Raw genomic sequence first — 118,563 nt, forward strand, 5'->3', positions numbered from 1 at the left:
AGCTTGGAAATAGTTTAACCTCTAAGTGAACTAGATAGACCACTCTGTCATTTACACAGCATACAACACTTGTTTCTAGATTGGAGATCTGTCATCTTGGAGGTCACAGCCTTGAGGTATGAAAAGAGACAGTGCCTTGTTCAAGAACTCAATCCCTCGTGCAGAGTGGATGCTTGAAAAGTCCCTGTAAAATGAAACATCTTTCATGTTTACCTGATTTAAAAGGCAAATATCATGCAAACATCCAATGCATCTTTCAGATGCAGAAAAGACATACACTTCTAGTCTATTGCAGGTCCTTGTTTACTAGTGTGGTACCTGCATTTTCAGTTTGGCAAAGTTTTGTGTGTCTATTATCTTTTGAGCTTCCTTCATTTTTTTTCTTTTCCGCTTCCTTTCTCTTCGTCTAAAAAGTATAAAATATAAGCGGGTACTGCCTGTTCTTCTGTTCTCAGGAATTTGCAGGGCTGCACACAGAGCTCCGTGTGGGACCACACAAACACGCACACACAGAGACAGAGTGGGGAGGGGGGGCAGGTATGGGTAATGTAATACCTAAGGTTATTGGTGCATATTGTCACGTGACCCGTCTTTTCCACTCCCACGATACCTTTGCGCTTGCTCCGCCTCCGTCAGCCCACACTGGGCGGTGACGCAGCGAGTGTCAGGTGTCTTGCAGGTTTCACGAAAAAAGACTGACTCAACGGAAGTTCCAACAGGTAAGACGAAACTCAAAGCAAGGTCATGAAAACTCTAATTTTAATAATACTTTAAGAGTTGTGTATTGGGGGAAGTTTAGTGAGTCTGTGGTAATTTAGATTGAATTTTATAATAAGGGACATGCGCACACTGACTCTTGTTCTATGAGGTCTCGTTGTTTTCGAGGTACTCGATGACAGTCCAGCTGCTGAGTTTGTATTGTCTAGTCACTTATCTCCTCAGTTTGAATGGGTTTCACTTGAAATAAAACTCCACGTGAGCGCTTAAATCAGTGTTTCTCTGTGACTCGCTAGACATTAGTTTGTATCAGATTAATAACTCCTGTAAAGTGCTCTCTCTCTCTCTCTCTCTCTCTCTCTCTCTCTCTCTCTCTCTCTCTCTCTGATGCACCTGTGATTAAAGTTCCTCAGATGTTTGTTGGCTTCTGAGTAGACTAGTCTTCAACCCTTGCCTCTAGTTTGCATGCATGGAGTCGATTCTGACTTAGTTATTTGCGTATTTCAACATAATTTAATGCTTGTAAGAAGATTTGCCTCATGGTTCACATATGTGCCAAGCAGTGTGGACTCCTCCTTACTCATGACTCATGCCTATAAATGTGTTGTACCTACTTGATGTTAGGGAGAACTTAAAGGTGGGATTTAAGTTTAGTATGTCAGTGTTTCACTGACAACAAGTGATGGAGAGCCTGGGTAGTGTTTAGATGAACAGATTTCTGAAACTCTTAAAGCAGAGAGCCACATGTTTAGAGGATTTGTTTAAATGTTATGTATGTGATTCTGTGTTAATTATTAAAAGCTCGAATTCAGATAAGGACAGTAGTAGTGAAGGTATTAAAAATGAAACCAAAGAATCCGTAGTATGAGTCTGATCGTGCGGGCAATTTTTGAAAGGTTATATGTTACGCATAAAATGTCTTAATCAACAAAGGTGACTTATTTAAAATTATAAGTTTCCTTCTGTTGCTCTGGCTTCTTTCAGCCATGTAATGTTTAAGGATATGCAAAAGAGGTGGACAAGCGACTCTAAACCCAGTCGACCTGTATTATCTCTGTTGCGGAAAAGGGACTTATCCAGGGTGTGTCTCTGCGTTTCATTCACTTCATGCAGGAATGAGCCCCAGCCTCTGTGGAAATCTGGCAAAAACACTTACAAAAGCAGAGTGGCTTCACCACGGCCATTGAGTCTTTGTGTTTTTGTGCTAAATTAAACAAAGGTGTACATTCAGGTGAAACTGAGCACTGCGAAACACACAACAAATCTATTGATAGTAAGTAAACTAATTTGCCTGTCAGGCTTAAAATACCTGTAGCAGCAATAACTTGCTTCAAGCTTTTTGGATATGAAAAAGAACGATTAATTGAGCACATTTTTTCTTTTGTTAAGCTTTGCTTCTGCTCATCTAGAAACTCTAGCAGAGGAAATCTAATCACTGTCATGCAATGGAATAGAATTACAAATTGTTGCTGTATAGCAGTAGCAATTTAATATTTTATTTATACTTGTTGATAAGAATGTGACTGCAGTGAAGGAGTAGTTCTGATTGTTGGATCGAGTTCAGTTCAAAGTCCTCACACAACTTGTCACTAGTGGTGCTTTGCATCTGAGTGATGATGTAATAGGTGTGCCAGATAGTAAGATAAATGATTGTTGAATTTATGAGCTGTGGACAGCAGTGATTTCTATACACGCTGTTTGAGCTCATGCCTGAGCACTTACAGGCATGGCATTTGGCTGGTCTCTCCCTCCAAACATGAAAAACTTTATTATCACTTAATTTAAGTATTGGTCAGCCAGGGCGTGATTTAAGAAAAAGTATGTGCAGTGGTTTGATTGTATAGCTCTGTTTTACTCCTGTGCTCTGTGAATGTTGCCTTGGTGAGTTGTCCTCATACTGACAACATACTCACACTCAGCCAAGCAGTTTTCAGTTTGCGTTTCCATCTTGCAGTGAAGCGGCACAAGCTGGACAACAAGTTGGAACCTGTTTACTTGTGTGTTTGAATACGTAACTGTACATATGCTCTGTGGCATGTATGTCACGTAGCGGGGGTGTGACAAGATGCGTGTTCGGAGAAAATCTGTGCTCTAAACTGCAGTTACAGTTCCGGCTGCACATCTTTTCACGCTAGCACAAATTTCCTGGTAAGTCTTTATATACCAAGGCCAAGCGATAAAAGATGGAGCCACCACATCTGATAAGTGACACCAGTATGGAAGTGTCTCAAAGTGAAACACCACTGATGATATCTAGACGTTGACTCTAACAGTGAACATCAAATGCCAAACATAAGGTGAGGGCTAAGGCTACACCCATCTCTTCTTCAATGAGTTCCATGGCATGGATGTAATCCTTCTTTATCCATTTAAATGGGCTTTTTGTGTGCGTAAATCTTGTGCAATGTTGGCACACCATAGTTTCAATATGTGACAAGTTATTACGGGCAGGTGAAAGGTGTACCAGTGCCTAACTAATACAGACAACTGGAAGGAGAGGCCCATGGATTTATTGCTTGAAGCTGGATTGCGTCACGAACGTAAAGACTGTTTTTGCAGACCCAGAATAAGGCAGCCAGGTGGCTAATTTAGGATGCTACTCTGCTGTCCTCCCTGGTCACTAGAACCAGTCTTCTCTTTGTCCCTCATTCCCAAAAGAAGCTCTTGATGAGTACATCACCCAGTCAGTGCAGTGGTGCAACCATTTGCTGACTAAGGATGTATACACCCAGCTGTTATTCAACAGTGATTGATTTACTGCAACAAGCCGACCGGTCCTCAGTGGGGTAGTGAGGTTTGAAAATGTTTTGGTCCTTCTTAGTCCTCTATGAGTGATCAGCCTCAACATTAAAACCACTGAGAGGAGTAACTGACAAGTAACACTGACCGTCTTGTGTATCTTGTGTTTAGATTTCATGACATTCATTCATGTGGATTTTAGTTATACTTGTAGCACCCTCCTGGATCAGACCAGACATCCTCACCCCATAGGTGAGGGTAATGACACTCCTTGACACCACAGCACACCCTCAGAAGGCCCATATCCTTTCTTGGATGAATCACAACTGTTTTGGAGGCACAGGGGAGACCTACACAATATTAGGAAGGTGGTTATAATGTTATGTCTGATCAGTGTATATTGCTTTCTCATTGGTATGTCTCTGTGTTTGGAATAAAGGCAGATCGCAGAGATGGAAGGCAGTTCATTCAGTCGAAGGTCTTGGGCGACGCAGTCCTTGCGCATCACCGCAAAGGAGCTGTCGCTGGTCAGCAGCCGAGGGAAAAGCACAGCTATTGCAGAACGCTTCTCCAAGTGAGTACACATCTTGTTTTCATCACTACTTGCTATTAACTATTACTTATAAGACAACCTGTAATAAAAGGAAATGAATCATGTCTCGAATATGATTTATAGAATACAAAATTCATTGTTGGAGGAAATTGTGTGTTCAGCATAACTTCCTGTTTTGCCTCCTGATTTCAATTAGTTTCACCACCAAGACTTGATTTGAGCTGTTTTAATATTAAATGATCCAAGCGCCTGTTTAAGGGTTATTATTTGTTTAAAATACAAAAACAATGCTTTGTATTGCCTGTTCTTCAAACTGAAACAGACTTAATATCACATATGTAAAAGTGGAATGTTCAAATTAAATCTTGTTAAAAATTTGTAAATAAACTTGAAGTTACAAAAATTATATATTTTTCATTGGTGAAACACCCATAGAAGAGTGTTTAATCTTTTGTTTTGAGTCACCAGAGGTCAGTGTTGTGTCCTCCTTTTGTGTAGGTACCAGAGAGCTGCTGAAGAGTCCAGTGCAGAGAAGAAAAAAGGAGTAAGTATTTCTGTTAAGCAGTGTGTTAAGAAACATTTCATTTCCCAGTGACATCTGTTTAGACATGCAGCTCTGACATATTGGGATAGAAGTAGCTGGTCCAGTATTTAAAAATGCATGAAAAAAAGTCTCATGCAAAGATTAAGAAAATATAATTTAATTGACCGTTTGAAGTGTGTGACACATCTTATTTACAGCCTCTCACATTATGTGTAGTCTGTGTATGCTTCATGCCTCACTTCATTTAATGAGTAGCTGCTCATGGTGATAAACTAATTGCAGCATGCAGATGAACACACACACAAACACTCACCATGCCAACACACCGTCTGGGCCAAATGTCTTGTCCAGACTGACCTCTCATTGGCCACTTGTTGCGATGGGCAGGCTATCAAACCCATAATCCTGCTTGGGGGTAATCCCCTCTGAAAACGCTCACTGTGGCTCCTCCAACCGTACATTGGCAGCTTTGTCAGTGTGAATGACTGATAAACAAACCTGGACTCCAACTAAATGAGTAATTGATCGGCTGTAACCATGAAGAAATACAAGGTAATGATGCTGTGGCTGTGTGTTAAATGGTTATACGCAGCTGCTTCAAACTTAGTAGCTTCTGTTGTCTTTGTTTAATGATGAGCTCAACTTCTACAGAAACGTGGTGCTTCACAGAAATTATGTACATGTGTGTGTGTGTATGTGTGTGTGTGTGTGTGTGTGTGTGTGTGTGTGTGTGTGTGTGTGTGTGTGTGTATACATATATATAATCTGATTGTTTTTTGTAAATTTGGTCATACTTGCATATTGTGCTGCCAACAGTTATTGTGAAAATATGAGCAGGTGCCACAGTTACTGGGAAACTGAATTTTCGTCATGTGTCTCAGCCAAGTTTGAACGCAAAGACCATCTGCCTGTGTATGTTTATGTGTGGTGTGTGTGTGTTCTTGTACAGCTATCTTTCTGAGAACCAGTTTAAGTTTTGTACCATCAGATTGAGGACATTTGTGCAAAGTGAGGACACTTTGAGGACCCATTTAGTTGAGGTGGTTAGCGTGTCCTCACAAAGATGGTCATACAAGTGTGTGTGTGTGTGTGTGTGTGTGTGTGTGTGTGTGTGCGTGCGTGTGTGTGTGTGTGTGTGTGTGTGTGTGTGCAGTCTCTCTCTTATACAGCTATCATTGTGAGGACCAGTTTGAGTTTTACACCATCAAAGTGAGGACATTTTGGTCGCTCGACACTTCTTTACAAGTTTGAGGGTTTTAGGCCAAAGACTACAATTAGGTTATGGTTAGGGTTAGGGAATGCATTATGTCAGTGAATGTCCTCACCAAGATAGGCATACAAATGTGTGTGTGTGTGTGTGTGTGTGTGTGTGTGTGTGTGTGTGTGAGAGACATCCAGTTGGGTACTTATCAAACTGGCCTTTATATGATTAGACAGATCACATGAATAAGTGACAGGAATTTGTTCAAATGACCAGTTCTGCGACATCACTTTGGTCTGTGGTAACTTTTGAAAACTGTAACAACTTACAGTAATAATAATGATAATGATTGTTCATCTGCCATTATACCCCATTATCCAATGAAATGTCATACCTGGCGGAAAACAGAATTGCATTGTTAACAATACTTAATACTTACACAAAGAACCAGTCACATTATTGTCTTCTTCTATAGCTATGTAGCTAATGATTAGTTAAAGCAAATGTCACTTTAACTGTCCTGGTTTGGGAGTTCTATCTTATCTTGTCTCCTTCTTCTGAAACCTTTCGTGGAGCCTGTTCAGCTAAATTTTCTGCAGACTGGGGTTTTTGTTGTATTTTAGAGGTCCTCTGTGAGTGAGTGTACAAAGAGTTAACTTTTCCCTGAATGTATCATTTCCTGCTCTGGTTTCCTGGGTATTCTTGCTCTCTCTCTCTCTCTCTCTCTTCCCCTCTCTCTTTCCTGGTGTTAAAGGGGTTGGACTTGCTTTAACAAGTAGATTTTGTCTAGCTGCTAAAATCTGGGAGAGCACTTGTAACTCTTACATCCATCAGCACACTAACCTGTAGAGAAGGACCAACCAGAGGACTCTCACTTTCCTTGCTGGTTTCATCTAGTTTGGCCACTTCATCGCATCCAGTGAGGTTTTTTTCTTCTTTCCTCTTTTTGCTTGTAAAATGGGGAACAATCTCGTCACTGTCCATTCTTTCCACTCACACTGGACGTGCCTCACAAAGACAGTGATTGTATTCTTGCTAATTTGTCCCCTCTTGGGGTTATGTCCCTTTTGTTTGGGCGTTAAATTCTTATGTCTTTTTTCTTTCTTTCTTTCTTTTTGTGATGTGTGTCTGCATGTTAAAATAGCTTGTTTTAGATTTACCAGATTCATTTGATGATGGTAGTAATGTATTTTTATTTCTAAGTCTTTGTTATTGTGAGTTACCTCCAATAATCACTGAATGAAGTTGAACGTCATTTTTAGAGGAATTGTGGTTTAAATGTTATAATTGTGCTTAATTGTTGATTACTGACCGGATTTCATCCTTGACACTATAGTTCTTTCTACTGAACTTTATTCTCATGTCAGGATCCGCTTTCTACAATGTGTCATTCCTCTTTTACAAATGAGGAAGTTCCTGACGGCAGTAGCGTGCCTCCTGTTGTTCTGTCATGCTGCTCCTTTGCTCGCCCTGATGGCAGTAGATGAGTGGCGATCGGAGCCATCCGCACTCAGTGTTTTTTTAGGGAGGTGAGGTGAAATTGTCACGGTGGAAGGAATGTGGCTGCGTGCTCAGCCCTGTTATCTCCATCTTGAGCCAGCTGTTAAGACTTCTGCAGCCACAGCAAAACATGTATTTCCTGGACCGATACTGAACAGCTGTTCAGCTAATCTATCAGTGAAGCCAAGTTCAGATTCAGGCATTTCCTTTATCCACTGAATGGAAAACTGAGATAGTTGTATGATCTAGACCAAATGCAGAACAAAACTGCTGCTTTTGATTGTCAGTCTCTCATTAAAAGCATCTCAGACTCACATTTTATTTATTTTCATTTTCTTCTTCTCCTGTTCAGTCTTTTGACGGTGTAACACGATCTGGCAACCTGAGTGCTCTGAAGAAGCGCTGGGAGAAAGCAGGTAGCCCCGACCAGGACAAGCCTTCTCCTGTTCCACCTCCAAGCCAGCCCAGCATTCGCCGCAGACCAGCTCCCCTGACCAGGCCTGCCCCTATCACCAAGCACAGCCCTCCAGTGAAGAGCCCCGGCCCATCTACCAACCAGGGGGATCAGCACACAGCCAGCTGTGTCCAGCAGCCGTTGGCGGCTCCAGAAGGAGAAGAACAGCGAGGGATGGATAAGGATGAGCTGACACAGAGCAGAAGGCCTGAAAAGCTTGAACAGGAAGCTCCAACCAGCCCGTGTGCCTCATATGAAAAGCCCAGAGTGCCACTGACCAACCTGAAGATGAAGTTTGAGAAGGGAGATGATAACATGAGCACGGTAAACTATTTAGCTCCCTGTAATCCTGTAACAAATCTCTTCTTTCAGAAAACAGGAATTGACACATTTATGATGCCATGATTTAAGTAGAGACACTCCATAAACATTTAAGAACTACATAACTACCTGTTTGTGCAGCCTTTCAACATCAGTCAGATACCAGAGATCAGATTTGTTTGGACAAATCTTTAAAACTTGTCCTTCTGTGAATCCCTCATTTCATTTAGCAATTATTTAGCATTTTTTAAGGAAACCATGCATCTCTTTACAAGTTTCAGTTCTACAAGGTTGATCTATAAATAAACTAAGCAGAAAAAAATAGTTGCATCATTCCTTTTGTGGATCTTTGTTGAGTAATTTTAAATCTATCACTGTTTAAAGCAGCCGGCTGAGTGACAGTTAAAACTAGCTGGTTCTCCAGGCTGTGAGGAAAGATCCCTTCATGTTCAGTTCCTTTTCAAATGTGTGGTGCCCAGTTTCCAGTATTTTCTGAAAGCACTTCTTTTCCACCTTGCCTTTCTCCCCCCACTCATCTCTTCTCTGTGTCTTTCTTTCTCTCGACCCAAAACAACAAGCACTCCACTCTTCACCTTCTCTAACAGAGGAATGCAGGAACATTCCTGACCCAGGGCTGTCTCATTCTTCACAGGATCACCTCTGAGGGGCAGTTGTCTTTATCTCACTCTGCAGCCTGTAACCTTTATTTCCTTTTTTTTCTTTTTTTATGTGTTGTAGTCATGAATTAATATTTCAAGCAAAAGAAACACAAACTGTGTGTGTGCAATTTCTAAACTTTTCATTCTCCCTTCGCCATTGCCTTGCCAGTGTTAAGGTGTAGTCCAGGAAATAAAGAAAGAAAGAAGTAGAAAAGATTATGCTTCTTTCATCTGGAAGAAAATATGTGCATAAAAAACGATAACAACAAGGTAATTTAGCTAATTTAGTATTTTGTGATAATATGGGGATAACAGTATAGTAATACTATAATAATATATTACTAGTGTGATAATCATGATGGACAGTGAGTAGTTGATTTGTGTGATGTGCACACCACAACCAAAAAGAGTATAAATTTCTAACACATGCAGGTCTGAGAAGCGATGTTAATAACATGTCTGAATCGTGTACAGTAAGTTAATGCACCGTCACCCTCGTCCAGCTGCAGCTTTCAGTCTGTTACAGTCAAGCTGGTGTTTGCGTGGCAGAGGAAGACGGTGGTGCAACAGGAAAATTGGAGCAGTCTTCATTTTTTCCAAACTTTTTTCCATTCATGTATTTGTAGAGGGTAACTGCTGAGAGACAGCGTCTGGTTTATTCATTATTGGTGCAGATACCAGATGTAATAGTGATTCCAAGGTGTTAAAGTCTTTTCTGCAACTCAGTTTGTTTTATGCTTGCTTGCGTATTTGCTACAGGGGCTCAATGTCTAGAGTTAACTATTGACTCTCATTGTGTCTCACCTGGTTTGTCTTAAGTGCACTGGAGTTATGTTTCAGATACCTTTTTAAGACACTGAGCCAAAGGTCTCTCATTAGAGGTAGAAGTCACATCTATAAACCCTGTTATAGTGTCCCTGAAGACTTTATTGTAATGCTGCATATATGACAAGAATTATTCTGTTTTAAGTTAGTGTTGTAGGAACATAGCCACTTTGTGTTCCACTTGTACAATAGTCTAATAGAAGACTGGTTCTGGCCACGTCCCTTTCTGTTCTTTTGCACAGCAGCTCTTGCACAGTTTGATACGTCACAGTGGCAGAAGTACAGGTTTATTAATGATTTTTCAGTTCCATTATGTGTCCCAGTAACCCCTGACAGTGAGCCAGAATGCACAAAAGCAGCAGCTCCCCAGAGTGGAATGCAGCCATCATTAATAAATCTATGCTTTCATTCAAGATGTCTGCCCTGAAAAAGGTCTGCGCCATCCACTGGTCATTCAGGCATGGACAGCAAGTTAGGCAACCAACGGACACTTTTTATATTTCATCTACACCTACTGGTGGCTTCAGTTTTAGTGTCATTGATTGATTTAATCCACAACCAAAGTTAGGAGAGGAGGGAAAACCAAGCTTCATGTGTACCTCTGGTTTCCTAAACTGGTCATTTTGCTCTTGCAGGGGACCAGGCCAACACTGCGCAGCAGTTCTTCAGACGACTTGGACCAACACAGCAGTAAGCGATGAACAGCTCATTCAGTTAAACGTAGCAACACTACCTGTGCCTGCATTTAGTTTATGATGCTCTCTTCTGCTTCAGGCCTGTCTGTGTCTGACAGAGCACTGGAGTCGTCATCCCTGAGGGAGAGGATGGCCAAGTACCAGGCTGCTGCAACTAAACAAGGGACCACACACTCTGTGAGTTCATGCAGTGGAAGATTAATTGAAAATCTTGAACTGCATATATAGTATTTATTTTTTATTTTTGGGAACTCTTAAAAACGTGGAAATTAGACAATTAACCTGAAGTATTTGAAGTATTTTACCATTTTACTGTGATATCCAGAAATAGTAGTATAATTAATATATTCATCATTCACATATTAAATGTTATTCTCATAATTATACACTGATCAGCCACAACATTAAAACCACAGACAGGAGTAAAGTCAATAATATTGGCCATTTTATGACAATTCAGTGTTCTGTTGGGAAACTTTTGGACCTGGCATTCATTCATGTAGATGTTACTTAGACATGTAGCACCCACCTAGACCAGACCAGACACCCCCACCCCATAGCAATGACACTCCTTGATGGCAGCAGCCATCCCCAACAGGATGCAGCCTGACACAGATGCACACAAAAGGTTTAGGAACAACTCAAAACAAATGAAGAACAGCACAAGGTGTTGACCTGGCCTCCAGATTCACTAGATCCCAAACTGATCAAGTATCTGTGGGATGATCCACAGAGGCCCCTCCCCTCAACCCACAGGACGCAACGGCCCCCACTACAACTGTTTTGGAGGCACAAGGGAGACCTACACAATATTAGGAAGGTGGTCATAATATTATGCCTGATCCACAAACATAACTTTTAATGAGATGTTTTGTCACCACAGTAGCATAGTACATACTGTGTCTTAAAAAGAAGATATAATGCACCTCATCAATCTTGTAGACTTAGACTTGCTTTATTGTCATTCAACAAACATATTATTGGTGCATATATTAAACAAAATGTTGTTACTTTGGCTCACAGTGGAGTGGACACGTAAATAATCTAAAATACACATATTCACAGAATAGAAATGCTGATATGACTAATGAGTGAATAAAGTGGCGTAGTGATTATTGGTCAGATCAGAGGTAGCAGCATGTCAAATCGGTGTATATTATAATACAGTCGTCAATGAAGATTCCAGGTCCTTTCATATCTAAAATCAAAGCTGGGGGGTCTTTAAGACATTCAATCAATCCTCTGAGCAGCTTCATCAGTTCTGAGTGAATGCTGAGGAGTTTAGGTTTTCAGATGTCATTGTGTGTCTCTCTGGTTTTGACACTTGTCGGTCTGAAGCATGAGCCACACTTGGGGAATGTGGTGAGCATAGTGTCTGTGATGTTGGTTGTGTGTGTGCTTGTGTGGGATTGTGATGTAGTCTCCACCCCCCAGTTTGGGAACCACTGAATCACTTGATGTTGTTCAGATGAACCTGAGGCTTTAGTCCTAACCATGGTGCAAGGGTAGCCAGGGCTCTTAGCTGCGTGTCCTCTCATCCCTCTCACCCCTTCACTTCCTGTTTCCCTCCACAACTTCTTGTCAAATTAACACATAAAAGACCAAAACAAATGATCATATAAAGTTTTAATATGAACAAGCTCTGACTAAATTTGTTAATTAGTAAAGTAAGGTTTAGTTAGTAAAAGAATCACAGTTTTTTATAGATGACTTGCATTTCTTTCTACTTGCTAAATTATTGTGTTGCATACACCCTTCTTTCTTTAATGAGGGAAATACATGCATAGTTTTTATTTAAGAGCCAATTTACACAGTTTCCTTTTCACTCTGTGTTTCCTCCAGGTTCCAGATGCTGAGACACCTGCTGCAAAAGCACCGGCACCTGTAAATGAGAAACACACGCCTGCCCCTGAGTGCAATGGTCAGTCTCAGAGGACATGCATCTGTGGGAATTTGTGCAGTATAACTTCGTAAGGTAAAATGTGACCTAGCAGCGGAAATCATTTTGTGTTGTGTCCATTTCAGGGGAGAGCACAGAGCAACCCAAAGCATCTAAGGTGAGTCTTCACAGCAAGGAGTAGACATGCATGAAGAATTGTCAGTTATGAATAAACTGAACTGAATTGGGGTGACCTTATGGCTGGGTGGGTGGTCATGGTGCAGATCACATGGGCATTCAGGGCTGGGGTCATTCATGTTGTTCCCTCTCTACTGTCTATCAAAAAAATAATAATAATGAAAAAAATCTCTTTTGTGTTTTTAGAAGTTTACTCCCCCGGTGAGGGAGACTTGTGTCGCTTGTCTGAAGACAGTGTACCCTCTGGAGAGACTTGTGTCTCATCAGCATGTTTACCATAAAAGCTGCTTCCGCTGTACCTACTGCAACACGACGCTTAGGTGAGTCTCTGAGCTGCATATTTCTCAGACGCTTAAATTTAAGAAAAAGAATTTATTCCAGAAGCTGCGAGCGAAATAATTTCCATACAACTTTCTGCTTCTAGTCTTGGGAACTATGCTTCTCTGCATGGCACCATCTACTGCAAACCTCATTTCAACCAGCTGTTCAAAGCCAAAGGCAACTACGATGAAGGTTTCGGCCATCGGCCTCACAAGGAGCTCTGGGAGCCGCGAGTTGATGGCGATGAAAGCGAGGAAGGGGTGAAGCCAAAACCTCCAGAGGAGCCAGCGAAGGTAGTGCGTCCGGCTGAGAGCAGCTCAGACATAGAGCCAACCCCACCTGAGGAAACCTCCCCACAGGTCAAGGTAACAGACATCACTGCCCTGCTGGAGACACGTGCGCAGAAGCATGCAAGCTCTAGTGAGAAACCTCAGTCTACAGAGAAGCCAGCGGAGACACGGCGGCTGAGGGTTGCTTGGCCTCCTCGGGGTGGTGAGGGCCACGCTGGGACAGCCCCAGTCAGTCCAGTCGCAGAGGGGGTCTCTTCAAGTCGACCCTGGAGGGCAAAGTGGCCTCCGGAGGATGAGGCACCGGCATCTTTCCAGAGCTCAGAGCGGGCCGAACTGAAGAGCCTGAGGAGGACCTCATCTCTAAAGGAGCGGATTCGGCCTTTTACAGTCGCGGCAAAACCAAAACCTGAAATCAGTCTGGGTCCTAGGGAGCCTCGGCGCCCCCTCAAGTCTGACTGGAGAGCTTCATTTGATGAAAACAAATACTCCGAAGAATCACCAAAAGAAAATAAGGTCCAGCAGGTGAAGGAGGAGCAGAAAGTGCCTCAAACACCAAGCGAAAAGAAAGCAACCATCTCAAAGGAGGACGTGGAGAAAAAGGAGGTCAAGCAAGTGCAAAGAGGAGCAGCAGACAAGATGGCAGAGGAAGAGTCTTTCAGAAGCCAGTCTCCCGAAGTCGTTCCAGCCTCGTCTCCTCCTTCACAGCCAAAGCAGAGCCATGCCTCCCAGGATGTGGGCTTCTGGGAAGAGCACAAGGAAGGAAGTGATGCAGAGGAGCTGAGTGCAGAAGACATAATCAAGAGGAACCGCCATTATGATGAGGAGGAGGACTCCGAGTCATAGGAACATTTTACAGTCTTAATCATCACATTCCATCCACATAATAACACTTTTTATTTTCTCAGTTCATTTAGCTTTAGCCAATTATCAGAGGGATGCAAAAATACATAATAGGTGTGTGTGTATGTGCATTTACATTCATCTGCCTTTTTTTTCCATTTTAATTTTATGCTGCAAAAATATCTGAGACATTTTTATACGACTTGTGATACTGTTAAATTCAAATCTTGCATCATCAGTAGCATATTATCTGCATGCGTTGTGTCCATAAACTGTTTTACAGGGCAGTTATCGGTACTTTTAATTATGTGCAGTGACCTGACTGCACATAGTAAAATCAGGATCATGTGCCCTTTGTAAAATGTTGAAGGTAGCTGTGCTTTTATGGAACAAATGTCTGTGGATGTAGGTGAGCTTTTTTTTTTTAACTTACTGTTTTAATTTAACTTGTAAATGAAAGAGAACAAATGAAACAAAACAGAAGGCAAATGAGAATGAGCTGAACTTCCAAACAACATTGTACAAATCTTCTCTCAGGGATGAAAAGGCTGTCCATCAGTGCCAGTGCTCCATGTCCATGCTTTTGTTTTTATAATGCCTCTCATGGAAGTACCACTGTTTTTCTTATTATTTCACTCCTTATACGTGGCAATTTGATGCCGTAGCTACGGCAACAGCCCAGACCCTGCGCAGACCCTAACACTGTAGCCTGATGTGCACCTCCCAAGAAATATAATGACGACGCAGACCACAAGAGCTGTGATTGGTCTGTTTGGTAGTAGCGTATTTCCACTTTAGTATTTCTGGCTGCTTCTCCATCTCTGTAGTTTTCAGTCGTCATTGTTGAATGTGAAGCCGGAAGTAGAAACAAAAATTAATCCAACTGGCAAAAAACTAACAAACAATGCCGACTACTGGTGGTGTTTTTACAGAGGTGAGACTGATGAGTGGACAAGTATAAATGACTCGACACCACAGGCTACGTGCACAGGCTACCCATCTATGTCCTGCAGAGGCATGAACCATGCTGTAGAATTTACTTAATATTTCCATCTAAAAAGCAAACTGACTGTCAAAATATTATGGCTGCAGACAATGTATTGCTGTGATCTTAATTTATTTGAACATAATTACAAGTAACTGGAAAACAGTAAATGTACATACAGACGAGTCAGAAAATCATCCTGCAGGGGACTACTACCTGGTTTGGTAAAAAAAAAAAAAAAAGAAGAAAAGTGGCACTGCAGGAGTAATTTACAATGAGATTATGTAAAGTAATCTTTATATTTTATTTGGCATCAGTCAGAACGTCTTCACCCTAACATTTTATATTAAAAAATGTGCATTCTGTGTGGTCTCTGGATTTTTACATTATCTTTATTATTTTCTTTCATCACTTTTTCCACAATCAATAATTCATATAATTTCTACTGGTCTTTTCAGTGTAACATCTCAATTTATTTGTTGGGGCCTTCAGATTTTGTGTTTTTCAAATGTAATCCAGTTTATATTGTACATTATATTATATATTTGTGCAATAATTTGTATAATGGGCATTGCAGTCTTGTTAAACACAAATTAAAATATACTAGTACAATAAGGACTTCACAGAGTAAATTTATTCAGTGCACTGCTTGTTCTTTGGATGTTTTTTTTTTTTCCTTCTTCTACCAGACTACCACTCTCACCACTGAGTGTCACTAACACACCACCACCCGAGAGGAAGAACTACAGCAGGGCTCCGGTAATGAGCACAGAACAGCTGTAGGCTGTGAGAGCGGTGTGGTGTACATTATTAGTACTACAGTAAACAGCCTCTTCTATCTGGGATTTTACTTTCATTATTTTGGTATGGCCCTTTTTGGTATTTTATCTCTTTACACAGATGGATTAAAAAATAACAATACACCCTTACAAACCCCCCTGATTGGTTTATGGTTTAACAGATTCTTACAGTATAAAATGATTTCCTTATAAAGCAGTTTGTAAGGCACAAATGTAATCCTGACTTACATCCTTTAGATGATTCTTTTTTTGCGCCAGCATTCATGTCATTCTTACAGCATGAGGGAAAACATATTCAACTCCTACCCTGGAGTGACCTTTTATGGGACACTTTGGAGCTTTTTGACATGGAGGTATTATTTATTGTCCAGCCCCAAAAAATGTACCACAGCTCAATTATTTGTCCTTCTCATTTCACTGCTCAGCTTTGATTCTCTCCAGCATTCTCAACCGCTGAGGGGATGCAGGTCCACTCTGACCTTTTCCCCAGTGCTCATCATGCCGATGGTGGGATAGAAGCCTCCCACTGGTAAGGCCACCTCCCTCCGGCCCACCACCTTTCCATTTCGGGTGAAGAACACCTATTCAAATACAGCAGGGACATGATATGAGTACTTGCGCAGGCAGTTTAGAGAGTTCCTCGTTGTATTCTCACACAGTGACAGTGTCTCACCATGACCTTCTGCCCCTCTAAATCCTCTCCCTCATCATCATCCTCCTCCTCATCTTCATTGTTTGCATACAAATCATTCCGAACCTTGCTGGGCTTAGAAAACACATCAAGGTCCCAGTCATCTGCGTCATCTGAAAAAGAACCCGTTAGGAAGAGAAAGGCCCTTGGCTGCACATATTGAGGCACGGTGCTTTGAAAAACGTGTTAACAGTAGAAAGATGTTCACCTCCACCATCGAGGTTGAAGTCACGTGGAAACATGATCCCACAGCCCATAATGTCCCCTTCAAAGCAGCGAGGCCCGAACGGGTCCCCAACACCACTGCCATGGAACAACTTCCCGTCATCTGCCATGAACGACAGGGACACTGTTTAATGTTTTATTCCATGAACACGAGAGAGTGTGATGCATACAGATGTAACTATCAAAACACAAGAAAACATCTGCTACATGTCAACAGTGACTGAACAGTGTAAACTAACAGACATCCGTTCGGTTTCTGAAGCACTGATCCTGTTCAGCCGACTCATACAGACAGACAAACACATTCCCACTCACTCCTACAGGCAGTTTAGAGTTTACACTTCACCTGATCGTCATGACTGTGGGAGGAAATCAGAGCAACCAGATAAAAACGCACGTAGACATACAGGAAGAACAAACATCACGTATTAACATAGAAGTGTAGTGGTGATACTTTCATGCTGCAATTTGTTGCCATTACCGGAATAATTATTGCTGACTCAATGTGTGACTCTGCCACAGCATGTAAGTACAAATGTTTACAAAGAGAAGACATAGACAGCTGATTCACCATGATCAGGCTGATCACACATGACTCACCTGCATGATAAGCTATAGACCCTTTGCTCCAACCTGGATGTCTCTTTTTTGGGTAGTCCTGTAAATTAACAGAGGAAATCAGTTGAATCTAACTTGAAGGGATGGAACAAATTACTCTTTAGATGAAGCTGTTGGGCCTCCAGAAATGGCTCCTTCAGAGAGATGGCTTGTCAGTCAAAGAGACAATCAGAGTTGTAACTATAGACATCACCTTGTGTGTATACCACAGCATGCAATGCTACACCAAACAATGTTTTACCATAGCCAATTAAAGTAGCTCAAAAAGAGAGATCTCACCTTTTCCAATCACAGATTGTATATAGATATGGACAATGTATACTATAGTGGCTACACTGTCACCAGGGGGATCTTTACTTGCTTTGGCTTCACTTTTGAGGAGCTGCTCCGTCCTCCATCTTTATACAGTTTATGTTTCCAACTTGTTGATTCACTGACAGAACATGCATACTAGTGACCGGGAGCAGAAGAAGGAAAAGGAGCAGCAACATGAAAGCAGCTGAAGCAATGGTAACGTAAAACAAAAGGTCCAAAGTTTGGGAACGTTAATTCTTGGAACAATCACAAAAACTGTCACATGCAAGATTTGCAAGCTGAACCTCGTGGACCAGGGGGTCACCTCAGCTATGAATTAACATTTGAAGAGGAAATACATTTTGGAAGATTCAGATGCATGTTGGTAAAATAGTTTGCTCCCATGCTAGTAGCTAGCCTATTACTGTATGTGCAAATGGAGAAACAACATTTATTTGTGTGAAGTATCAGAACACTTTGACCATTCTTTCAGTTAAAGTAAAGAATGACAGCCCCCCTAGTTGTTATTTACCAACAATTGTCCTGTAAAGATAGATTTTAAACTGATTTTACAGTGAAGCCCGTAGACTATTTTTTAGCAGCCCACTTAGACATCCACATTTTGGCACTGGGAGGAGAAACCATGAGAAGACAGCAAGGAATTCCACTTAAAGAGTTAAGGTGTGTGGTATGTGGGAAAACGAAACAATGAAAAGGCTTTACACTGAAGCAACTGAAGAGAAAAGGACTGCACCATAAACAATTATCAGCGATATAATCAGCTATTGAGCAACTAACTATTAACCATGTGTTACTGAGAGAGGCCTTTGTTTTAATTGATGTAGCAAGAGTTAATGCATCCCATGAGCAGACTGGTGTGTCTTGTAGGAGATGACTGGGATGGAACAAAACCTCAGGAATGACCGTTTGATGGATTTATAATGCTCCACGAAAAACCGCAGGCTCGTTGAGAAAAACAAGTCCTGGAAAACAATCACCAAAATGACAAGAGCTCCATTTTCCACGCCATCTAACCTGAGGGAAAGGACATGCCCACACACAGTATCTAACAGCAGAGGAGTGACGGGGAGCTCAACGTCAAAGTGTCTGCTGCAACAATAATCCATCACCTTCAAGTTATCCCAGCTGGCAAAGCAGCGGCGTGATTTCGGAAGAGTGGTGCTAAATCAATTAGCGTCCAATAACTGTGAGCGAGCATGAGCATGCCAGCGGAGAACAACAATATCTGAGTAACACTTCATTTCATTTCCGTCGTTGAAATGACACAATCACTGCACTCCCAGCAATTATTACAATGTTTTATTTGTATTAAACAGGATGTGCACAGGGTTCATGATGATTTGACTTGAGGACAAAGGCACTTGATTGCATATATGATGTGTAAACATGCAACAAGTCTTCCCTCAGGCCCAGCTTATTTCCAAAATATGGACCATCACCACTCTTACAAGATTAAATACCTCCCAAATTAATTGGATTATTAACCTGGAATTGTTTAGCCCCAGGAACTCCTGCATTCTGTTTTTCACTTCCTTATCTATTTTATTTATGTGTGCTATGACTGGCTAAAGAGAAAGAGGAAGTAAAACGTACAGAAGAAGCGGAAAGAAACAAATACAAGAAGAAGCTCTTGCACCATCTCACAACTAACTTTCCCGTTCTTGACCGTGGCCTTCTAGTTAACTTGGTAGATGAACATTTAAACGGAACAACCAGCTTTCCATGGAAAACCAGATGCGAGGGTAAAATGAGACAATATTTATCCTGTTGCTAGCTTTTCCTCTTTCGGCCATCCATCACTTAGACTGGAAACAGTGAGCGCAGCGGTGCATATGAGGGAGGCTGATGATGGGGTGTTGGATGGATGGGTGGGGGTGGGGGTTCTTCAGGTAATCGCTGAGTGTGTACAGTAAATTACGCTGTGTGTCAGTGTCAGTGACATGTGATGATTATCGTGATGACTAAAAGGTGGAGGCCCTTACCCTGCGTGCCAGCCCCAGGGCAATGTAACACTTCTCTCCAGCATCTGTGATCTCAAGTTCGTAGTAGTGGAAGCGTGTGTTGAGAGGACGACGGGCCTGAGCCAAACCCACGTCCACGATTCTTATCCCTTTCCCTACGTACTCCAGCAGCTGTGGACATGAGACACATACAGGTTCTACTGTCACTTAAATGAGCTATGTGAACATAACATTCATATGGAACAGTGTAAAAAACAGATAACACCAGGGGCTTTGAACTATTTTGTTTCATCTTGATTATGCTCCTAAATATCTTACTAGTATAAGTAATTTTAAAGCCCAAAATAGAAACTGTAAGCCAGTGAACTGTCCCTTCACTACACAGAGACTGTGCTGACTAGAGGGAGCTGGATCTTATGGATCTGTTTCAGTCAAACGACTCTCATTTTGATATGTGTTTATTTTCAAGATGCCAGCCTGGGGTAACTTATTTTATCTGTGAATTAAGCACTGGGAGGAATGATAGTGTAAGATTTGGATCCAAATCATTCAAACTTATCTTCTAAACACAATCTATTCATGGGTTAATCGGACTTTGATTATTCTGAAATATGTTTTCTACATGGACACTTCATTTATTGTGTGGGAAATTCAGTTAAGACTTCTGCGTAAACCAAGAACTGTACCCACTTCAGTTGCTTGGGAGGGAGCTATGCTTTCCATTAGGCCGCTATAATATTCTGGCAAACAAAACACTTTGCTTTGCCTGTGTTGTCTGATACACAGCAAAAAAATAAACAAATAAAGAAAACAGAATGTCTCGCACAAGTGACTCAGTTCCTATTCAAAATACTCAGAGCCGTTCAAAATATTTGGTTCGCTCATGAACGTCACAACTCTACTGCTGACTACACTTCTCATCTATTCTAGTATGACCAGTAGTTTTCTCCTGCTTTTGCTCGGATAATTACATCTGGTTCTAACTTTCCTCAGACAGCAGCTGACTTTCTGACCCTTCTTTACTTGAGTTACTATTACTTTAACATAAAATGGTATTATCTCACAGTCAACAGTGGCTGCTGTTGAGCAAACATTTAAGTAATGTGTTCCATGTTAGGTGAAAAAGACCAAACCAATTTCTTGTGTTGCTTCTGTTCTACTAACTGCATTAAAGGATGATGCACCACTTTACCAATTTATTTAACAGTAACACAGGGGTAAGCATTACACTGACTACCTGTAATTCCTTAAATCCAAGCAGGTCGTTGAACCTATGGTGCGTTCATTCTGCGGTAACCGGATGGACTGAAACTGTTAGGAGAGCTTCATTAAGACTACACTGCATCTCTACACTAGTGAAAACATGTCTGCTTTTACATGAGCGTGGCTACGGTCTTCTTGATCTCAGGTTGGTACAGACAGAAGGCAATGCAAGAGCTGGCATTACCCTAATAGGAATGATAGATAACAAGAAAAAGAAAAAAAAAAGGTTGCAACATCATGGAAATCTTCCTTTCTGGGGAAAATGGGGTGGGATTTGAATCACCATTCCTGCACTGTACCGTTTTGGTGCTAAACAGTGCAGGGCAATGAGGATGATGTAACTGTGTACTTTATGTAGCAGAAGAAAACAACGCAACCAAAATACATCTTCCAGAAAGACCTTCTAAAATACTGTCCAACTGTAATCGTCTTACTGCATTAGTTCAAACTAAATAAAGCCTCTGATTACTAAAAATGTCTCCAATTTGCCAACTTACGCTTTTATTTGCCTAAGAGATACATTGCGGGACATTTCAATTTTCTTACTAAACTCAACTATTCTCCCTTCAGCACCAACAACGTCATGTTGCCAGGTCACATGCTTCAATCCTACAATTGTTTTACCTGTTAGCAGTCAGAGCCTTATTCAGCAATTACAGAGAATGTGTTTTTCATTTTTTATAATACACATCAAGTGGTAAACAGTTGCTCAGGTTATCGGGTTATTATTTTCACCACTCTGATAGGAGTTCTTTTTCCCATTTTCACAGCACTGTCACATTTTTTTATTTTTCCTGCAAAATCTGTCAGTTTTAGTTAAAGGAAATCTCTGGTGTGGGCTGCTGTTGCGAGTCTTGGTCAGTGGTATTGGTGAGCGACAGGTAATGGTGAGGGTATCTGACTCTATATCTCACCTGCTGTGTCTTTGAACACAAATAGTAAATGACATGGCACCAAAATAAGTGTCATTTTATTTTTGCCTCTACATATACAGGTGGAAAGCAAATGCACTGCGGCAAGTAGAACATTTAAGGCTCATTTAAGGCAACCAGTCTTTAACATTGGGTTTAATAACCCCTCTGACTCCACTAAAATGTGTTCACACAAAAGAAAGAAAGAAAGAAAATCCTTGTTTTTTTCCATGTCATACCAACAGATGCAGCACATGTGTTACTGAGTTACAGGGAGTTTACGGTGTGGTTTGTGGCCCTGCACTCACTCAGAACAGAGCCAGGTTTGCAGAAATAATGGATGAATTAGTGAGCAGCGTGCATGTCTCTCTGATAATGGTTCTGTGCGTATTAACGGCTGAGTCAGACCCAAAAACTCCAGAACTGGCGTCAATGGGAGAGGTCAGGATTCAGGTCAGTGAACATAAACATATGTCTTTGTGTCATCCTTATTTGTTTACATCAATTAAGTATTTAGCAACAGTTCATATTACTGCCAGGAGCAGACTCGGGAAGTTTCCGTAGGTGTCAGGTCAAGATGAGAATCAGGCTAAAGTGGTATGATAAGCCCACTTCTTTCCGATGCCACACAGACAGATTTTTCTGATTACTGAAACGAGTAGCCTTGGCTGATGTTGACTAAAGTGACTCACTTTATCAGACTTCATTGTGCTCCATCGGGGCCCATAAAACTTAAATGTTCAAGAACCTACTGTGCCAGTCGCCTTGACGTCATGGAGTCGGCCCCAGTCCTCTTCATGACTGTCCACTATCATCTGCCCATCATCATCCTCCATCCCCCACTCAGCGTTCAGGTCCAGTAACACTTCTTCCCCTAAGGAGTGCATTCCGACTGCAGGGTAGAGACCATCAGGGGATGCTGCGATGTCTACACTGCCGACCTGAGCACACATTCACATATGGTAGGGTTTAAGGGAAAGAAGCAGGGATCTAAACTGAATAAAACAAGACAAATTCTCCTGGTTGAAGACGTTCTGTCTAAAATGAAGACAGTGCTAACAGGGTACTTACTTCAATACCATTTTTGGTAAAAAACACTGTCAACTGTCCGTCATCAGAGTCGAGGGATATTCCACAACCAATTCTGTCACCCCTGCAGCATTTTGGACCAAACTGCTGTCCTACTGTGTTGCCATTGTACAGCCTACACACAGAAAGGGGCGAAGATGACATATAAGAGGTTAAGGGAATAACAATGATCTTATTGCAATGCAATATTCTGCTGAAATCTGGTCCTTGTATTCATGTTGAGGTTATTTAGACACATACCACTCACCTAAACATTGCTGCCTACCAGGGTACCCCATGGCAACGACACTCAGACAATACGGCCTTCCAAACAAAAACTAATTGGGAACAGCTAAAAAAACATGAAAACGGCCTAAGGTGTTGACTCTACCCCAAACTGATCGTGTATCTGTGGGATGCTCTGGAAGAAGCCTCATCTACAGAGGTCCCTCCTCTCACCCATAGGACTCAAAAGCAAAGGGTTTTTGCACGATGTGAAAGGGTCGAATGATATGGCAATTGACCTGGAATTTTATAAGTCTGGTTCGACACGGCTTAGATGTGAACAGGAATGCTGCGTCGACCTGGGTTTTTCGCTCTGACGCTGATGTATCTGCCTGTTACATTCTGACTCGACGGCCTGACAGACTTCAGCTTCAAAAACAAGTTTTGGTCTACTCCCATGAAGACTGATCTCTGAAGGGCAGTGATTTTTTTCAATCAAACAAATCAAATGTGTTGTTACGCAATTGTTAATGGAAGTGCATGGATGAACAGCGACTGTGCGACTGTGTTTATATACAGCTTGTATAGCGATCTTCCACATTTTTTTAGCGATCCTGGCAGCACTCTGCATCCAAGGAAAAGAGGAGATTTGGCAGCAGATATCAGGCTCTGTGCAGGACACAGTGATTTATTCTAATACTAGCACCCTTTTGAAAGAGCGGGGGTTTGACCGGTCAATTCTTCAGGTCATCAACAAACTGCAGTGTTATCTGCAATGTACTCAATGACGTATAAGGGAGGAAAAAACAGGCATGCTGCTCTCACAGCGGGAGGTCCAACCTGGGACTTTTGCCGATGTGAAAGCGCACCAAAGGCGAGTCAACCTGGGTGAAAACCGATGTGAAAGCGGTAAAAGACTCTCCTACCAAAATCTTGGTGCCAGGAACAACATGACATCCTTAAGGGGAGGCAAAAGGGAGAACTAAACAATATCAGGCAGGTGGTTTTAATGTTGTGGTTGATGAGTGTACTCTTAAAAGGTTTGTAGTTACAGTATGAAAAAGACACTCAGGAAATGCATGTAGAAAATAAAGGTCAAATGGTGCATCTTTTTCAAAATAAAAATAAAATATTTTGGAGCACTCTTGTGACCTAAGGATTTATTGTGCTGTGCTATGAACCCAAAAAGTCTTCAGTTCAGTTCCAGCCAGAGACCATAGTTACATATCAGTTCCCATCACTCACGATCATTAATATCAATGTCATCTCTCTACTGTCAAAGACATAATGGAGACGCAAAACGCAACAAAATGCCATAGTTCACATGCTAGTGTGTGATTTGTGATGTGACCATCACAAGTGACAGTTTGTGAACTCTTTCAGTTCTCAAAACTGTATGACTTGTTTAAGGGAAGTGTTAAGCGTAATAACTTCACATCAATTTATGGTAGATTCTTAGAAACACAAGGACAAAGGATCTTATGAATTATATAAATGTGAACTTTCCCCTGTTTCTAAAACACAGCTCCTGCAATTATTTGACTCTCACACTAATTAACAAACCTCTTGGTAAAAGTATTTCTGAAAGCTGAACATCAAATACATTAGTGCTCAGTCAGGCCTTAATTTGTACGTAGAGAAACAAGTGCTTTTATTTTGGGTTTGTCAATCATGAGGAAGTCACAGGCACAGACTACTTGGGGGTTATGTGTGGTTGTGTAAAGGTTATACAAGATGTAGGCTTAAGTTGAATCTAAAGTTCATTAATGCTTCATAGCTGCTACCATCTTCACATACTTGCCATCATCAGCATGAAAAGCCACAGAATGAGGGAGCCAGCCGGGCTGATGGTCCAGTTTGTAGAATTGAGGCACCAAACCAACAGCAATCATTCCCCTCACTCCTGTATCGACAATGGTTACCTAAAAAAAAAAAAAGAGTCACTGTTGTCAATCCCCCGTCCATGTTAAACATAAATTAACATGTGGAAGAAGAAATAAATTTGGCTGGTTGAGGCAGTTTCCAGTCCATTAGGACTGCTGTACAGGGATTGATTTTTATTAAACCTGTCTGTTTAAATAATTTTATAGCTAAAATTATTAAAGCATGCACCACTGCTTCATACTTTTCGTTTTATTTAGTCAGGAGTTTGGTGGAGGCATCTGTCAAGATGGTGATGGTAGAAGCCACCACGCTGAACTTCAATACCACTCTTGAGTAATCTTCACAAAGGGTAGGTTCTGTCTCTGTACAGTCAGTGGTGTGTTAGTATGCTAATATTTTCTTTTCAGCATTAAAATAAATGAAAGCTTATGCATAGTTGCTTATGCAGCTTAAGCAACTAATTGGACTAAACTAACATGATGTCACGGCTGTCAGCAAATCCTCAAGGTCAAAGGGTTCCCTTTTCTGCAGATAGTGGAATCAATCTAATAGATGTTAATAAGACATTTAATTTAAAGTGGTGGTCTGTGATCTGTCACATACATAATGGAAGCAGACTCATATAAGATGAACAAAGACTTTTCTAAAGGACCCACTTGAGGGTTGAAGGTTCATTTACAAGAATGGCTGCTCCTCCAGCCTCAACCCCAGGTTTTCATGATATTTTGTTTTGAGTTACCACAGCTTCTTTTTTTCACTTTTCCAAATTGGAAATCAAATTTCCAAGTCGACTTGAAAGTATATAGCATCTCTTTGTCCACCCTGACCATGATGCCTCAAAGTGAGAAGACTTAAGTAAAAGGCTGGCTTGCACCACTGTTATCATAACTGAATACTGACCATATGACATCATCCCCAGGGAGCCGTACATGGATAAAATGCAATCGGAGCACTGCTGGCAAATCCAGGGCAAGGAGAAGAGGAAACTTTTAAAGGTCTTTCCCATGACCTCAGCACTCCTTTCCTCAGAGTAAGAATGTGTGCCTTTTTTTCTCTCTCATTGTTAAACACGTACATGAATCTTAAAATCTACAATCATTTCTACAATCGTCATTCACTTAACAGTCATTTCTTTGCTCACATTTACACAAACGATCTCCTTCCTCCGCCTCCCACAAAGTTAGTCACAAGGATGAAGAGCGTGTAAGAATGAACAAACATGGTTTATTCAGGAACAGTCAGTGGCCTGGGATGTTTGCACAGTACAGTACATTAACAGTAACAGTGAAATAAACACGATCTGTAGGGAGCTGTAACTTACTAATATTATTGTCTTGGACGTATTAAACGTCTTCATGCATCGACCCGTCAAACCGAAAGCACAGCAAAAACTTCACTGTACAGGATCTTCCTGTTTAGAGGCTGTAAACGAGATGTTCCTTCTTTTTTTTAACTAAATATTTACAATGTCAGTCCAACAGGTGGATTAACAATGTTTTACTGGCTGTTTGTTGCAGCAGTTTCCAAATAAAGGATCAGAAACTGGGCACACACACTCTTGAGCCAAAGATAGTAGAGCTTCTGGTAAAAAGAAAATGGTACACAAGGAGAGGAAGGCACATAAAAATGGAGAAAGCATTTCAATGGATGCAAAATTAGTACATGGCTATGAGTGCAGGATGAGTCATCAGCATTTTAAAACAGTTTTACAGCAACTTATTCTAAACTACCATTACGAACACCTACAAATCAACTTCTGTTCATCAGTTCCAGGCTTGATACTATAGTATATACCAATCAACCACAACATTAAAACCACTGACAAGTAAAGTTAATACCATTGACCATTTTGTGACAATTCAGTGTTCTGCTGGGAAACTTTTGGACCTGGAATTCACTATGGATGTTACTTAGACATGTAGCACCCACCTAGACCAGACCAGACATCCCCACCCCATAGCACTGACACTCCTTGATGGCAGCAGTCATCCCCAGCAGGATGCAGCCTGACACAAAAACACTTAAAGAACAACTCGGAAAAACATGAAGAATAGCACAAGGTGTTGACCTTGCCTCCAGATTCACTAGAACCCAAACTGATCAAGTGTCTGTGGGACCCAAAGGCTACCACCAACAACATTCTTTTGGCAGACACCACAGAGCACCATCAGAAGACCCATGTCCATTCTGCATGAACAACTATGGAGGGTGGAGTTTAAAACCCCCTTTGTAAGAATTGCATCTTACTGGTTTCTCCACAAAGTCCCTTTTGACATGTACAGAGGCTGTTTTGAATGGATATTTTTTGTTTTATTTTGAAGAGGTAACAGTATATTTTGCTATCCCTAGCCTGGTAAACTGACTGAACAGTGACTGAACATCCAAATTGTTCAAAACACTGTGTACAGTGTGGTTTCAATTACTTGCATAGCATGGAAACAAAAATCTGTTGTGTTATTCTATTATATACGTACGGCTCGAAAAATCTGCTTTGGCTCCAACAATTTCAATATTTGCCAAGTAATTCCTTTTTCCAAGCTGAATCATCTTTGCGTTCATATGGACTTTATTCCTTGGAGTGAGGATTTTTTATTATGACGTACTAACATTAAGGGACGGTGACCTGCCAAGTGTCGCCTTATCATGAAGGTAGCATTCCACATCCACAATACAGACACATTCACATTTCATGTATAAGAAATAACCTTTTGAAACAGCTCTGTTTTTCCACCAATCACACAGTGAACTTGAATCACTGTTGTCAGTTTTAAACATACTGCACGATATTTTGTCTAACACTGTTTATCTGAGCTGTGTTTTCGGTTATTTCCAGCTTTGGGCGGCTCCGCCATTTCTACCGCGCACCTCATCAATACTGCACAGAGTGATGTGTATGACCGCTGGCATCCTTCGTTGTACTATTGTGAACACATCACATATTCAGATCTGTTAAAATGATTGTGCAGAGTGGAAATGGGGACATGGCCTACTTCTCAGCAGCACACAATGAGCACAGCCCATAAAGAATGATTTAAGTCCCTCATCTATGTACTTACTTACTTGTCCATTTGTCTAAAGGAGATAGTGACAGATTACAAAAAGTGTTGAATTTTCAAAACTGGGTCCAGGTGACATGTGCTATAAACCTGCTGCAGAATTGCTGATAATGTCAGTAAGTGAACAAGGAAGCCATAACCAACTGTAAAATTATCTAGCTTATATATCAGGTTTTGTGCAAATTTTAAGAGGTATTCATTCCAAGACATTACGATTATGAAGTCTGGGACTGTGGTGTGTAGGCAGCACATTTACTAGTGAAATTAAAATCCCCAAAAATGGTCACTCTTATGTTAGAACAACAGCAATAGACTGATCAACTCTTACTTCAAAATAGCGGTTTCTTTTCGACAGCGGCCGGGCTGCCACAAAACAGCCAACTTCATCTGAATTCCCATGATACCTAAAAAGAGAAGAAAAAAAGGGGGAAAAAAATGAACTTAAAACATAATCATCGCTTCAAGCAAACACCATGAAGAGTGAGACGATGATTGAATACTGATTCAGTATGTTACCTGAGTTTCTCTCCGTCTCTCAGCATCCTCTTGAGACGCTCCTGGTAACGCACCGCTCTCACCTCACGGATCTCTCGTATTCGCCTCCTCCAGTTCAGAAAGCGATAGTGAAGGTTTATGTCGTCCATGTCTGAAAATCATTACAATCTAGGACACAAGGAGCATAACAGAGAGAAAACATCATGATTTAATTGCTTAAAGTTATTTTGAATGGATCAAATTAAGACTTTACCAGCACAGTTTAGCATTTAGCATTTGACTATATAAAGATTTAGTATGAAGAGAGAAGTCTTATTAAGTCAACAGATACTCTTATCTTTTTGTGTTACAAGGGCATCATTTTGCACAGTGGCAGGCAAACATCTGGGAAAATCTAATGAAAAATTCCCTTACTGCAAAAAGAGAAGTGAGTCAACAAAGGTGACACATTTCTATGATACTTACAGCAAGATACTTTTATTTCCACTTTTGAAAGTTTCAAAATAACAACAATTGTAAATGGTTTCCAGCAAATGTAGTTAGTACTGCAATACCCCCTCTAAGAAGTATCACAGCTTGCCAGTGCTTTTTGAATCCAGCTAAGTGTCTCAGTATTCTAGTTCGCAGATTTTTGCGCCTGCTCTGTCTGGCACACCTCTAATTCTTTTTGCACATGCTGTTGTTCTTTTGAGGTCTATTTCCTGTTATGTGTGCAGGGCCAGCACAAGCATCTTTGGGTGGTGCATGGGCTTGTCCACACCCAAGAAGGTGTGTGATAAAAGGGTACGCCTGAGGAGACCTGCAAAGCCACAAGTGTTTTGTTGCTGAAACACCGTGCTTTCACTGTGTTGCAGTCTTTGTATATAACCTTTAGAGGTATGATCATAGCTGCTGTATATATGTCACCAGAGATGAAGTGAAATACACTACAGTTCAGTGAGTTTCCATTTGAGGTTGACTTATAAGTGAGTCAGTTCCCATAAACTTCCATGTTGAAATATTTAGTCATAGAGCAGAAATAAACATATTTTAAATATAAAAATATACAGTATATACAGACCCTTTCCAAAAAATTAGAATAATGGAAAAGTTGTTTAATTTCCATGATTCCATTCAAAAAGTTAAACTTTCATAGATTATAGATTCAGGGCCCACAATCTAAAAGATTTCAAGTATTTATTTGTTTATTTTTACATAATTTGGGCTTCCAGCTCATAAAACCCACGAAAACAGGAATTCAAAAGAATACTGTGAAGAAATCATCCCAAATTTTGCAGGGCATGAATGTTTTAAACTGAGTGTCACACACTAATCATTTACTAAACTCAAAGCACCTGCACAGGTTTCCCCAGGTGTCATTAAATTGCTTCAGTTTGGTTCAATATGGGGAAGACTGCAGACATGACATCTAGCCAGAAGACCATCATTGATACCCTCCATAGGATGGGTAAGCCACAAAAGTTGATAGCAAAGGAGACTGGCTGTTCACAGACTGCTGTGTCCAAGTATATCAATGGAAAGTCTAGTGGAAGGGCAAAATGTGCCAGGAGAAGATGCACCAGCAAAAGAGATGACCGTGGGCTTCAGCAGATTATCAAGCAGAGAAGATTCAAGAATCTGGCAGAGATCCAGAAAGAGTGGAATGAGGCAGGAGTCACAGTTTCAAAAACCACCACATTCAGACGCATCTGGGAGATGGGCTACAACTGTCGGGTTCCTCAGGTCAAGCCACTTCTGAACCTGAAGCATCGTAGGAAGCATCTCAACTGGGCCAAGGAGAAGAAGGACTGGACTGTTGGCCAGTGGTCCAATCTCCTCTTTTCCAATGAAAGTAAAGTGTGCCTTTCATACAGGAATCAAGGTCCAAGGGTTTGGAGGAAGATGGATGAGGAACAGAACCCAAGCTGCTTGAGGTCCAGTGTGAAATATCCAGTCAGTCATGATTTGGGGTGCAATGTCCGGTGCAGGTGTTGGTAAACTCTGCTTTCTTAAATCCAAGGACAAGGCCACCACAACAGAATGTTTTAGAGGACTTCATGAGTCCTTCTGCTGAGGATCTGTATGGAGATGCAGATTTCATCTTCCAGCAAGACCTGGCCCTTGCCCATACCGCCAGAAGCACCAAAACCTGGTTTGATGACCATGCCATCACAGTGCTTGACTGGCCAACCAACTCGCCGGACCTAAACCCCATTGAGAATCTGAGGTGTTCAAGAGGAAAATGAAGGGCACTAGACCCAATAACAAAGAGCTGACAGCAAGCATCAAGGAAACCTGGGCTTCCATAACTCCCAGGCAATGCCACAGGCTGATTGTCTCCATGCCACGTCGCATCAAGACAGTGGTTAAGGCAAAGGGATTCCCAACCAAGTATTGAAGATTTACATAGCGTTTTGAAAGTACCACATTTGATTTGATGTGATCCCAATTTCTGTCTTTTTTTTTCTGCAAAAACTGAGAAGTAAATGGTGATTTCTTCATAGTATTCAATTTTTTTGAATTCCTGTTCTCGTGGGTTTTGAGCTGGAAGCCCAAATTATGTAAAAATAAACAAATACTTGAATTTGTTTCAATTGTGGGCCCTGAATCTATAATCTATTAAAGTTTAACTTTTTGAACAGAATTATGTAAATGAATCCACTTTTCCATGATATCCTAATTTTTTAGAAAGGGTCTGTATATGTACAGCGGATAAAATAAGTATTGAACACATCACAATTTTTCATAGTAAACATATTTCTAAAGGTGCTATTGACATGACATTTTCAACAGGTGTTGTAACAACCCAAGTAATAAAAAGAAACCAAAACAAAAAAGTTCAGAAATTAAGTTATGTGTAATAATGTAAAATAGCACAGGGAAAAAGTATTGAACACGATTACTGACATTTAATACTTTGTACAAAAGCCTTTGTTGGTAATGACAGCTACAAGACACCTCCTGTATGGAGAAACTAGTCACATGGATTGCTCAGGTGTGATTTTTATCTATCCTTCCACATAAATAGTCTTTAAATCTTGAAGGTTCCATGGGCCTCTTCTATGAACTCTAGTTTTAGTTCTTTCTATAGATTCTCAATTGGATTCAAGTCAGGTTGGTTGGGCCGTTCTAGCAGCTTCATTCTCTTTCTCTGAAGCCAGTTGAGAGTTTCCTTGGCTCTATGTTTGGGATCATTGTCTTGCTGAAATATCCATTCTCGTTTCATCTTCATCATTCTGGTAGATGGCAGCAGATTTTTCTCAAGAATGTCTCAGTACATGTTTCCATTCATCTCCCTTCAGTTATATGAAGTTTGCCAGTACCATATGCAGAAAACAGCCCCACACCATGATGTTCCACCTCCAAACTTCACTGTCGGTATGGTGTTTCTGGGGTGATGTGCAGTGCATTTTGTCCTCCAAACATGGTGTGTGTTATGGCATCCAAAGAGTTCAGTTTTGCTCTCATCTGACCAGACTATGTTCTTCCAGTATTTTACAGGCTTCTCCAAATGCTGTGCAGCAAACTTTAAACGAGCTTCAACATACTTTTTCCTTCAGAAATGGAGTCTTGCGTGGTGAGCGTGCATACAGGCCATGGCCGTTGAGTGCATTGCTTATGGTTTTCTTTGAAACAATTGCTAACAAATGCTAATTCCAGGTCTTTCTGAAGCTCCACAAGTGATCATTGGCTCTCATACAACTCTTCTGATAATTCTTTTCACTCCTCTGTCAGAAATCTCACGAGGAGTTCTTTGCTTTTCCCCTCATGAGATGTTCCTTGTGTGACATCTTGGTAATGACACACCTTTTTATAGGCCATCAGTTTGGACTGAACCAGCTGATATTCATTTGCACTGACAAGGGGCAGGATGGCTTTCTGATCACTGATAGATTTCAGCTGGTGTCTTGGCTTTCCATGCCTTTTTCCACCTCCCTTTCTGCGTGTGTTCAATACTTTTTCCCTGTGTTATTTTACATTATTACACATAACTTCATTTCTGAAATTATTTATTTGGGTTTCTTTCTATCTTTCTGTTACTTGGGTTGTTACCAACCCCTGTTGAAAATTCCATATCAATAGCACCTTTAGAAATATGTTTACTATGAAAAATTGTGATTCAATACTTTTTTATCTGCTGTATATAGCTAATACAGCTATACAATACACAACAATGCACTATGTGCTACTATCTATACTGGCTCACCAGAGGGTCTAATCTGGCCCCCTGCATGAATTCGCATGAAGTGCAAAAATTACATAGAAGACTGTAATTTTTCAATAAAAATAAGTGCTATTCCTAATTTGTCCCCTTTTTTTGTCTATTTTTTTTTCCACAGAATACAACACTGAAATGAAGAACTAAATATAAGTGTTTACATATATACATAAACATGTTTTGTAAACGGACAGTTCATTAAATGTAAAAAAATATTTTATTTACTTGTACTTCTTTGTACTAAAACAGAGTGGAAAAAAATCTGGTGTTGTTGCTACTTACAGATATTATGGTGTTACGTTACTGGTCCGGCATGTCATCAAATGGGGCTGAATGTGGCCCTTAAACTAAAATGTGTTTGACACCCAATCTCTATGCTTTTAGGAACTATTAAACCTATTATACAATTCACGCTATCAAACAACTTGGCTAAACCTTTGCACTGTAGGATCATTTAAAGCTAAGGTGAGAGAGGCAGCCAGGCACGTCAGTGTGATCTTCAAGGTCTGCGGTCAGTGGTGACTCACAGATCACAAGCAGAGCAAGAACAAGATCAGCAACTGTAAAATAATTTGATGTTAGTGCAGCCATAAAAGCTGGGGCGGTAAAAGCACAGGTCCTCCTTAAAGAGCAGCAAACATTTTGACCGCAACATGATTGGCACCATTGCATGACAACAACAAGAATGACCTGGGTCTGATCCCTGGGCCAAACCCTTCCTGAGAAGAGTTTAATCCTACATTCCAAAAAAAAAACAAGCATAGAGACATCACACTACCAACAGGCCTGAACGTGAATTCCCACCTGTGTCAGCCTTGTAATGGTCTGGTGTCCCAGGTGCTGAATTACCTCTTCTGATAACCCTTTACTTCCCTTTACGCCTTAACTACTAAACATCTAAGGACCAATATCTTTACTCAGCACTTTAATAGTGTAAAACTGCAAATAAATTTATCTACTAATTATCCCACAGATTATTTTCTTAAATTAACATTAGGTTTTTGAAGTGCTTATATTTTATATCACCGTTGTCTTACCTTCCATGTAATTTAATTAATTTACCTGTTTTTCTCTAAATAACCAAACAAAGAATACAAACTGGAAAATGTGAATATTAAATGACAAAAAAATGGGTTAATCTAAAATTACAGCCTTTTTTAGATATTAGATTTTGTTCAAGTAATAATTACTGGTTACTGTTCTACACACACACACACACACACACACACACATACTCCTATATACACACATATATGTTGTTTTTAAATCTCCTGTTATGTAATCAAGAGCAGGATGACTCAGGTGAAAGCACCTTGTCTTTCACAGTTGCCATATTACTCATTCAGTTTCTGTATACATGTATGTTGTTGTCTGGGATTGAGTGGGGGATTACACACAAGAACTGTGTAAATTAATAAATTCAAGGTCCCGTTTAATTTTAATTAAAATATTGTCTGTCCCTCTTAAAAATGAAAATGAAAAGAAAAATATGTGCGGATTTCTCTTCGTTGATATAAAACCCCGAGGTAAATCTAATCGAATACAAAATCAGGATCTAATTGGTCATATGTCTGTTGATCAATTCAGAAATAAATAAGTAAATAATTTTTGTATTTGTTGGCGTCAAACTCATTTACCAGTAAATTTAAATGACCAATTTACGAGCGTACCGCGAACGCAGCATTGCGTTTCCCAAACTACTCGTTGCCGGTGAGCTGTTTTCAAGCGATACAACATTATCGCGCTGTGTGGCTGTTTATATCACGTAAACATGAATATAACTCGGGTTATACACACATTAGTCAAAGCCCCACACTCCTGTATTGGTTTCTTACTGTTTTATAACTTGTAATGCGTCGTCCTTCGGGTTTTCTTCCAGTTTTAAGGAGGTGAAGTCTGTCACTTTAGGTCCAGCCTGCGAAGTCGGAAGTCCCGCCTCCTCAACCAATCAGATCTCAGGATAAATACGGAGTGAAGCCTTTAACCTGCGCAGTGCCATGGCTGCTTTATGTTTTTATCTTCTTTACATTAGAAATAAAAGCACGTGCTTCCTGAAAAGTCTGCAGGAACTGATTTTATTATTTCTTTTTCTTTCTTTCTTTCTTTAAAAAAAAAAGAAATTAAAAATGTGCATTTTACTTTCACTTTACATATGATGTAGTGTTGTTTCACTTCTGGAAAGGCCGGAAGTCCTGCTTTGAGAGGGCACAAAAGGAGGATGCTCTAATTCTGATTCCCTTGAAGCCTTTTTCCTTTGGGGCATCTGTAAATAAAAAGACGTGCCACCACCTCTGTAACACAGCAGCTGTTTTTTAGATCTTTTACGAGAGTGTGATTGAATATGAACATACACCATAGTGGTATTCACAGGTGTTCATGTGTTCCAATCACTTCCTTGGCCACAAGTGTATAAAATCAAGCTCATAGGCATGCAAACTGCTTCTACAAACATTTGTAGAAGCAGTCTCCTGAAACACTCTCAGGAGCTCAGCAAACTCAAGGTACAGAGATAGAATGCCACGTGTGCAACAAGTCCAGTTGTGAAATGTCCTAGCTACTAAATATTCCACAGTCACCTGTCATTGGTATTATAAGTGTCAGGCCACGTAAAATGACAGAGCAGGGTCAGCGGATGCTGAGGCAGATAGTGCACAGAGGTCACCAATTTTCTGCAGTCAGTCACTATAGACCCGCAAACTTCATGTGACCTTCAGGTTAGCTTAAGAACAGTGTGTAGAGAGCTTCATGGAATGGGTTTTCATGGCTGAGCAACTGCTTCAGAACCATACATTCATGCCAAGTCCAATGAAAAGCGCCGGATGTAGTGGTGTAAAGCATGCTCCCACTGGACTCTAGAGACATTCTCTGGACTGACAAATCACGTTTCTCCATCTGGAAATCTGATGGACAAATCTGGGTTTGGTGGTTGCCAGGAGAACAGTATTTGTCTGACTGTGCCAAGTGTGAAATTTGGTGGAGGGTGGGTTATGGATTATCTGGTGTTGTTTTTCAGGGCTTGGCCTTGCTCCCTTATTTCAAGTGAAAGGAACTCTGAATGCTTCAACGTACCAAGAGATTTTTAATTCTCCCAACTTTGTGGGAACAGTTTGGGGATAGTTCATTCCTGTTCCAACATGACCATGCACCAGTGCACAAAGCAGTTTGCTGTGGAAGAACTTGACTGGCCTGCACGGAGTCCTGACCTCAACCCGACAGAACATGTTTGGGATGAATTAGATCAAAGACTGCGAGCCAGGCTTTCTCATCCAACGTCAGTGTCTGACCTCACAAATGTGCTTCTGGAAGAATGGTAAAAAAAATCTCATAAACACACCTAAAACCGTGGAAAGCCTTCCCAGAAGAGTTGAAGCAGAGTTGATATATATAATGTGTGTGTGTGTGTGTGTGTGTGTGTGTGTGTGTGTGTGTGTGTGTGTGTGTGTGTGTGTGTGTGTGTGTTTGTGTGTTTGTGTGTTTAAATAAAATATAAAAACAGATAAAATACTTGATCATATGTCTTAATCATATGTCCCACTGTGGAATCATATTTGATTCCACAGTGGGGATCCATCTTTTCATACACACAAAGAGTGAGTAGTGAGACATCTGGAGCAGCCACCCATGCAGCGGGTTTGTGTGAGAGTTTGTGTGGTTGATGCCAGGGGCCCTACAATCCAAAGTCTGCTACCTTAACCACAAGCTCCTCAATTTAATCAAATGGTCTTTTAGTGGCCTTTTAATTGACTGGCTAATCCCTGTATTATTACTGTGCACATTTGACTGACAAATTGAAACTGATTGCATTCTCACTGATGTTACCTGACACTAGGTGGTCGCTGACTGTAATGAACATATGAAAGAAGAAAGAACAGTCAGGGGTTTTGTGATCCTGTTTTCTAATTTAATGATCCTGTGACTCACAGACTGGTCTGTGCAGGATTTACAGGGTGGGACTTTCTGCTCTTGGCTATTAATGTCTTAGTCATCTCGTCTTGAGTGGCACTCCTAGAGTCAGCCCTCTTTCTCTCAGCGTCAGCCGTTTCCTCCTCAATCTTTTGCCCTGCAGTCACAGAGCACAAGTGTTTGTTTAGTGGTTGCTATTTAAAGAAAAGTTATCACAGTGTCAAACACGGATGAACAGGATGGGAGTAATTAAATGTACTCTTATTACTCAAACTAAATACAGTAGCTTTAATTGCAGGAGTGTTATTTTGTTTAATCTTTTCTTACGTCTACAATGTTGGAACATGTTTTAGAATCAGTTAAACGTATTACTATACTATTAGTGATTGCAGTTGTATAATAAGTTATATGTGGTGGAGTAGAAGAAAATCTTGTCTTTTCATTATTCAGTCAACTGTGACCAGCTATGGGAGTAGTTTTACGACATTGATTATAAACAGATGACCTGTTGTCAATGTTTTAAACCAAGAAGATGGTTTACTTGTTGAGCCATGATTGTTTGGTTGTATTCAAGCTCCACATCTGCACATAAATGACCCACCAAGTCAGGGAAAAGGCAGAGCAATGGAGTACCAAACACTTCACTCACAATCCTGCGAGATGACAGACAACAAATGGTATGAGCATGTGTGAGTGTGTGTCAGAGACAAGTCAAAAGGGGGTGTGCTCAGCTGTGTGGAAATCAGAGGGAAAGCTAACATTCTCCATCACGCACCCTCCCATACCTTTTCCTCACTGGTTTAGGCTCTTTAAAAGCTGCCCCCAGTCCTGTCTGTCAGCCTCATAATCTCTTTGTGCTGCCCGAGGGAACATAGGGAACTATATTTGAAACATGCTAAAGTGGGAACAAAGTTAAATAGCAAACGTTTAACAATCCTGTGCTTATAGAGATCGAACCTGTTTATTACTTTCAGTGTGAGATGTTTGAGATGTTTTTGAATATACACATCCTCGTGCTTGTTCTCCTGAAAATGGCTCTGTCAAGTCCACTGACCACAGCATCAAGAGGATGTGCCACCTGTAATGGAAAGCCTTCGCAGGCTCAGCCGTCTGCAGATTTAAATGCCACAGCTCTGGCTCTTGGAGAGCGATGTGGGATCTACACTCTGAGCTGCGGCCATGGTCTGCGCTGTGCACCTCAGGAGGACGACCCAAGGCCCCTCCGTGCCCTGGTGGAAGGCAGAGGAGTCTGCAGCAATGCCACCGGCATCAGCCCGACTAAACAGGTCCACACTCTAGGTAAGGTTCACACAAATCTTTATGCTGCGGGAGATGGTGTGTATGAAGGAATGAATACACGAATCAAGCAATAATATTCTTTGGCAATGTGGTTTTTGTATTCAGTACTAGTGAAGCCACAAGTGAACATTTCCTTATTTATTTGTCTTTTTTTTTTTAAACCATATTAAAGCTTCATGTTGAAAAAATGTATCGCTCTTTCTTTAAAGAAGATTGTTTTATTGCTGTAGATCTATACTGAAGTTATTATTCAATTAAGAGCTACAAGGTTTACAGAATTGCAAAAGGAGTTTTAGAGGAGTTAACTGGAATTTATTTAAATTAAATGATACAAAAATGATATATTTTTGATTTCAATACAAGTTCACAAAGAAATCAGTAATCCATGTCAGATATTTTTGTCTCTATCTGATCCTAGACTCAGAACCTACTGAAGATCCAGATATGGTAAATTTCCTCTCTGAGTACTTCAGTGACTATACGACTGAAATCAGTGCATGAATCTGTCTAACTCTGTCTCCTCCTGCAGGGTCCATGTAGTAAACTGCTATCTACAGTTATGAAAGCTCTTGATGCCCGTGTAATTAAGCCACATCAGGACATCTACTTACCCAACTGCGACAAGAATGGTTTCTTTTTGAGGCAACAGGTGAGTTTTCAAATGAGATGATTCAGTGAAAGTGTCCCTACAGAGACTGAACATGTTGGTTCTCTTTGTGCAGTGCTGGTCATCTCGAGGTGTGCAGCGTAGAAGGTGTTGGTGTGTGGACAAGAACGGCAAGCAGGTCTCCACGAACACTAAGCAGAAGCGCAGCGTGAGTTGTTAAAATGCACTGAATGAATTAAGATGAAGGAAGTTACTCCAAACGGACAGACACTGAAGTAGCTGTGTCTCATATTTCAGTCTCCCACAGGTGAACCTTTGTCGCCTTGCGCCCTCTACTGAACCTAATTAAACTGTATTGCTTTGATATCCTTTCACATCTGCTTTCATCAGTTATATGTATGTTAACATGTGAAAATATCCATATATATATGTATATATTCTCTTGCTATCTGTGCTGTCTGTGCTGCTATGTATGTATGTATGTAAGCTGTTTATCTTGTAACAAGAATTTATTTCTCACGCTATGAAGCCAAGAATTTGTATATTTTATATGTATTTATATAATTACAGTATTCTTTTTTTTATACCTTGAAACCACTGCACCTGTATTACTGCAACTGAAATACAGTCACTGCATGTAATCCTATTTATGTTACTTTTTTACTTACAGATATATTTATGTTCATGCTGACTGTCCATACGAGACAATGCTAGGTATTTTAAGGTATTTTAGAAACCTGAAATGTTCATGAAACACTTGGGGGCATTATGTTTATTTTTCTCTCAACACTAATACTGATGGGCAGTGTTACGAAACTTGCACTGAGGAAGTGTTTTTTCTATGGATTGTATTTGTTGTTATAATAAAAAATATATTTAAAAATGTAAAACGATTGGGTTTTTGAAAACAAAATGTTACTATCCATCCACCTGAAAGAAGAAATGAAGAAGAAGAAGCAGTAGAAGAAATCATCTCAGCATTATCCCTATATCATTACGTTTAGTTTATTAAAGCCAGGGCACAAGGCTCAAAACTGTAAAAGTAAACATCAGTATCAGGCATAACATTGTGACTACCTTCCTAATGGTGTACATACTTGTGTTGGGTCATGGGTCTTCTGAGGGTGTCCTGTGGTGTCTGGTAACAGGATGTTGTTAGTGGGGGTCTTTGGGTCCTATGGGTTGATGGGAGGGACCTCTGTTGATCATCATGTTCTTCATGTCTTAATTTTTGTGTGTGTGTCTGTGTCAGGCTGTTGGGGATGTCTGCTGCCATCAAGGAGTGACATTGCTATGGGGTGGGGGTGTCTGATCTCTTCTAGGTGGGTGATACATGTCTAAGTAACATCTACATGAATAAATGCCAGGTCCAAAAGGTTCCCATCAGATGGTCTAACAAGATGGTCAGTGTTATTTACTTCTCCTGTCTGGAGAACGTATGTGGTCTTAATGCTGTGGCTGATGAGCGTACATTTCGCCACTCTTTTTTTCTTTTTTTGTTTGCTTGTTTTGGTTCACAAATAAGATTTGCCCCAGAATCGATGCAGGGAAAAATAACTTTTTATATTTTTTATATGCAAGTCTATTTATAAATCATTTTTTCACTCAGACTTTTAATCTTGTACGATGCCTTGCTGTGGGACTGTGGAGCTGCTGGATCAGTGGGTGGTGGTTCACAGTGCTGACTGGCTGCTGCTGCACAGACTCCAGAAGGCGGACTCCAACCTGCTTTACATACACAGGCAGCAAAGAGCCTGCTCTCTCTTTCTGTGTGTCATACACACACACACACACCGTCTCTCTGGGAAAGTGCGATGTCTTCTCCCAGCGCTTCCTCCAACCCTCTGAGCACCCTGGCGCCTAAAAGGAAGACCAAGAAGAAACACTTTGTGCAGCAGAAGGTGGAGGTGTTCCGAGCCAGTGACCCCGTGCTGAGCGTGCTGACGTGGGGAGTCAATCATTCGGTAGGTATGTGGGTTGTTAAATGTGTGCAGGGTTGTTTTTTTCTTCTTTTTCTCAGTGTGAAAATGTCCATTAACTATTTATCCATTGCTCATGCGCAGATGAATGACCTGAGCCAGGTGCCCGTACCTGTCATGCTGCTCCCAGATGACTTCAAAGCCAGCACCAAGATAAAAGTCAACAACCACCTCTTCAACAAGTACTATGCTCTGCTGTGCATCATTGCAACCCCTGCTTCCTGTGAACTGCACCGATTTCTCTAGCTCTTATGATTCATTTTTGCTGCCTGCGCTCAGGGACCACAGACCCATTTAGAAAATAACAATTCCCTCTTCACAGCTACAACACTGCCATTAACAATAGAGTATGCAATATAGTGCACAAAGCCTCAAAGATCTATGCTGCATACTAAGAAAAATTTGTTATTTCAGTGACAAAAATTCACATGTAGGAAAAAAATGTGGACAAAACAATTTATGAAATATATGCCATACACAGAGAGGTTCAGTTTTTCCATACGGATTGAGTCTAGAAAACTGAGTGGCTTTCAATAATCCTTTAATCCATTCAGGAATCCAGGCCGAGGAAAGACTTATAAACAGAGGTGGTGGGAAGAACAATAAAATACGGGGGCCAGTCAGGTTTTACTGAGGTTTTTTTTTTTAATACTTTTTTCATTTTGATGTGCAGACTTACCAGGATGTTGAAAAGAATTCACTCACAACACAATTAGTAAAACACCACAGACTCTAGCTGTTTAAAAAAAAACTCAGCACTGGTGCTGTCATTCTTCTGTCTAACAGAACATCTTTGTTCCTCAGAGAGAACCTTCCAGGACAGTTCAAATTCAAAGAGTACTGCCCGCAGGTGTTCAGAAACCTGCGGGAACGGTTTGGCATTGAGGACCAAGATTTCCAGGTATGATGTGTACGTGGAAAAATAGATATATGATGATTTGAGAAAAGAGAGGCGTTGAAAAAAAAGAGGAGATCCGAGGTGTTCACTGTTTTCCTTTCACAGAAACCAGACACTTTTATTTATCTGCTCCCTGCTGCATTTGCATGTTATTGTGTCCTATTTGCATGTGCCAGGTGGAACCAGTCTGCTCAGCACACATTTGCTTAGCACACATTTTTTGAAGTCATACTATGAGCACTTTAAACCACATGCTGATTAAAGTCATATCACCACAGACCTGCATTAGAATTAAAACGAAGGTTGAGACTGCAAATATGACTTTTGTTTATTAAATGTCTTTCTTTTCTCGTGGCATAGATGTTTTTATCTGCATATTAAACTTGTATTTCAGTGAAAATACTGTTGTCAGTGGGCAAAGGGTCTCCCAGTGCTGGTGCTCACGATGCTGTCCTCCCCCTCACCAACAGGTTTCTCTGACCCGTGGCTCTCCACTTAAAGACGAGGAGGGCAAATGCGTGGGGCTGCTGACGTCATATGACCGCACTTTGGTCGTAAAAGAAATATCCAGTGAAGAGGTGGAGGAAATGCTCAGCATCCTCCCCAAGTATCACCAGGTAGGGCTGGCGCAAGGCGGATTACTAAGCCACGTTGTGACAATGCTGGACGTTCACATTTCCTCAGAGAACACGATTATCACTTAGTGTGATCTCTAACAAACAACAGTCCATTCAATTTTCCACTCATTATTTGTGTTTTGCCTTGTGTTGTTTGCCTTTAAGGAAGAAAATTTGACCTTTTTACAATAGCGTCAGTTGTCATGGCAGCATCAACGCAAGCTGAGAGATGAGTCAATTTCAAACAGAGACTCTAATAATGTGACCAGGGCTCCATTTCCATGCATTTATAAAGAGAATAAAAATCTCATATCAAGAAAAGATATGGATTCAGGGATATGAAATAAAACATAGGTTGCTCAACTGAAAAATGGAAATGAACACAGTATACTTAAGGACTTGACATGAATGATTATGATGATGATTATGTTTCTGTTCTGTAGTATATTTGCACTTGTTCTTTCCCAGAGGGCTTTTATTCCTTCAGGTGTTTGTCTTGACAAAGGAGGAATACCAGCTATAACGTGAGACGACCACTGCAAGGCAACGGAGAGCAATATATTAACGTCCTCAAAAAAGAGGACAGACACAGCGCCACCTGGTGTTTATGTGGTGTTGTTACAGAGCGAGTGCACAAGTATAAATGGCTCCAACTGGTGAAAGCTGTGTGTGTAGGTTATGCTGCCCCACAGAGGTATAAACCACACTTAAGACAGGCTTTATTCATCCACATGGAAATTGCTCTGTCACAGTGGCTCAATTACACATAAACAAATATGCATGATCATAGACTAGCAAAGGTTAAGCTTTTTTTTGTCAAACCAGTTTTTACAAGGTCAGTATTCTTTCATGATCGAATATTCTTCCTTTCTGGTTCTTATTTTAAACTTATTCACAAAAGAAGTATTTTATCCTGATGTATGTTATGTAGTGTGTGAAATCATGCTGTTGGATAGTTTCACATGCTGCATGAACATAGAGGGACTTTCTGGATGAAGTTTGTCTCATCTTTTGGTCTTTTGTATTTGTTCAAACTAAGTGTCCCACAGCAGTGGAGGATCTTCATGAAGAGTATTCAACCAAAGACATGCACATCATGTCTCACTGATGTTCTCTTCCAGCATATTGTCACCTGCCATGGCAGCACACTGCTCCCTCAATTCCTGGCCATGTACAGAGTCACTGTGGAGAGTGAGGACACTTCGCTGTTAGTGATGAGGAACATGTTCAGCCACAGACTGCACGTGCACAAGAAGTATGACCTGAAGGTAAATCAGAACTTTCATTATGTTACATTGAAGTAAGTTGCAGATATGGTGCTCTGTGCTCGTCTGGCTGAACGGTAACATATCAGTGACTGCCTTCTCTCCTCAGGGTTCACTGGTGTCTCGTGAAGCGAGTTTTAAAGAGAAGGTGAGCTCAGATTTAAGGTAAAAGTTTCATCACAGACTCTAGCTGTACAAGTGTATTGATTCTAGACAATTTACTAAAGGGTTCTAGTCCAGTTTGTTTAGAGTAACAAAATGCTTTATTTCTGTTCTTTTCTGTTCTTCTATTTCTATAACTGGAATTCAGCCCTTCAGTAATGAGACAGACATGGATGGCTGTATGGATAATTTAGATAACAGGGTACCCTTTTCACTTCATATTTTATAATGCTTTATAAGACTCACCAACTCTTCAACGGCAAAAAGGGAAAAAAAAAGTTATTATAACTTAAAGGAATGAAGACAGGTTCTGTATTGCCTTTAGCACTAAGTCCGCTTCTCTGTCTACTGCTCCAGGTGAGATGTGATTTCTGTACTCCCGCAAAGTTGAATGATGAAAAAGATATGTGCCAATAAGAAAAGACAAAACTGCAGATGTTGAACCTGATTGGTAGATCCCTGTCTTACAGAATGTGCAATGTAGCAAATATCCTTTTCTTTCTCACAAACCATTATGATTTTATAATTATGCAGATATCAGGCTTAAAAGACAGCTATGTTTTAACACATCTGGCCTTAAAGCAACTCCCCCCTCTCCAAACACACTGAACAGACACAACATTAAAACCCCTGTGACAGTTCAGTGTTCATTCATGACTTAGACATGTTCCACCCACCTAGACCAGACCAGACACCCCCACCCCATAGCAATGACACAGCAGGATGCAGCCTGACACACACACACACAAAACGCTTCAGGAACAACTCAAAAAAGATGATGAAAAGATGGCCTCAAATTCTCTAGGATTCCACAGGACACCCTCAGCATGTCCATGTCCATTCTCTGATGAGTCACAACTGTTTTGCAGGCACAAGGGAGACCTACACAATATTAGGTAGGTGGTCATAATGTTATGCCTGACTGGTGTAGGTTAGGGACAGGCTTACACGTCTACTGATGAGAACATGTCACATTGCTGAAGATTGATTGCTGAATATATAGAGTGAAATTAACCAAACAATAGTTACAAATCTCTACCATAGTAAGATCACTGACTGCACGTGAAATAAAAAAAAGATCAAGTTAACAAGTCACTGTACTTATGCCACCACAGTCAGTCTGGAGAAGTGAACTGTTCCTCAGTGTTTGACAGGATACATCTGCAAACCAAGAGCTGTACATCTTGAAACGTGTTACAGAGGACAGAATGTGAAAGAGTTTTTGTTTGCACATTGTGACAAATGGGATTTTCATGATTAGATTTTGAAGAAGTGTTTTCACAGAAACATCTCTAAAAAAGAGGCCATTGAAGTAACATCAGAAGCCCTCTGTTTGGCCGGAAGCTACACTGACCTAGATAAAAAAAGACTTTAAAAAAAATCTAGTTGAAAAAATGCAGTTTGAATAAATGCAGAATTGAGAGAAGCTTTGATATTTCTGTCTCTTGTTGACATGGGAATAAATAACATTTTTGGGGCAATGTTGCTGACTTTTTTCTGTCACTGAAAATAGGATGGCTAATAATGTTCTAATGAGAAAAATGCTAATGTGTATGGTGATTTGGGGACTTTATGCGAAATGTAATTTAGCTCCTCTGAACTGTGTGATTTCAGGTCAAAGAGTTGCCCACTTATAAGGATGTAGACTTCAGGAATAACATGCAGAAGATTTATGTGAGCGATGAGGAGAAGAAGAAGATTATGGACAAGCTCAACAGAGACATTGAGGTAAGAGGCTTTCCTCTTTCCGCTTTATATCTAGTGTTTAAGCAGAGTAGTCTAAAATTGCACTCAAGTAAAGTAGTGTCACTCAAAAATAATATTAAGTGTAGAAGTAAAGAAGTATAAAGTTGTCAGAAAGAAATGATGTAACCAGACAGACAAAATATAAGATGTGCAATTATATAAAAAATAGTAAAAATAAATAATAAATTAAGACACAAATTTCCAAATTTCACTTTTGACCCATACAGTTTGTGTGTGGTCATGACACTGCATGGCTATGTCTGATTGGTGAAACAAATAGCATAAAGAGTAATGGATTACTGACTGGAAGTATGTTTTTCAGTAGAAAAACTTCCTTCACTCTAATGGCTCTTGATTTAGTTTTACTGGAGCCTTCTATTTTAGACAAATTTTGCGATTGTGAACGGTTTGTTTATTAACAAGAAAAATTTCATTCTTCATAAAAGCTTCCTTTTTATGCCTTTTTTCACTTCAGAAAAGTACAGTTACTATTGTTTACCATTTTTTTAAACAAGTGAACCACAGCAAACTAATCAAATAAATTAAGGTCAAAGTCTTTACATTATGACACTTTAGATAAAAGCATTGTGCAGTAAAACTACTACCATGGGATCAATCTCACAATCTTTAGCTTAAATTAGTTAAAATGAAGAAAACATTCATGATTTATAACACCACTGGTGGCCAAAAACAACACAGAGTAAGAAGGGCAAGAGCAAGAAACTTGGATTTATTAATGTGCTTCTTTGCACACTTTTTATTTGAACTTTTTTCAAACATCTCTTATGCCCGCACTGCAGTTTCTAGTACATATGAAGATCATGGACTACAGCCTGCTGCTGGGTATCCATGATGTTGAGCGGGCTGAGAGGGAGGAGGAAGAGGAGATGGAGTCTTCCTATGAGGAGGAAGAGGAGGATGAAAATGGCCTGTCTCACGCTCCGGGCTCCATCTCCCCCGAAGGAATCGCTGGCTACATGAACTCCTTTAAACCCATGGGTCCTGGGGAGTTCGACCCGTATGTGGATATGTATGCCATTCAGAGCGCTATAGGTGAGACCTGACAGCTGATAAATCTATGGTGACTAGTCAAAGCTCACTGCCATAACACAACTAAACACCATCGCACACTGTGCTGCATCAGATCAGATCATGCGTGCAGCTTAATATCACTTACCAGATGCTATGAAACACTCCCTTGTAGGTGCACCCCGGAGGGAGGTGTATTTTATGGGTTTGATTGACATGTTGACAGAGTACGACACCAAGAAGAAAGCTGCTCATGCTGCCAAGGCTGTCAAACATGGGGTGAGGCATCTCCTTTGAAGGGGTGACTTGGCATTTTCAACTATTTGCATTTCTATCCTGTAAAACTGTTGTCTTCAGGTTCACTTATTTATAATCGACAAAGTTTTTTATTTTGTTTTTTTTTGTTTTGCAGGCAGGGGCTGAAATCTCAACGGTTCATCCAGAGCAGTACGCAAAGCGTTTCAGAGAGTTCATCACTAAGATCTTCGCCTAGTTCAAGGAGTCATCAGCATTTAATACACATGGCATTGAACTGTGCAATACTTATGCAACATCCAATCAGCACTGAAAATCGTCTGTTAAATAATCCATGAGGTTTTCGAATATTTATGATTCAAATTATTCTGCACTGCAAGATGGACTGTACATTTACTAAAGTACAAACTGTCTTGTTGGCAAGTGGTTGCTGTTGATAGGTTTCTTTTGTTTTCACTTAAAGCTCTAGCTTTAAGTGATCTTTTAGAGTGCTGCAAGAAAACATCTCTGATAAAAATGTAAAGATGATTAGAAAAGCAACACGTTTGTTTCTTTACATTTTCAACTTGACTTTAGTGCCGATCGAACCTAAACTTTGGAAGACATACTCATTTACTTTTCAATGTAAAAATAACTAATACAATATACACCAATGAGCCACAATATTTTCGCCACTGATAGGAGAAAGTAAATAACATTGACCATCTTGTGACAATTCAGTGTTCTGCTGGGAAACCTCTGGATCTGGCATTCACCTGGACCAGAACAGACCAGACACCCCAACACCTTAGTCACTCAAAAACGTGAAGAACAGCACAAGGTGTTGACCTGGCCTCCAGATTCACTAGATCCCAAACTGATCAAGTATCTGTTGGATGATCCACAGAGGCCCCTCCCCTCAACCAATAGGACCCAAAAAGGACAGCAAAAAGTCCTATTTAGTTTAAAAAGACACACCGGCAGTAGCACTGAAGAGTAATGTACTTCTCGCCTTCTCTCATTATTCATTGCTATGTTACCTCAGAGGTTGCATCATCTGAAACACTACACCAATTGTTAGATCATGTGTTGATCAAAAGAGCTTTCATGTCTAATCACTGTGTCTCTGTTTCATATTAACTCAATGCATGAGCAGTGTTGGGGAAGTTACTCAAAAAAAGTGATTAGTTACTTATTACTAATTACTTCTGTATATTTTAATGAGATTACTAGTTACTGCATTTGATTTACCTACTTATTACTTTAACTAGCTATGACTCCAAAATAGACATATAACAAAAACAAGCAAACATATACTAAGGTATCATACCAGTGTATTTACATGAGTGAAAACAACAAAACCAACATTATAATGTCATGTAGCCAGACATGGCTAGTCCCATTTTACATGCGGATCCCAGATTGTTCATGCTTTGACTTTTCTTAAGTGCTTTAAATCAGTCATACCTGTCTTAATCCATGCTGGGTCAGGTCCTGACATTTGAAAAAGGAGCCAGGGAAAGCAGAATAAAGCATTAGCCTCGCTACATGCAGTTAGCCTTGTTGCTAAACCAGGTCCTGGAAAAAGACCGAGTGTAACTACTGTCTCCCTCTGTCTTTGGACTGCTGATTAACTGTGGTGTTTGGCTGATCAAGTCCGAGCTCTTTCACGTCGAGCTTCTCATCTCAAAAGGATTGTTTTAGGTGACATAACTTTATTTTTTTATTTTTCTTTCTCCATTTTCTCTGTCCGATCGTCTCCGGCCGCACTTTCAACAGCACTTTATCGGTCAGACGGCTGTGACGTTAGCCCCATGGTGGGAGGGTGGTGGTATGCAAATCACGGTACGTTCAGCTGTGGGCGCAGGAGAGGTGCGCCCTGGGTGCGCCCCAGCATGGTCCTATCTCTTGTATTGAAGAGGAGTTACTGCGCATGTGCAACTTTTAACGAGAGTCTATAGATCTATACTATAGAAACCTGTCTATAGCATAGACATTATTAATGTCTATGCTATAGACAGGTTTCTGTGCAACGTCATCGCACATATGCGCGCGCAGCCAGGAGGCAGAAAGCGGGACATTTCTTATTTGTTTATCAGCGGAGAAAGAAAATGACAAGGATTTGTTGTGCTGTAAACTGCACAAATCCGCAAAAGATTGGATGGAAACGGTTTAATATCCGAGGGGATCTCATCCTTTTGCAAAGACAAGAAGATGATTGTGGCTCCAGGCCACAGGATGGATGTGAAGAAACCAGCGTCTGGACAAATGTTTTTGAGTGCCTGAAGATCTTCCGTGTAATTGCTGAGTGAAGGACGAAATGTATAGATGTAAGGATTATCGCATGAGAAGGAGTAATTTTAAATTAACATTTATGCTATTATTGTATTAAAATACTTAATATGTAAATATTGCGTTGAATTTATTCCTGCAGAAAAACAATGTGAAATTACTGGTGTAATATTACGTAAATATTAGCAACTACTCATCATTAACTATTTATCTTTTTATCTTGCGCATTTATATATATATATATCGAAATATTTTATTATTTCAATTTATTTAAATATTTTTTGTCTTATTCAAGGTAATGTGGTGAGTGTTGAGTGGTGGGGCGGCGCCCTAGCGCCCTCTATTGGCCAGCCGCCACTGGCTTCTGCGCTCCAACACTTGAAAAAAATTTCATCTTTCGCCACAAGTTTTGTATTACCATGCTGGGCTGACAAATGCTTGGACAGGTTGCTCATTGACTTCGCAGCAGTTGAAACTTGTCGCCTGGGCAGAGAGTGCATTTCACTTGAATATTTTTGTCCTTTCGAGCCATAAACTGAAAGTAATGAGAATATCGCCACTGGTCGAAACCCCAAATCTTTCGGCGATCTCTATGGCAACGTGCTCAGGCAAGTAGCACGCACACAGGCAGCACGCACACATGCCTGCACCACTTAAACAGATCAGAACTCTACACACAGACAAATCACGGCTTGGGTAGCGCAGGAAACTGTGTTCCTACATTCTAGTAAAGTAGTGTGGTTATTTTTAGTGTAATGCGTTACTTTACTTCGTTACACAAAAAAGTAATATCGTTACAGTAATCGGTTACTTTGTAACTCGTTACCCCCAACACTGCTCATGATGACTCAACAGCATTCAACAAGTCAGTGCATGTGAAAGCACAGTGAGCCCTTGGTAGATCAGATGTACTGTACATGTGTTCCTTTAAAATATAGTCTCAGTGGTAATTTTGTCCTTATTTAGTTCTCTCCCCCGTCCCAGTCGTCCTGGCACACATTCCTGTAACTTCTAAAACCGTCACGAGGATTTAACTTTGGGACTAACAGCTGAGCTGATAAACACAGACAGTGGAGAGACAGGTGAGAAGTAAGACTGTGAGGTTGAATCCAGTAATGCTGGATTCATCCTACCTACCTGTTTTTATTTAAAATTAACATAAATAAGGTCGGGAATTTCTGCTTATTATTGTACAATATCTCTTTTTAGATCATTTTCTGTCAACATACAAAGATGTCCGATGGCCTTTAACAGATTTCTATTTAATATGTTCCAGAGCTGTAGTCTGGCTCCCATTTATGTCAGTTTCTGTTTCTACTAATGTGTGTTTCCTTTCACATTCGTTGTGATCTGTGACAAACACTGACGGGATTTTGAGGTTTGGGACTTGCAGCTGTAATTTGTTAGCGCTTAATCCTCACTAGGGTCGTGGGGGTTGCTGGAGCCCACCCCCCTAAATGCCATAAATTATATATATATATATAAACTCTGCCAGTAGCGTACAGCTCCAGTAGTCAAAAAAATCAGACACTTATGAAGGAAATACCTTATTGTCTTTCTTATTTCAGAACTTTGAGGGCTGCAAACACATTTGAGAACATTAAGTTTGACTGGATAGCATGCTAGGCAACATAACTAGATACTGTATATTGTGTTTTGAGCTTTTAAGACAGGGGTGTCAAACATACAGTCCAGTGGATTGTGGTCCCCCAAACTAAAATGGTTTGACACCCCCGGTGTGGTGTTTGCCATCATATAATTATTTTTTTTTTTTTAAAAAAACATTAACCTATTTAAGGGCCACAACATTATGGGCACAGTGGTGATGCCTCCCAGGGAGAAGGTCTGGTTTCGAAGTCCAATTCGGGCCTTTCTGGGTGGAGTTTGCATGTTGTCCCTGTGTCCACGTGGGTGTACTCGGGGTACTCCAGTTTCCTCCCACCTCCAAAGACATGCTCGTTAGTTTAATTGGTGATTTTAAATTGACCCTAGGTGTGTGTGAGCGTGAATGCTGTGTTAGCCCTGCGATAGGCTGGCGACCTGTCCAGGGTGAACAGCCCCCCCACCCCCCTGACCCCAGTGAGGATCAGCGATGGTAGAAGATGAAATGAAAGAGATAAACCTATTTAAAAGCGACACAGTGTTACATTCATAATTTTCTGGAATAACAGCAACTGATTCCATCTCAGAGGTGGTAACATAGTATAAAATGAGTGCATTACTATGACCTATAAAGAAGTAGGTCAAATCCAGTAGGGACCTTTAAAAAGGACCGGTGTGAGATTTCAAATGCTAACTGCTAAGTGATGAGTGCTGGCTGCAAGTAGGATGCACTTGAAATCAGAAAAACGTTCTGCAACATAAATCCCATGCACACCAGCGTACAGTACGTGATGCAACTATCCTCTTATCCTCTCTGAGATACAGGGCGTTCAAAATAAATCAGATCTGACCAGACACACCAAAGAAAACACCACAGCTCAGGCAGTATAGCCTCAGTGTATTGATAATGAATGCTCTGTGAATCATCGTGTGATTTAAAAAAAAATAAAATACAAATGGATAGAGATGCTTACATCACAGAGGTACAGTCAGCTGAGTCTTCAGATCAACACAAAAATACATACAGTTATGCAGGAGGGTTGGGTTTAAAAAAACTTAGTTTTGGGAACTGTTTATTTCCAGCCACTTATAAATATCATAATTGTTCCATTCAAAGGCCCAGTTTTATAGATGGGTCAAACCATACTCTTCATTCCTTTTGGCAAGGTTACATTAGCCAATTCAAAAATAAAACAGTCCACCCAAACTGTACCCTCTGGACATCACATTTAAAACAATCCATTTTTTTTTTTTTTTTTTACATTCAGTCAAAATCAAGGCATTTCACGTTTTCATTTACATCTCTAGTGGTACGCTCACCCAGATAATGAGCTACTGATGGAGTCATAAAGGACACATTCTGTACAGTATTTATGTCAGACACACTGGTACAAACATAAAAATCCTGGATGTCAAAGAGTTAATCGGATGGTTGTCAAAGGAGCCCTGACACTGCACATTAAACCTCTGAGCAGCCTCGAGCGATCCTTCGAGCTCATACATGGAACCAGCTGTACAAATCACACAATAACAATCTGGAAAATGACTTTTAAACTTTTAGAATTATAGCATTTTATCAATGTATTTCTGTACAGATATTTTTGATTAACTTCAAAAGTGACTCCCCTTTACATCCACTGAAAAGTTTCTCATATCACACCATATAATTTATGAACAACGAGCTGTGTTAAACTATTTAAAACCCACATTCATAGTCAAAATTAATGACAGGCGCCACCTCTAATACTAGGAATTCAACACGTCCCTCTATCAAATAGTAAACTTATTGCAGTTCTTCTTTACTTCTGAGCGGGAGTCATGCTCAGATAAGCTTTGTTGAGGCCACAGGCAGTTTTCCATTCCTAACTGAGCGGAGAATAGTTGGAAATAGACTGCATGATGAAATATGAATACATTCTTATTACATTATCTGAATGCAGAGGTTTCTTTTATCTTACCATCACATACAGGCTGTAGCCAGGAACACTTCTCTTTTTGTTTTGGTTAAATCATTCCATCAGACTGAACATCCCTGTGTGATCACCAGTTTTCATCCCTGGCCTTTATCTGGCTCTGGGAGTGCAACATTTGGCAACATCAGTCTTGCTGACCTGTGTGTGGATGTATAGGATACTATGAGAGCAAAGCCAAAAGCTCACACACACACGCACATACATACACACGTTTTTCCACACCACGGTTCGACTATGACACTGCTCTCCTGGAGGTGCTGTAACTCAAGCTGGTTCCCCCACTCTTGTGTGAGATCTTGAGTGTCGTGGCAACCGTCAGGCTCGGCGTCATGGCGACAGGGAAGCTGGATGTTGAGGCCGCTGCGAAACTGACCGCCGTAGCGACAGAGGGGGGCGGTTCGTTAGGGCACCCATGCTGGAGCAAGATGTCGATGCACTCCTGGCTGCCGGTGCCGTAAGCCAAAGCCAGCGCTGTTTGCCCCTGAGCGTCCCGATAACGAACATCACAGCCATACTGAAGACAGAGACCAGGAAAAAGGGGTGGATTAGATTATATAGTTAAACCCTACTCGCATTTTAAAGTTTCATAATACATCCGTCAGGCATAACATTATGACCATGTTCCTAGTATTGTGAAATCTGCGTTTTTTTTTTTTTTTTTTAGTTGTTCCAATAAAACTGTGTCAGGCTGCATCCTGCTGGGGATGGCTGCTGCCATCAAGGAGTGTCATTGCTATGGAGTGGGGGTGTCTGGTCTGGTCTAGGTGGGTGGCACAAGTAACATCCCCATGACGAATACCAGGTCTAAAAGTTTCCCAGCAGAACACTGAATTATCACAAGATGGTCAATGTTATTTAGCTCTCCTGTCAATGGTCATAATGTTGTGGCTGACTGGTGTATGTAGAGTTCAGCAGTTTAGTCGGGGGGGGTTGAAATGATCTTAACAAGGTGTGACTTTGAGACCTTTAGTGTTTTTCACATATTTTAATCACCTGCTGAGTCATCTGTTAAATATTCTGCCTCACCGCGGAGTGAACCACTTAGAGGTTTTCATTTAGATGTATTTTTTCCACAATCAAGAGGAGATCCAAGATAATTCTACACCATGCCAATACTGCACCTAAACTGCAACATTATCTCTATTCTTGGGCAGTGCTGTTCCTTTGTGAATCACATCATACTGTTTTATTGCTATCCTATATCAAAAGTAGCCTCAACGGAATGAACATGGAGAGAGGGAAAGGTACCCAAACAAGAAGCTGCGTCATCACCACATCGGCCTGCTGACAGGCGGCGTGCAGGGCAGAGCCAGGCAGCCGCAGCGCTAAGAGAGACCTGGAGGACAGTGCCAGGCTGAGGGGGGCATTAATGTCCTCCTTAGTGCAGTGGGCCAAAAGGAGCAGCAGCTTGGGGAGATTGCGCTCCATCACTGCCAACAGAAGACGGCCAGATAAAGTGAGGTCTGGGCCTTCGCCGGGAGTGGGAGGGGGCAGCGGTGCCACAAACAGTTTCTGCTCATACTTGGCTCTAATCCACGACTCGCGCTCCTCCCTAGACAAGCAGGCAGGCAAAGAGAAACAGAAAAATGGGTGAGTCATCACTGAAACACATCTACAGATGATTTTTCTTTTTCATGTTCAAGCATGTTAGTTAGTCTTTCCACAGGAACATGCAAATTGAGACATAATTTTTTTTTATTACCTTGTAGCATCAGGAGCTGGTTTGCGGTGTCCCATCGTGCGTGCCTCCCATATACTGTTGACCATGTAGTTACCTATGGCGCTAAGAACCAGAGTTAACTCTCGTGGCAAATCATCGAGAGCCAGCGAGCGAACCCGTGACAGGTGGGTCCCCAGGTTCCTGTGGATTCCAGAGCACTCGATGCATATGAGAGCACCCAGGTTTAGACTGGCCCAGGTCGGATCTTGGAAAAGAGAGAGAGCATACATAACTATGGATGGATTTCTACCATTTAATTAAACGTGTTGGTCATGTTGTGCAATTAATGTGTTTGACTTGGTGTGAAATCCAGCCTGGATGAGTTTTAAAGCAACTGTTACCCATGCAGCAGAAACTCTTTAACATGTTCCAACGTTGACAAAAAATGACTAAATCCTAAAAATAACATTGTCGTGTTAACATGCCTTGCGGGCCACTGCTCTATATCAAAATTAATCATGTTAAGATGTTTTCATCTTCCTTCTTAATTGGCATCATCTTTTTTAGCTGTTGCTATGCAACTGACAAAACAGTGTTTGGACACTGTTTTGCCAACTATTTTTGTATATCTTTCATAATGCTAATTCTGGAAATTTTTTGATTACACTTTTTATTTTACTTTAATCTAATCTAATTTTATTTTATCTTTCTTGTGCTTACTTTTACGTGCAACAAAGCTACAGTGACAAAGTAATTAAATGGTTCATTCAAATGCACATTTTTCAAATTTCATTTGTCTTCTGGATTAACATTCAGCAACCACAGTTTAAAAACAGTCAAATACCAATGAATATTTCCAAACAGATGTGAATAACTCTTTTCAGACCATCAGACAGAACAGGACCCGACAGTAATTGGGGTTTGGCCAGAGCTTTACACGCTCAGCACATTATTTCTCTTCTACACAGCTTCTAGCACCAATTTTTAAAACATAACACCTCTAAAGATTTATGGAGGACCTATGGACTTGAAATATGAACATGCACAACAAAGAAATGAGAGGATATTAGTTATCATTAAAACCAGATGGACACATGAAGCAGGTGCAGTATGAGGGAATTCTGACTGTGGAGCACACAAACAGGTGGAGTTACTAACTCGGAGCATCGCAGTCGACACAGAAGTTGTTGCCCCTTGCGTTGCGGATGGCCTGCAGAGCCACTGCTTCACTCTGGCTGTCCTTGCGAGCCTGTTAGAAAGAGACAGTAAAATGTTAAATTAAAAAGGAACCACTGGGACACTGCCCTCATTAACAATACCAGTCATCTCTCCCAGTGACAAAGCAGTATTATACAGCTGAAATCAATCCAATATATTTAAGCTGAACCTTAAAAAAATGAAATTGTGCTTGCATTCCTCCACCTGCTTTGTTTTCGTGAACACTGCTATTAGGTTGTTTGTCAGTGACTGAAAATCTAATTGCATTGCGTGAACTGTGTATCGTGTGCAGAGACTGACTCATAGGCCTTGTTTCCTTCTTACTTTGTTTTTGCTGCTCTCACACAGCTGCAGGCTGGCCAGGATCTGGCTCTCGATAGCTTGGACCCATGAGTCCCTCTCCTCCACGCTCTGGGCCTCAAAGTGCCACGTCTGGCCGGTGCTCGACACCACGAGGAAATCAAAGTTGTCTTCGTCTGATTCAGAAATACAAGTGCACGCATCATACAGATTTCACCATTTCAGTTGTAGTTAGTCAACAATACAGTCAGTTTACATCCATCTGTGACTCTAAGGATTAACTTTCTACCACAACAGAGCTGAAAGGAGCTATAGGGTCCTGAAGTCCACCACCACAACACTGAGAAATGGCTTTTACCCCCTCAGCTCTCCAAGAACTCTTTGCCCCCACTTCCACCATCCTAATAGCTTCTGGACTGCAATGGACTTTAAGATCTTCATGCACTTAAATTACATATTTCTATTTATTTTTGTGAGGATGTGTGTGTCTGAGTGAAAGGATGTTCTGGGAGAGCTGCTGTTAAGTTTGGTTATATTGCTCCCAGTGCAATGACAATAAAGACATTCTATTCTATTCTAATTCTGTTTTTTTTTAGTTGGTGAATTGAGGAAATCCCGACCTACATGCTGAGATCTGCCTGTACGTGGGTAAAATAGAGTTTAACTTAGCTATGTAACGCTATGACAGAAACCTGACAATATAGCAGAAGCAGCGGCAGGGGGACTGCCAAGAGCAGAGGATCAGTCAGAGTTTGAAAGATGGAGTGTCACAGATCAGCATTACCTGTCTTGCTTACGTTTCTTAAGCTACCAAAGCTTTTGAGTTTCCACATTTTGCGCTTGGCTGCATGAGACGAGAGAGAACACCCGATAAAAGAGAAAGGCAGAAAAGACAGAAAAATATAATAGCTGCATGTGCATTACATAATGTGTGATACATACTGAAGATCAGTTTAATGTCAAGTCAAGTAATTATTACTTAAAAATAAAATACTAGAACAGCCTCTCAAGTGGGGCAATGTGTCATGTTTTATTATTTACCATCTGCTTGGCCAGTGTTTGCATCTCCTTTTTGGTTCATGCTCTTCTTTCTGCGATGCTTCTTCCGGTCTGTCAGCGGGGAGGCAGAGCCCACCTCTTTGGTGGAGGAAGAGCTGGAGACACCCTCAACTGCAGAGTCTAGCAACGAGACAGCACAGCAAGACATAATAAATTAAATGAAACAAAGATAAACACAGCATATGAATAGGAGTTGTTTACTGACCGACAGTGTGGTTAGATAGAGTGGAGGGACATCGCTGCACTCCTCTGTTGCCTCTCAGGAATAGTGCACCACCCAGTCCTTCCATCTCCTCCACTTGCAGGAGGCTGCTAGCGCTCACTGGGACTACAGAGACAGGAGAGCGATTTAGCACCAGAAAATAGCTTTCTAACATGTAAAACAGATTTGGTTTGCAGGACAATTGTTGTATGTTGTATGGAGATTTTAAGGAAGAGATGGGAGGAAGAGCTGGAGGCCGCAGAACTGAAGATGTTGAGGTTTCCTCAGGATGGATAGGACCAAGAATGAGTACATTAGAAAGATAGCTAAGTTAAAGTTAGAGAGACCAGGCTGAGATGGTTTGGATGTGTTCAGAAGAGGGAAAGTGAATATATTGGTGGAAGGACGCTGAGTTTAGAGGAGAGAGGTCTAGAGAAAGACCAAAAAGGAGATTTATGGATGTAGTGAAGGAAGAGATGAAGATAGCTGGTGATAGCAGGGAGAGATACAGAGAACAGGGCGAGACCGAAGGAGTTGATGTGGCGCCCCTGAAGGGAACAACTGAGAGGAAATAAAGAAGATTTGATATAAACTACATGAAAATAAAGTATGACTGAACAAGTCTTAACACTCTAAACCTTTGAAATCTCATTTTTTTTTTTGATTATCTAGATTGACAGCAGAATTTAGAAATAGGGGCCAGGTCAACACCTTGTGATTTTTTGAGTTGTTACTAAAGCGTTTTTATGTGTGTGTCGGTGTCAGGCTGCTGTCATCAAGGAGTGTCATTCCAATGGCGTGGGGGTGTCTGGTCTGGTCTAGGTGGGTGCTACATGTCTAAGTAACATCCAATATTCAACAGCAGAACATTGAATTGTCACAAGATGGTCAATGTTATTTACCTCTGTCCGTGGTTTTAATGTTATGGCTGATGTTGTATTTATACATTTAGCTACAGTGTGTATACCTCTTGTAAGTCATCTAAAGTAAAAATCCTTTTTATTCCTTACTTTCGGGTCCCGGCACATCTTTGACCCGGCCGTTGAGTCCCACTGGAGGGCCGCAGGTGGGTACGGCACGAGGCGGTCGCTTTCCCGGCACCTTCACTGTCACTCGCAGCAGGTCCATCTCTTTGCCAGGAGTGTTAAGCATGTAATCCTGCCAAGCCAAACATCAGCCATCACCATCAAACAGCGAGTGTGCTTTCAGCAACATAATGCCTCGGAGCACTGTGTTAACGCACTGACTCACATTGACACTGGAGTGGTAGGACAGTATGCCATCGTTGGACAGTGTGACATACTTCTTCTTCCACTCTTTGTTGAGCGAGTTCCCACTGCGCTTCAGCAAGATGCCCTGATGGAAGTGACAAAAATGAAAGAGTGAGAATTTCGTTGCTAATGTCTGGTTTGTTGGTTTCACACATTTCAGTAGCATAATGACTGCTGGCTGCCAGAAAACACCCACCACGGGTTGATCAAGCCAATCTGAGAGATGGTAGCACATCATCACTCCACATGGTAAACGTGGCTTTGAGCATTTGAGGTGAGCGTTGGTGAAATGTCCTCTGCTGAGGGTCATCAGGTATGTCATATGTCATATGTTTTAACATCAAGAGCAAACCCTACCTGTTTGATGGGAATGGAGCGTCCGCTGCCCAGATCACCCTTAAAATCTGCACTCCTTCTGTTTGAATCGCTCCCTCTCCGACCCTGGAGGAAAGAAGGGAGAGCAATAACTGCATCAGCAGGGGGACCATCAGTTAAAAACATTATTTATGACTTAACATATAAAATGATAAAAATCCTTCTACTGCAATGTTCTGCAGTGGGTAAAGGCTGGCTCATAAACGTAAGTAATATTATGCAGTTCTCCTCAGCTCTATGAAGTGTTGATCATTTTTCAGCTCATTGTTTAGGTTTTCTGACTGAGTTGCGCTCATCGATTTTAACAGCAGGTCAAGCAGCTAAAACCAGCTTGGACGAATTAAGCCAGCGTGGAAACTGTAGTTCCTCAAATGGCCACTTGGCTCCAAAAGATAACAACGTAATGTTACCAGACACCATAGGACACCCTCAGAAGACCCATGTCTATTCTCTGATGAGTCACACTTGTTTTGGAGTTACAAGAAAGAGCTACACAATGTTAGGAAGGTGGTCATAATGTTATGCCTGACCGGTGTATATTGAACCACACCGGAGCTTCATTGAACACAGCGTCTTTGATTTAGAGAAATTTGAGGCTGCCAGCTATCTGGGCCTCATCCGCTGACTAGCATCACACAAAAAACACTTCTTTGCCAATTTTTGAATTAGTGGACAACAAACTAAAGTCAGGAAATGTTATACGAGAGTCTGCCTTTAGGGAAACCAATAGGGAGGGTTTGTTAAACCTTAAACTGTGAAAGTACCAGATAGAGCAGGCAGCTGAGTAATACAACACATGATGCAACATGCACACAAAAATACTGCACATTTAGCATCTAAAACATCCTCAGAAGTTGGTGGAGATTGTAACTAAGTGAAGGATATAGTGTTCCTGTATGTAGACACAACTACGAATTCATAGAGAAGCTAATGTTAATCTAGCTCTATTGATTATTAGAGATATAAGACCAAACTGGAAAGTTTTTATCATCTTAAGAATGTGGCATGGAAACAAGCAATCTCAGTATAATGACAAAACAGAAAAAGGTGTCAAGAATAACTGGAGCTTGCACTCTATGCTATTTACCGCAAATCTGGAGGTGCGCCTCCGGACGCTGCGGACTGAGCCGGGTGTAGCACTATCCTGTTTCTCCCCTCTCAATGTTCTTCCAATCTCTTTATGACTGATCACAGGAGTGGAGGGAAGTGATGAGGAGTAATCGCTGCTCTGACCACCATTACTGGCCTAAAGAGAGGGTAGAAATGGGGTTCATCACAACAGCATGCTTGCTGGATGGAAACCAAAAATATAAAATACACAAATCGGACCACCTTGAGACCTTCTGTTCACACAGTATGGAGAACGGACGACATGTAAGATTTACCTGTCCTGGAAAGATGCCGGACACAGGGGTGGAGCCTCCAGAGTGACTGGGAGAGTTGGGAAGAGATTTACAGGAAGCCAGTAGAGCAGCTTGCTTCTTGGCCGTCATGATCTTCTGAGCAGCTGTGAAACAGAAAAACATTAGCCTCAAAAGAAACATTTACAATTCATATTTATCCATCCTCTGCAGCAACAGGCTCTGTATTGCAATCTGCATCTGACATGGACACAAACCATCATTGAAGACTCTGTTCACATTGAGGCCGTACGTCGCGCAGGTTTCATAGTAGGTACAGCGGCGCACGTCTGAGCAGAGCTGTCTGGCCCTGGCATCGTCTATTACTCTGGGGTTGGTGCTGCTGATCTTATCTGAAAACACAACAGATCAATAGATGCAACAAGAGTCCAACGTCTGCTGACACGTAGATAGAAGCTCATGCTGCGTGTGTGGGATTCTTACCCTGAGTGCCAACTACTACGAAAGGGATCTCCGTGATGGGCCGGTGGACGGCGAGCTGGTGGTAGATTTTGTAAACTTCCTGAAAGCTGGACTCATTTTCCAAACTGAAGACCAAGATGACTGCATCCACCCAATTTGCAAACTGAGAACAAGAAAGAAGTAGACCTCAAAATACACAATGGAAGACTGAGAGTTATGAAAAAACAAAACAGCAATGGAGTTTAATTGGGTGAACAAAAATGGGTCACTTCCCACCTGCGCGCTTGGAAGTTCTGTTTCTTCTCTGATTATCAACAGGTGGCTCTGCCCATCAACTAGGACATCCTTGATGTACTGTCGTCCTGCAAATATTGGAACACACAACAGTTGTTGACTATAGACGACTACAGAAGAAAATACCAATAAAGGATGAATATGAAGGAAAGTTGAACAAACCCTCTGCGTTCTCCAGTGGCACGTAACTTCCTGTCAAGTGTCTGTGGACCAAAGCTGACTTCCCGCTGCACAGACTTCCCAGAACACCCTACACAGAGAGGGAGACACACACAGACATTCAATGTAATCCTTCCCAGCGTTTCAGTTTTAAAGCTACTTGTACCTCATGCTTACCAAGTGAAGTTCTTGTACAGTTTGGGTCATGGTCCATTCTTGACTGCTGGTGCATGGAGCTGAAGACAAACATTAACAGCAAAAAAAAAAGAAGATGTAGCAATTTATTAATGACTGCAATTAATGGATGTATTAGCAGGTTACAAATTAAAGATAGGAAATTGTCGCAATGAATGATGCTGTTTTTAATAACTAGCTAAACATGACATTTTCCCCTGCTTCCAGTCTGTGTGCCAAGCTGGGCTAACCACACTCCACACCCATTTCTGTACAAGAAGCACAATATTTTGATCTGCTCAAATGACTGCGACAAAGACATGAAGCAATTTCTAAAAATATCTGACTGCTTTAAAGCATGTTAAGCAAGAAATAAAGGATAAAGGTAGCCACCCTCCATGGTGAGCAAATAGAAACATCTTTAAATAACAATTCATTCACATTGTCCAAAGTGGTGACTGACTTGACTCAACCTAATATTAATATATACGTGTGTGTGTGTGTGTGTGTGTGTGTGTGTGTGTGTGTGTGTGTGTGTGTGTGTGTGTGTGTACATACACACACACACACCAATCAGAAACAACATTATGGCCACTGAGAGGAGAAGTAAATAACAGTTTAAAGAAGTAAGAAGAAGTAAATAAGTTTTGGACCTGGCATTAGTGTGGATGTTACTTAGACATGTATCACCCACCATGAGGACAGCAGCCATCCCCAGCAGGATGCAGCCTGACACAGACACACACACAAAAACAGTTTAGGAACAACTCAAAAAACACGATGAACAGCACAAGGTGTTGACCTGGCCTCAAATTCATAGGGATGATTCACAAAGACCCCCACTAACAACATTCTGTAACAACCCTCAGAAGTCCTATGTCCATTCTCTGATTACTCACAACTGTTTTGGAGGCACAAAGGAGACCTGCACAATATGAGGATGGTGGTCATGATGTTAGGTCTGACTGGTGTAACAGTCTCTTCCAAAATCTTTAAAAGTAATGCTGGCCAAGTTTGGCCTGACTGCCTGTGGACTGCACAGTGAGGAATCAGACCCCCCTCAGGACTCAGAACAGCAGAGTGCACAAACCAAATGCACAAATATGCAAGTCTACAAGAGTTAGTGAGCATACCAGATATCTTAAGCTTATTCTTACACTGTTAAGGCCCACACTTCTTTTTTGCTTGCCTTGCAAAAAAAAACATCCTAACATGGCATTTTATTCCTTTATTCTGTCTTGAAGGAAACAAAAACAGGCAGCAGTAGTAAGAGAAATAATTCATATTGTCCCCCTGGTGCGGTTCCCTTTGCCTTATTTCACAAATTTCACTGAACCTGGTGTCAACTGAAACGAGACAGAATGTGGTGCATGGTGCTCTGTGCTACCAAGACAGTGATTCAAAGAATTACTTGCTTCAGAAAGTCAAACTGAAATACCTGAAATCAAGATGTTAATACAGAGGTTCTGCAGCAACAAAAGCCAGAGATGTTGGAACGCAGTGTAAGTCACATTGTAGAAAAATCTATCTGTTACACTACACTGGTGCTGAAGTCAGTGTTATAATGTATCACAGTTTCTAGTAGGAGCCTCTAAAAGTGGAAACTACACAGTGAAGCAGCAGAATGACAGCATAGGGAGAATCTGGTTAGTTTTATGTACAGTTTGATTTTGTTTCAGAGAAAAAAGAAATGTCTCTTTGAGAAATGATTGACAGTCACTGCTGTTCAGTGACTCAACCTGCAACAGATGATGTTTAGTTGAAGCAGATGTCAGCCTCTCCAGAGAGTGGCGTTGTTATTCCTCTGTCACTCCATTATAGTACTTAAATTGCATTAGAACTAAATCTAAACCTCAATCCATGTGCTTCTATTTAAACACGACTTTGCAATGTTTGTGTTGTAAAAGAAACATTTTCAATTATAGTTTACTAAATGGTTCAAATCTGTAAGGAAGCACCGCTTGTGGTGGTTTTCTGGTTTGTCAGCGACACCATGATAAATTTCAATGCTCATCTCATCTCATCTCCTACTACCGCTTATCCTCACTAGAGTCACGGGGGGTCACAGCGGTCACTGGGTGAGAGATGGGGTACATCCTGGACAGGTCTCCAGTCTACTGCAGGGCTTAGAATCACCAACCAACTTAATGAGCGTTTCTTTGGAGGGTGAGAGGAAACCGAAATACCCAGAGTCCAGTACAGTCCCTGTACATGTTAAAATGACTAAATGACCACCTTCCTAATATTGTGTAGGTCTCCCCTTGTGCCTCCAAAACAGTTGTGACTCATCAGAGAATGGTGTCTGGCAAAACAATGTTGTTAGTGGGGGTCTTTGGGTCCTATGGGTTGAGAGGGGGGGCCTATGTGGATCATTCCACAGATACTTGATCTGTTTGGGATCTTGTGAATCTGGAGGCCAGATCAACACCTTGTGCTGTTCTTCATGTTTTTTGAATTGTTCCTATATTGTTCCCATTTTTGTGTGTGTGTCTTCCATGTCATTGCTATGGGGTGTGTGGTCTGGTCTAGGTGGGTGCTACATGACTGAATGCCAGGTCCATGTTTCTTAGCAGAACATTGAATTGTCACAAGATGGTCAATGAAATTCACTTCTCCAGTCAGTGATCATAATGCTGTGGCTGATCAGGGTATATCTCCATCACCAGTCGGTCATAAAGATCTTAATTTTTGTGTAGTTTTAGGTTGATGTATTGTCAGATTTGTCGCGAACAGGTCGAGATAAGATGTTGTAAAGTGAATAAATGATAAAATCTCTTTAACAACTCTTCAACTCTTACAGTCAGCAGGGTTCGTTAGATTCACAGCGTGGGAGTCCCATTACTACGGCAACTGTTCAAATTTATTATTACTCTTATTTTTATTACTCTATAGCTCACACTTTAATTGAATTCTGAGGTCATGGATATATTTCTCTTCCAAACTGTATTAAAATATAAATCACACGTCACTTTCTCTTATATTCAGCAGAAAGGTTTGTGTGTTTTTTTTCACTCAGTATATTATGATTGAATGGCCTCCGCCAGTTTCATAGTTTTAGAAAAGTATATTGAAATGAGCTAGAAAAAAGATGGATATTCTTTTTTTTTAGTGTTGTTTCTTATTTTAAAGGTTTCTACATAAAAAAAAAAAGATTTGAAGGTGTGTAAGACTTTAGCGATTTTACAAGGCAACTTGGACACATCTGCAGTTATGGAGCTGAGCAAACAAGACAAATGCCTGCCAGTGTGGATATAAACACTCATACACTCCTGGTGTGTAATGTGGAAGTGCTTACACATATACGCTGATGTAAAGGCCATATCACCAGAGACAATGACATAGATACAGAGACAATGACACAAAAACACACGTGTATACACACACGCACGCACACACACTAACGCTGTCAGGTCACACTGTGCTGGGTGGAGCTGGATGGTGTCGGCCCGGGTCTCCAGGGGCCAGATTCTAACTTTAAACCCCTGCCACTCTTCCTTTGGCCTCTTCTTTGGGCAATCCCCCCCTCCCCGTCCCCCTGCAGAACCACGACTCCCTCCTCCGCCCTCCATCAAGAGCATCACACCACAGACCAAACAGCATCTCTCACGGCTTGCTGTTGCCATGGAAACTCCATTTTCCAGAAGCCTCCAGCCCGGCTCTCTATACAATAAACGGTCTCTCATGGATACAGCGACGTGTTTGAGAGGCACAGAGACACGATGTCCACCTGTGCGTGCGTGATGCTGAAAAAATATGCAACAGTGCGTCTGCCACATTTTCACAGCCACCAATATTTCCCAATTAAAATCGGATCATTAATTCATCGCAATACTGACATTACATATGGTAATTATGGGCTTGACTATGGCACTTATAAACACCTCAACAACATAGCACTGACAAATGAATAGGCTCCATTTGAAGGCTGATTAACTCCATGCACAGAGCAGGAAGTAGCTGGTTCCTGCTCCCCTCACCCTGCCGATGAACACAGCTCTGTGTATCCCCAACCTTAATTATTCATGTCCCACTTACTCCTGACAAATTATTCAGAGCTCACTCCGATCCTGCACTCGGTGTCAAAGATGATTTCTTTAGAATTTATTAACAATTAAATATTAATGAAGATGCAATGTTGGCTTCATATCAAAAAGAAAAAAGTCTGAATTCATCATACAAAGCGTTTGCCTGGATGTCACATTCGGGTAATCCCTCAAAACGGTCACTGAGAGAAGATCACAGCGTTTTCAAGTAGCGCTTCACTGTTATGACGTCTCCACTAAAGCTCTGGCACGGCGTCCTCACAGAGAACAATGTGTTCCCCATTTGAAGACGCCGTCAATTAGGTTAAAATGTACTAGTAGGTGGTGACTTTTGTTTGCAAGTTTGCTATTTTTCATCCTCAGGGACGGTTTATTAAATTACAGTGATCTAATATTCTAATCAATCCTCTACCAGAGATCTTGTCGGCCTGGAGGATCCGTAACGACAGATCCGGCTTCTGCCTTCAAGGCTGATGATTAACATGACATTTAGATTCATTTTGAGATACATTTTGAATTCTAGTGATTGAGCTATGACTAATAATTATTTTCATTATCAATGTTCAGACAAGTTCAGTGTTGAAATGAGTGACTATTTGTTATATAAATGCCAGAAAATAGTAAAGATACAGCAGGTGCCAGTTTTACTGAAAAAAAGGTGAAATCTCTAAATTGCTAGTATCACACAATAGAAGATAAATATATATGTATATGTAAAAGAACAGCCAATTAGCACATTCGAGATACTCGAAACAGAGAATGTTTGGCGTTTGCGATGGAAAACTTAAGATAACTGATCATCAGAAATGTCATGTAGTTTATCATGACTGAATTTGAGTCATGGTTGCACCAAGAAGGAGTGACATATGAGTACACAAAGGACAAACGGCGCTTAACCTTAAAAACAAATATCCCATTAACTTTTGATCTGTTGCACCCATCTGCAGCTCCAGACATTGTCCTACAGTCACGTCTTTTTCCCTTTCATCATGTATTACATCTTCATTTCATTAGATCCGAACATGATTACTGTTATGAGGCCTTTTCGGCTGGCGTTTCAGACACGCTCAGAGCTCAGGGTGGCTATGAAAGTAGAATTGTTTATATCGAATCCCTCGAGAAACAGGAAAGTCTGTCAGTAGGAGTCTAAAGGTTTTGGCCTTGCTGAGCTGGAAAGATTTTCACTTGCCACATCTTCTTGGTATCTTTTGCATTTAGTTTAAAGCAAATGCATACACTACTAGATCCAAGAAAACCCATTTATACTAAAGGCTCAGTCAAGTTCAGCACCACTTTGCATAAAACCAGCTATAATAACATTTTTGCCCACATTATAACCAAACCCTTTAGCTGTGTGTAATTTATAATAACTGCCCAAAATAAATGAAATTGATGAAATAGTAAGGGAATTACTGGGAACATGCTATTTATCTTTTTCAGTTTAGGTCCACAAAACTCCAAAAATGGTAATGAACATATGACCTTACTTAAATCCGAAAAAATGATCTCAATTGCTAAATATCAAGTCTGTACCAAAACAATATGGCAATACTTGCCATACTTACTAAATAGTTTCACATCAGATACAGTTATTGGTGTTCTAAAAGGCTCTTAATTCTGGTTTGCAGAAGAGGAGTCAAGATGTATAAAATAATACTTTAGGATAATCCTTTAAGATAAGAAATGTTGGTGACATTTAATAAGCTGTAAATGCTTGATCCCTACTTCCTGCTATGAAGTGTTTGTGTATAGGTACAGTGTTATATGTGGCCTCACCTTCCTCCTCACTCGAGCCCCTCTCCACAGCTGGATAGAGAGGAGGTGTGGTGTTTACGCTGGGTGGCACGGGTGTACTTTTGGTAAAAATCCCACTAATGAACTTGAGCATCTTGCGGTCGCGAGGAGGAGCTCGCTGGATTGTTCCTCCCTGGCCCTCCTTCCCCTTCTTCATGTCCTCGGAGAGGGTATGTAGGTCACTGTCGTCCAGGGCGCGACTTGTACCTTTTCTCTGAGGCCTTGACATATCTGTGGCAGGAGGTGCAGGTAAGGAAACAGAAACTGCCTTAAACCGCTCGCCCTGAGGGCTGTCCCGGGTCATTATGCCTGAAAATCCTCCGCTGGCAGGAACTCCAGGTCGAATGAGTGTCCCCCTGCCATCGCTGTCTGCCCAGGATGCCCTGTAAGGCCCCAGGGTTGTAGCTGCCATTAAGGGGGACTGGTCCCCGATGCGGTTATCCCTTCGGTCCAAAGTCTTAGCAGAGTGATACAAGCTAGTATTGGCCTCTCTGAGTTCCCTCCAGCACACAGTGTTGCCTCCTGCATGTGGCCTCATCAGGACTTCTGGACGCTGGCTCATCTGCGGTGGGATGGAAAAAGGGAGGCTGCAGCGTGAGCGGCTGCTCAGGTCTGCTCCATTCTCGCCCTTTAGGAACAGCATGGGGGGCTCCCGGTAGATCTCTGTCTTGGGGCGCAGGGCATCTGAGCGAGGTCCTTCTCTGCGCACAGTTCCCTCAGAGGTAGTTCCTCCATACACTTTTACCATTTGCCTCACAGGTGGATGTACAAAAGACATGTCTTTGCTTTTGCCGACCGACACGACGTCTCTCTGGGGTCCATGCGTTTCCCTCTTCTCTGGCTTCCCCGTCTTCTCGCTAGGGCTGCCATATTTGACCTGCACCTGTTCCTCTTCATCTTGTGTGTTTTCTTTTTCTACGACTTCTACACACACAGGTCTTTCCTCCTTTTCAGGGGCATTACCCACCTGCTCCTCCTCCTCCTCCTTCTCCTCCTCTTCCTTCTTAGGGCTCCCTTCCCCCTCTAGGAGAGCCTCCGTCTGGTTCCCTGCTACATCCTCTGGCACGGCCTCAACCTTCACCAGAGTGAGGGAGATGAGGTAGGTGGTGCGTCTCTGTGGGTTGGCTGCCTTGCTCATTGGGACGGCGGACCTCAGCACAGCAGCACCTGCTCTCTGACCTCAATGGACCTGCACATCTTAAGCATGGTGACTAGAACAAGACTGAAGCAGAGGAGAAAAATGAACGTAGGATCAAACACCTGATGCCATTTGATACTAAGATAGTAGATTTGACAGTTTCCTTTTAAAGCCCCAGTCAAAATATAAAGTCAGCCTTACAAGAGAACTGCTGTGAATTGCAAATTTCCAGACTATATTCAGAAGGCTTGCCCAGTGGTGAAACAAGTCTAGACTGTTTTTTTAAAGCCTCCATTAATGCACAGCACTACTACTGGTCTCTAGCACCGATTCATTCATAATCCTTCGCTCTCTTTGCTTTGCTTTGCTCTAGAAGTCATTTACTCTGCACAAATATGACATGTAGGCACACTGATAGATATAAGGAGGCATTTCTTTCCACTGTGTGGATATCTATGCCTCGGACTCAGCCTGGAATTATGCAACAGTCAATTCATTCCGTTGATCCATTTCTTGGCTAGCACTGAGATTCATACTGGCTGAATAAAACCACCTTACTACAGTGTGTGTCTTGTCTTTTGCTCATACCATACCTTGATTTTTTTCTACCCCCCTCAACAAATATCCATTCATAGCTCCACGTTTGATCTGATGAAGAATTTATCTCGCCCTCAGATTACCAGTCATGTTAAACGGCAAAGAAAAAAGGGAGCTCCAGCTGATGGGTCCGAGATGAAAAAATAAAAGAAAAAAAAAACAGGTGAAAGGGAAATGTGGTGAAAAAACATCAAAATGGAAATCATTCACTTGTCACGAAGCGTCTGGCAGCTGGAGCTTCCGTTCGACAATGTCATGCATAAAATGATGTACGCACGGTGTGAGGGTCACCGGGAGATGAAAAACATCTGTTGTTATGTCTCTTGAAAATAATAATTAAAAAAAAAAATAAGTATCCAGAATTGAGCAAACCCGGGCAATGCTCTTTCTTGTGCCTGTATCCCTCCTCTGGAGAGCAGCTCCTCTCGGTCACCGCATCCTCTCCTCCGAGTGCCTCATCCAATTAGCAAGTCAATAAAATGTGTCTGTGAGGCAGAGGAAGCCCACCAGCTCACCACAGCCCCTCCTCCTTTCCCCCCCTCTCTCTTCCTCCTCTTCTTACAGCCACAGAGCCTTGCAGCTCCCCGCGCTAGCCCGCGGTTAGCCTGCCGCACAAACCGAGCTCCACACTGGATGCAGCTCAGGCAATCAGGCTGGGGATGAGCGGCACGCTGTGAGGCAGCGGCGGTGGTCCTTGCCAACGTTCACAGGGTTTTTATCTGTGCCGACACAACAAAAGAGACAGGAGGGACAGAAGAAAAAAAAAAAAGCCTCGGCTCTGCCCCTGCCAATGCATCTGCTCTGTCTCTAGCTCTCTCCACTCTCCTTACGGGCAGCTGCTGCTTTCTCTCTCTGCTTCAGTACATATCCCCTCTGAGTGAGAAAGTGAGGATGCATAGGACCTATATATATATCTCTGGATAATTGCTAAAAGGAAATTGAGACAGGAGGAAAATAGAAGTACAGCTTAATGTTTAAAGAGGGTGGATGACACGAAATCTTATTCAGTTGCAGCAGAAATCTACAGCTACTGCTGAGAATAATGAGGTTAGGTGATTAGGTGCAGGACAGCTGGAGCATATAGAAGAGATGGAATGAAAATAAGCGGCTTATAAATAACACAAAAATTGCAGTGTAAAATATTTTATCTGGTCACTTGTCCTCCCTTTCTGCTCATCTCCACTTCATCAATCCATCAACATCTACACAATCAGATCTAGTTAGTTAAATCCAAAGGTTTAAACTGTAAAACTTAAAGTGAGTTGTCATAAATATCAGCAAACATCAATGACATCAGTATTGTATGTGACATGTATTTGAGATGTTTAGACCTCAGCAAAAAAGAATAAATCTCTTCACTCTATGGTTTATTCAAATTTATTTAGTTTATTTATGTTATTTTATTTTTGTATCTTCATGAAATTTAGGCACTATGACTGTCTTTGGGTCCTATGGGTTGAGGGGAGGGGCCTCTGTGGATCATCCCACAGATACTTGATCAGTTTGGGATCTAGTGAATTTGGAGGCCAGGTCAACACCTTGTGCTGTTTTATAGTTGATTGGTGTATAAAATATATAGATATATTAGTGGTATCGGTCTTTTATATCTAACTCTTCACAGGAAAGCAAACAAGTATATTTTCCATCTTGATCCATTATTACTACTTACTATATTCCTGAGTAAAAAGGTATGCTAGCAACTGGGGAATTCATGTTCTCAATTTAAATTTTTACATACCAACAATTAATGAGGTTTTTTGATTCCTTATTGTCGAATACAGTTAAATTATTAAAATGATAATCTGATAAAAGCACTCTTCAAGCGGTGAGAACAACTGCAGTGATCACCTGAATGGAATAACCAGGAAACAACAGAATATAACGTCCGAGTCAGTTCATTTCAGTTCTCATTCATCATTCAGATTTATTCCCATCTGTGTAATAATGCACAAATGAAAAGTGATTGAAACAGTTCTTTTATTGATTTGTAAATGAGTTAATGGTTGATTTCAGGTGGTTTCAGCAACAGAACAAAAAAATGTGAAAAAGTTAAATGAAAGTCCAAACCGTCAGTCCTCCAATAACAGAAAAAAATACTTGAGTTAATTTAAGGGCAATACCAGTACTGTTGCGATGCGTGTCTTTCTTGTGCGTTTATCGTCTGTTACGTCAAACAGTTTCTGTTTTCACATGATTTGAAATACAGTTAAGTTAAATCGGTTTCACACAGCTCAGTGCCTCTCAAAGGCTACAGTGTTATTGTTCATTCTGTATGAGAAATGTTCAAACACGTACAATAAAATCACTAGCTACTTACTGCTCTAACCATCTGACCTGTCACTTTTGCCAGACATTCAACAAAAGCAACAACAGCAACATTTAGAAGATGACAGACATTCCTGATACAGAAAGTAAGAACACTGATACTGTCCTTTAAGACACGTTGACATCATTAATTGAGACATTTACACATTGAGAAACATGTCAGTGATTCATATGTTCACTCTCCTCCCTTTCTCGGGCTATAATCTTTTTTTTTTTTTGTAATGCAGGAATAACGGAAAAAATATTCCAAAGATAAACGAAAGGCTACGAGGAATGGCATTGGAACCCTAAACTAAGACACTGTTACCTCTCGCTGCATGTTTTACTGCCTGATTTCAGCTTGTTGTTTGAGTCAGTGTCTCCTCATCCTGGAAGTATGGGTGATCGAGTGCTTTCAGGGCTGATATTCGTTTCAAGGGGTCAAAGGTCAGCATTTTCTGTGGGGGAAAGAACAGCACTCTGTTAGAGCTGTGATCTAAAATCTAGGTCTTAACGGAATAGTTTTAAGAAAAACACAATTTTATAGTGGGTAAAATAAGTATTGAACACATCACAATTTTTCATAGTAAACATATTACTAAAGGTGCTATTGACATGACATTTTCACCAGGTGTTGTAACAACCCAAGTAATCTATACATAGAAAGAAACCAACACAAATAAGTTCAGAAATTGAGTTATGTGTAATAATGTGAAATAACAGAGGGAAATAGTATTGAACACGCTTACTGATATTTAATACCTTGTACAAAAGCCTTTGTTGGTAATGACAGCTACAAGACGCCTCCTGTACGGAGAAACTTGCTCAGGTGTGATTTTGGCCCATTCTTCCACACAAAGTCTTATAATCTTGAAGGTTCCATGGGCCTCTTCTATGAACTCTGAGTTTAAGTTCTTTCTATAGATTTTCTTGGATTCAAGTCAGGTTGGTTGGGCCGTTCTAGCAGCTTTATTCTCTTTCTCTGAAGCCAGTTGAGAGTTTCCTTGGCTCTGTCTTTGGGATCATTGTCTTGCTGAAATGTCCACCCTTGTTTCATCATCATTCTGGTAGATGGCAGCAGATTTTTCTCAAGAATGTCTCAGTTCATGTTTACATTCATCTTCCCTTTAATTATATCAAGTTTGCCAGTACCACACCATGATGTTCCACCTCCAAACTTCACTGTCAGTATGGTGTTTTTGGGGTGATGTGCAGTGCATTTTGTCCTCCAAACATGGTGTGTGTTATGGCATCCAAAGTAGTAGTAGATAATTCTTTTCACTCCTCTGTCAGAAATCTTGCGAGGAGCACCTGGTCATGGCTGTTTATGGTTGAATGATGTTCTTTCCACTTCCGGATTATGGCTCCAACAGTGCTCACGGGAACGTTCAGAAGTTTAGAAATCCTTCTGGAACCAATGCCATAAGAATGTTTTGCAACAATAAGTTTGTGAAGGTCTTCAGCGAGTTCTTTGCTTTTACTCATCATAAGATGTTCCTTGTGTGACATCTTGGTAATGACACACCTTTTTATAGGACATCAGTTTGGACTGAACCAGCTGATATTCATTTGCACTGACAAGGGGCAGGATGGCTTTCTGATCACTGATAGATTTCAGCTGGTGTCTTGGCTTTCCATGCCTTTTTCCACCTCCCTTTCGGTGTGTGTTCAATACTTTTTCCCTTTGTTATTTTACATTATTACACATAACTTCATTTCCGAACTTACTTGTTTTGGTTTCTTCCTATATATGGATAACATGGGTTGTTACCAACACCTGGTGAAATATCATGTCAATAGCATATTTACAAATATGTTTACTATGAAAAATTGTGACGTGTTCAATACTTATTTTACCGGCTGTATTTTATTTAGTTCACAGGTTCACAAGTTAGAAGTACCCATGTCCGCATAACATCCGAGGATGGTTAGCTTAGCATACAGACTGGATTCAGAGAGAAACAGTCCATGGCCAGCAGCAGATCTCATGTACCCATAGTGAAAAAAACACCTTTGTTCTCTAGGATAATTTCTTCATTCACTTACTCGATGGGAAAATGAATGAAGAGTTATTTATGTGTCAAGCAAAGGCCTGGAACAGTTTCCAAGCAACCAGAAGAAACTGCAGGGGGGTATATTAAGAAACTTTCTGTTTGGTAACCATTTAGGACAAATAAGAAAACATACAAAAAAAAAAAAAAAAAGAGCGATAGAGAAAGAGTTAGAGATGAGAAGCTCTTATGTCTATCCTACATTTAACATAAGACATCTGTATTTCATAAGAATGCAAACTTCCTATAACTGCTTTCCATGAAGTACTACGAGCTAACTTCTTTAATCTAGATGTCTGTCTTTTCAGTGCTTTTATACGACCAACGAAATGTCAACAGGTGAAACTTATGTAATGAGAGGCTTACGACAGACCCTAACAATGTGCTGTGGTTTGACAACAAAATGTTTATTATTTCCTTGGAGATGCTGACCCAGATATACCTCCAAGGTGAAAATGTATATAAGTATGCTTCTTTTAAAAAAAAATAAAAAATAAAAAATTCAAAAAGAATTGGTGCAGAAACACATCTGCCCTCCATGTCATGCAATTTACCATGGTAGCAACAGCAATTATCTATTTGAATGATAATTAAATATAGTTTCCAAGAGGAAAATAAATCACTGCAATTAAAGCAGCAACTAACCAGTGCCTCTGCTCAGTTTTTCATACCCTAACCATATATTTTAATGAGAAATACTTGTGGTGTATATGTTTTTTTTTTTTTAAGCTCAGCAAGATGAAAAACGTAGGATCTGCTGCTTGGTAACAGACAAAAACTTGATAAGCAAGGCTGGATTGTGTATTTGGGATGTGCTAACTACACACTGTCAAGTGTGACTGATTATAATTTTTTTTTTGTTCAACTCAGGTAACAGTACCAGCAGTTACCACCTGCTAGCAATTACACTAATCAGCCACAACATTAAATCCACTGACAGGAGAAGTGAATAACACTGACCATCTTGTGACAATTCAATGTTCTACTGGGAAACTTTTGGACCATCAACAAACATACATGAAGAACAGCAAAGGGTGTTGACCTGGTTTCCAAATTCACTAGATCCCAAACTGCTAAAGTATCTGTGGTATGATTTACAGAGGCCCCTCCCCTCAACCCAAAGGACATAAAGGCCCCCACTAACTATTCTGTTGACACCATAGGACACCCTCAGAAGACCCATGTGTATTATCTGATGAGTCACAACTGTTTTGGAGGCACAAGGAAGAAATACACAGTACTAGGAAGGTGGTCATAATGTTAGGCCTGATCAGTGTATATATCAGTTAAGTATCACTGGCTGTGAAGCCAGCTCCTTTGTATTAATCATTAATCACCTGATTGAGTACATTATGTACATAAGATTACAGCAAAGACATGATAAAGAGCAGCAAAGTCAGGGTTGATGACATGCAACCAATTAAACATGTATAATTCCACCACTGAACTTGATCTATACCAGAAATGCAATAAATGGAAAGTATGTTTTATAAGTGATGAAAGTACATTACCTCAAATCTCCTTTCCAACCCTTCTGACTGTAGTACTACTACATACACGGAGCACGGCTTACATTCAGAGGCACAGGGACAGTCTATAACAGTGTCAGTCACTAACAACTAGCAAAACACTGTGATTAAATGAGAATACATTTCTTTCTCCCTTTGGTGGGACAAGGATGAGAAACAGCCCACATGATGAAATGATATAAGATAGCGTTCTTAAGTTATCATCCTTCCATGATGCCAAATTACACCTCTCCAAACATAAGACTTAAGGCTACCTACCAGTTAAAAAAAAAGCCAAATTATTAAATCAGCTGTTAATCACAAAAAAAAAACAGCCATCAAAAAACATGTACTTTTAATTTTATTTTTAAACTAGCCCATTAGGAGAGATCTGAGGTCTTATTTTCAGTTTTACAAGCACTCCCTCTCTAAAGCCTGCAGAAAGAACACTTTTCGTTACTTACTCTACATGAGTAGTGATTTCTTCAGCAGGATTACCAGCTGGGCAATCAACATTAGTCACAAGACATTTCTTTTTAATACTGCAGCAGTAGAATTCCTGAGACTTGTGTTATGAGCAAATGAAATTTTTCTGGAGTCTACAGTGGTTCATCTGTCAAAGTGTACATCGGATGTGAAGGGAAGATGTAAATCAAGCACCAGTAAAAGACAGGCATCCGCTTTTACTTTTAATTCTGGAGCCTTACCAGCAAAAGTTGGGCCCCCTTCTCATTTATCTCTGGAACGAAGTCGGTGATTGGTCGAGCCGTGAGAGGGGGGAAGTTTTTTCTGGATAGTGTAACATCAGTGGGCCACTCTTCTTCAGTCGGCAAGCCAATAACTCTGAAATGACACATAATTTTTCAAACAGGAGTTACATGAAAGTTCAGCCAAGGGATTTCTTAGTCGAGTGAATGTGATGGAACATATTTGATACTCACTCAAACATTTTCCCAAGCTGATCCATTTCTGATTCTCCACAGAAGAGAGGTCTAACAAACAGAAAAGTTTATACTTTTAGTCAACATGCTGATCACTGGAAGTTCATTTTGTACCTTTATATTAAAAAATATTTCTGTTTTCATATTTGTGCAGGGAAGTAAATATCAACATGGTTGACACATGGTTGAAAAACAAAGAATAAATGGCTGTAGCGTTTTTAAAACTTTGCTGATGAACCATATGATGTATGTGTGTACGTGTATATGTGAGTTATTATAACCTCACAATCTTCTCTCAGAATTCTTTTACTTTCCCACGTTGACCACAACTTTCATGATAGACCGTATGTCATTTTTACCACTAGATGGAGCTCCCGTGTGCAGATGAACTGCCCTTTCTAGTCCAGCATATAGTTAGTTAATTCTAATTTGGAAAGCATCATCTCAAAATGCCTATTCATTAAATGTACATACTCTTTTAGTCTCTGAATCAGGTTGTAGTGTTAAAGCTGTCAGTCAGTTTGTATCATGGTTTATTATGGTAGAAAACTGAAGTACAATTCAGTAACCCTTGATTCAGATCCAGGTCATACTTCAAAAAATAAATAAATAATGGTATTGAAAGGTTGCATTTTAATATTAACAGATTTGGCTGAGGCTTTTTTTTTTTTTTGCCTATAATTCAACCCTGTTTTCCTATTTTTTATTTATCTCTAGAGTAAGTACTATTTGTTCATAAGTAAGTATTATGTGTACAGTGTATATTTACTTCTTTTCATAGTAAATTTGTACATATGCAAATTGTTATATTTATATACTTTTATATTTTATACTATATAATATTTTTTTCATCTATTTTATGTAAAATATTATCTATTTTATTTTCATTATATTATTATTACTATATATATATTTTGCACCTACATTTCTTTTTACTAGTGGTTTTCAAGAGTTTTTTTTATATGCAGCTGAGCTACTGTCACCAAGTCCTTTCCCTTGTAAAGTCTATCTAAGTCTAAGTCTAGGATTTGCCTTGTGCCTGAATGGTGCAACAGAGAACAAACTCACCTTGGCTGACAGGAGCAGATGACACAGATAACCTGCTATTGTGATCTGATCCATTTAGTTACTATCTGAACTGCTACTCTCTGACATTGCTTTGACTCAGAAAAGTGTCTGAGATTAAATCTGGACACACACATCACTCAGTAACAAGAAGGTGGAGCACACCCACCTCTGCCAAGACGAGCAACTAATGACCTGTTATGTCTAACGGAATGGTGTCAGTGCGTTAAGCCCTGTTCAGACCTTGCATTAAGATCGAGTGGTCAGCGTTAGGTATGTGTATCCATTCCTGACATAAAACACGTGTGTCCAGATCTGATTTCAGTTTCCTGGGCTTCTCTGATTACCCTACATGTGATGTTGTTCGATTCATGTGAAAGGATCCGATGCTTTCTGAACAGAAATAATATAAAACATTATCTGAGGAGTGGCTCTCTTCAGAAAGTATTTGGAAAAGCAAATCAATCATATTCTGTAAAGGTTGGACTCAGGAGTTAAATGAGAAACTGGTGCTCTCTTTGCAAGCACCAACCTCCATCTTCAAAAGATATGGAATGAAATCACTGCTGCTTCTTAACTGAATAAATCAGATTACTGAAATCTGATGCACTGTTCCTTTGTCTCTCTTTTGAGCAAATTGCATTTAATCTGTTCATTTTTGAGGAAAACACAATCCCTAGAGTCAGGTCAGCTGGATAGGTATTATCTAACAAAATCATATTATAACACAGATGAGTAAAACAAACATATTAACTGGAATGTAGCACTTACTTGCGTCTGAACATCTCAGCAAAGATACAGCCTGTGCTCCAGATGTCCACAGGGGTGGCATAACTGGTCTGCAGCAGAACTTCTGGAGGTCTGTACCACAGTGTCACCACCTGAGAGACACAAACATGGAGTCCATAAACTCTACGGAGACCAAATGATTTCCACAATACAATAAATAAAATGAAATCAAAATCACTAGCTGTTAAAACTTATTGGGATATCCAAATACAGAACTTCTTTTTTACATGTTAACAAAACAACATATGTGTTTAACATCCTACCTTTAATTCATTTTGCACATTATACAGCAGTATGAATATCAAGTTACAGGTTTTTTTGCGTTTAGTGTCAAGCAGTAACATTTAGCAAGCTAGCAGGCTAAACTTAGAGACAGTCTGCGTGACACAACAAAGAACGAACATTACCAAATGAGTAATAAAGTATTTATAACAGGATCAGGGCTATTTGAAAATAGCTTTGATCTGAGAACAACACGCAATGGTTTTACTACCACTTGGCACATCAAAAGTTCAGTGATAAAAAAATGAAGTCTTGTAAAATGTGGCGTAGAAATGCCTTGTTGTTGTTATGGGGCGTTAGAGCTGCTGGACCAGGCTACTACTTGGCTACTAGTTACGGCTCCAGGACATAACTGCTCCCATATGTGAAACAATATAGTATTGTCTTTTTTTCTAAAGACACAAATAAGATATGTGTTTATTAGTGAGATTTAAAGGTGCTGTTGGCAGATTTTGTTATTGCGCTGTTATTGTGCTAAGCTAAGCATAGCCAACCATTTGCTGTTTGCAGCCTTATTATATGAAAATCATATGTTAGACATAGACCTAGACAGACTTTAATCATCCACAAGGGAAACTGCTTGCTCATAGTAGCTTAGTTGTTCCAAAAAGGTGAGTTGTAATACACCTGGATAGGGTAAAGTAAAAAAGAAGTTCTGTAACGTAATGAAATGCATGTAAACAAGTCTGAATGACTAAAAAAAAAAACTAAAATGTACTAAAACTAATCTTGATGACTAATACGTATGCTGGAAATTACAGTTCTCACCACAGGAGTGAGGGCCATGTGGCAGCTATAGATCCTGGCTAGTCCGAAGTCAGCCAGCTTCACTTGGCCCTTACTGGTTACCAAAATATTCTCTGGCTTCAGGTCTCTGTGCATCACACGGTTAGAGTGAAGGAATGCAAGGCCGCACAGCAACTGCCTCATCAAATCCTGCAAAAGACACACACACACACAAACACACACACATACACACATGCCTTCAATAAATAATACTTCAACAGTTTTAGTTTTGAAGTAGAGTTTGAAATACCTAAATAACTAAATCCTTGCAGTGCATTAATTTAGTGCATTTGGCGGTTCTCACTTTAATGCGATCAGGAGACAATCCCGGAGCTGGAGCTCTCTCTAGAAAAGTCTTGAGGTCTTGGTCCACATGCTCAAACACTAAAGTGACTTTAGTCTCCTGCTCTGACCTTTTGGTGGCACATACATCCATAAGCCTGGTATGAAAGGGGAAAACTGTCATGAGAAGTGTTCATAATCAATTATAGACAACACAAGGTGAAAAAATAACCGTTTAACAACTGTCTTACCTGACCACGTTGGGATGGTCAAACTGCTCTAGCCGTCTCAACAGAGCCACCTCTCTGACTGTAGAGATCGGGAGGCCGTTTTGGTCTGTCTGGACACGGACGCTCTTCAGAGCCACAAACTGTCCGCTCTCCGTGTCCCGAGCCTTGTAAACAGTCCCATAAGCGCCTCCACCAATCTCTGCCACCGGCTCGTACTGGAGACTGGTGCCGTAGGACATGGCTACAGTTCAGGCAGACTGAAACATAACACATGATATCAAAAAAGGTGATGATGGGCTGAGGTACTTGGATAACATGGTTTAAATTCAGTGTTAATCGTTAAGACAAAAAAGATATTGGAAAGGACACAGGATAAAGAGACTACAACACATCCCCTGGAACATTTAAGGTTACTTATTCAGTTATAAATATAACTATATTATATATAATATATAAATTATAAGAATGGGTAAACAGTGCGATAATGAACATCCAGAAACGGTTAATCAGCACAATGGGTGTTTCATGACTTGATTTACTGGACAAGGAATCAACTCCTCTCATATCCCGGCTGTTATAAGCTGGAGGTCATGAAGACAGATGTGTCCTCAGGAGACAGTAACACACAGCTGAGGCTGAAATTCTTCACCGTTTTCCTTCAAACCTTCTGCATCTGAAATTAACTGAAATTCTATATTTTAAACTGACCACTTGTGATTAGATTACCAGCAAGTGCTGATTTCACCTTTCACCAACAGAAAAGCGTCCAGTCCACTGATGCTCTTCAGTGTCTGTGCTGCCACCATCTACCGTTACAGGACTGCAATAAGGACGGTACCCATTTGGGCAATAAAATCAAAACAATCAGCTGAAAGCCACTACATTCTTCTTAGAGCTGAAAAAAAGATACATTGTAGACAGTATGTAACAAATAGCAAGCTATTTGATATGGCATGCAAGTCATTTGACCCAATAGAAAAGTATTGACAGGTGCAACTTTAACACGTGACATTTTTCACTTGGCACTTGGTTTCAGCAGCTCTCAGCAGTGTATTTCAAACATTTTGGCTGTAGGTCTTCTTCTAATATGCCTGAAGTTGCAAGTGCACAGCATTTTCTATCTAGTAAAACAACTCTCTTGGGTACAAACGGGTGAAATGTGTGGCACATTGTAGTCACATGTAAAGAGGAATTCATCTCAAAGGTGAAGCACTACAGTTACAGTGTCACCTAACCATAAAGGTTACATGACACATCCAGTGAGGGGACCCGTGGTGCATGTCCCACCCCATGTTTCCTGCCTGCCTCTTCAATTGTCAACTGCCAAATAAACACAAAACACCCACTCCCAAAAATAATCTTTGATTCATCAGCAGCTTTAGAAGCCCACAAGCTGAAGGTCAAAGTAGCTGATCTACTGAAAGAACTAAAGAGACTCACTGAATGTGGTGACATTTTAAAGAAAATGCATTTGACACAGGACCTCCTGCCACAACTCTGCAGCACAGGAAACATCGTCAACCACTCGACCCGAGCAGCTGTTCGTCCAACAGCTCCAAACTCACCAAATTCCTTCCCCTCGCTCTACTACCAGGAAGCAGGAACACAACCAGAGAGAATGCCATCCTACTCCTTCCTCCCCTTTGTTTGAGCCTCAGCCTTTTAATGTGTTGAACCAGTGTGGTAAACGTCCCCTGCTCAGCCCATCCCCTAACCTACTTTCATCCATCCATGCACCTTCAACTTACTCTGCTTTATTGCCTGTCACATCATATGAACCTCTATGCAGGTCCTGTTTTTACATTTAATGGTGGTTATGGTGCTTAAATTCCAACCATACCCTCAACTGACAAAACTGACTGTGCCTAAATTGTGGTCCTTCAGACAACAGGAAACTGCTGGTCTTGTTTAGGCCAAAACGAATGAGCCATTTTGACCAATCACAGACTCCCACCTCAGGGAACATTGTGTTGATGTGGATGGAAAGAAATCCGTTACCACCTAATTTTCCTGGTACTTCCTAGCGTGAATTTAAATTGCCACATGCTCCACTCCACAAAAGTTAAAGGAATTTCTTTGGACTTTTAAAGAGAGCAACAAAGAAATAATTAAAAAAAAATGAGTTCTTCAGTTCCATGTTTAAATGCTTATGTGTCTAAACCTCCAAATTGTTTTTGTGAGTGTGAGAAGAATACAGTAACAAAAGAGCACAACCCCAATTCACCGTCCAAGACAAGTAATATTTGTCCAAGAGAGCGAGAGTGTGTTGTAAGTTCGTATCATGAGGCTGAAAAGAAAAAACAGATAGTGTAACACGACAGTACACTGCTGCATTATTTCGACTCAGGCAATTTAGTGAAAATCTCACCCAAGCTGTGATCAGCTATTTCACCAAATAACGTCTCACTCTGTCTCAAAACCTGGCACGTTAATAAGCTTCCTGTATCTCAAAGAATTTAATAATGCAGCAATCTGAGAACCCATCAGCTATGGTCCGATAGCTTAGCTTGTGCAAGTAAAGGTCAGTGCGTCGGGACGTCTGGTGTAGCCACCAGATATCTGGATAACAGATACCGGATATCTGGGCCAAGACTTCCTGTTCCATGCTGACCGCTGGTCATTGTTTAAAGATTGATTAGCGCGTGGAGACATGAGAACAGATTTGGTGTTAAGGAACAACGTGTACAAGTGAATAGTTTACACTCAGCCAACCCAGGAGTTGTGTTCAAGTTATCTGCAACGTATTATTAGATTGCTGTGGAAGGTACGGCAGGGCCTCTTTCTCTGTCTACAGGCAATATTTACCAGTATGCCCACTTGAAAGGGATTGGTCAATACTACTCAGACTACAAAAGGAAACCAGAAAGTTTCAGACCTAGCCTTCTCCCTTGCCTACAGACTTGGTATATTCATATAAGCCATATGTTTACAGAGAGTGCTAATCCACTGCATAGATACATGCCATGATAGTGGATCAAACTACATGACATTGTGCTTAAACTTGTGATAATCCTATATATGCTGCCAAACCGCAGTTATTAAAGTGGTCAAGATAAACTGGTGTTAATGAGAGGAAACGATATTGCGTTGACACACCACATTTCTTCCTGTTATGCAAAGACAGTTGAGTCAGACAGCAGTCTGTGTACAAGAATCTGCCTGCATTCCTGTGCATCTGCAAGACAATCAAGCTATACAAACTCCTCTCAGCGTTATTCAGTCACAACTGAACTGAGAGACGGACTAAATAAGACTTTCTCTTCTGCACAACAGCTGACTTTACTGATCACAGTGGAGAAACTACAAACAAAACACGGAGACCTACCACACATGAAAAAAAAAATGGTAATCGAAATTTAAGATTTACTACATACAGTTTTCATGCAGATATTTTATACAATGTAAACTAAAATACTATAATTTTACCAATGGCATGTTCTTTTCTGATGATCAAGATGCATTAGCTCGACTGATAAAAGCTGCAGCTGATCTTAGGTCTTTATTGTCTACCATCTACTGCAGTTGTGCAACTTCACTCAGTAGGCCGACTGCGGGAAAGCAGCTGTGGGAGTCAGCACAACCACAAAGAGCCACAAAGTTTGAGAAATAAAATACTGGACGAGAGATAAAGAGGTGAAGAAAATGTCAAGTCAAATTTTAAGTAGTGTCTGAAGCTATGCTATGCTTACTCATAATTTCTTTCCAGTGACTCATGCTCTGCTCTGCTCTGTTTACTGATATGACCCAAATCTTTGTAGTGATACATGCATTGAATTTATTATTTATTTCATGTAATAAAATGTTTGCAATGTTTTGTGTATTTGATATTGAGAAACGCTCACGGCCCCACAGTGGTCCACGGGGGGCCCCGACAACACATTTCTATTGAAACAACATTTAGGAAGCGTCATCTTTATAGTTTTTTTCTGAAACTGTAAGCGTCTTTAACTGTAACACTTTAAAATCTTTAAATCATGTGATCTCACACTTGCAATCCCATCCTTTCCCATCCTATTTTATGGAGCTAAGTCAAGAAAATTTAAAAACACATCTGACAGATTATAAAGGGACAGACATTAACTAAACTTAGCTTGAAATTGATAATGTGTGTGATTACTATATGCAAAAGTACTTAATATAGTATGATATGATAGAAATGATATCGTAATAATAAAAGAATTACCAACCTCAGTATCTGCTACCTGCTGATATCGCTCATAGTATCTACCAATCAGTCTATCAGTCAGACGTCCTCATCTTTATTTCACTTTTCATTTAAAATAGTTCCATAATGAATGGCCGGGCTTGCTGTGGTGTCTGCTCTGGTCCTGCAGGAAGTGATTACAGGCTGCTCAGCCTAAAAACATCTCCTCGTTTCCTTTTCGCAGAGACCAGGCCGGAGCAGCCCCCACCAGCACAGAGAGGAGGACAGATTTTATTTAGGTCCAACATCTGGAAGTTTCACTGATGTCTCACGGCACCTGGGTCATTAACCTCCCTGCCTGTAACAGCAGCTATTGATCACAGCAGCAGGGTCTGTCAGTATTGATTACTAAACAAGACAGCAGCTGGCTTCCCCCTTATTTCATTCATTCATTTGCTTTATCAAGTGAAACGCAGCCCAGTGGGCGGAGGCACAGAGACGGAGAGAGAGCAGCAGGCCAGGACGGACGGAAAGCCCTCTGTCCCGACACGTGGTGCTCCTCCATAGCGATCCTTTGTTAATTAAACTGGGGGGAAAGTGTAGCAACAACAGCAGGCCACACAAACTTTTTCCCTCCTCACCTACATGATCACTGACGTGGCGGAGGAAGAGCAGATAAACTGGAGACGACGGCGGAGACGGCCGGATCACCGCCGGCTGTAACTTCCATTTTCACATCTGTGCACACATTACAGACGTATCCAGTGCACAAAAAAGTGTCTCACACACACTCACACGAGTCACACAAGCGGCTCAATCGACAGTTTAGACAGTGCACTCACCTCGCCTGTTTAGTCTCTTCTGAGGCAGGTAGGCTCAGTCCAGCCCTAGGAGGAAGACATGCTCACTGCTCTGCCACGTTTAACTCGGACACAAGCGGGTCAGAGGTGGCAGGAGTCGGGTCGAGGCTGAGGTTTACAGCCCCGAGCTGGATCTGATGAGGAGAAGCCAATCAAACCGATATAACTTGGGCCTCCTCTGTTTTCTCTCTCTCTCTTCCAGCCTGCACCCTTTTTGGGTTGTCTTCCTGTTGCTTCTAGCAACTCTGGAGGAGGCGGAGCCAAAATCTTCAGCTGCACATCATGTATGAAGAACTTCAACTTCTTTGATCAGGCTGTGTACAACTCACAACGCATATCAGGCGTAGTAAAGGCACTATGTTTATAATAAAATGTGTGCCATTGACTGTGAGGCAGCTGCAAGGAAATATAATGACATGCAGATCAAGCCATATGCAGGATTTGTCACCTCTCCCAATTAAACTATTATAAATATAATGCATTTGATATCAGTGTTTTACCAATTAATCTATATATCATGTTTATTCACCAGCATCCTCTGGAGCCATGGAGACTAGTTGTAGCCTCATACATTATTGTCTGCTTACAGTCATCTCCTAGAGCATCTCCTAAACATTTAATGTGTTAGTGATTACAAATCCAGAAACAGAAAATATAGCATTTGCACTGTAGGTATATCCATGTATTTTACATAAACATAAACATAAAATAAAATCGTCATACAGGTATAGCACAACATGCAAAAATATAGGGGAGAAGTGAAAAGTCATTAGATTATTTGCAAAAATAAAGTGAGCACCAATGTACTTTTATTCAGTAGCTGATCATATAAAATATATGGTGGCCCTGAAGGTCAAAACACAACATTTCACAAAAACACAACATTACAGAAAACACAACAACTTTTCACAAAGCACAACAACATTTCACAAAACACAATAACATTACAGAAAACACAACAACATTTCACGCAAAAAACAAAACAACATTTCAGAAAACACAACATTTCACACACACACAAAAAACAACATTTCAGAAAACACAACATTTCACAAAAAAAGCAACATTTCAGAAAACACAACAACATTTCAGATTAAAGGGTGGGGACAACACTTCTTGTTTCTGACTGGACAGAGCCCGTGCAACAATATAAGCTGAAGTAATTGTTTTGCAGCCAGTCAAGAAAGGACAAAACCAGACAAAAGCAGCTGTGTCCGTGCATGAGTTTTAAACCATGTTGGAAAGAATGGAGGATGAGATGACATTAATAGAGGACATATACATACATATATATAAGATAAGACATGCCTTTATCCATTCCACAATGGGGACATTCTTGTTATCAGCAGCACAGACATTCAGCAATCACAGACAGTGCACACAGTGCACGTATGGGTGGACTAAGGAATAAAAATAAGAGTATAAAAAATCTAAAAAGATATATTACAGAGCCTTGATCCCAGGAAGCCTCAGTCCAGAACAGTCTTAGGAACAGATAAGATACTGAACCAGCAGAACCCTCAAACTCCCAGGCCTCTGGTAGATGACCTGAGCTTGCAAACAGAATAGAAATTAGATTGAGGCAAAAATAAATTGATGGTAAGTATACTTACATAAGTAAGTCTATAATGAGAAAAATAAGCACAATATATAAGACTTAGGTAGTTTGTATTGTCAAATAATCTTTGTACCTACAAGTCATCAGGTAGATATCAAGAAGATATAATAAGATTTTGTGAGTTTATTTCATTCTGGCATTAACACAGGGTTACTACTGCACTAACTTTAATGATTCTACTTTTCATAGTTTGGGAATCTGCAGGTCATTCACGATCATTTGAACTAATAGTCTGTCCACACTACTGCACACACGACCCGGGATAAAGACTATTTAAGTGTTTCATTTAAGTTTTTAATAGAACTGACAAAAAAGATGTCCAAAGGGGGAAATTGGATTGAATGTAATTTGAGTTTGTGACTCAGTGTAATGAAGAGTCCATCTTGAAGTCAGTGACTCATTAAAGGTTAATTATTGTTCTTCAATCGATGTAAAATGGTTAGAAACAAAATGCACAGGCTGCCTGCTCTGACATGTGATCACAGACATCTATGAATAGTGAACTTGTGGTGGTCTATAAGTTGGATCCCAGTTGGTCAGTTACAGTTTATGTGCTCTGGATTCCTGCACAACAAATCCACACTGGAGGGGAACGAATCAGATGCTGTCAATATTCGCACTGAAGATGTAGCACTGTGACAGTGACAGTGATAGGCTGACTCTCTCTGTAGCTGGGTCAAAAGTTTAAAACAAGGCACTGCTTCTCTAAAAATGTCCGACTGCTCCAGGGCTTTGTGCCCGACCAGGAGAACTGCTGTGGAAACACTTACAGGCTCTAGTGATTTCTGAGTAACAGATTTCCAACGGATTTCAAGTCAGAGAGTCTGATGTTATCGGTAACTAAAATATTTTTATCACATCAGGAATAACACAACTGTTACTAGTGGCAGTAATGATAGCTCTTTTATAGTAAAACAAACAAACAAACAAACAAAACACACAGTGTAAGAAATATGCACAATACAATTATTATTATTGTTATTGTTATTATTATTATTTGATTTACACTTTTGCTGTGTTGCCTCAATGTTTAATATTTAAAGGACTGAGGAAATAAATAGTGAAGCAACAACAATGTGATTGCAGGAGGAGGAGCAGGCTAAATAATAATTTAACAATTTGCCTAATAGAAAACAATGTAATGTGTTTGGTGATTAGACCCAGTCTATCATGGTATTTCCTCTTTCTTCCTCTGTGTTTTGTTCCTTGCTTTACATCTTGTTGGTCCTCCTCGTTGATTGTTTGACTGGTTTCTCCTTGTGTGTTCTGCCCTCATTGGTTGTCCCTGTAATTTGTCGATCCATCCATGTGTCTATATAGGCCCCTCTTTCACTTTATAACTGGTAAAGTTGTCTTTTGAGTTGCCTCTTTGTTCTGTTCTCTTTCCCTTACTGGATCCTGTACCCTCATGTTTCCTGGTGTTCAGCTCCTCGTGGTTCCCTGTATTTTTGAGTTTTGTCTTGCTTTTGGTTTATTTTGGGGCAGACACTTTGCAAAACATACAATACAAACATGGTTACAATACAAATATGGTTCGACCATTCATTAGAGCAAGCATAAATACTGAGAGCAAAATCATATGAAGCCAATCTATTCTCTTGTAACTTTTCAAGTTATCTCTTAAGCTGCAGAGTAGATTTCATATTTTAAATTCCTCAGTGTCTGTGATAATAACAGCTTTCTACTCAGCCTCCAGACACTGACATCTGGAATGGTTTTCTAGCAGATCAGCTTTGTAAGGTGAAGTGGTGGAATTTCTTACCCTTTAACGAGTTTGAGACCATCAGCTGTTCTCAGGTGATGTTGGTAAACAGCAAACAACAAGTGAACCATCTGTTCATCTGATTCAAGACTAACGTCAATCCATCGTTTCTGTAACATTAGGAGCAACTGTCTCTAACAATAACATTTCAGGGACATGGTACAAAAACCACAGAAAACAACTATGCTTGGATGAAACTCATGAGGACTGCCACAAGGACAAATGAAACCAGTGGTTATCTCTACTGCAGAGGAGAAGTTCATTACAGTCACACACAAAAAAATAATAATTAACCTACAATTAGAGTTCAAGTAGCAGACAAACAGCTGTTTAAAGGAGACCGACTTTCACGGAGGACAAACAACAAAGTTGAAGGGAACTGCTTCTAGGTTAAGAGTGTATTTGAAAATTTTCTTCCAACCACTGTGTTGTTGTGAGATATAAAGAAGATGGCTAAATGGTATCTGCATGTGTGTTTTCCACCATGAAACTCTGCAGACGCCACTGCTCAATATTTATTCAGATTTCAGGACAACTAATGGCTAATGACCACAAAACACACCACTGATGGAAAGTATTCAGGTGATCTCAGAAAGCTGGGGATGCAAAGAATGTGTTAACTTGTTTTAAGGGCTTTAAGACTGTTTGCTCTGGGGAATCTAATGCTCAGGTTATGACGAATAATTTGAAAATGAAAAAGAATATGAAAGAATATGCTGTCAGAAGAGTCCAGTAGTAGGTTCAGATAAGATACTGTGCAGAACCCTGACGCTCGCAGGCCTCTGGTAGAGGAGTATCATTAATGTACCATGAGGTACTGTAAAGTTTAAGGAGGTTTATCGCTATCATTAGCCTGGTGTAGCCTGGTGTAACTTGCAGTTTGGATATCATTATACAGAGAGTAAAATACCAGACCAGCTTTCTGTGACAAAACTTTAGTGACTGAAGGAAGACGTGCTTGCTGCCAGTCTATTGCATGTGTTATATAAATGTCTGAGTATTGACAACACAACATATTACACCCTTAAACAATTTTATTTTCATGGCGTTGCATGTGATGTGACTGCAAGTCACAAGGTCATACTCATGACATTTAATGGTCTGAGTCAAGTTTAAATCATAAATATGTGTGATAATAACTGTCTTTAACATGTCTCATTAACTTGAATGTTTACATCCTCTCTTTATAAATAATAGCGAGATCTCTTTCAAAAAAATTAATGAATTTCAATTTCTTTTATCTTATCTCCTCTTGTTTTAGTATTCTTATTTTTGTATCATTAACTTTTTGAATCAAACTTCCCACCAGTCCTTTAAAACTGAAGGTCATTTTTGTTTTTTACCTGCAGACATTTAAAGCTGTTTGTACGCTTCAATTCAGCCAGCAGATGATTTGGTGGCGATAATGCACATATACTGTTTATTAGAATATGTCAGTTTTATTGCTTATTATTGAAAACCTTGAACGGTTCAGCTCCAGCCTGCAACCTACACATTCCCACAGCCCGACTAATGCTTCAAAAATTCCAACTTGTGGCTAAAAGTGGAAAATCCTTCAGATGTGGAATGTAATGGAAATTTAATAATGTATATCTGTATCTATATACCCTTTGTGTTCTCTTAAACTGTAAATGAGTATAGCACAGTGGGAACCTACAGAGACAGGGTACCTGACACTGGGATGGACACCGTGCCCATGCTATAACTATCAGGATAAATCAGATTAAAGGACAAGTGAAACACAACTCCTAATATGATATTGTTAAACTTTTCCTTTTCCCTTGTTTAGCTCATCCTATGAGTGTGATTGTATCAGCAGAGACACAGCAGGCTCTGTGTCTCACCGTTTCCCTTCCTGCAATAAAACCATAAAAGATACTGAATGCATCCAGTCCCTTAATTTCTCACCAGAATCTATCTATGGACTGAAGGAAGACATACATTTCCACAACAGGAAATACTTGATTTTATCCACCTCATTATCCACTATTCTTCAGAAATTTTTGTATATTCCCAACAGGAGTGGAGCCGAACCCAAATACAACACAAATAATGTGTTTGTCTCAAAAAGCTGCCTTTCCTCACGTGACCACAGTGAATACAACCCGGACTGAGTGACGTACAGGAGTCAGGGTTAAAAGTCTGACACAGGTTGATCAATTCCACAAGAGAGGAGGCTCTGACTGGACGAAACACGACTTTACTGCATCACTGCTTTAGCCGAATAGATTTTTTTTTTTTTTTTTTGTTACTTTAACTGGGATGCAGAGCCAGCATATAACTTTTGGGACCAGGAGATTACTCTGTTGCATTACATTAGTATCGAGATGTCTGCTGTCAGTTTCTCTCTTGTTAGCATTCGTCTGTTAGCTTGTTTATTCAGAATATTGTCTACTTGTAATAGTAAACGGTAAATGGCTTTGTTTTTATATAGCGCTTTTCTACCTATTGGTACTCAGAGCGCTTTACAGTGACAGACACATCTACCCATTCGCTCACACAAGCACACACATTTACACACCAGTGCCACACAATGGGAGCAACAGGAGTTTCAGTGTTTCAAGACACTTCAGCATGTGGCACATTTCAGGGATCAAACCGTTAACTGCTAGGTAGAGCAACAGTCACCCCTATTGTATCCCACAAGCACCAAATCATCATCCAGTCATGTTCTGCCCCTTCAACTCAACCTAAATCACCTATATTAGCTGTATTTAATACAAAACATCAACCAATATGCATATACATCCATAATTATTATAATGGATAATTAAAGAATACTTATTTTTACACAAGCATATCTTAAATTAGAAGTGTAACTCAAAAAAAAAAACTTTTTTATTCTAATACAAATACAAATAGTGGGTGGTTTGCACACCCCTAATTCCCAACAGATGGTCTCTGTTTTAATTATTTTTAACTTAATGTTTTTCAAGTTATGTAGTAAAAGATGCTCCCTGCCTAAACCATCTCAATTTAGCAGCCAGTCTGTCCTAACCACAAATCTACACCAATCAGGCATAACATTATGACCACCTTCCTAATATTGTGTAGGTCTCTCTTGTGCCTCCAAAACAGTTGTGACTCACCAGAGAATGGACATGGGTCTTCTGAGGGTGTCCTGTTAGTGGGGGCCTTTGAGTTCTATGGGTTGAGGGGAGGGGTCTCTGTGGATCATCATCATGTTTTTGTTGTTTGTTTGTTTTTTACTTGTGCTGTTTCCATCAATGAGTGTCATTGCTATGAGGTGGTGGTGCCTGGTAGGTGGGTGGTACATGTCTAAGTAACATCCACACGAATACCAGGTCCAAACGTTTCCCAGCTGAACATTAAAATGTCACAAGATGTGCAATGTTACCTCTCCTGACAGTTAATCTTGTGGCTGATTGGTGTAATTGTAACCTTTAACTCAAAAGCTGTCTAACCAAAGAAAAATGTCCCCACAATGTAGGTATTCCATGAAAAATTGCCCCATCACAATAAGACATAACATATACATTGACATAATCAATTTCGTGTCCTCACTTTGCACAAACGCACCGATTACGCACCGATGGTGACAAAAAACACTGGTCCTCAGAAAGATAGCTGTACAAGAACACTTACGCGCACGCGCGCACACACACACGCACACACACATTATCCCATTAAGCAGACGAATATCAGCACGTGGCCTCCACGTCACATGAATATCAGCACCTTGGACAGCAGCCACATTCGGCTCACCGCCTACACCGGATGGATGGATGTATGGATGGATGGATGGAGCTTAGTTCCTCAGCTGCACGGAGGGAGGGTGCTTAAGGCATACAGACTAAGAAGTTTGTGTTTTCAGCTGACGTGCCTGCAGACCATTCTGAAAATCAAGTTTCAGTCTGAGGATTATGACGAGAAAGGACGCGCGTCACCACTATCTTCCACGTGAAGTGTCACTTCATTGTCCCAGTGCATCCATGAGGATGAGGATGATGATGGTGGTGGTGAGCGGCTGTTTTTAGTACCCTAGAAGGGACAGTCTGCTGGCGGCTCGTTTTGGGTTTGCAGGAATCCGTATCTGGCATCCTCTCTCGCTCTTCCTGATTTGTGGCGCAGGGATGGTTGGGAACATAAGTGTCATCACAAGTTGTGCAGCGAAACGGATTTTTATTGTTCGTCATATTTTTTTTTTATGTTTCCCTACTTCAGTCTTGAAGATATAAGACTGCTGGACTGTAACTTTGTAAGGACTTGCTGAAGGTGCTGGATATACCGACCAAAAAAACACAGGCTACAGCGAAGAACAAGAGCCACGAGAACCAGTAGCGAAATGATGCACCGCGAGACAACAAAGGATGCACCTCGTGTAACTCGGTCTCCCCAGTAGGTAAATGAGAAACTCCAATATAAATCGGATTTGACTTAGTTCTTAATAGGATTTATTATCAACCCCTCTCTGACTCCCGCACTCTCTTTCCGCCTGAACAATAAAACATGTTGTGCCAAACCTCGGAGCTCCCGCTGATTTAAAGCGTCATCTGAGGACCACGTTTGAACCCGAGGATAACAGAGCAAACAGCCGGGCTGGGGATGTTGGAGAGGATACAGCTGCGCCCCTCGGACTTTAATGTTGGTGCCTTACAGTGCCTGGCTCTCAGACTCCATTGAATCCCGAAAGAAAACGCCTCTATCCATGAAAAATAATCCCTCCCTATTGGCTGGACCGCGGTGCACATGCTATAACAACAGGATATGCAAAGAGCTATGGGCTGATCTAATAGCCTATCATATTTTTCCCATGCTTTTTTTTTTCAATATTGTGATTAGAAGGGTATGAACTGTGAATCTGATGGTTCAAATACACAATTGTAATAATCATAATCATAATAATAATGGAGAAGGATCTGTCACAGTGGTTAAACTGATGGCTGTTTTGTTTCTCACAGCAGTTGAGTCTGTGTAGTAAAGCAGCTGAAGAATGTTTAAGTATCAGATTCGAATGCTTTTCAATGAACTCAAAGTGTTACTACTGATGCGCTCTGGATCAAGCAGGACTAACACAGGCACAGACACTCAGACCAGGATGAGGGGGCTCACCTTAGGAGGCTGCACTTGGCCACAGCTCAGTTGCTCTCGCCAGGACGACGAGGAGGAATATTATGGCTCAGACACTCGGCCACGCAGCCTGGCATTTGAGGACAAAGAAGAAGAAGACAAATCCCAAGAAGGAGGCCTGGATGCTGCCTCCCTCCCGAGTCTCTCCGAGAGCGGGATGCGATCACCGCAGTGCCGGATCTGCTTCCAGGGCCCAGAGAAGGTAAAGTTAGGAAATGAAGGTATTCATTGGGTTTAACTCTGTGTGACTGAATCTCATCTGGAGCGGTTTAATAAGTTGCCTGCTCATGGGCACTTCATGAGGGCAGTTGCTGCTGGGTTTATGGGACCTCAAAACATTAAAAGACAAATATCTGCTGGAAAACAATCAGTTTAGGATATTATACAAAATATACAGTACACACTACCAGTCAAAAGTTTGGTCACACTTTCTCATTCAATTCACTGAGAAAGTATGTCCAAACTTCTGAGTGATAATGCAAACGCAACACCTGGGACATAGTTTTAGTGGGTTTTAAGAGTCAAGAGAAGCTGAGACGTCTCAACATTTACTTTCAAGAACAGGCCAAGCTCCAAAAATCTTTTACATTGCCCCAAATGCAACTCAACGGCCAGCAGTTCAGTCTGAGATTGGTCTGTGTGATGTCTCTCCGGACCGCTAACCTCGAGCGGAGACACGGAGCATGGCAGAGGACTGAGAACTATTTTGGCAAGTGACAGCACTCGACTCGACATGTCACTCAAGTGACTTCAGCCAACTCCCTGCGGGCCCACAAAAGGCTTCATAACAACATTCCCACACATGCACCAGGACCTGTAGACAGACTTTGATGTGTGAAACCAGTGACAGTTCCCCTTAAACAAAGACAACAAAGAAAAGATGAGGATATCACTCATCAAAATCTACTACTTATCTAAGTACTGAGTGTATTGAGTCTGCCCTGGGTCTGCAAACTAAAAAATCTAGAGTGACTAAAACTGAACATAGGAAATTCATCTTTCACTCGGAATTTGAAAATGGCAGTGGACAGAGAGAGGGCACCAGTTAAGAAAACGCTGGGGAAAGTGAACAAATGAAGTCCTCAATGTAACAGATTCAGTGTCCAAAAAAAAAGAAAGCAAGGAAGAAGAATGGTTTTCCGACATAAAAGTGCTTATTTGCACTCATTATCATTCAATTGAGTGAATGCATCATGTGTCCAACCTTGCTCAGAGACTCTTTAGTAGAAAGTGTTACTGCAGGGATCGAACCTGCGATCAATCCTTTAGGTCACACAAAGTACGGCTGAAGTCTTAACAACAGAAAGACATCACCCTTGTCTGTAGTGTGGAGGTCCGAGCACATCAAAGTCTAATGGAGGAAATCAACCTTGAAGAGACAGGCTTAGCAGGGAAGTTTTTGTTTCCCCTCCAGATACCGGACTAATTAAAGACCCAGTACATCACCTAAAGTCAGACAGAAAATAAAGTGAGATGTACAACAGTGTTGTCAGTCTGAAGGGCCTCGGGGAGCCTCACACTGACAACAAAAACCTACGCTAGACATCCCATGATTTCTTTTGAGGCTTCAGAACGTGACATGAGAAAAGCAAACTGTAGTCAGACGAAGTTATTAAGCAGCAGTGGATACTGCTCATAATGAGCGCATGTCTTGAATGCTGGCAGCTCAAGATGTAAAAGTGTTCTTTGTGCTGTTGAGGACAGTTGATGCTATGCACAAAATGCATCAACCACTCATATTTTCAACTCAACGCGTAACCGCGTTCATCTCACATTATGCTTGAAATATCTTGACAATGATGAGGTGCGTTTGCTTGTATACCCTAATTAGCTGTAATTAAATGTGGATCAAATGCCAGACACTTTCCTTGGGAAATGTCTCGGATAGGAAGCTCATTATTGAGGATCTCATCCTAAACATTGATCTGATTTTATATCGTTGTAAATCTCTTGATGTTATAATATAGTGCTCTAGAGAATGTCCATGAAAAAAAAAAGATTCTACAAGTAAATATCATGCTATAAATGTCATTGCACTCAACAATACAAATAGCATTGTATGTATACCTAGACATAATAAAAAAAAAAAAAAAAATAATAATAATAATAATGCGTTATCATAGACACTCAAAGCGCTTACAGGCCGATACATTATTACAGTCACACCCTGGTGGTGGTAAACTACGTCAGTAGTCACAGCTGCTCTGGGGCACACTCATGAAAACGTGACTGGCAGTCCACGCCAATGGCCTCCCCAACCACGAAACATCACTCTCTTGCAGTCAGACGCCAGTGGATACATACTTGGAGCAAGGTGGGCTAAGTGTCTTCCCCAAGGACACAACAAACGATATTGGACGAGTGCTCTATCTCCTGAGCTACTGCCGCTGTGGACCTCTAGAGAATGAACACTTGGAATAATATTGGGTTGTGCTGATAATTCACAGAGTTCATCTGATGTCCTTATTACAAGAAATGATTTCAAAGACATGACAGCAGCACAGCGACGCTGGTGAAAGTTGTTCAAAGTATAACATGACAGTGAAGCAGAGTGAGGTGCTACAGACAAGATGGAGAGTCAATAACATCCTAGATGAATCAGAAAAGAGAGGCTACAGGACCCTGTTACCAATGATGGGGGCTGTCCAACAAAACAAAACAAACAAAAAAAAAAAACAAACACAGAAAATGCCTACATTACTGCAGAGAAGTAGATCTATGTTGCTAAACTGAATATTCCCTGTAAAACAGACCGGCGGACACAGTCTCAGAACATGTCAATCTCTGAACCAGGAAAGCTCAGTTGACCCGAGGATCATAGACTAGAGATTAGTTAGCTGTCACGTTTAAACTCTGATAAAACCAAATGCAGTTTATCATCAAGTATATAGTTATGGCGATGAATTCACTGTAAAATAATGACTTTTATCATATTCTGAGCCACAATAATAAAACCTCTGACAAGAGATGTAAATAACATTGAGGATCTCGTGACAGTACAATGTTCTGCTAGTAAACTGTGGGACCTGGTATTAATGTGGATGTCACTTAGACATCTACCACCACCTAGAACAGACCAGACACCCCCACCCCATAGCAATGACACTCCTTGATGGCAGCAGCCATCCCCAGCAGGATGCAGCCTGACACACACCGGGCCTTTAGATTTACTAGATCCCAAACTGATCAAGTATCTGTGGGATGATCCACAGAGGCCCCTCCCCTCAACCCATAGGACCCAAAGCCCCCACTAACAACATCCTGTTACCAGACATCACAGGACACCCTCAGAAGACCCATGTCCATTCTCTGATGAGGCACAACTGTTTAGACGCTCAAGGGAGACCTACACAATATTAGGAAGGTAGTCATAATGCATGATTGGTGTATAATATATATTATAATTAATGGCAGTTTGTCCTAATTATTGATATTATTTTATATGATGAGGTTTAGTAACCCTTACAACCCTTTCACTGTGAAGTTTAAAGCAAAATAACGAACCAACATTGGGGACAGGATTGTTTTCTGACAGTCGTTAAATCAAACTCAATCTGTCATGCAGCTGTGTTTTGCGTCCTGCAGGGGGAGCTGTTGAGCCCGTGTCGCTGTAATGGCTCTGTGCGCTGCACTCACCACTCCTGCCTTATCCGCTGGATCAGTGAGAGGGGCTCCTGGAGCTGTGAGCTCTGCTACTTCAAGTACGAGGTCCTAGCCATCAGCACCAAAAACCCGCTGCAGGTACAGTCTGTGTACTGAGTGCTGTACCCATCTGTCTTTAATGTCCCCTATGGAAAACTGTGGAAGTGATATGAATACAGTGCTTAACGTTAGGCTTTATGGCAGTGGGCCAGGCGTAAACTTTACTTTGCCAGATTTTGGCACAGTGATCACATTTGGGGTCATTGATCTTAAAGTTAATGTGGTGATGTACAGTAGAGGTCATGCAGTGTTGCCATAGAGACATTATGAGTGACTTTGTCCAGGTCCCTTGCACTGACATCCGACACAGATATTTATACTGTTTTATGATAAAAATGGAGAAGAGGTAAAAGATAGGGTTCTCATAGGAAGATGCGCGTTCATGGCAACCCCCCCCCAGCCATGTTAAGGAGACTAGTGGCAAGACATGAGTCAATTAATTTCAAAGGGAAATTATTTCCACCACATAATAAGTAAATACTGTGCCCATTATTCACTAGAAACATGTCTAAAGAGCATAGTGACAAACTCATCAGGAGACATAAGCATGACACGTTTCTTGAAGCCTCAAAACAGATCATGGCACGTGTGGGACAGGCTTTTGTTGTCAGACGAACTCAGACTAATAATGCTCTTGCACATGTCATTTTATTTTCTGTCTGACTTTAGTAAGGTCTGACAAAACAGCTGTTCCCTCTGGAAATAACTAAGATAATACTGCCATAATTATAGTTATTATGGTTACTATAGTTAACGGCTGCTTAAGATTTCTCTTGGACATCACATGTAATATGTTAATAAGCTCCTTAGTGTGGAAACTGAAACCTCAGTGCCTGCAGGTGTTTTTCAGTCAGCCGAGGCCTTTTAACTACCTTTCTCCTCAGGAGTCCATTGGTAGCTGTTGATATCCTACCTTTTCCACATCTACTTAGTGTAGCCACAGTGCCTTTAAGTTTGAAGTTGCGAACGATGCTTCCGACTGTATTTCTAAGGCCATTCAGTGCCTTTGTTAGGATTTTGTATCTTTTTAGGTATCTAGGTGTGCAGTGCATGCATAAGTAAGATCCACTGGACTGAACACTAGGTTCAAAAGTTTCTCAGCAGAACACTGAATTGTCCCAAGATGGTCAATGTTATTCACTTCTCCTGTCAGTGGTCATAAAGTTGTAGCTGGTCAGTGTTTGTCAGCATTCTGATGTCTCCGTGATTTCAACCTCTAAAGACTTGACGTGAGGACAGAGAAGCTGGATTCCTTCAAAGAAGCAACAGAGGGTTTCAACAGTTAAAATACAATTACCATTATAACACTATACATAGCCTACTAATGAAATGATCAAAGACATGATGATAATGATGAAGAGCATGTGTTTTTCCAATACATCCTACATCAGAAAAGCACCACAAAGAGAAGTGTGTTTAGTTTTGTTATGGTTTTATTCTTAAATTCACTTTCAAACTTGCGACACAAGCACTGTGACTGATTCTTCTCTGAAATCACTGAAGCCATTTAGGAATTGTGAGTTGACATGAAGAAGCATGGTGTTTTTCAGCGCTACAGCAACAAATTGATTTTGGCAGAAACAAACGATGCACTATAATCTCACATTACCAGGAAGCATTTTGCAATTTTTTTCCAGTTTCAGTAATTTTGTTTTTGTTGTTGTGTGTTTCTCTCTGTCCTTGTCCAGTGGCAGGCCATCTCTCTGACTGTGATTGAAAAGGTGCAGATTGCGGCCATTATCCTGGGCTCTCTGTTCCTCATCGCAAGTATTTCCTGGTTGGTGTGGTCCTCTCTCAGTCCATCGGCCAAATGGCAGCGACAAGACCTGCTCTTCCAGATATGCTACGGCATGTACGGCTTCATGGACATAGTTTGTATAGGTAAGACACACATACTTACTGAATATCAACAAATCTAGTCACAGATATTTAGCGGTGACTTTTCTGCTGTTACAGATCTTTGGTAATTACTATAGGGGCTATACCGATAGTGTTCATCCTCGTCATCAGTGCAAATTAATTGAGTATTTGCACAAAAAGTTTTTTACAAAGTGTATCAAGAAGAACGTGCATCAGTTAAGTCATGTACATCTAAGCTGACTGCATGACTCTGTGGGCGTAGACTCAGACAGACTCTATTGATACACAAGGGAAACTGTTTGGTCACAGTAGCTCAGTTGCAGACAAAAAGAAAAATAATAATTAAAGAACAATTAATAAAAAAGAAAAGTAGGCGTAAGTCAGTTAATAATTAAATTATAATGAAATAAAATAAAATAGATAGATAGATAGATAGATAGATAGATAGATAGATAGATAGATAGATAGATAGATAGATAGATAGATAGATAGATAGATAGATAGATAGATAGATAGATAGATAGATAGATGCTTTATTAATACCAAACTGGGAAATTTCACATAAAATCAAAATCATAAAATAATAATAATGAATGAATGAAAGAAAATTGTTTTAAAATTAAACATGAATTGCATGTATTCATTAAAACCTTTGAGAGTGACCCAAAGTAAATAATAAACGAGAACAATGAGCGTCTTTGCTGCCTTTTTATTTGTTTTGTGAAGAGATTTTCATCATGTGTTTTTCACAACCACAAACAAGCCTGGTACATTTAATCTTTTTATTTTTGAGAACTTATAGTTCGTATTAACTCTGTGCCCTCTGTTCCTCTTAGAGTTTTCTGATTCCTGCTGAACAAACAAGTGTTTGTCTGTATGTAACCCTATTAACCCATGTGCTTTACAACCAGGGCTTATAATCCACGAAGGATCATCTGTTTACCGGATCTTCAAGCGCTGGCAGGCTGTGAACCAGCAGTGGAAAGTACTGAATTATGAAAAGGCAAAGGACTTAGGGGACCCCATCAGCTCCTGCAGTAAAGGCGCTGGTCATGTTGAAAGGGACTCTCCTCACATTGTTACAGATGGCAGCAGCAGGACAAGTCGGCACATCAGGACTATTCTCCACCACCACTGTGGCTACACTATTTTGCATATCCTCAGCCAGCTAAGACCCAACAGCCTGAACAGGACCAACCATGAGGTGGTCATGAGAGTGACCACTGTATGAGGTTTGCAGACTAAAGTGCTACAATGTGTAAGGTGCTGATTGGGGCCATTCAAACACTGCCATGAACTTTGAGACATCCTATTTGTGATCTGATTCTCCCTGAACTCAAGACAGCGAGAATTATTTATTACTGAGACTTGAGAAAAGGAGAACACGTATTACCTTAGTCTTTAAGCATAAAAACTGTGAAATAATGAATTTTTTTTTTCTTTTTTTTTTGTACCACCATGACAAATGATTCCAATGATTTACTTTCTGAAGATGAAATAACACTTATATAAAACTCCACCACCACACCTGATTTCTACATCGCCATGATGTGGTTGTTTTGTGCTATTCTAACATGAAACAGCACCGATGATTCAGACATTTAGAAAGACCAGTCATACTTTAAATGTGGCACAGTTGGTTACAATACACAGAATTCATGTTTTGTAATAAAGATTTGATTAAACTGCACAGAAAGGTTTGTGTTTTTTTTCATCTATTAGGAAACACATTTAACACTACTGCAAGGAAACTATTGCAGGAAAGTTGTTTGAAAATACATGATTCTTATACCAAGGTAATTCACTTGAATGAGTTAGCACATCCCTGACAGGCTGATGAGAAGGATAGTAGATGACTTTGACAGCATACAGAGGAAACTGCAGGAATCAGGAGATATAATAGTCACACGGTCAGTTTTATACTTTAGATAATCAGTCAAACGGATTTGTGTTTTGCCATACAAGTGAACATGGACCACATGAGTTAGAAAATTACTAATGACAGCTAGTGTATTTCCATTTCATATATTTTAATGCTTCTCTCTTTAAAATTGAAATTATTTCGCTTACACACATTTGGATACTGCTAATAAATTGTAGATTTCTTTAAAGGTCTTCATTTTTGTTATTATTATTATTAGTAGTAGTAGTAGTATTATTTTGTTTGTTTGTTTGTTTCCCCCCAATAAAGGCATGTTAAAAAAAGAACATGCATCACTTGGAAACTACCAAACCAACTGTCTTCCTTTAGGAATGACTTTAAGATTAGCTTTTGTATAACAGTGCTAAATAAATACGAGTTCGTTTGTCTTTATCGGTTTATTTTTTATGTATTTTATAAAGACATATTTGCCCTGATTTCATTCACATCAACCATAATGATTAGTCCGTGGAACAATTATTTTTAAACTAATGCGGTACATGTTAGAAATGAAAACAAAAATAAGCCAGAATAAAACCACTGTATTAGTCGAATGGAACTACGAACAATACGTCTAAATATGGTTTGCTAATCCAATAAACTGCCCAACACCTCTGTTTCAGATGGTGTCAACAAACCTGGCAACTCGGCCAGACGCTTTGTGATGACGTAGAAACTCCGCGACTCACAAACGCTGGTAAACTAAGTAGAAACAAGCGTGACTCTCTCAAAGTGGCTATCAGACGTGGACACTGGTGTTCATTTAATATTTCGTGGACAGACTAAATATCGTCGGGGGTAACGTCTCTAATTTGAACCGAACATGAGTTCGTCGTTGCCGCAGAAGCGTTACTACAGACAGCGAGCCCATTCAAACCCGATGGCTCACCACACGTTTGAATAGTGAGTACTGCCCATGTGTCTGAGTTTAATACATTATAGCACGATGATCATTTGATTTTATTCTAGTACCTGATAGGGTTCAAAGTAGAAGTTGACAAATAACATGTTGACAATGTCATTAGCCAAACAAAACAAAACAAACATAGTGTAAACAAAAGTTTTTAGTGGCCTACAACTTAACATTCTACTCAAACATCTTCATTCACAGTAGTACAATGTACTGTTCCTACATTATGATAAATAATCCACAGGATTGAATCCTCAGCATTTTTTAAAGACACTAATTCTACAGCAGGTGATCATTTGATTGAAACTTGTATTCCTGTCTGTTCCTCCTCCCTCCTCAGTCCTCTGTGTCCAGAGGAAATGGACTGGTCCAAGCTGTATCCACACTTCTTTACTGGCAACACATCAGAGAAAGAGAGCCCTCGTGTTGAGTTTGCAGACATAGGATGTGGATACGGGGGGCTTTTAGGTAGTTGCACCATTGATCTGACCCCTAACAGTCATCACTGTCTTGCTCTACATTAACTGCATGTTTCTGTCTTCATGGCTCCTTACCTTCTCTCCACTCTAGTGGAGTTATCTCCACTTTTCCCAGATAAACTCATGCTGGGTTTGGAGATCCGGGTGAAGGTGTCAGATTATGTTCGGGATCGAATCCAGTCGCTGCGTACCTCTGAGCCGGGGAGCTACCAGAACATTGCCTGCCTTCGCAGCAATGCCATGAAGTACCTCCCAAACTTCTTTTCTAAAGGACAGGTGGGTTTGCATCTGAGCATTTGCTGCTGTTTGACGACACATTAGATGAGACAGGTGTGTTCGCTCCTACCTGGATGCTGGAGTAGAATGTATTTGCGATTTCTGTGCACAAAGCATTGCCAAAAAAAAACCATGGCTGCCTCCAGTTTTGCTTTACTTGTCTATGAACGACAAATTCATATCAACAGGCATATAGCTTACTCAACTGAACAAAAAAATAAAAACGCAAAAATAAAAATAATCAAACGACATTTTCTAATGTTATTAGATATTTAACAGAAGAAAGATTAAATTGTTTATGTTAAATTGTGCTGAGTACACATGACATGAAACCCCCCTTGACTTTTTTCCCAGTCGTAGTTCGGCAGCATTCATTCTCTCACTAATGAGAAATCCATGAATATTTTGCTTTTGGAAAGATAACTATGAGTGGAAGTTAATCATGCAGTGTGTAGGATGACTTAGTGGCATCCAGTGATGAGATTACTGGCTCCTCCCATATGAATGCCCCCCTCTCTCCCTTCCGTTACTTAGTGTGTAGGATAACCTATGGCGGCTGCCACTCATCTCTACTATCAGTGTTTGATTTGTCTGTGACAGTGCTATTTGTACAGGAGAAACACACCACATACAATGAAAGAAAATTGTGTGCTGCCTGTGTAGATAGAAAGGCTAATTCTTAGCAGACAGCTAAATGATACATATATATACAGTAATGAAACTATAATCAGAAATAATATATTCAGTGTCTGCAAAAAGATCCTGAGTCCTACGTCTTGACTGTTGGTTTCACTGTGACTGACATTATTTCTGATGTGGCTGATTTTATTACGTACAGATTTAGACTCATTTCACGTTACATTTTCATTTAATGTTTTCTGTAGCGTAAAGAACACAAAAAATGTAAGCTTATGCATGCACTGCAGTTTAATAATGATGCACTCATTTCAAACATCTTCCTCCACACTTAAGATTTGATCCTAAAATCTGGAAATAATATGGCAAGTAAACACTCTTTCATTGGTGTAACTCAGTTCAGACTGGTTCATGCACTAACTCTGTGCGGGACAAGTTTATCTTTAAATTTTGAAACGGTGCTGCACAAGCATCCTGAGCACAGACAGGACCAGATAGATCTAAATTGATGGAGAACGAACGGGTCATTCCCCAACTATGAACCAGAATCAGTGACCTGGTTTCTCTCTGTAATCCCCAGAGCTCTCCTTGAACACTTTTAAGCTACTTTACCAGTTACCTTGAAAGCTGTTGGACTGCTGAAGTGTATTTATTTTATTTTCTGTGAGCAGCGAGCTATTCATCTGCAGGCAGAAAATAATGATCTGCTTGATAAAATGAGACCACCAGGAGTAACATTTGTTTTGATATCAACTGTAAGAACCCTAGAGTTAAAATAACCACAGAATGTATGGGAAGGTCATGGCATTCAGCATTTGTTTATAACTGAGAGAGCTGTTGATAAAAGTATGTTTCCATATTGGAGGCTGTGGTTTGCAGCAGTAGACATGTTACATTTCTTACACCATTTCAGCATGAGTTTAACATTATAACAGACATGAAGATGGGATCGAGTGCAGGACGGTTATATTAGAATGGTTTTATTTTAACTGGTGTATCTAATGGCGTGGCAATTGAGCCTATATACTGTATAACATTACATTTAATGCATTTACAGTTTTACAACTGAAAAAAAATAACAACTAAAAATGCAATATACAATACATGGATTTAGATCGCATATAAAAAGATATCATTGTGCAAAGTATACATGGCAAAGCCTTGAATGTTCTATCCATGATCTGCAGCTATGTCAGTGATCACATGACTGGTTTGTACAGAGCCATTTTTTATGTATGTTTCTATATAAGTTTTAATCTACTGTTTTTCTGGTGTTGGTCCATTTATCTCTTGCCACAAATCCTTTTTGCTAAATCCAGCTGAGCAGTCACCTCTGACTTATACTGATTATCAGATATTTTTTGTAAAGTGTGTGTAATTGTTTAATGACATGTACAAAAGTTCTGTAGTTCATTACTAGCTCATACAACGTAGCGGAAATAATCCTGAATGAAAGCTGACAGTGTGGCTAGGGGTAACAAGAACACAAAAGCCAAATGTTTCTGACTAACAAGCGAATTACCTTCCACATGTTTAACATATGGCCTGAATTAATCTTTACAGATTGCTCAATAAATCTAAGGATTTCACAACAATGGGGTCATTGACTGACACACAAGGCATCGCATCAGCTGAGCATAGAGCAGCGCAAGACGCCATTTATCCGTTCCAGTTATTTGCAGTAATCTATGACTTGTTGAAACTCGCATTAGATTACACAGTGGGGCTTAGTGTACCAGGGTTAATTTAGGTACCCTTGATTTATTAAAAAAGAAAAAAGAAAAAAAAAAAACAGACAACTCACCTCACTTGCCCCGAGCGGGTATAAAGTCAGAAATGAGCACAAGGGAGTGATTTCTGTAACACATGTGGCAGATTTATGGAATCATATTATATAGGTGTTTCATATAGAAGCATATACGTTGATGTCATCTTTTTATGTGTTCGTATGGTATTTCGAGTCTTTTTATGTTGTGTGACTGTGGCTTTGTGCCAAGCTGAGGTTTGGGGTGTTTGGGAGGATCTCTGCATAGTTTGAACACAGGTTGAGAGCTTGACTTTTTTTTTGCACTAAATCATTCATAAGCTCACATAGGCGACGACTTTAAACTGTTTTACTGCATGCAAAGACAACAAAGGCGTTCTGATTCTGATTAATTTACCTGGATGAACACTGTAGCTGCGTCTTGCTTTGGTCTTAGTTGTCTTTGTTAGCACAGGTTTTCAGAGTTAGAAGAATTAAGAGAAGACCACCCACTCGTTCTTCATAAATTTCACCCCGATCCTTCTCGCATGCTTGACTTGTTTCTAGTGTCGAAGCAGCATATTCGAAAGACCTTTTTTTTTTTTTCCCTTAGTATGTTTTGTAAGCTAAAATAATTCCAAGTGTCAAGGTTTTTCCATCTGCCATCAGCATTGATGGAGGGCCCTGAGGCTGCAGCCGTCCCCGGTGATTATCCCCACATCTTTCTGTCTATACCTGACATTATTTATTTTAACTAATAAAAAGTGACTGGAATTACATTTTTTAATATATCAGCCAGACTAATGTCAATGGAGTCTGCACTTGTGCATTTGTCAAAGACAGAGACATGGGGAGCTTTATGGAACAAAAAAAAATAATAAGTCAAGGAGGGAAATTCCACTTTTCTAATCCACAACGCTTAACAGGCAACCGCATATAATTATGGTGGCTGCATTTAGATCAGATGCAGAGACATTTCTTCTCTTTTTGGTCTGTAGAGGATTTTATTTTAAATTGATACAGTCTACACCCGATCACTCATAAAACAAGATTACAAGATTATTTTAATTTACCTTTTTTTTCTTTTCTTTTTTTTTTTTGCTATGTGTTGTTATGTGCTGGAATGACATCAAGTAATGATGAGAGTTTAAAGGAAAACACTTTTCTGAATGCAATCTTTCTCTCTTTCTCTTTTTTTTTTTTATCTTTCAGCTCAGTAAGATGTTCTTCCTCTTCCCAGACCCTCACTTCAAAAAGACCAAGCACAAGTGGAGGATCATTAGTCCCACTTTGTTGGCAGAGTATGCCTATACACTGAGAGTTGGGGTATGTATACAAGTGACACTTGTTCTCACTAGCAATGAAATGATAAATAAGTTGACAGATAAATTTTTATAACCATCTCTGTCATTTTAAAACTCTGACTTTAACCTCTCAAATGCAAGCATGACTTTGTTGACAGTTCTATAGAGAAGCATTTGTATATTAATTTAAAAAAAATTGTATTTTAATATATGATACTTGTATATAACTTGTGTTGTATTTCCCCTATGTACCCCTGTCTATCCCAACCGTAAAATATGGACAATGTGTCCCCACTTTCTTCCATTGGCCAAAGTGACACCAGTATCCCAGGGATATGGATGCCTCCATCTTGAGAGTTTGAACTCGCCTCCCCCACTTCCCCCAGACTCCTTCCTGTCTTTCATTTGCACTCTGTTCTACCTCCACCAGTCACAAAAAAATGTTGGATTATACACTATACTTATTTATTGATTTATTTTTTCCTACAGGACCGCTTCATGGGGCGGTTTGCCCTCATAACTAATAGTTATCATGATGTCACATATGTAGCTAAAATAACTAAAATTAAATCTGTCAAAAAAATGGACACTTGACTATGAATTGGCATTATATTAACTACCTAAAGTGACTGAAACCATCCTTGAAAAAAAAAAAAAATTGATGTGTGTTTTAGTGTTTTAGTTCAGGCCAAGTTCATCAACTAACATGGAGGAGATGGCGCTTATGATGTATATTGCAGCCAGTCACCAGGGGGAGCTCTACTTGCTTTGTCCATCTTCATACATTCTATGAAGTCTATGGTCCCAGCAATGACAAAAAAAAAAGTAGTATGTAGGTATTCTTAATGGTATTTTTTAGACATTAGGAAAACTGTGAAAACGTTGACTCATCCTGCACTAAAGGTCATCTAATAATCTTATATCCAATTAAAAAGATTCTTGAATTTTCATGTCCCTCGCTCAAGTCTATTCTCTTAACCAGTGACATTTGGCTTTCAGCTCTGCTGCAGGTTTACAGAAAAAATGTAAATATTTCACTTTCATCATCATTCTGTTCTTATTGTCTGTAAAAATTTAGGTGTGGTTATAACCAGGATAAGGACCTGGATGCACAAAAGCAAATGAATGTAAACTAGTATGTAACTCTCCATACCAGTAGGTGGCAGTAGTCTGTGTCCAGAAGAGCTTGGACCAGCAAGGAAGTTGAGGAGAGCTACAAACTGGGCTTTCCCGTATAATGCTGATACAGTCTTTTGATCAGATGTCCATGTTTGTGAAAAAATATTTGCAAACTGGAAAACAAAGAACACTATAGACCACCTACAGAGGCGGGACACATCTCAAAAGGTACGCCCTCGGACGCTCACCGACACCAACCAACCTTCAGTTGCGGTGTCATGGCTCATACGCCCATTCAGTCCTCCAGTGAATAGTTACAACTGTAATACAAAGTTGGAGATATTCATTCAAAATAAATTACAGAGCACACAGTCATTGCAGTGAAGGAACCTGTCAGCTCTGTGGCTCATTCATTTATGTGATTTTTGTGGGCGATGTTACATATACACATATACATATGCAAATAAGAACTTTGCCTCTACTCCTTTCCCCTAAAAAAAACTCTTCCGCAGTGGAAAATAACTGTGCCATTTCTTCAGCTTCTTTTATCAGTCGACTGAGCAGAAATCCATGAATTCACTGAAATAAAGTTGAGCAACCAGTGTGGCCTGCAGCTGGTTGACGTCTGTACACACCCAGCTGCCGTCTGTCAGAGCTGTCCAAGCAGCAGTGGGACCCTTGAAGAGGGCGCGAACACTGATGGAGGTCGCAGGAACAATGGAGGGATTGTGTCTAAATTTGTCTTTATCGTTTTTCCTCCGGTGTGTGTGTGTGCATCGATGCATTTGCGCACTGCATATGTTGTGTGTGCCTGCAAGCCCTGCAAGGGCCCTCAGCACTGGCACATGGCCAAAACTGTGCTGGTGGGCGGGCAGGTTGTCAGGAATATGCTCAATTATAGAGGCAGTTCCATACCAAAATTTACCCAAGTTTTTTTTTTTTTTTAAATACTAACTATCTTTTATATCTAAATTGTTGCCAGACTACACCAGAAACAGTAAACAGTGGTGATTAATGTGTCTCTCAACCTCATCCTGTCTTCTCTGGGGGGGGGGCGGGGGGGGACCATACGTGCGGACACTCACTGGTGTGGAAATCTGTGCCATTGCTGTTTTCTAAGAAATCCTTGTTCTAGTAATTTTATCTCCAAAGTAAACTCCACTGACACAGGTGATTCACCTCTGTGTTGACTGTACGTTATTTTTATCTCGCTCTAAAGGTGATAAAACCACTTAACTCAGGATCTGAAATGACTGTTTAAAGACCTTTTTTTTTTTTTTGTCTTAACACCTCAATGCTTTTTTTTCCGTTCATGTCAGGGTTTGGTGTATACCATCACAGATGTGGAGGAAGTCCACCTCTGGATGGTGAAGCACTTCACAGAACATCCACTGTTCACACGTGTCTCGGAGGAAGAACTGGTACGTGGAGCTTTTCATCCCTGTGTTTACAGGTCACGGACACTTGGTTATTCATTTGCTCATGAGAGGAAAAGACGTCTTAATTAGGATAAGAAGAAACTGTAGTTTTCTGATTTTGAAAAAGTCTGTTTTTTCAAAAAAGTTTTGTGTGCACTCCACCCCATAGCAATGACACTCCTTGATGGCAGCAGCCATCCCCAGCATGACGCAGCCTGACACAGAAACGCTTTAGGAACAACTCAAAAAACAGCACAAAGAACAGTACAAGGTGTTGACCTGGCCTCCAAATTCACTAGATCCCAAACTGATCAAGTATCTGTGGGATGATCCACAGAGGCCCCTCCCCTCAACCCATAGGATCCAAAGACCCCCACTAACAACGTTCTGTTACCAGACACCACAGGACACCCTCAGAAGACCCATGTCTATTCTCTGATCAGTTTACAATGGAGACCTACACAATATTAGGATGGTGATCATAATGTCTCTGTATACGTTGAAACATGGCCCATTATTGAATTCAATTAGCATGTTACTAGACTCATGTTTTTTTTTAACTTTGGACACATCCAAGCTAATAGTTTCTCCTATTTTCAGTCTTTATGCTATGCTATGCTATGCTATGCTATGCTGAGCTAATCATGTTAAATCTTCTATTCTAGCAACATAAAGTCAATATGGACAGATTTAAAAGTGGTCATGTGAGTTTCCACAAATGTTGCAGTAAAAAACACTGAGGAAAAAAAAACTTGTGTGCATTGCGTCCCTTTAAGTGATTCACTATTTTTATTACCTTATTTTGGCAGGCTGATGATGTCATCATAAGTCGTCTGGGTACGTGTACAGAAGAAGGAAAGAAAGTGCAGAGAAATGGAGGGAAGAACTTCCTTGCAGTTTTCCGGAGGGTCGAGGATTCGCATTGAGACCAAACAGTCTGGACTAAACTGAAACGGTCATATGCAGTCACCGAAACACAGCAGATGACCTGTAGGTTCAGTCGATGAACAGTGATGTTTTTATTTTTGTATTGATGATTTTTTTTTTTTTTGTGCCTTCTTTTCCCCATAATTTATCATTTTCATTCCTCAGCTCACACGGAACAGCATCAGAGGAGAAATCATAAAAGGATTTCTATTCAGGATAGATTCATGAAGTGCTTTGTGAAGCTTTCTTTTTCTTTTTTTTAATACATTTGAATATTTTTTTAATGATCTTCTTCTCTTTTTGCCAAACTCAAGTTTAGTTTTGGATTTCCTGTAAAACTGTGAAGTCTTAGTAAAAACAAAAATTTAAAACTAAACCAAAATTGAAAATTCAATCATTTTTTGCTCATTATACGTGAAGTTACGATACTATTAACAGTTTACAGCTTTCTTTCTTTTTAACCTAAGATTTAAAAAGGTTGTTATTATATTACCTCATGAAACTGGGCCGCAGAGTTTTGTTTTAGTTTTAAAAACCTAAATGAAATGCCTAAACTGTTTATGTAATGTTAAAACTACTCAGTTTAATATGCAGTGAAGATTGCCAACAGTCCACATCTGGCTTGTTTGCTTGGGGTCATCATCTGGTTTAAAGTTATAATTGCCCCATGCAGTGCAGAGCATTCAAATTCAGTCATATGGAGTTTAAGGTAGAACCTGTTTTGGCTGAGAAAATAAAAATGTAATGATGGTAATTTTGTTTAAAGTCACTTTTAGATTACTTAACAATTCTCCTGGGTGCAATTAAACCTAATTTACTCATAAAAAACACAAATTAACCACAACTGGTGTTAATCAAATACTAAAACAACTATTATTATTATACTGAGAAGTTCAAATCAAAGGCATCTCTAACCTTAACGGTAGCTTTCTGTGTTGGTTTTACCATTTTTAGTTGTATGTTACAGGTCGGTACTTTAGTCTGTCAGGAGTTTGCAAACGGGACGGAGCAAGTTTGAAGGCCTTTGTCTGCTGCAGGCTGTGGTGATTATGAACAGGATAGCACATGCCAAAATTGAAACATAGACACTGGGAACTTTTTTTGTTTTGTTTTTTTTTCCACGATAATTAGAAATCATTTCACTTCTGAACCTACAAATCCGTCAATGAATCCCTTTTCCAAATTATAACATATAGTACCAGCTAATTCATGTCTTTTTAATAAAATTTTCAGTGAATTACATAAACATGTGCCTAGTATTCAAAGATCTTGATTACATCTGAATGTACCTGACAGAATGGGATTTTTACCAGTCTGGTACAGCGTGTTCTTATTTGAACATGTAGGGTACAGTCCATCTGTGAACATGTGTTTAACATACATGTGAAACACACGCCTAGTCTGACACAAAAGTGTTTGCTCAGTCCCCAGACGGCGAGCATGTCCTCTCCCAAACTACAGCAGCCTATGATTAAATACTTAAAGCTTTCAATAATGTCGCAATCTCTATATGGTCACCTTTAGCAGGTACCTTTTTTTAGATAAACCATGGAACTTGGCCTTCAGAGTCACCAGGAAGTGGAAACAGTGACATTGTCAGTAACAGGATGTCTCTCCTACCTTCATGAGAAGACAAAGAAGAAAAAAAAGCTAGCCAGGGAGGCTCTAGAGAGGCCGACAATAGCATCTATTAGGTCTTGCAAATCTTTTCAAAAACCTATATCCAGTCTTCCATGATGATGTATTGTTTCACCCTAAATTATAAAAAGGTATCCTTGGTACAAAAGCAACACAGCATTTCAGCAAAAATTATGCCACGCCCTCTCTGAAGCATGGAGATCACAGTATCATGTGTTTGAGATGCATGTCTTTGGCTGGAACTGAATCGCAAATAGCTCCAAGTACCAGTACCAGTCACTTTCGGCAGAATAGTAATAATCCAAAGCACACATTCGACTCAACAACAGAATGTCTTGAGCAATTAAATATCAGTGTTATGGATATAAATATAGGAAGTTCATGAGACAATGGAAGCTGGCTGTGCACTTGCACTTTGACACATCTGAAACGTTTGTGCATGGGAGAGCTGCAATCTGTGGGAATTGTTTTCAGTGGCATTTCATAGGTTGTAAATTAAAAGCTACAAAACAAAACTAAAAGGTACAAAAGTTCCATCGTTTGCAAAAGTAAAACCTGTCTCTTAAAGGCGTGTCCACTGTAAATATAAAGACAAAAAAAAAATCATCTGTCATTTTTGCCAGACGAAGTAACAGGTTGACATCCCCCAGAGTTTTTCCTCCAAGCTCAAGAATGAACCATTTAAGATTAAATCATTGTGTGCTTTGCTAAATACAGGAAGCATTCATGATAAACCTTATGGCGTGAACTTAAATCAGTTCATTAAATCTGTGATGTTGCCGTGGTGCCACTCTTAACTTATGTTATCACTCATTATTACCACATGGCGCCTAAGCCGTGTGAGCCAGCCAGAGTACGACATGAAACATATCAGGTCATCAACTGGATGCTCCAAATCAAAGAAAGAAAATTTTAATGATCAGCTTTTGGCAGCACCAAAACAGTGATGTAGATGTTGTCTTTGCTTCAAGGAATCTGTTACATCTGGACGTCTTATGTTACTGAGGTCGAAGGTTAGCCCCCCTATGAACAATAATAGTTAACAGTAATGATACAACACATGGATGTGTTAAAACTAATGCCACTAATTACATTACACCTTTAGCCACGCTGGTTCGTTTCCCGTAAAACCAAATGATTTGGCTCATCACTGATCACAATATACAGTACATTCAAGACTACCTCCAACAGCTGGTTATCTTTGTTTAGAACAAAGACTAAAAACAAACAAAAAAATGCTTGCCTGGCTAAAAGAAATAATAAAATAAATCCAACCACCAGCAGCCTGTGGTTTTACAGGGCAGTTATGTGCCAGAGTTTTTTTCTAAGCCTGGAGTGATAATTTCCTGATGTCTTGTCATTGCCTGTAAAACACTGGAAATAATACATCCCCAGTTGAGATATTGTCCAAAACTTTGGGTTTTGTATGTATTAAACAATAGAGATGTGACATCTTCGGTGAGATTTGAAGCTGTGGTCAGCAGGTTTATGATAAAGCCAGCTTTGCTATATCCAGAGTTTGTCTCATCCACACTGGCTGTAGCCTCATATACAATACAAATATATGAGTGCATCATATGTGCAAAGCATGTTCAATCTTCTCATGTTTCTCACCAAAAACACTTAAAAAACTTGTGAAAGAATGGCGTCTTTATGCGGTCGAAACCCTTTAAACACTTGAAATATGTAGAGCTATTCATTTAAACTGTTTAATCTACCTCTGGGTTCATGTTCAAAGTCTTCTACCACTAGACTTCAACGCAAGTCATCTTTGGGTCATTCATTTTTTTAAACATACAACTTGAGTTGCTTCCACTGAAGTTTCTGATGATTTATGCTTCATTTCTCTTCTCAGAAATACACAATGTTTCCTACGTATTGTGCCAAACCACTAGCACTTAACTGCGTCTCTTTTCCTTCCGAACGCTCAGGTTGAGACATGCAGCACCTCTGCTTCCTGGCTGCCATCTCCCATCAGACTGTCAGTTTCAGCCTGAACCAGATTGAGTTGTGGAGCTTCCACACTAAAATCCATACTCATTCCCGCAGCGTTAACAATGCTGATGACAATTGGCACAGCCATTTCAGAGAATCATCACCTCTGAGGCTTGTATTCAGCCTCAGAGATCTGTCCTCATTTGGGTTTTCTCAGGTCTCAGCAAATGAGAAACCTCTAGGGACACAAGTTTCCAATATAATCAGTTACTATATAAGTTACTAGGTCTATGTCTAGGTTTGAGTCTGAGTCTGGTTTTTCTGGGTGGAGTTTAGATGTTCTCCCTGTTTTCTCCAGGTAGTTTGTCTTCCTCTCACCTCCAAAGACATGCTCGTTAGACTGATTGGTGACCCTAAATTGACCCTGGGTGTGAGTGTGAGTGTGAGTGTGAGTGTGAATGGTTGTTTGTCTCTGTTTTAGCCCTGTGATAGGCTGGCGACCTGTCTAGGGTGTACCCCCCTGATGACAGCTGGGATAGGATCCAGCAACCCCCACGACCCTAGTATCCCAGCTGTCATTGATCAAGAGGTGGTCACCAATCTATCATAGGGCAAACTGAGACTCACACCTACTTCCAATTTAGAATCGTCAATGAACCTAATGTCTTTGGATGGTGGGAAGAAGCTGGGATTACCCGGAGAGAACTACCTCACAACTGTGCCACCCAACAGTGGTTCAACAACTTCCATATTCTGCAAGGACAAATTATTGTCAGTGAAGAAGCAAATATTAGATCATTAGAACACACACTCAGTTTACATTTAGTGAAAATTTAGTGAAAATATTCATATATTAGTCATAGTCGGATGACAACGGCCCGACCCTCTCAGTAAAATACTTTAAACACTAATCACATGATATGAACAAGTGCCACGATTGGTTGCACTAAATAATGCAGTTTACTGCCGGTCCATTTTTGCCTAGCTGCCACATGTAAGTAATAAACGGGGAAATGTGATCGTGTTCCAGCTTTTCAAAGTAAAGTTTGCTGCTGATAGACACCAGTAATTAAGATGAAGCGGAGAGCAGCTGCAGCCGTCTCAGTAACAGTTTACACCTCCCAGTTCTGACATCATGACTGCCTCATTATTTTAACCAGCTTACATCAGATGACTGAAATATATGTGCCAAGTGGTCATCAGTCATGTCTGACTGCTGCATGCTGACTGTAGGTTGTGCTGAATTTGTACTTTCTTATTTATGATTGATGGAATGGTCTCTGAGCTTGTATTTGTAATGCAACATAGTCTCTTCTACAACACATCCCTGTATCCCTGTGATTTGAAAGAGTGTAAACTAATTCTAGATTTTTAATGCACCCATCATGATCTTGCTATACATAAGCAGTGTTAAAGAATCAGTGTGTAGGATTTAGAGGGCTCTATTGGAAGAAGTAGTATTCATACACTGATCAGACATAACATTATGACCACCATCCTAATATTGTGTAGGTCTCCCTTGTGCCTCCATAACCATTGTGACTCATCAGAGAATGGACATGGGCCATTTGGGGATCTAGTGAATTTGGAGGCCAAGTCACCACCTTGTGTTGTTCCTTATGTTTTCTTTCTTGGGTTAAAGAAACATTATAATTGAATTTATAAAAAAATATTTCTCCCCAGAAGGACATATAGACCTACTATATTGCCAAAAGGATTCACTCACCCATCTAAATAACTGAATTCAGGAATCCCCATGGCCAAAAGTGTATAAGATGCTCATAGGCATGCAGACTACTTCTACAAACATTTATGAAAGCATGGGTCACTCTCAGGAGCTCAGCAAACTCCAGCGTGATACTGTGATAGGATGCCACCTGTGCAACAAGTTATTAAGTGTCAGGCCACGTAAAATGACAGAGCAGGGTCAGTGGATGCTGAGGCAGATAGTGCACAGAGGTCACCAACTTTATTCAGTCAGTCGCTATAGACCCGCAAACTTCATGTGACCTTCAGGTTAGCTTAAGAACAGTGTGTAGAGAGCTTCATGGAATGGGTTTTCATGGCTGAGCAACTGCTTCAGAACCATACATTCATGCCAAGTGCAATGAAAAGCGTTGGATGTAGTGGTGTAAAGCATGCTCCCACTGGACTCTGGAGCAGTGGAGACATTCTCTGATGAATCACACTTCTCCATCTGGCAATCTGATGGACTAGGGTTTGGAGGAGAACGGTACTCGTCTGAGAACTGCATTTTGCTAAGTGTGAAGTTGGTCGAGGGGGGATTATGGTGTGGGGTTGTTTTTCAGGACCTGCTCTTGGTGCCTTAGTTCCAGTGAAAGGAATTCTGAATGCTTCAACATATCAAGAGATTTTGGACAATTCAATGCTTCCAACTTTGTGGGAACAGTTTTGGGATGGCCCCTTCCTGGTCCAGTGAGTTTGGTGTGGAAGAACTTGACTGGCCTGCACAAAGTCCTGACCTCAACCCGACAGAACATGTTTGGGATTAATTAGACTGTAAGTCTGACCTTCTCATCCAACATCAGTGTCTGACCTCACAAATGTGCTTCCGGAAGAAACATTCCTGTAAACAGACTCCTTAACCTTGTGGAAAGCCTTCACAGAAGAGTTGAAGCTGTTATAGTTGAAGGGCGTGGGCTACTTTAGACACTCTCATGCCATAAAGTCATAAATTCATTTTGGACATAAGATATGAGCCAGAGTTGTCCTCTGAACAAATATTACACTTTAATTCCCTCTAATGTTTAGACTATACACATACAAAGATGATTAGCTTTGTTTCCTCCATGTGATATTTTGTTATGTTATTTTTGGTGTAAGACACCAATCATTGGGATCTGTTGGACTGCTACCTTACATTCTTTTATTTTTGCATTTATAAAACTGAAATTCATGAAACAAGTTTATTAAAAGTCACTCACAGTTAATACATCCTCTCAACAGAAGAGTACAAAAAAGGAATCTAGCTAAAAACTGAATACCACATAGGCCTACTAATCTTTGAAATACCATGTGATATGGTCCCTATTAGGCATTAAGCACAGAACTTGAAAGCATCTCAGGTGAAGAAGAATTAAAAGAAATAATATAATAAGAAAAACTAGTGGGAAAGAAAAATGTAATCAAGGTTTTCTTACAGTAGTCAAATGTGGCTACCAGGATTTGTAATTGTAATTGTAATAGCTACCTCTAAATTATTAAAGAGAATGGTAAGAAAAGTACATGCTTCATCAGGCCTGATGTAATATGTCGAAAAAAATCCTCACAGAGATATATTTTCTCATACTGGCCTGCATGTAATAGGCACTAAGTGTGCCAGTCCAGTAATAAAGTCAGTTCATTTTTCTCTACATGTATGCAGTCACTGCAGTGGCTATACATCATATACAGCAGGAATTCTTTCTCGTATGCCAGACACATCTGGTACCCAGATGTGCCCTCAATCTAACAGATGCATTTACCACACCTTAAAACACCTACTTCATATTCAAGAAATGAAAGTGTATTTAAAAAAATAAAAATAAAAATCTGCACAGTCTTAGTCAATTACCATGTGTATGTCTATAAAAATCATTGTGCTGTAATTTTATGGCTCTATTTTTATTCTTCATTATCACATCCTCATATCCTTTGAGATCTCCAACAGCTCTCGGGCTTTTGGCACCGTTGCTAGTTGCTCTTTGTGCACCTTAACTCTTGAGATTATTGTGTACAGATAACAGTTTGTGTTCAAGCACGTCTAAAGCACCATAAATACGTCCTGAATGTGCAACTGAATCGGTTAGTCAGGCAAACAGAAACTATGTGAACGTATAAATGCACAGTAAAATCACCATACCCAAATTAACACTGTAAGAGTTGATCTTAACACTTTTAAAGTGTATATACGGGTCCACACCTCAGAGTGTTAATCTAACACTTTTTCGAGTGTTGGTACCTTTACACTAAGTTAGTCTAAATTTGACTCTTCTTGTAGTTAAATTTTACACTGCCTTACACCAACACTTGAGGTGTTAAATACAGCCTCAGAGTTTAGAGTCAGAAGCTGGAGATAATATTTAAACATTACATTACTAGAGGTTTGATTTAGTGACACTTCCTTTTTTACACTCGGTTTTGACGGCAACTATTTATCGACTGAGAGTTAATTATAATGGGTTAACTCTACCCAGAGTATAATTAACTCTACTAGTGTATGTCTAGTTTAACACCAAGAATTAAACTCTCAATTTGCTGTGTAGCGACCCAGTAAAGAATGGTTTATTCACTGAGAGAGTGTAACCTAATCCACAACACTATACATAAGCTATGTTAAAGAAACATTGTGTAGGATTTAGAGGGCTCTATTAGAAGAAACATACACTGATGGATATTGTGTAGATCCAAACGTTTCCCAGCAGTATTGTCACAAGATGGTCAATGATATTTACTCCATCTGTCAGTGGTTTCAGTGTTGTGGCTTATCGGTGTGGGTACAAGTACACACAGATTGATGTTCAACTCCCAGCGAGAAACTGTTCCAAATTCTGCAGAAATCATGTGCAATGCTTGCCCACTGAACTTGGGACAGGAGGGAAACAAAGATTACAGAAACAATCCACTCTGTTACCAGCTGTGAGCCAAAAGTCCATGCTTTCAGAAACATCCACTAGAGCACTGTGTTCTTCTGTGTTCATTATAAGTGACGCCATAACAATACGTAGTAACTCTGCTACTTAGCAGAGCAACACATATCCCTATAGAAAGATTGTGTTCAACGTTTGAATGGGTTCATTATTTGTCTGAATTGATAAACTGAATTGATACCGTTAAAGTAAAGACAGTGTTGATATTGTTAGCAGAGGTACTACAGTGGTGAGAAAAATGTGTTGGCTTCCTTCCTGATTTTTTTTTTTTTTTTTTTTTTTTTTTGCATGTTTGTCACACCTAAATCTTTCAGATTATCAATCTGATTTAAATATTTAAGATAACACAAGTAAAAGTCAGGTTTTAAATTAAGGTTTTTATTATTAGGGGAAAACACAATCCAAATCTACATGGCTCAGTGTGAAAAAGTGATTGCCCCCTAAACCTAACAACTGGTTGGGCTCCTTAGCAGCAACAACTGCAATAAAGCATTTGTGATAACTTGCAGTGAGTCTTTTCCAGCGCTGTGGAGGAATTTTGGACCACTCATCTTTCCAGAATTATTGTTATTCAGCCACATTGGGTTTTCCATCATTTAATGTCATGCCTCAGCATCTCAATATGGTCCAGGTCAGGACTTTGACTAGGCCACAGGATTTAGTTTTTATTCAACCATTCAGGGGTGGACTTACTGGTGTGTTTTGAATCATTGTCCTGCTGCAGACCCAAGTTTGCTTCAGCTTGAGGTCATGAACAGATTGATGGACATTCTCCTTCAGTATTTTTTGGTAGACAGAAGAATTCGTGGTTCCATTTATCACATAAAGTCTTCCAGGTCCTGAAACAGCAAAACAGCTCCAGACCATCACACTACCTCCTCCGGGTTTTACTCTTACTCCAGATGTAATGGGACACACACCTTCCATGAGTTCATCTTTTGTCTTGTCAGTCCACAGAGTATTTTCCCAGAAGTCTCTTTTTTCTATCAAAACTGAGATGAGCCTTGATGTTCTTTTTGCTCAGCAGTGGTTTTGGTCTTGAACTCTGCCATGAGGCCATTTTAGCCCAGTCTCTTTGTGATGGTGGAGTCATGAACACTGACCTTAACTGAGCCAAGTGAGGCCTGTAGTTCTTTAGATGTTGTTGTGGGGTCTTTTGTGACCTCTTGGATGAATCATCACTGTTCTCTTGGGGTAATTTTGGTCAGTCAGTAACTCCTGGGAAGGTTCACCAGTGCTGTGTGTTTTCACCATTTGAAGATAATAACTCTCACTGTGGTTCACTGGAGTCTTAAAGCTTTAGAAATGGATTTATATCCTTTTCCAGACTGATCTCAATTAGTTTCTTTCTCATTTGTTCCTGAATTTCTTTGGATCTGATCATGGTGTCAAGCTTTTCAGGATCTTTAGGTCTACTTCACTTTGTCAGGCAGGTCCTATTTAAGTGATTTTCTGATTGACAACAGGCGTGGCAGTAATCAGGCCTAGGTGTGGCTAGAGAAATTGAACTCAGGCGTGATAAACCACAGTTATGTGTTAACAGGGGGGCAAACCCCTTTTCCCTTAAAAATAAAAACATTCATGCACTTTGTGTTTACTTGTGTTATCTTTGTCTTATATTTAAATTTGTTTGATGACAAACATGCAAAAAAAAAAAAAAAAAAAACTCTAAAAAAGTGGTTGAAATTCATTCATTTTTTGCATTTTTTGTAATCATTTGCTGTAACAATTTTAGAATCACCAGTTACCCAGCATGTCTTTGGACAGTGGGAGGAAGCTGGAGGACCCGGTGAGAACCCACACAGGTGGGTTCTAACCCAAAACCTTCTTGGTGTGGGACAAAACCACTGTGCTAGTAGAACGCTAAGTAGTAATAAATAACTTTAAAATAATGTTATTAAACAGAGTCCAGTTTATAAAGATTCATAAGATAAGATCATTTTGGAACATGTGATCTGTATATTTGTGACCATGTAACAAGCCATAAGTAAGGAAAACTAGTCAGACACATACTCATTCATATGCCCCTGAGTGCTCAAACACACACACACAGACACACCTCGATATACATATCTCTGTGTGTGTTTGCGTAAAGACACTCGTCTGATACCACCCAGACATGAACTTTAACACACTATTTTGGGAGTAGCAGACTCCCTTCTGGGCACTGGGCCAATACAGTAAGGGG

General features: G+C 40.4%; 8 protein-coding genes across 12 annotated transcripts; 5 read left to right on the forward strand and 3 right to left on the reverse strand.

Annotated features, from left to right (window-relative positions):
* The first annotated feature begins 639 nt into the window (after positions 1–639).
* Positions 640–14,971, forward strand: LOC125006708 (LIM domain and actin-binding protein 1-like). Its single transcript, XM_047582997.1, has 10 exons — positions 640–719; positions 3,896–4,030; positions 4,508–4,553; positions 7,607–8,032; positions 10,149–10,203; positions 10,288–10,385; positions 12,051–12,129; positions 12,234–12,265; positions 12,472–12,605; positions 12,710–14,971. The coding sequence occupies exons 2-10, from the start codon at positions 3,909–3,911 to the stop codon at positions 13,737–13,739; spliced, it is 2,022 nt and encodes a 673-aa protein (XP_047438953.1). The 5' UTR covers positions 640–719; positions 3,896–3,908; the 3' UTR covers positions 13,740–14,971.
* On the reverse strand, positions 14,835–34,390 carry LOC125006709 (SPRY domain-containing protein 3-like). Its single transcript, XM_047582998.1, has 11 exons — positions 34,267–34,390; positions 28,255–28,401; positions 28,067–28,142; positions 24,596–24,720; positions 22,577–22,709; positions 22,258–22,446; positions 19,353–19,502; positions 17,038–17,095; positions 16,421–16,540; positions 16,195–16,325; positions 14,835–16,102 (listed from the first exon to the last, which is right to left on the reverse strand). The coding sequence occupies exons 2-11, from the start codon at positions 28,380–28,382 to the stop codon at positions 15,968–15,970; spliced, it is 1,245 nt and encodes a 414-aa protein (XP_047438954.1). The 5' UTR covers positions 28,383–28,401; positions 34,267–34,390; the 3' UTR covers positions 14,835–15,967.
* A 2,720-nt stretch (positions 34,391–37,110) lies between these two features.
* LOC125006923 (insulin-like growth factor-binding protein 3) lies at positions 37,111–39,130 on the forward strand. 2 transcript variants are annotated; one of them, XM_047583441.1, is made up of 5 exons: positions 37,111–37,633; positions 38,052–38,080; positions 38,163–38,282; positions 38,356–38,448; positions 38,538–39,130. In XM_047583441.1, the coding sequence occupies exons 1-5, from the start codon at positions 37,315–37,317 to the stop codon at positions 38,577–38,579; spliced, it is 603 nt and encodes a 200-aa protein (XP_047439397.1). In that variant the 5' UTR covers positions 37,111–37,314; the 3' UTR covers positions 38,580–39,130. The 2 variants fall into 2 exon arrangements, with proteins under 2 accessions (XP_047439397.1, XP_047439398.1); XM_047583442.1 differs by having other exon boundaries at positions 37,114–37,633; positions 38,356–39,130.
* A 759-nt stretch (positions 39,131–39,889) lies between these two features.
* On the forward strand, positions 39,890–46,731 carry LOC125006870 (phosphatidylinositol 5-phosphate 4-kinase type-2 gamma-like). 2 transcript variants are annotated; one of them, XM_047583336.1, is made up of 10 exons: positions 39,890–40,204; positions 40,304–40,401; positions 41,024–41,120; positions 41,588–41,734; positions 42,856–43,002; positions 43,109–43,147; positions 44,776–44,889; positions 45,708–45,960; positions 46,112–46,215; positions 46,349–46,731. In XM_047583336.1, the coding sequence occupies exons 1-10, from the start codon at positions 40,055–40,057 to the stop codon at positions 46,427–46,429; spliced, it is 1,230 nt and encodes a 409-aa protein (XP_047439292.1). In that variant the 5' UTR covers positions 39,890–40,054; the 3' UTR covers positions 46,430–46,731. The 2 variants fall into 2 exon arrangements, with proteins under 2 accessions (XP_047439292.1, XP_047439293.1); XM_047583337.1 differs by having other exon boundaries at positions 40,082–40,208.
* Positions 46,732–50,942: 4,211 nt separating this feature from the next.
* LOC125007256 (arf-GAP with GTPase, ANK repeat and PH domain-containing protein 1-like) lies at positions 50,943–68,973 on the reverse strand. The gene is made up of 20 exons (XM_047583957.1): positions 68,141–68,973; positions 66,392–67,631; positions 60,576–60,634; positions 60,402–60,489; positions 60,222–60,307; positions 59,967–60,108; positions 59,741–59,875; positions 59,508–59,629; positions 59,210–59,368; positions 58,105–58,188; positions 57,728–57,832; positions 57,487–57,634; positions 56,480–56,602; positions 56,257–56,394; positions 56,000–56,059; positions 55,240–55,391; positions 54,856–54,946; positions 53,740–53,962; positions 53,286–53,589; positions 50,943–52,551 (listed from the first exon to the last, which is right to left on the reverse strand). Exons 2-20 carry the CDS (start codon positions 67,545–67,547, stop codon positions 52,270–52,272), a joined length of 3,657 nt encoding a protein of 1,218 aa, XP_047439913.1. The 5' UTR covers positions 67,548–67,631; positions 68,141–68,973; the 3' UTR covers positions 50,943–52,269.
* Positions 68,974–70,104: 1,131 nt separating this feature from the next.
* Positions 70,105–83,633, reverse strand: cdk4 (cyclin-dependent kinase 4). Of its 2 annotated transcripts, none has more exons than XM_047584019.1 (8): positions 83,369–83,633; positions 78,404–78,639; positions 78,175–78,310; positions 77,853–78,020; positions 76,785–76,894; positions 74,949–74,999; positions 74,715–74,850; positions 70,105–70,906 (listed from the first exon to the last, which is right to left on the reverse strand). In XM_047584019.1, exons 2-8 carry the CDS (start codon positions 78,619–78,621, stop codon positions 70,805–70,807), a joined length of 921 nt encoding a protein of 306 aa, XP_047439975.1. In that variant the 5' UTR covers positions 78,622–78,639; positions 83,369–83,633; the 3' UTR covers positions 70,105–70,804. The 2 variants fall into 2 exon arrangements, with proteins under 2 accessions (XP_047439975.1, XP_047439977.1); XM_047584021.1 differs by lacking the exon at positions 83,369–83,633 and adding an exon at positions 82,570–82,710.
* A 6,876-nt stretch (positions 83,634–90,509) lies between these two features.
* LOC125006190 (E3 ubiquitin-protein ligase MARCHF9-like) lies at positions 90,510–98,844 on the forward strand. 2 transcript variants are annotated; one of them, XM_047582006.1, is made up of 4 exons: positions 90,510–92,059; positions 95,443–95,598; positions 97,248–97,440; positions 98,331–98,844. In XM_047582006.1, the coding sequence occupies exons 1-4, from the start codon at positions 91,721–91,723 to the stop codon at positions 98,648–98,650; spliced, it is 1,008 nt and encodes a 335-aa protein (XP_047437962.1). In that variant the 5' UTR covers positions 90,510–91,720; the 3' UTR covers positions 98,651–98,844. The 2 variants fall into 2 exon arrangements, with proteins under 2 accessions (XP_047437962.1, XP_047437963.1); XM_047582007.1 differs by lacking the exon at positions 95,443–95,598.
* Positions 98,845–100,015: 1,171 nt separating this feature from the next.
* mettl1 (methyltransferase 1, tRNA methylguanosine) lies at positions 100,016–109,395 on the forward strand. The gene is made up of 6 exons (XM_047581857.1): positions 100,016–100,243; positions 100,591–100,718; positions 100,821–101,005; positions 104,598–104,711; positions 107,128–107,229; positions 108,036–109,395. The coding sequence occupies exons 1-6, from the start codon at positions 100,164–100,166 to the stop codon at positions 108,150–108,152; spliced, it is 726 nt and encodes a 241-aa protein (XP_047437813.1). The 5' UTR covers positions 100,016–100,163; the 3' UTR covers positions 108,153–109,395.
* Positions 109,396–118,563: the final 9,168 nt, after the last annotated feature.

Source organism: Mugil cephalus, chromosome 4 (assembly GCF_022458985.1).
Source record: "Mugil cephalus isolate CIBA_MC_2020 chromosome 4, CIBA_Mcephalus_1.1, whole genome shotgun sequence".
Taxonomy (NCBI): Eukaryota; Metazoa; Chordata; class Actinopteri; order Mugiliformes; family Mugilidae; genus Mugil; species Mugil cephalus.

Bases quoted from the DNA above. Each gene is read 5' to 3' on its own strand.
- LOC125007256 (XM_047583957.1), bottom strand. From the start codon at position 67,547: ATGAGCAAGGCAGCCAACCCACAGAGACGCACCACCTACCTCATCTCC. The intron at 60,635-66,391 runs GTGAGGCCACAT...GTTTGTCTTCAG, and splicing joins GGGCTCGAGTGAGGAGGAAG to CTCCATGCACCAGCAGTCAA. The intron at 53,963-54,855 runs GTTAGTAACTCC...CTCTTTTCCAAG, and splicing joins TGTCGACTGCGATGCTCCGA to ATCCGACCTGGGCCAGTCTA.
- LOC125006708 (XM_047582997.1), top strand. From the start codon at position 3,909: ATGGAAGGCAGTTCATTCAGTCGAAGGTCTTGGGCGACGCAGTCCTTG. The intron at 4,554-7,606 runs GTAAGTATTTCT...TCTCCTGTTCAG, and splicing joins GTGCAGAGAAGAAAAAAGGA to TCTTTTGACGGTGTAACACG. The intron at 12,130-12,233 runs GTCAGTCTCAGA...TGTCCATTTCAG, and splicing joins GCCTGCCCCTGAGTGCAATG to GGGAGAGCACAGAGCAACCC.
- LOC125006923 (XM_047583441.1), top strand. From the start codon at position 37,315: ATGTTTGAGATGTTTTTGAATATACACATCCTCGTGCTTGTTCTCCTG. The intron at 37,634-38,051 runs GTAAGGTTCACA...ATCTGATCCTAG, and splicing joins TAAACAGGTCCACACTCTAG to ACTCAGAACCTACTGAAGAT. The intron at 38,081-38,162 runs GTAAATTTCCTC...CTCCTCCTGCAG, and splicing joins CTACTGAAGATCCAGATATG to GGTCCATGTAGTAAACTGCT.
- cdk4 (XM_047584019.1), bottom strand. From the start codon at position 78,621: ATGTCCTACGGCACCAGTCTCCAGTACGAGCCGGTGGCAGAGATTGGT. The intron at 78,311-78,403 runs GTAAGACAGTTG...CTTTCATACCAG, and splicing joins GACCATCCCAACGTGGTCAG to GCTTATGGATGTATGTGCCA. The intron at 75,000-76,784 runs GTAAGTGCTACA...TCTGTTTGTTAG, and splicing joins GCTGAGATGTTCAGACGCAA to ACCTCTCTTCTGTGGAGAAT.
- LOC125006190 (XM_047582006.1), top strand. From the start codon at position 91,721: ATGTTTAAGTATCAGATTCGAATGCTTTTCAATGAACTCAAAGTGTTA. The intron at 95,599-97,247 runs GTACAGTCTGTG...GTCCTTGTCCAG, and splicing joins GCACCAAAAACCCGCTGCAG to TGGCAGGCCATCTCTCTGAC. The intron at 97,441-98,330 runs GTAAGACACACA...CTTTACAACCAG, and splicing joins CATGGACATAGTTTGTATAG to GGCTTATAATCCACGAAGGA.
- mettl1 (XM_047581857.1), top strand. From the start codon at position 100,164: ATGAGTTCGTCGTTGCCGCAGAAGCGTTACTACAGACAGCGAGCCCAT. The intron at 100,719-100,820 runs GTAGTTGCACCA...TCTCCACTCTAG, and splicing joins TGGATACGGGGGGCTTTTAG to TGGAGTTATCTCCACTTTTC. The intron at 101,006-104,597 runs GTGGGTTTGCAT...TTTATCTTTCAG, and splicing joins ACTTCTTTTCTAAAGGACAG to CTCAGTAAGATGTTCTTCCT.
- LOC125006870 (XM_047583336.1), top strand. From the start codon at position 40,055: ATGTCTTCTCCCAGCGCTTCCTCCAACCCTCTGAGCACCCTGGCGCCT. The intron at 41,121-41,587 runs GTATGATGTGTA...CCTCACCAACAG, and splicing joins TTGAGGACCAAGATTTCCAG to GTTTCTCTGACCCGTGGCTC. The intron at 43,003-43,108 runs GTAAATCAGAAC...TTCTCTCCTCAG, and splicing joins ACAAGAAGTATGACCTGAAG to GGTTCACTGGTGTCTCGTGA.
- LOC125006709 (XM_047582998.1), bottom strand. From the start codon at position 28,382: ATGGACGACATAAACCTTCACTATCGCTTTCTGAACTGGAGGAGGCGA. The intron at 24,721-28,066 runs GTAAGAGTTGAT...TTTTTTTTTTAG, and splicing joins AAAGAAACCGCTATTTTGAA to GTAACCATTGTCGATACAGG. The intron at 22,710-24,595 runs GTATGTGAAGAT...TTCTGTGTGTAG, and splicing joins TTTCATGCTGATGATGGCAA to GCTGTACAATGGCAACACAG.